Raw genomic sequence first — 144,179 nt, 5'->3', positions numbered from 1 at the left:
ACGCACATGACACCCGCAGACCATTCCATCAAAGTCTGCATTTCAGAACGTCACTACTTCCCTTCCGAGCCCCACCGTGTGCCCAAACAGTAGATTTCTTCCACATATGGGGTATCAGTGTACTCAGGACAAATTGGACAACAACTTTTGGGGTCCAATTTCTCCTGTTACCCATGTGAAAATAAAAATTGGAGGCTAAAAGGTCATTTTGTGGAAAAAAAAATGATTTTTTATTTTCATGGCTCTACGTTATAAATTTCTGTGAAGCACTTGGGGGTTCAAAGTGTTCACAACACATCTAGATAAGTTCTTTAAGGGGTCTAGTTTCCAAAATGGGGTCACTTGTGGGGGATTTCCACTGTTTAGGCACATTAGGGGCTCTCCAAATGCGACATGGCATCCGATCTCAATTCCTGCCAATTCTGCATTGAAAAAGTCAAACGGCGCTCCTTCCGTTCTGAGCTCTGCCGTGTGCTCAAACAGTGGTTTAGCCCCACATACGGGGTATCTGCGTATTCGGGAGAAATTGCACAAAAAATTTTGTGGTTCATTTTCTCTTTTTACACTTGTGAAAATAAAAAAAATGGTTTTGAAGTAAAATGTTTGTGAAAAAAAGTTAAATGTTTATTTTTTCCTTCCATATTCCATTCATTCATGTGAAGCACCTGAAGGGTTAATAAACTTCTTGAATGTGGTTTTGAGTACATTGAGAGGTGCAGTTTTTAGAATGGTGTCACTTTTGGGTATTTTTTGTTATATTGACCCCCCAAACTCACTTCAAATGTGAGGTGGTCCCTAAAAAAAATGGTGTTGCAAATTTTGTTGTAAAAATGAGAAATCGCTGGTCAACTTTTAACCCTTATAACTTCCTAAAAAAAAAAAAAAATTATGTTTCCAAAATTGTGCAGATGTAAAGTAGACATGTGGGAAATGTTATTTATTTATTTTTTTTAAGCCAGTTATTTTTATTTAGGTTTCAAAAGATTTTAAACAATAAACAGTGGATATCAATATACATGTAACAATTCACATATCTTGTAGTAATACAATCAAAGCCATCCCCCCTCCCCCCTCCCCCAATACGCCGGGTATACTTGAGAGTCTTAGCAATCATATCACCGCCATCCAGGCGGACCATATTTTTTCGAAAGTTCTTTCACCATGCCTTCGCCTGTAAATGCTTTCCTCTAAATGCATTACCGTACGTGTCTGAGCAATAAATTCCCTCCTAGTGGGGGGTTCCAAATCCTTCCATTTTCGTGCTATTAGTTTGCGTGCCACATACAGCAACCTCGCTATTGCCACTTTGTAATGTTCTGAGACAGGTATCCCATCCACCTCCCCCAAAACACACAGCACTGGATTCCTGTCGAGCGTACATGCATAAGCTCTCTCAATTTTGTTGATAACGACCAGCCAGTATGCCACCAGCCGCGGACACGACCATAACATATGCAACAGTCCGGCCTGGTCTGTGCCACATCTAAGGCAGCTAGAGTCTCCCCTCAAGCCCGCCTTGAATAGGACCAGCGGTGTTTTGTATGTTCTATGTATTACATATAATTGGGAGAGCCGTGCCTGCTCGCTTAGAGAGATCTTCGGGACATATTCAAGAATAGTTTCCCATTGTTCTGTTGTGAGGGTACCCACCTCCCTCTCCCATTTACTCTTTGCAGTGAGGTGATTGTCCCCCAGATAGGAGTGTAGTAGATCATGATATATGCTCGATATAACTCCCCTCATCCCTCCTTTCATACACACAAATTCTAGTACAATGTCGCCCTGAACCGTCATGGCTCCCAATCTACACTGTGCCCTCCAAGCATGTCGAAGCATATAGTATTGAAACCCCCATACCGAAGGCAAATCAAATTCCTCTCTCAATGTCTCAAAAGTCTTCAGGTCCGTTCCACTCTGCAGCTGGCACACATATCTTTCTCCTTTCGCCTTCCAATTGCCCATTTGATGCAGCTTATTAAGTTCCGGCAGATGCTCATTGTCCCACACCGGTGAGTACCTAGTCAGCTCATCCACCCCTCTGATCCTTTTAATGGTGTCCCATACCTTCTGAATCATGCCTATGGTAGGATATGGTGCTCCCAGTTTCTTAAAGGTACCATCCTCTAGACCCTGAATAAGTGGGCGTCTCCCCGTCACATGTACCAGCACCCGGTGAGCTGCTCCTCCACAATCGAGCTCTCTCCATCCCCTGACATGCTGGCCCTGTACTGCCAAGAAATAGACCCATGGATTTGGTGCGGCCAGTCCTCCCTCTTCCTTTCCTTTTTGCAGAGTTCCAAATTTAATCCGTGCCTGCTTCTTGCCCCATATCAAGGATCTGAAGATAGAATCAATGCCCCAAAACCGTTTTTTTGGTAGCCATATCGGCGAATTGTGCAAAACGTACATTAGTTGTGGCATAAGGACCATCTTAATCAGGTTAGTTCTACCCGTTACCGTTAAAGCCAATTTGCACCATGCACCTATTTTTCCTTTAAATTTCTCTAGCAGAGGAACCAAATTCAGATCCGTGAATCGGGACAGTGGAAGAGCTACCCATATCCCTAGGTATTTAAACTGTGAAACTAGCTGGAGTTGTTTCCCCCTCTCATCTATCTCCTCCGCTTCTATTGCTCTATCCACAGCCAAGACATAAGACTTGTGCCAATTTATCTCCAGTCCCGAAATGCTCCAAAATTGTTTAATTACATCCATCGCGCACCCCAGTGTCTCTCCTGCACTTTCCAAAAACAACAGGATGTCGTCGGCATACAATGATATTTTTTCTTCCAGCTTCCCAAATTTAAATCCGACCACTCCCCTCTCAGCTCTAATCTTGGCCGCCAGGGGCTCCACTGCCACCGCGAACAATAGCGGGGACAACGGACACCCCTGCCTTGTGCCCCTATGCAAGTCAAACATCCCGGACTGTTCTCCATTCACCTTAACTACCGCCTTTGGGGATGAGTACAATAACTTCACCCAGGCCATGAACGCGGGGCCGAATCCCATCAGTTCCATGATTTTCCATAAGTATTGCCATTCCACGCTATCAAATGCTTTCCTAGCATCCAATGACATCACTATTCTCCTGCCACCATTATCAGCAGGCAGTTGCATATTAAGAAATAATCTTCTTAAGTTAACAGCCGTGGAGCGGTTAGGCATAAAGCCCGACTGGTCCTCGTGTATAATGGTATGCGCAACCCCGGTGAGCCGGGTGGCCAGGATCTTAGCGAGTATTTTGACATCCGTTGTCAACAACGAAATGGGCCTGTACGACTCCGCATCCATGGGATCTTTTCCCTCCTTCGGCAGAACCACTATCACTGCTTCCTCCATTGATCTCGGCAGTGCCCCCGTCACTAAAGCCTCATCAAACACAGATTTCAATTTCGGAGCCAGCAGTTCCACTAACTCCCTGTACACCTCCCCAGGTAGACCATCAGCTCCCGGTGATTTGTTATTGGGCATAGACAGTATTGCACATTCCACCTCCTTCACACTCACAGGTTCTTCCAACCTCAACCTATCTTCCTCAGACAATTTAGGTAGTGAAATGCCTTCCAAAAATTTCTCCACATCCCCCTCTGTGTCCCGTGCTCTCGAAGTGTACAGTGCCATGTAATATGCCTTGAAGACCTCCAGTATGTCCTTTGTGTCTGTCAGAGTCGCCCCTGTTTGATCTCTTAGTTTATACACCCTGGAAGACTCCCTTTGTGCCGCAGATATCACCGCCAACAAGTGACCTACTCTCTCTCCTTCTTCAAAGAATTGAGCTTGCTGAAATGCCCTTTTCCTCTCAGCTTGCATCATGTGCAGTTTATCAACTGTCTCCTGAGCCAATTTTAGTCTATTGTGAGCTTCACTCGTTGGCGCCAAAATCATGTCTGCCTCCGCTCTTGTCAGGTCATCCTTTATTTGTTGATCTGCCAATTTAGTTTTGGTCTTACACCTCGCATTCTCACTTATAAAAAGTCCCCTCATAAATGCCTTCATGGCATCCCATACCGTTGTGTCCTCAGTACTCCCTTCCTTCATTTGGAAGAAGTGCTCTAGCTCTTTGGTTATGCCACCCATGTCCACCACTTTAAGCCACGTCGGGTGTAGACGCCAACCTCCCCTCTGACCCCGAGCAGATCTCACCAGAAGCGTGACCACCATAGGACCATGATCCGAGAGAGTCCTCTGTAGGTATTCCACCTCCCCACCATCCCGTCCATAGCGGTATCCCCCAAAGCCAGGTCTATCCTCGACAGTGTTCCATGTGTTGCCGAATGACATGAAAAAGTCCTCTTACCCTCATTTCGTACTCTCCACAGATCTACCAGCCCAAGTTCCCCTACATACTTGCCAAAGGCAGTCATCCTGTCCTGTCCAGCTTCCGTACCTGCCGGTCGTACTTTATCCCAAAAATCATTCATAGTGTTATTAACATCTCCCATAATCAACAATGGAGTCTCCCCCCATCTGCCCGTCAGTTCCAGTACTGCTTGTAGTTTCTTTTTAGAGTAAGGTGGAGGGATATATAAAGCCACTAAAATCATTTTGTGTCCGAACAATCTGCAAGCAATCCATACATACTGCCCTTCACTGTCTACATGCACTTCCAGCTCTTCATAATGTGTGTTTTTGTGTATTAGGACTGACACCCCCCTGGAGTACGAGGAATAAGTAGAATGATATGTCTTTAGCATCCAGGCTCTTGACAACCAGTGCATAGTGTCTCTAGTGAGATGTGTCTCCTGCAAGCACGCGATCATAGGTTCACAGGATTTGATATGATTCAGAACAGCCACCCTCTTAACCTTATCAGATATACCACGTACATTCCAACTTAACATCCGAACAGTACGGTTACTCATTGTGCATTAGAAAGAACAATCCATCATCATCAAGTAACATCATTACATTGTGGTCCCAATCATACCCGGTCAAACAGCATGAAAACCCCCATCTCCCTACAAATCCACCCCACCCACCTCCCTCCATCCCTCTCCGCTTCCCCTCCCCCCACCCTTCCCCTTTTGCACTTGTCACTCTCTCCCCAACATGAGAGTGGGAGCTCAAAGAACCTGAGCAACTTCTTAGTATTCCGCACTTCAACATGCGTCGTGTCCTCCTCCATCATTGGCAGCCTCTCCGCCATATTGTCAACAGTATGCATAGTCCCGAACCATTAGTCAAACAATTAACCATAATACGTAGATCCCAGTGGGGAGTTCTCCCCCTCCTCTGCGCTCCTATTTCGCAGAGTAAAGCAGCGCCACAACCCTGTCCAGTGATCAGTCTAGCAGGGTCATGTGGTCATATTGCCATTATCTTCTCTCAATTTGCTCCGGTTGCGCTCCAACCACGAAGCAGCCTCAACCGGTGACGGGAAAAAAATGACCTTTCCAAAAGCTTCCATTCTTAATTTAGCAGGATAAATTGTAGAGTATTTCAAATGCAAAGAGCGGAGCTGTTTCTTCACTTCGCCATACCGCAGTCGCAACTTTTGCACCTCGGCTGAGTAATCCGGGTATATTTCGATTCGTTTGCCCTCCAGGTTAAGATCTGTCAACTTTGCAGCCTTTCGTAAGATAGTGTCCCTGTCTCTGCAATTCAGGATTCTGGCTAGCATCGTGCGAGGTCCATCTCCCGGCACTGGGGGTCTCATGGGTACGCGATGGGCACGCTCCACCGCAAACACTCTCGACAAGTTATCAGCACCAAACTTGTCCAGTAGCCAGGTTTCAATAAAGGTTGTGGGGTCAGCACCCTCTGCTCTCTCAGGGATGCCCACAATGCGCAAATTGTTCCTACGTGACCGGTTCTCCAGGTCATCATTTTTATTGGCTACTACCGTGATCCTCTGAGTGTGCTGTTGTTGTGTCTTTTGCACTGAGGTTAAGTGATCTTCTGTTACACCAACTCTGTCCTCCACCTCAGTTAATCTGGCTGTAACTTTCTGCATAGATGTTTTTATGCCTCCCATTTCTTCTTTCAAGCAATTCACTTGCTTTGTTAGAGCAGTTAAGGCAGTCTTGCAGTATAAGACAGCTTGGAATACATCCCGCAGGGTGGGCTCTGCTACATCTGCACTTTCAGCTAACTGCAGTGTCACCATCCCCCTCTTCCTCCTGCTCCAGCTCTGCATTCAGCACAGGCATCTCCTCATCGTCTTCCTCCTCATCTCTGTGCTTCTCACTCTCTCCATTTCCTTCTTCATCTGTCTCTATGCCCTTCACATACCTGTTCAGCCGGGCTGAGACTTCCAGCCTCTGTGCAAAGGCTGTGTTTCTTCTTCCCGCCTCCTCCTCTCTCTCAGCACCATCTTGGACTGAGGCACTGCTGCAGGCTCCGACATCTTTCTGCCTTTTGCGGCCCATGTCTGTCTCTCTGAGTCTGGCAGAAGCTCACCCCTGACTCCTGGGACCTTCAGACATCTGATCCTGGTAAAGGAATTAGCTGGTTCGGGCTCTGTGCAGGATAATTGAGGCTAATGGTGGCAGAGAAGCACAGCCACCTGACTTCTCACATCAAGAGCTAGGCCCCGCCCCCCGGGAAATGTTATTTATTAACAATTTTGTGTGATATCACTCTCTGATTTAAGGGCATAAAAATTAAAAGTTTGAAAATTGCAAAATTTTCTAAATTTTCGCCAAATTTTGATTTTTTTAACAAATAAGCGCAGCTCATATCTAAAAATTTTTACCACCATCATGAAGTACAATATGTCATGAGAAAACAATGTCAGAATCAGTAAGATCCGTTGAAGCGTTCTAGAGTTATGACCTCATAAAGTGACACTGGTCAGAATTGAAAAAATTGGCCCGGTCACGAAGGCAAAAACAGGCTCTGGTGTGAAGGGGTTAAATAATGACTTTACAGGGAGCAAGAAAGCAGATGACAATTACTCTCTTCCATTGGACGATCTAGTGAACATGTTACACATCACACTTCTCTCATCACATGACTTTAGTATCATCATTATTACATGGGGTTTTCACTGCTGCCATTTCCCAAACATCAGATAATAAATGTAATAAATGGAATAACATGACAACTTCCCCAAATATTACTAATTGGAATAAAGAGGGAAACTACAAAGATAGAGATAAAAGTCATACACTGCATCTCCTTATAACATTACTAGAATGCGCTGTCACTTTAAATTTAGCGCCGCATGTATCATGTGTCTCAACCAATAACCAATCACATCGCAGGATTTGAATTCAAAGAAAGAAAAAAAACGTCAGTTGGTGCCAGTCTGCGATTGCTCTATTAGAGAAGAGACCGGCTCCTTATTGATTCCTAGAAGCGACACTTTATTGCATTTATACCCGGATCGTCACCTGCTGATTGGGAGAGACAGCCGCCACCGGCCGCTCTACAGAGGTGAGAATCATTGTGTGAGGAGTAAACTGCCGATTACCTCATCCCGGATACTGACAGTTGGGATCTATACTGGAAGCAACACATAGAGAAAAGGAAAGGATTTCACCATAAAGACCCAAATATAGATAACGGATAAATGGGATAAAATATGGGGATTCTGAGTACATATTTACAATGTGGATAATGATGTGTAAATATTAATCTGAAAAATACGGGGCCACATATTTCTCCTAGAAATTCCCAGACCTAATATTTAGAAGTGCATGGCCATTATTAGCCTGTATATAATAGTTATATAATACATATAGTGGAGATATGAAGAATATGTTACTGGCTCATCAGTTACTATACAGGGAGGTAGCGGATATATGCAGAGGTTTATATGGCGGGTCACAGTGCAGTCAGTATAGTGTAGATATGTGTAGTCTTCTCTTACCATAGGGCATAAAATCAATCTGGATAGACATAGATGACCGTTATATATATATTTTTTAAAGCACCACTCCAGCGGTTCTCTTTCTCGTTAGTGCACCGCAGGAGTGGTGCTTTATATGTGATTCTCCTGGCCCCTGCCTCATCCTCATCTGTCACTACTTTAATCCTTTTCCAGTGTTGTTCCTTTCAGTCTCTGGTGAAAAGTGACCTACCATCAGCGCCAGTGTTTCATGGAGCGGCGCAGAGGTCCCTTTTCAATACATCTGTATGAGAGCCTAGTTCTGGCGCTCATAGACTTGCATTGAGATCTTGTGATGTAACTTCTCACTTGCAGCCAGTCAGAAGTTACGGGCACAAGATGGCACCACAGGAGCGGAGCACCGTCGGTATAAGAACGTGGTCAGGCGGCTTACATTTAAAGCACCACTCCAGCGGTTCTCTTTCTCGTTAGTGCACCGCAGGAGTGGTGCCTTATATGTGATTCTCCTGGCCCCTGCCTCAGCCTCATCTGTCACTACTTTAATCCTTTTCCAGTGTTGATCCTATCAGTCTCTGGTGAAAAGTGACCTACCATCAGCGCCAGTGTTTCATGGAGCGGCGCAGAGGTCCCTTTTCAATACATCTGTATGAGAGCCTAGTTCTGGCGCTCATAGACTTGCATTGAGATCTTGTGATGTAACTTCTCACTTGCAGCCAGTCAGAAGTTCCGGGCACAAGATGGCACCACAGGAGCAGAGCACCGTCGGTATAAGAATGTGGTCAGGCGGCTTACATTTAAAGCAGAACTCCAGCTGTACAAACAAAACACTGGAGTGGCGCTTTAAGTAGAAAATAGGGTTTGCTTTGTTTACTAGCTGCAGCGCCACTTCTGTCAGTGGGTCATGTTGGGTATTACAACTAAATACCAATCAAATCAAAAAGCTGCAATACGGCAACACATGTAATGCAGGCCGTGGCAGTTACGCTTTTGGTTACACATTAGGTTGATAGCATTACTCTACTAGAGATCCTATAGAAAGCGCAATCCTCTGCATACTCAGGTTTTCCTTTTTCTGTATGGTAGTTTCCAGGAAGAAGAGTAAGAATGGCCTTGAGGAAGCGGAAGAGAGAACTGATCGCCCAGTATGAAGAGGAGTGGTAAGTAGATGAGGTTCCATCACTGCGGTCATCACAAACCATACACTTACACCGGAAAGTCCATAGTGACCATTACACATCACCACTACACATATGTATCCCATGTACAGCTCAAAACTAATGTCAGATCCCCATGAGGACAACACCCATCAGGATGTGAGTTATGTGTAGCCACAGTACGGCCATGAGCGTGAGGCCTAATACTATAATATCTACCTCTTCTATTACAGCTCACGGTCTGCCGCCCAGGAAGAGGCCAAGAGGAGGAAGACAGAAGATGCCATCCCCCAGCCGGAAGAGTGGGCAGCTTTCACCGCACTCCTTGGTGAGACTCATTGCACCTTCCAAGGTTTCCAGATATAAAGTGTTAGATTATATGACATGTATTTCTATATTAATCTATTTTATGTGTATTATGGTGGAGAAACATGTAGGGAAGTGTTCTCCCTCCTCCTCTTATAATCACAGCTAGTATGATACAGCAGACACTATGTGGTGAGCAGTGTCGGGGCTTTGGTGTCTCCTCAATACTGATGGCATGTCTTTAGGACAATTCTTCAGTATTTGATCAGTGGGTATCAGGCGCCAAATCTCCACCAATCTGACACTGATGAGCGATCCTGAGGATAATCCATCATTGATGAGGAGCCCTGCAACCCCATTAATTTAGAATTAATAGCAGTAAAAAGGTTTTCATTACAAAGTTCACAGTGAAATAATTCTATTTTCTCATTTTTGTAGAAGAAGAACACATCAGGTGTTTTCTAGCCAGGGACAGCTGTCTTAAGATTTCGGACAAGGTATTATTGTAGTGAAGGATAAGAAATCCTCCAGATGTGAGAAGATCCATCATAGGGAAATAAAGGCTTATTCTTATGTAATAGTGGCCAGATATGACCAAACCTAGGAATCTCCTGACAGATATGTGCTGCATTATATATCCCGCTAACTCTGCTTCTTCTCCCTCCAGTATCTCCTCGCCATGGTCGCCGCTTACTTCAGGAGAGCAGGACTGCCATCTTCAGAATATGGAACCTTCTTCTTTCCAGCTCTGTGACTCTCTTTTATTATTACACATTCACGTCTATAAATAACATTGTTTTATTTTACTGTAAAACCAAAATCTCTTTTCTGCCACTCGGCTAAATACATGTTAACGGCATTTGTTGTTGTCTGTACTTTCTTCTGAAGTGGATTGTAATTTATCTGGTTTCATTTCTCTTCCCTCCAAGGTTTTTAGCCAACCAGTTTGAGCAAGAAGAAGTACGATGTCGACAGGAGATCTACCGCTGGGCCCTTGGACGGAAGTGGAGGATGAAGAAGGACCGACTGCTACAATGCCGCAATGTTCTGCTCACCAGGATGGGATTCCGGGCTTGGGTGGATCGGGACACGTGTGATCTGGTGAGCAATAGAAACCATAATAATATAAAGCTGATCTGTAAACAGAGATCACAATATAAACAGTATGCTTAAATAAATCCCTTAGACCTGATGAGGCACTTGTACTTACTCTGTAAAGCCACGTCAAAATGGTCGTGTAATCCTGATATTAGGCAGAGCATTTTATGACTGCAGCCATAGCTGGACTCATAACATGCTTGTTTTAATGTCAAGCAAGAAAACTTTAATAAGTGATTATAAAGTCATTCTGCCATGGATTTTCAGTCATCACACCAGTATCATCAGGCCTAAAATATATGCAAATTGGATTATGATTAATGGTGACATATGCCCTTTACACTCTGATTATAATCACTTATTTTATTCTAGATCATGGCAGAAGACCCTGACCACTGGGCATGGAAGAGAGAGAGGACTATCCACTGATGCCTGGAAACCGAGCTGCAGGACCTACAAGGAGAAGAACATGGCTGGAAGAGGAACATGGCTGACGGTCCTAGAAGAACAGCTAGAAGACGTGACGGATGAAGAACTGGAGAAAGTAGAGAAGTATGGTGTACAGGGGATATATACTAGATTCCTTGATAGGGCGTTGATCCAGGGAACTAGTCTGATTGCCGTATGTGGAGTCAGGAAGGAATTTTTTTCCCCAATGTGGCGCTGTTTGCCACATGGGTTTTTTTTGCCTTCCTCTGGATCAACATGTTAGGCTATAGGTTGAACTAGATGGACTTAAAGTCTCCCTTCAACCTTAAATACTATAAATATAACATGTTAAATATATAATATATTAATATATATAATATAATAAATAATAATATAATTTAATATAATATAATAAATATATAATATAAATATAATATGTTAAATATATAATATAAATATAATATGTTAAATATATAATAAATAATAATATAATTTAATATAATATAAATATAACAAATATATAATATAAATATAACATGTTAAATATATAATAGATTAAAATATATATAATATAATAATATAATTTAATATAATTTAATATAATAAATATATAGTATAAATATAATATGTTAAATATATAATAGATTAATATAATAAATATATAAAATAATAATATTATTTAATATAATAAATATATAATAAATGTATAATATAAATAGAATATATTAAATATATAATAGATCAATATATATTAAATATATATAATAAATATATAATATATAAATATAATAAATAATATGATAAAGCATATAATAAACTTAACCCACTATTTAAACTTTCCATGATGTGTCTGAGTCTTTATTTTATACTTTTATGTGTGGACAGGACCGCCATCAGAGCATTACTGCCCTCACTGTTGTGAGGGACCCAGTGAGCAGAAGCACAAGAGGGAGGGCCCAGACTCAGTCTGTGTCCTCCCTCTTGTGCTTTTGTTCACTGGTCTCCAGGGTATAATAAATGAAACTGAAGAAAAAATTGAATACTGACTTCATAAATATAAACAAATATATGTTTTTTATTTAATCAAAATCAGTAATAAAGAAAATATATACAGGCTGTACATCAAGAAAGAAACAACAAGTGTCACCTGGGGAGCACTCACAGTACTTGGGCTCTCAAAGAACAGAGGAACAATTGAAAGTATTTAAAGGATATTATAAATCCAGCAGATAAACATACATCACCTCAAAAGACGGGAAAATAATCACAGCAGACAAAAAGTTATCAGTATGAGTCAAGTACATCCATAGCTTCTCTATATATACTTATCCTAAGAGAGGTAATGTGTAATGGGTAACATTAGGTATAATAAGAGCACATGTGCTTAATATACTCAAATAGAGAAGACAACACTATTGCATTGGAATCCACTATTATACCATAGCATTATAAAGTGCAGCATTTAAAAAAAACATATACAGTCATATGTAAAAGTTTGGGCACCCCTATTAATGTTAACCTTTTTTCTTTATAACAATTTTGGTTTTTGCAACAGCTATTTCAGTTTCATATGTCTAATAACTGATGGACTCAGTTATATTTCTGGATTCAAATGAGGTTTATTGTACTAACAGAAAATGTGCAATCTGCATTTAAACAAAATTTGTCCGGTGCAAAAGTATGGGCACCCTTATCATTTTCTTGATTTGAACACTCCTAACTACTTTTTACTGACTTCCTGAAGCACTAAATTGGTTTTGTAACCTCATTGAGCTTTGAACTTCATAGTCAGGTGTATCAAATCATGAGAAAAGGTATTTAAAGTGGCCACTTGCAAGTAGTTCTCCTATTTGATTCTCCTATGAAGAGTGGCATCATGGGCTCCTCAAAACAACTCTCAAATGATCTGAAAACAAAGATTATTCAACATAGCTTTTCAGGGGAAGGATACAAAAAGTTGTCTCAGAGATTTAACCAGTCAGTTTCCACTGTGAGGAACATAGTAAAGAAATGGAAGAACACAGGTACAGTTCTTGTTAAGCCCAGAAGTGGCAGGCCAAGAAAAATATCAGAAAGGCAGAGAAGAAGAATGGTGAGAACAGTCAAGGACAATCCACAGACCACCTCCAAAGACCTGCAGCATCATCTTGCTGCAGATGGTGTCACTGTGCATAAGATAAGATAAGATGCTGTGGTAGCCATGCTGGTTCAGTATGTCTTAAATTTTGATTAAATCCCCAACAGTGTCACCAGCAAAGCACCCCCACACCATGACACCTCGTCCTCCTCCATGCTTCATGGTGGGAACCAGGCATGTAGAGTCCATCCGTTCACCTTTTCTGCGTCACACAAAGACACGGTCGTTGGAACCAAACATCTCAAATGTGGACTCATCAGACCAAAGCACAGATTTCCACTGGGCTAATGTCCATTCCTTGTGTTCTTTAGCTCAAACAAGTCTCTTCTGCTTGTTGCATGTCCTTAGCAGTGGTTTCCTAGCAGCTATTTTACCATGAAGGCCTGCTGCACAAAATCTCCTCTTAACAGTTGTTGTAGAGATGTTTCTGCTGCTAGAACTCTGTGTGGCATTGACCTGGTCTCTATTCTGAGCTGCTGTTAACCTGCGATTTCTGAGGCTGGTGACTAGGATGAACTTATCCTCCGCAGCAGAGGTGACTCTTGGTCTTCCTTTCCTGGGGCGGTCCTCATGTGAGCCAGTTTCTTTGTAGCGCTTGATGGTTTTTGCCACTGCATTTGGGGACACTTTCAAAGTTTTCCCAATTTTTCCAACTGACTGACCTTCATTTCTTAAAGTAATGATGACCAATCGTTTTTCTTCACTTAGCTGTTTTTTTCTTGCCATAATACAAATTCTATATATATACATATTCTATTCAGTAGGACTATCAGCTGTGTATCCACCAGACTTCTGCACAACACAACTGATGGTCCAAATCCCACTTATTAAACCTGACAGGGCACACCTGTGAAGTGAAAACCCTTTCTGGTGACAACCTCTTGAAGCTCATCAAGAGAATGCCAAGAGTGTGCAAAGCAGAGATCAAAGCAAAAGGTGGCTACTTTGAAGAACATAGAATATACGTCATACAGTATTTTCAGTCGTTTCACACTTTTTTGTTAATTATATAATTCCACATGTGTAAATTCAGAGTGAATCTACAATTTTCATAGTCATGAAAATAAAGAAAACTCTTCGAATGAGGTTAGTCCAAACCTTTGGTCTGTACTGTGTGAATATATATGCGGTATATATATATATATATATATATATTTTATGTATGTGTATATATATATATATATATATAAATATATTATGTTATGTATTGCTTTTGAGCCTTGCACTTTTCTATATAGGTATTCTCTGATTACATAGCCAAAAAACCTGCTGACGGACTCCTTCTAATAGAAGTTTTTTTTTCTTTTTCAGGTAAACGCCTGAGTCCCGGAGGCAGGCAAATAGAGAAGAACGTGAAGCAGTAAAAGGAGACGAGGATAGAGCACATCCTGCTGTTCACTGTTGTCTCTACGTGTGTGATGCTCTGCAGCCATGCAGATGTATGACCTTGTACCGGGCAATCCTTAGCCAGGAACCAGTATAACTGATAAAGCATTTGTATAAGTGTACATGTAATTTTTGTAGTACGACATGTCTATTCTGGATGTTAGAACATGGGTGAAGTATGGACAGACTGGGTGATGACAACCGTGTGACCCCCCCCCCCCCCCCCCCATCATCTGCAAAGTCTTTTCTGAAGATTTTTTCTGGAATCCGTCAGCAGCACAATGCCTTTATTGCATGTCCTATAATTTATTTTAATGGAATGTAACAGTTTTTTCATGTCGGCCTTATTATTATTATTTATTTATATAGCACCATTGATTCCATGGTGCTGTACATGAGAAGGGGTTACATGCAAATTACAGGTATCACTTACAGTAAACAAACTAACAATGACAGACTGATACAGAGGGGAGAGGACCCTGCCCTTTCGGGCTTACATGCTACAGGATTGTGGCGAAAGAGACAGTAGGTTGGTGGGTTGCAGCATTTCCGGTGTTGGTTGAGGTGATATCTCCGGTAGTGGTGAGACGGAGGTAGCGGGGTCATTGCAGGCTGTAGGCTTTCTTGAAGAGGTGTGTTTTCATGTTCCGTCTGAAGGATCCAAATGTGGTTGATAGTCGGACTTGTTGGGGCAAAGAATTCCAGAGGACAGGGGCAATTCAGGAGAAGTCTTGGAGGCGGTTGGTTGAGGAGTAAATAAGTGTTGAGGAGAGAAGGAGGTCTTGGGAGGACCGGAGATTACATGAGGGAAGGTAACGGGAGATGAGTTCAGAGACATATGGGGGAGACAGGTTATAGATTACTAATACTGACCTACAAGGTTATTTGAACTGGATACGCTGAGGGGATGGGAGCCAGCGAAGAGATTTGCAGAGGGAGAAGCGGAGGAATAGCGGGGAGAGAGATGAATTAGTCAGGCAGCAGAGTTAAGGATGAACTGGAGAGGTGCGAGGGTGTTAGCAGGGAGACCACAGAAAATGATGTTGCAGTAGTCGAGGCGGGAGATGATGAGGACATGCACAAGCATTTCCGAAGATTGAGGGTTTAGGAAAGGATGGATTCTGGAAATATTTTTGAGCTGGAGGCGACAGGAGGTGGAAAGAGCTTGGATGTGCGGTTTGAAAGACAAGGCAGAGTCAAGGGTTACTCCGAGGCAGCGGACTTCTGGTACTGGGGAAAGCGTGATGTCATTAATTGTTATAGCTAGGTCGGGTAAGGAAGATCTGTGAGATGGAGGAAAGATGTTGAGTTCAGATTTGTCCTCATTGGAACTACTAACGCAGGAAAAGAAATATAAAGTCACTGGAATCACTGAAACTTGGTGGGACAATACACATGATTGGAATACAAGGCTAGAAGGATACAACTAATTTGCAAGAAACAGACTTGATAAACGAGGAGGAGGTGTCGCATTGTATGTTAGAAACGCGTATATCTGCACAGAGATTGAAGCTTCAGACACTGGGAGTTCTGCGGAAACTGTTTGGGTAAGAATACAAGGACAGAACAATGGAAAGGACACCATTGTAGGCATTTACTACAGGCCGCCTGTGCAAGCTGAAGATATGGATGAACTCTTTATGCATCAAATGGCCAAGTTCTCCAAAAAATATGACATAGTTGTCATGGGAGACTTCAACTATCCTGACATTTGTTGGGAATCTCTCTCAGGTAAAACTAACAGGTCAAGGAAATTATTATCCTCTCTTGCTGACAACTTTATCTTCTAAAAAGTAGGGGAGAAAACAAGGGAAACTGCTACCTTGGATCTAATCCTTACAAACAGGGAGGAAATGGTTGAGGAGGTAAAAGCGGCTGGGACCCTAGGAGGTAGCGACCATGCTAATTTAGAATTTTGGATAACTAGAGGAGGAAGACCTGTGAAGACTCAGACGTCAAGGTTAGATTTCAGAAAGGCAGATTTCAAGGGATTCAGAAAGAGAATTGGAGGGATCCAATAGCTGGATATCCTTAAGGACAAAAATGTCCAGGAAGGATGGAAAATCTTGAAAAATGAAATTCTCAAAAGCACAATTGTTAACAATTCCGAAAAAAGGGAAGAAACCAGGATGGATGAACACTGAACTTAAGCACATGCTAAAAAGGAAGAAAGGTTTATAAAATGGAAAGAGGGAGACATATCTAAAGAAGAATATAATGCTGTCTGCAGAACTTGCAGGGCACAAATCAGATTACTAAAGCAGACAATGAATTGAGGCTTGTAAGAGACGTCAAAAGCAATAATAAAGGAATTTGGGGATATATTAAAAGTAAAAGAAAAGTCAAAGATGCTATAGGATTTTTACAGGATGAAAATTATGAAATGGTAAGACAGGATGTCGAGAAGGCCGATCTTTTAAATTCCTATTTTGCATCTGTTTTCTCTCAGAAAGGAAATGTAACATCAACTGTTCTTCACTGTCCTATTAAGGGAATAGAAGAATCCAGGATATCTATAAACAGAAAGATAGTTAGGAAACACTTAGCTAACCTAAATGAATTCAAGTCTCCAGGTCCAGATGAATTACACCCCAGAGTACTGAAGGAGATAGCAGAAGAAATTTTTGAACCCCTCTCCATAATCTTTGAAAATTCTTGCAGAACAGGAGAAGTCCCAGAAGACTGGAGAAGAGCAAATGTTGTTCCTATCTTCAAAAAGGGAAAGAAGGTGGACCCAGGCAACTATAGGCCGGTGAGTCTGACTTCTATACCAGGAAAGATCTTTGAACAAATTATTAAACAACATGTACTGTATGAAAGTACCTGGATAAGAATGAAGTGATTAAACAGTCAGCATGGGTTTGTAACTAATAAGTCATGTCAGACTAATTTAATTTCCTTCTATGACAGAATCACTGATTGGGTGGATCAGGGAAATGCTGTAGATATAGTATATCTTGACTTCAGCAAAGCATTTGACATAGTATCTCACACAGTCCTTATTGAAAAAATAGCTAAGTATGGAATGGACAAAGCAACTGTTATGAATCCACCTAACTGGCTTAGTGATCGGAACCAAAGAGTGGTCGTAAATGGCTGCACATCCAGTTGAAAGAATGTCTCAAGTGGGGTACCACAGGGCTCTGTTCTGGGCCCTGTATTGTTCAACATGTTTATCAACAATTTAGATGAAGGAATTGAGGGTAAACTGATTAAATTTGCTGATGACACAAAGCTAGGAGGGATAGCGAATACTAGAGAAGAGAGAGGATTCAAAAAGATATAAATAAACTGGAGCAGTGGGCAACAACTAACAGAATGCATTTTTCCCTGTTAAAAACCAAAGTACTACATCTGGGCAATAAAAATTAAAAAAGCATATACAGAATAGTAGGAATAGGGCTAAGCAACATGACATGTGAAAAAGACTTGGGTATACTAATAGATCACAGACTGAATATGAGTCAACAGTGTGATGCAGCAGCAAAAAAGGCAAATGCAATTCAAGGATGTATTAGCAGAAGCATACAGTCTAGATCACGTGAAGTCATTATTGCCCTCTACTCCTCTTTGGCCAGACCTCATCTGGAATACTGTGTCCAGTTTTGGGCGCCACATTTTAAAAAAAGGCATCAACAAACTGGAGCAAGTTCAGAAAAGAGTGACCATAATGGTGACCGGTCTGCAAACCCTGTCTCATGAGGAAAGGTTATAGGATTTGGGAATGTTTTGCTTGCAGAAGAGAAGACTGAGAGGAGACTTAATAGCTGTCTACAAATATCTCAAGGGCTGTCACATTGTCTTTATTCTCATTTGCACAAGGAAAGACTAGAAGCAATGGGATGAAATTGAATGGGAGGAGACAAATTAGATATTAGAAAAAACTTTTTGACAGTTAGAGTGATCAATGAGTGGAACAGGCTGCCACGAGAGGTGGCCAGTTGTCCTTCAATAGAAGTCTTCAAACAGAGGCTGGACAGACATCTGTCTGGGATGATTTAGCGAATTCTACTTTGAGTAGGGGGTTGGACCAGATGGCCCAGGAGGTCCCTTCCAACTCTACGATTCTATGATTCTATACCCATGTCCTACATTTAGCCCTACACTTATAGAAAACGGGGTGCACACTGCCTCTTTAGGTGCTCAGAGGTAAAAACATAGTGCAATAGAAATAACCTCGGCACACAGTATTTGACTAATCCAATGTTTATTATTCTAAAAAAATTAAAATGGATTGAAGAATATATCATACATACAGTATTACCCAAAAATCACCGTTTCGGCCGTTAGGTGTTGTGAGCTCTATTGATCCGACTTTTGAGGCAAGGCTCCCTCTGGTGGATACTGCTGGTAGTAGTGCTGGTCAACATGATGTTAACCCAACAGCTGCAGAAGATAATTGGAGGAGTGGTGGTAGTGACTGGGACTACATAAGCGAGCAACAGTATATCGTGGCACAGCTGTGCACAAAAGAAGGTTCCCACACCAGTACAGATAATAAAAAAAATTTTGGCACTCAACTTGTTGCAAAAGTGAAGGATTTTATTTGCCATCACAAATATAGACGTTTCGGCTATATCAATAAGCCTTCATCAGTACACAAGACTGCTCATGTTCAATAAATTTCTTGGATATTATAATGTGTCCTGTTGTGAGCTCATTTTCTCGTTCACCTTTGATGTCCGATGAAATCCCTCTGCTGGTGAAAGGAGGTGGTGAAACTGATTTGGATGGGAGAAACCTGTCACCTGAACAGGTGGATTGCGATTGGACATCCGGAATCTCTGAGTGGATATAAGGCAGCCGACGCCCTGTTGGGTTGCTGGTGATTTCTCTGCTCTGAGCTCTGGCCTCCAGTTCAGTTCCTGTCTTCTAAAGCTAAGTTTTGCTCTGTTATTGTTCCATGAGATTTTGTCTGATTTGCTTAGTTTTGTGTTCTGCCAGCCCCGGCTGGGGCTCTGCTGAATTTCCATTTTTGTCCCTGATCGGTTAAATCTCTTTTGCTCTGTCTTCAGAATATATCGGAGTGCTGATAAAGGGATTTTGAAGTCTAGTGACTTCAGGGCCGTTTTTCCTATCAGACGTGTTGGGACATTTTTTGTAGGGTTTTTGCGGATTGCAGCCAGCATCTTTTCTGTCCTTTCCTATCTAGTTAGTTGGGCCCCATCATTTGCTCTGCCTGTCTTTCTGTCTGTGTTTTCATCTGTTTTCACCGACAATACATGTTGGGGGCTGTCTATTGCTTTGGGGTCTGCTCTGGGGCAGTTTAGAATTCCCCTTTCTTTCTTTAGGCTTATTTAGTTCTCCGGCTGTGAAGAGGCATCTAGGACCACCGTAGGAACGCTCCACGGCTACTGTTGTTGTGAATAGGATCAGGGGTCTGCAATTCCCTAGCTACCAACCTCTCCGGTTTTCTGGACTTAGCTTGCATTTTTGTTTTTTCCTCCTCCGGTGACTCATTCATAACAGTGTCGCTACTGTTGGGGTCAATATAAATGGAGGTCATGCCATCCATCATGGGTAAATGGGTATAAAGACCTGTAAAATTTAAGGAAGGGGGGGATATTGGAATAATGTCCAAAAGAAATCCCTTGGAGAGTTTTAAATATGGAATTAGAATCTCTCTGCTGACGGCTGTGAAGTTAAATGCCAGTCTCAAAAGTGTTTAGACGGCCGTATCGTTGGTGAGTGGCGGCGCTGTATGACCTGAAGAAACGCGGTATCCACCGCGGAGCACACTTCACCGGTCACTGGCCTTTGTCGGCGCGTCTTTTGGACTGTCTCATTGGTGGGTAGCCCACATTCATCCGTGTGATATGAGCATATGATGGTTTCCTGTTTTGACGTTTGAGGACCATAATTTATACAGATAAAATCTTGATAAAGGCCTAACGGCCGAAACATTGATTTTTGATTATCTGTATGATATATTCTTCGGTCCATTTTCATTTTTTTGGAATAATAAATATTGGATTCAAATACTCTGTGCCAAGGTTATTTCTATTGCACTACATTTAGCCCTAGTCTTTCCCTATAAGTTACACATAAAGAACATTATGGATTCATCACATTACAGTACATTAACTGTGCATATTAGTGCCTGGAAGATTCAATGGAGTTTCACGCTTTACATTACTTATACAATAAAACCATGTTTCAATATGTATTCTCATACAGTTCCTGCAGACATCTTTAGGGAAGAGGCGTATGACAGCTCCTGTCACACCCTTACAGCTGGTCTCTCACTTCCGGTTATGCCTTGATTTGTATAAAGAAGGGGAGAGTGAAGCCAACGCTTATTGACCACAGGATTGTGTGACAATGTCATGCAAGCCCTGAGAGACTAGAACAGCACCAAGTGTGAGTATATGTGTTGTTATTTAACTAGTGGAAACAGAGATTCAAAGGGGGTTGTCAGAGTAGTGGACAACCCCTTTAAACAGAATTTTAAAAAAATGTAACCAAAGACAGCACAAATTGGAGACTGGTTCCATTATCACAAATATGTATGTTTCAGAGAAAACATTTTAAAGCTGGGTGTTGATATGACCAGTCACATAGGCGTGTCCCCCCCCCAACTCACCTAAGATGACTGGTCTCTCCATATACACACTTAGCTCTTATTCTGGTGTCAATGAATCTCCTACATGTTCTATTTTGATTTTTTTTTTCCAGGTAAACCATTTTAGTCAATGGGGCTACTCACAGGGCTGTGTTTTTTGTATACCATGTGTCTGAAAAAAAAAAAAATCACAGACGTCCATTTTTTATCTGAATCACAGATCAAAATTATCTATATAAGTCTATGGGTCAGTGAATATCACTCAATGGCATCAGCAGAGGCGTATCTAGGGGAAGGCAGCTGATGCAGTGGTCTGAATTGTCTCACTGGCGGCTATAAAACTGACAGCCAACTCAGAGAAGGTGCAACACACCAACTCCCAGTGATCAACTGTACCCCCGTCTTTCCTGGGATGCCCCCAGGAAGAAGCAAGAGAGGCAAAACAAGCGTCTGGGCAGTGGAATACATCATACCTGCCACACTTGGACAGACCTACATTGGCAGTTAACTCCTAAAGTTCAGGAAAAACTCATATATACTTCAATAAACATAACAGGGATAACTAGCAATCTGTGAAATTTTAGTACAATCTCTGAAACTGGGCAAACCTCCATATCATAGGTACTAAGGATGTTATGCACTAGCATGGTACTATAATATATACCTGGAAAAAGAGGAGAGACCTGAGTCCAGAACTATGTGCAAGTAAATATCTTTATTAAGAGGCATAGAAGGGGGAACAAATTCATGGGTACAAAGATTAAAATGAGGTACAGAACCAGTGTCAAAATATAGCCGGATACAAACTGAAATTTCTGTGCAGCACTATCAAAAGCTGCAGAGGGTAGACAGAAGATGATTGTATTCTTAATAGCAGTAACAAGAGGCAAAACAAAAAATGTATGTAAGTAACAATGACGGAACAAGTCTCTCTAACATACTATAGCATGGTGTGGGAGTGTAATACTCCTAGATAAAGCCGAGAGCAAGACCATCTAATGAAACTATTGCACACTTGCCCCATAAAAGTAATACAGGTTATATCATACCCATCATATCAGCCAAAGTAAGTGCTGCTGTCCAGGGAGACCCCAATGCGCATTTTGCGGTGAAACCGCTTCCTCAGGGGGCGTGGCTAACACAGTGACACTGCCCTATTAAATACCTGATTGCCAGAGTCACATGGGTAAGACGATCCAACCGCAACAAAGAGTTGCGTCTGCGCAGTGGGAGGGAGACCGCACCTCCGCCCTCACTGCCCCAACAGGAAGTGACATCGTGGAGGGGACGGCTGGTGCCTAACAGTCACCCAGCAACGGGGCACGCCAGATGAGGCAGGAAGGGGGAGGAAACCATCACACTCCACGGCACTCACACAAGAAGGAGGATCGTAATGAAAGAACCACAATATATGGGACGCTAAGAAGATTCTCTATCGCATCAATGCACCATCTTATTTCACTAAATCGGATTAATTACAATTGCAAAATTAATGAGATTCAAAAGAAATTTTCTAAATATATGTATAGAAAATAAATAATAAAAAGTACAGAAAAAGCGCACATGTGAAAACATCCAGAGGCGCCCAAGAAAGGACACCAAAAAACGACTCTAATCCCACTCGAGGTGGCGACATTAAGCACCACCCAGAATAAATGTAGATGGATAACCATCCCTGGCACTATGACTCCCCACGGACTCAATGAGTCCCTGGGTTTTGCGTCTTTCTTATGAGACACTTTCAGGCCTATTCTCTCCTGCCTCTCTGCATCTTCTGCCTCCTCCTCTTTTTTGTACATCTTTTGTACTTTTTAGTTGTATATTGTTGTATTTTAATATTTTATTTAACTTTTTTGCTCATAGTTATCTACCTGTCTCTTTTGCCATCTGACACTCTATCCATTATCCTCGAGTCGTTTTTTTGGTGTCCTTTCTGGAAATATCTGGTTACAGTGATCAAGATTAAGAATAAAGAAGAAAGACTCTACATACACGTTTTTGATGTTTCACCAATATTGTGTATTTAATATACTGTATTTCATGTATTTGAGAGGTATTTGGGCCTCTCTGGGTGTCTTCACATGTGCGCTTTTTCTGTACTTTATTTTCTATACATATATTTAGAAAATTTCTTTTGAATCTCATTAATTTTGCAATTGTAATTAATCCGATTTGGTGAAATAAGATGGTGCATTGATGCGATTGAGAATCTTCTTAGCGTCCCATATATTGTGGTTCTTTCATTACGATCCTCCTTGTGTGAGCGCCGTGGAGTGTGATGGTTTCCTCCCACTTCCTGCCTCATCTGGCGTGTCCCGTTGCTGGGTGACGGTTAGGCGCCAGCCGTCCCATCCACGATGTCACTTCCTGTTGGGGCAGTGAGGGCGGAGGTGCGGTCTCCCTCCTACTGCGCAGATGCGACTTTCTTTGTTGCGGTTGGATCGTCTTACTTATGTGACTCTGGCAATCAGGTATTTAATAAGGCAGTGTCACTAATCCACGCCCCCTGAGGAAGCGGTTTCACCGCAAAATGCGCATTGGGGTCTCCCTGGACAGCAGCACTTACTTTGGCTGATACGATGGGTATGATATAACCTGTATTACTCTTTTATGGGGCAAGTGTGCAATAGTTTCATTAGATGATCTTGCTCTCGGCTTTATCTAGGAGTATTACACTCCCACACCATGCTATAGTATGTTAGAGAGACTTGTTCCGTCATTGTTACTTACATACATTTTTTGTTTTGCCTCTTGTTACTGTTAAGAATACAGTCATCTTCTTCTGTCTACCCTCTGCAGCTTTTGATAGTGCTGCACAGGAATTTCAGTTTGTGTCCGGCTATATTTTGACACTGGTTCTGCACCTCATTTTAATCTTTGTACCCATGAATTTGTTCCCCCTTCTATGCCTCTTAATAAAGATATTTACTTGCACGTAGTTCTGGACTCAGGTCTCTCCTCTTTTTTCAGTTTTCTTTGAGTCGCCCTACCTCTTATAATTTTGGGGTCTTAATTTGCACTTGCACAGTATGAATTAATATGGTTTTTGAGGGTATTCGTTTTGTTATAATATATACCTATAGAGATTTACCCTTTTGGTCTACAAGAATTATCTACATATGTAGGTTTACAGTTTTCCATTAGAGGAATTCTTTGTTTTATATGATTTATATATACAGTATAATGAGTACATGTTCATCCGTGAAAAACATAGGCATTGACTTGTCAAAACTGGAGTTTTGCATGCTAATCCTTTTTCAAACAACTTTATTGAAAATTTTTATGTCAATAAAACAGAATAGATGGGGTAGGGGAGGATACAGTAGAAAGAAGTTGCTGTACAGGCTTAAGGAAACAGTACAATGGAAAGTATTGGGGGAAAGGGAATAACTAAACACTTAACAGTAGTGTTTATAACCTATAATGCAGTTAATAGTTACTGTTGTTTCTTAAAGACAAATATAACGTATCCTGAGTAGCTATAAATTGAGGAGAGACATCTTTAGCACATGTTCAGGGAGCAAAGCTGTTCCAGGATTCCCACCTCTTTCATAGCAATTGTTAGCATTTGTGGTCGGCTTTTTCATATGAGTTGTGGAGTGACATTTTATCCACAATGTCCTGAATAACTGGGACATTTTTTTCTTTCCGTAAAGCCGCAAATGCATTTTTAGTAATTAGAAATAAATGGATTATTAAGGCTCTATGTTGTGCTTGAATTTTTTCCAATTCCAGAGACAACAATACTATCTGGGGTGTGAGGATTATTTTTTATTTAGTAAGTGAGTCTACTAATGTGGAAATTTTGTTTCCATAGGGGAGCAACCTTAAGGCATTCCCAAAAGATATGTACCAAGTCGCCTCTAGAGACCTCTCCAGCATTCGGGTGATACGTTTGGAAAAATCCTGGCTAGTTTTGCAGGGGTGAGGTACCATCTGGATACTATTTTGTAATAAGATGCATGTAGCTAGGCACATATGTTGGATGAATAGGCGTTTTTTTAGGGCTGATTTCCATTCCTCATGGGTGACCGATATTTTAAGGTCTTTTTCCCAACGTAACAGGCTGTAGTTTTTTAGATCTAAGTTGAGGGCTTCGTAAATGTTTTTAGATTTCCAGTAGATTCTGTTATTAGGGTTGCATATTAGTTGGCTAGAGATTTTTTCCTCAGAAGATGTGAGATGTATGGTTGTATTTGAGCCAGATAATGAAAGTCTTAGCTACAGAGATCATGTTGTTCTGCTAATATTTTATTAGATTTGAGCTCCTTACTGTCATGTAAGTCTTTTATTGTGGTAATTTTTTTTATTTTTCCAGGAATCTGGAGTTGATTCCCCTGCTATTAAGTTAAAAAATTTTAATGACACATTTTTAATTTGATCAAACCTCTCACTCCTTTTCCCTTGGGTTTGAGTGTTTGCTAGGTATTTCCATGCTGAAAGGACAGCTAGTAAAGTAGGAGAAGAGACAATTACTGAATCAGGATGAAGGAGATAGTCAAGGATTAACTTGCATAAGGGGATATTATTTTGACTCAATTCGATTTTAGCCCACAACGGAACATTATCCCCTTTAATCCAATTAATGGATTGTTTTAGTAGATTTGTATGATAATAGTTATGTTTGGTAGGGATAGTCCTCCCTTTAATTTGTTTTTAACTAGCGTCTAAAGGTACTGTCACACTTAGCGATGTACCAGCGATCCCGACCAGCGATATGACGCGGTCAGGATCGCTGGTACATCGCTAAGTGGTCGCTAGTGAGCTGCCACACAGGCAGATCTCACTAGCGACATCGCTGGGGACGGGGATCACTACTTACCTGTCACACCAGGCGATCCTGCGTCCTCCCGCCCGGCTCCACGCGTCGCTCGTCCTCACAGCAGGAAGCGCCACAGGAAGCTGACGACGAGAAACAGTCCTGAACGTTCTCGCGCGATCAGCGATAACCAGCGGGGGAGCGGGTCGTAGGTAAGTATCAGACACAGAGATATCGCTAGCAATATCGCTATAACGTCACTAGTTATAGCGATATTGCTAGCGATATCTCTTAGTGTGACATGCCCTTTACAGGCGATTCTAGCTCCTTTTTGGTTCCATATGAATGAATTTATTTAGTTGAGTTTGTAGTTTCTTTAGGAATTTTGCTGGGAGGATCAGCAGGACAGCTTTAAATATATAGAGTATTTTAGGAAGCGTAAATAACTTGAATCTGACTATTCTTCCCACCCAGGAAATTTCATGTTTGGAGAAATTATACAGCTCAGTCTGGGTGTCCTTTATAATGTTTTGTCAAGTTTAATTCAATTGTTTTCTTAAACTTTCTGGCAATAGAAATGCCTAAATAAGTAATGGCTTCCTTTGCCCAATCAAAAGTTGAAAAGTTCTTGATTTCGTTTATTATGGGATCATCTATGAAAAAGTCTAATATTTTTGATTTTGTGGCGTTGACTCTATAATAGACGTGTGAGAATTCTTCTAGAATTTGGATGGTTTCTTTGATGGATTCAGAAGGATTTGACAAACTGAGAATGAGGACATCGGCAAACAAACCTACTTTATATTTATTAGCATCTATTTGAATGCCTTTTATTGATTTATTTGTTCTTATGTATTCCGCCAACGGTTCCATGACCAGGGTGAAAAGTAGTGGCGAAAGTGGGCTGCCCTGCCTCGTCCAGTTTGATATTCGTATTCCCTAGATAAATGGTTATTTGCAAATATTTTGGCAGAAGGGTAAGCATATAACGCCAAAATCATTCTGATTAGTTGGGTATTAAATCCGAATTTTGACAGAGTGGCAGTTAGGAAGTCCCAATTGATCCTGTCAAAGGCCTTTTTTGCATCTAAGGCCAGTAAAATTGATGAAACTTTATGGTGTTTAATGACATTGATCAAACTGAGAGTCCTCCTGGTGCCAACAATTGTTTGTCGGCCTTCCACAAAGCCCAGTTGGTCGCCATGGATAATATCTGGTAGTATGTTTTTTAGCCTATTCACAATAATTTTAGCATATATTTTCACATCAATATTTAGTAGAGATATAGGTCTATAATTTTTCACCAGTTCTAGGTCCCCCTTTGGCTTCGGGATTAGAGTTATAGTAGCCACAAGCATCTCAGGAGGGAACTACCCTATTATGGAAGCTTTGTTTAACCCCTCTCTGCCATCTGACGTACTATCCCGTCCATGGGACCGGGGCCCCTATGCCCATGGATGGGATAGTACGTCATAGCGATCAACGGCGCTCACGTAGTGAGCGCCGTTGATCGCAGCCGGGTGTCAGCTGATTATCACAGCTGACACCCGACACTATGTGTCAGGGGCAGTCACGGACCGCCCCTGACACGTTAACAACTGGCAAACACGATCGCAGTGTACCGGGGGTTTAGGGAAGCATTGGCAGGGAGGGGCTCCCTCCGTGCTTCCCTGCGATCCCCGCAACAGCACAATGTGCAGCGCTGCTGCAGGGCCCTCCTTCCCTGCAGGTCCCCGGATCCAAAATGGCAGTGGGGACCTTCAGGGAGCTGCAGGAAGCCTTCTGCACTGCCTGTGAAAGATCGCTGATCTGTCACAGTGATCTGTGATGTGACAGATCAGCAATCTGTCATATGACAGTTATGTCCCCACTGGGACATTGTAATAAAGTTAAAAAAAATAAAAAAATAGCTAAATAAATTGAAAAAAAAAAAATATTCCCTAATAAATTCATTTTTTGGAAATAAAAAAAAAACCAATAAAAGTACACATATTTAGTATCGCCACGTCCGTAACGACCCACCCTATAAAATTGTCCCATTTATTAACCCCTTTATTGAACCCCTTAAAAAATCAAAAACGAAGCAAAAAAATAAAGCTTTATCATCATACCGCCAAACAAAGTGCAATAACGCGCGATCAAAAACATGGATATAAATAACCATGGTACCGCTGAAAACGTCATCTTGTCCCACAAAAAACGAGCTGCCATACAGCGTCATCAGTGAAAAAATCAAAAAGTTATAGCTCGCAGAAGCGATGCAAAAATAATTTTTTATATAAAAACTGTTTTCATTGCATAAAAGCGCCAAAACATAAAAACGACAAATGAGGTATCGCTGTAACTGTACTGACCCAAAGAATAAAACCGCCTTATCAATTTTACAGCACGCGGAACGGTGTAAACGCACCCCCCAAAAGAAATTCTTGAAATGCTGGTTTTTGTTCATTCTGCGTCCAAAAAAATCGGAATAAAAAGCGATCAAAAAATGTCACGTGCCCGAAAATGGTACCAATAAAGACGTCAACTCGTCCCGCAAAAAATAAGACCTCACATGACGCGGTGGGTCAAAATATGGAAAAATTATAGCTCTCAAAATGTGGTGATGCAAAAACTATTTTTACAATAAAAAGCGTCTTTTAGCGTGTGACAGCTGCCAAACATAAAAACCCGCCATATATCATAGAATCGTAGAGTTGGAAGGGACCTCCTGCGCCATCTGGTCCAACCCCCTGCTCAAAGCAGGATTCGCTAAATCATCCCAGTCAGATGTCTGTCCAGCCTCTGTTTGAAGACTTCCATTGAAGGAGAACTCACCACTTCTCGTGGCAGCCTGTTCCACTCATTGATCACTCTGTCAAAAAGTGTTTTCTAATATCTAATCTGTGTCTCCTCCCATTCAGTTTCATCCCATTGCTTCTAGTCTTTCCTTGTGCAAATGAGAATAAAGATGATCCATCTACAATGTGACAGCCCTTTAGATATTTGTAGACAGCTATTAAGTCTCCTCTCAGTCTTCTCTTTTGCAAACTAAACATTCCCAGATCCTGCAACCTTTCCTCATAAGACAGGGTTTGCAGACCGGTCACCATTCTGGTCGCTCTTTTCTGAGCTTGCTCCAGTTTGTTGATGTCTTTTTTTTTAAATGTGGCGCCCAAAACTGGACACAATATTCCAGATGAGGTCTGACCAAAGAGTAGAGGGCAATAATGACTTCACGTGATCTAGACTGTATGCTTCTGCTAATACATCCTAGAATTGCATTTGCCTTTTTTTGCTGCTGCATCACACTGTTGAATCATATTCAGTCTGTGATCTATTAGTATACCCAAGTCTTTTTCACATGTGCTGTTGCTTAGCCCTATTCCTCCCATTCTGTATATGCTTTTTTATTTTTATTGCCCAGATGTAGTACTTTGCATTTTTCCCTGTTAAAAACGATTCTGTTAGTTGCTGCCCACTGCTCCAGTTTATTTATATCTTTTTGAATCCTCTCTCTTCTCTAGTATTAGCTATCCCTCCTAGCTTTGGGTCATCAGCAAATTTAATCAGTTTACCCTCAATTCCTTCATCTAAATCGTTGATAAAGATGTTGAACAATACAGGGCCCAGGACAGAGCACTGTGGTACCCCACTTGAGACATTCTTCCAACTGGATGTGCAGCCATTTACGACCACTCTTTGGGTCCGATCACTAAGCCAGTTATGAATCCACCAACAGTTGCCTTGTCCATTCCATACTTAGTCATTTTTTCAATAAGGATTGTATGAGATACTTTGTCAAATTCTTTGCTGAAGTCAAGATATACTATATCTACAGCATTTCCTTGATCCACCCAATCAGTGATTCCATCATAGAAGGAAATTAAGTTAGTCTGACATGACTTATTAGTTACAAACCCATGCTGACTCTGTTTAATCACTTCATTCTTATCCAGGTACTGACATACATGTTGTTTAATAATTTGCACAAAGATCTTTCCTGGTATAGAAGTCAGACTCACCGGCCTATTGTTGCCTGGGTCCACCTTCCCCCCCTTTATCACCCCCTTAGTTAGGGAAAAATAATAAAATTAAAAAAAGTATTTATTTCCATTTTCCCTTTAGAGTTAGGGCAAGGGCTGAGATTAGGGTTAGGGGTGGAGTTAGAATTGGGGGGTTTCCACTGTTTGGGCACATCAGGTGCTCTCCAAACGCAACATGGCATCTGATCTCAATTCCAGCCAATTCTGCGTTGAAAAAGTCAAATCGTGCTCCTTCCCTTGCAATTCTACCATGCGCCCAGTGTTTTACCCCCACATATGGGGTATCAGCCTACTCAGGACAAATTGCAAAACAACTTTTGGGGTTCAATGTCTCCTGTTACCCTTAGGAAAATAAAACATTGGGGACAAAAATATCATTTTTGTGGAAAAAAAATGATTTTTTTATTTTCACGCCCGGGCGTTATAAACTTCTGTGAAGTACTTGGGGGTTCAAAGTGCTCACCACACGTCTAGATAAGTTCCGTGGGGGGTCTAGTTTCCAAAATGAGGTCACTTGTGGGGAGTTTCAACAGTTTAGGCACATCAGAGGCTCTCCAAACGCACATGACGCCCGCAAACCATTCCATGAAAGTCTGCATTCCAAAACGTCACTACTTCCCTTCCGAGCCCCGACGTGTGCCCATACCCCATATGTGGGAGAAAACTACTGTATCAGCGTACTCAGGACAAATTGGACAACAACTTTTGGGGTCCAATTTCTCCTGTTACCCTTGGGAAAATAAAAAAATTGCGGACTAAAAGATCATGTTTGTGGAAAAAATGATTTTTTTTATTGTACGGCTGTACGTTATAAACTTCTGTGAAGCCCTTGTGGGTTCAAAGTTCTCACCACATATCTAGATACATTCCTTGGGGGGTCTAGTTTCCAAAATGGGGTTAGTTGTGTGGGGTTTCCACTGTTTAGGTACATCAGGGGCTCACCAAACATGACATGGCGTCCGATCTGAATTCCAGCCAATTTTGCATTGAAAAAGTCAAACGGCGCTCCTTCCCTTCTGAGCTCTGCCATGCGCCGAAACAGTGGTTCCCCCCCACATATTAGATATCAGCGTACTCAGGAGAAATTGCACAATAACTTTTGCAGTCCAATTTCTCCTGTTACGCTTGGTAAAATAAAAAAATTGGACCTGAAGTAATTTTTTTGTGAAAAAAAGTTAAAATGTTCATTTTTTTTTTTTAAATATTCAAAAAATTCCTGTGAAGCCCCTTTAGGGCTAATAAACTTCTTGAATATGGTTTTGAGCACCTTGAGGGGTGCAGTTTTTAGAATGATGTCACTTTTGGGTATTTTCTATCATATAGACCCCTCAAAGTGACTTCAAATGTGATGTGGTCCCTAAAAATAAAATGGTATTGCAAAAATGAGAAATCGCTGGTCAAATTTTAACCCTTATATCTTCCTAACAAAAAAATTTTGGTTCCAAAATTGTGCTGATGTAAAGTAAACATGTGGGAAATGTTACTTATTAAGCTTTGTGTGCCGCATCTCTGTAATTTAAGGGCATGGAAAATTTTCAAAATTTTCGCCAAATTTCCGTTTTTTCACAAATGAACGCAAGTTATTTGAATGAAATTTTACCACTAACATGAAGTACACGAGAAAACAATGTCAGAATCAGTGGGATCCATGGAAGCGTTTCAGAGTTATTATCTCATAAAGGGACAGTGGTCAGAATTGTAAAAATTGGCCTGGTCATGAACGTGCAAACCACCCTTGGGGGTTAATACTTCTACTAGATGTGGCACTAATTGGGGGGCAAAGAGTTGAAAGTACTCATTGCAGTATCCGTCTGGACCTGGGGATTTTTTTTTTTCTTTAGATTTTTAATAACCTCCATGGTTTCTGATTCATTTATAGGGGAATTAAGCGAAACTAGATGTTGGTCAGAAATTGTGGGCAGGTTAATGCGTGACAGAAATGTATAGACTGCTGGGTTGTTGAATTCCATCCTCAAATTTGAGGTTGTAAAGAGATGTGTAATATTCTGCAAACGCGTCCACTATGTCTTTTGGGTGTTCAAGGAGGGAATTTTTATGTTTTATTTTATTTATTCTATTTTTACTCTAATTGCTTTAAATTTTTGGGCCATTAATCTTGTTGATTTATTATACGAGGAGTAATAGTTGGATTTCATTGTTTTAGCATATTTTTCATACTCGCCAAAAAGGGCTGTTCTAAGTGCAGTTCTAACATAAGAATCTCAATATGAATAGTAGTTGAAGGGGTATGTAGCTTTTGTTGGGCATCTTCCTTATTTTTAAGGTATGTTTGCAGTTTATTAATTTTTTCCTTGTTTTGTTTTCTATTAATGGATGCTATATGCATTAAAAATCCTCTTATTACTGCCTTGTGGGCGTTCCATACTGAAAATGGGCACATGTTCTCAGTTTTGTTCTCTTTAAAGTAATTGGATATGGCATTTCGATCTCTTTTGTAAAATTTGGGGGATTGTAGTAAAAGGGAATTACACTTCCAGAGAGAATAAGAGTCCACTGATCCCCCCCAGCAAAATCTCGCCCAAAATAGGGGAGTGGTCAGAAAAGGACCTGGGTAAAATTTCAACTTTTTTGAATTTGGAAATTGATAAGGAGTCAGTTAGGAACAGGTCAATCCTTGTGAAGGTTTTATGGGCATCAAAGTAAAAGGAATACTCCAATGACGATGAGTTCAAACACCTAAAGACATCTAGATATTCCTGCTTCTGGAGCCAGTTTTTTAGAGTTGGAAAGGAGCTAGAGTCTAGACTTGGACATTGAGTCCAACTGACCATCTGGCACAATGTTGAAGTCTCCTACTAAGATGATTGTATTGTATGCTAATCCTGACGAACTGTACACTGAAGTCAGATGCCCCATACCCCTCCATCAATTTGGCACTTCTTTCAACTGCCACGTGTCACTGCCAGAAATTTTAAGCAGATTGGACAAGAGTAAATTTCTTTTGTAGCATTAATTATGATGAATTAGTTGGAAGTGCTTTACTACGTCATGTTCAGACTCAGCTCCACACACTTCTCTAAATGATAAAGGTCTTTCAATCCAGAGCAGTGAATCGAACAAAAATTATTTATTGTAACTTTATTAACCCCTTAAACCCCAAGGGTGGTTTACACGTTAATGACCAGGCCAATTTTTACAATTCTGACCACTGTCCCTTTATGAGGTAATAACTCTGGAACGCTTCCATGGATCCCGGTGATTCTGACACTGTTTTCTCGTGACATATTGTACTTCATGTTAGTAGTAAAATTTCATTCAAATAACTTGTGTTTATTTGTGAAAAACACGGAAATTTGGCGAAAATTTTGAAAATTTCGCAATTTACCAACTTTGAATTTTTATGCCCTTAATCACAGAGATACGGCACACAAAAAAAACTTAATAAATAACATTTCCCACATGTTTACTTTACATCAGCACAATTTTGGAACCAAAATTTTTTTTGGTTAGGAAGTTATAAGGGTTAAAAGTTGACCAGCGATTTCTCATTTTTTGCAATACCATTTTATTTTTAGGGACCACATCACATTTGAAGCCACTTTGAGGGGTCTATGATAGAAAATACCCAAAAGTGAAACCATTCTAAAAACTGCACCCCTTAAGGTGCTCAAAACCACATTCAAGAAGTTTATTAACCCTTCAGGTGCGTCACAGGAATTTTTTGAATATTTAAAAAAAAAAAAATGAACATTTAACTTTTTTTCACAAAAAAATACTTCAGGTTCAATTTTTTTTTAATTTACCAAGGGTAACAGGAGAAAATGGACGGCAAAAGTTATTGTGCAGTTTGTCCTGAGTACGCTGATACCTGATATGTGGGGGGGAACCACTGTTTCAGCGCATGGCAGAGCTCAGAAGGGAAGGAGAGCCGTTTGACTTTTTCAATGCAAAATTGGCTGGAATTCAGATCGGACGCCATGTCACGTTTGGGAGCCCCGATGTACCTAAACAGTGGAAACCTCCCACAAGTGACCCGATTTTAGAAGCTAGACCCCCCAAGGAACTTATCTAGATATGTGGTGAGAACTTTGAACCCACAAGGGCTTCACAGAAGTTTATAACGTACAGCGGTGCAATTATAAAATCATTTTTTCCACAAAAATGATCTTTTCACCGCCAATTTTTATTTTCCCAAGGGTAACAGGACCCTAAAAGTTATTGTGCAATTTGTCCTGAGTACGCTGATACCCCATATATGGGTGTAAACGACTATTTGGGTGCATGGCAGAGCTCAGAAGGGAAGCAGCGCCATTTGACATTTTTGGCTGGAATTGAGATCGGACAGCATGTCGCGATTGGAAAACACCTGATGTACCAAAACAGGTGGAAACCCCCCACAAGTGACCCCATTTTGGAGACTAGACCCCCTAAGGAACTTATCTAGATGTGTGGTGAGCACTTTGAACCCCCAAGGGCTTCACAGAAGTTTATAATGCCCGGGCATGAAAATAAAAAAAAAAATCGTATTTTTTCCACAAACATGATCATTTAGTCCCCAATTTTTTTTATTTTCCCAAGGGTAACATGAGAAATTGGACACCAAAAGTTGTTGTCCAATTTGTCCTGAGTACGCTGATACCTCATATGTGGGAGAAAACTACTGTATGGGAACACGTCGGGGCTCGGAAGGGAAGTAGTGATGTTTGGAATGCAGACTTTGATGGAATGGTCTGCGGGTGTCATGTGCGTTTGGAGAGCCCCTGATGTAAATAAACTATTGAAACTCCCCACAAGTGACCCCATTTTGGAATCTAGACCCCCCACGGAACTTATCTAGATGTGTGGTGAGCACTTTGAACCCCCAAGTGGTTCACAGAAGTTTATAACGCCCGGGCGTGAAAATAAAAAAATCATTTTTTTCCACAAAAATGATATTTTTGCCCCCAATCTTTTATTTTTACGGGTAACAGGAGAAATTGGACCCCAAAAGTTGTTTTGCAATTTGTCCTGAGCAGGCTGATACCCTATATGTTGGGGTAAAACACTGTTTGGGAGCATGGCAGAGCTTGGAAGGGAAGGAGCACCATTTGACTTTTTCAACGCAGAATTGGCTGGAATTGAGATCAGACGCCATGTTGCATTTGGAGAGCCCCTGATGTGCCCAAACAGTGGAAACCCCCAATTCTAACTCCAACCCGAACCCCAACACACCCCTAACCCTAATCTCAGCCCTAACCCTAGACCTAACCCTAACTCTAACCATGGCCCTAACCCTAATGGGAAAATGGAAATAAATACATTTTCTTTTAATTTTATTATTTTTCCCTAACTAAGGGGGTGATAACGAGGGGGTTTGATTTACTATTTATAGCGGGTTTTTATTTTTGGCAGCTGTCGCACGCTAAGAGACGCTTTTTATTTTAAAAATAGTTTTTGCATCACCACATATTGAGAGCTATAATTTTTCCATATTTTGATGCACAGAGTCATGTGAGGTCTTATTTTTTGCGGGACGAGTTGGCGTTTTTATCATCATTTTCGGGCACGTGTCATCTTTTGATTTTCGTTTTTTATTCCGATTTTTGGGACGCAGAATGAACAAAAACCAGCGTTTCATGAATTTCTTTTGGGGGAGTGCGTTTACACCGTTCCACCTGCGGTAAGATTGATAAAGCGCTCTTATTCTTCGGGTCAGTACGGTTACAGCGATACCTCATTTAGGTCTTTTTTTATGTTTTGGCGCTTTTATGCAATGAAAACAATTTTATATAAAAATAATTATTTTTGCATTGCTTTATTCTGCGAGCTATAACTATTTTATTTTTTCGCTGATGATGCTGTATGGTGGCTCGTTTTTTGCGGGACAAGATGACGTTTTCAGCGGTACCATGGATATTTATATGCGTCTTTTTGATCGCGCGTTATTGCACTTTTTGTTTGGCGGTATGATAAATCATTTTTTGCTTCGTTTTTTATTTTTTAAGGGGTTCGCTAAAGGGGTTAACTAATGGGACAGTTTTATAGGGCGGGTCGTTACGGACACGGCGATACCAAATATGTATTGTTTTTTTTAATTATTATTTCCAAAAAATGAATTAGGGAATTTTTTTTTTTTTTTTTAGCGATTTTTAAAAATTATTTTTACACTTTTTTTTTTTAACTTTATTACATTGTCCCAGGGGGGACATAGCTGTCATGTGACAGATCGCTGATCTGTCACATCACAGATCACTGTGACAGATCAGCGATCTGTCACAGGCACTTCACAAGGCTTCCTCCTTGCCTGCGCTTTGCAGGCATGAGGAAGCCAGCTCCCTGCAGGCCCCCAAAGATCCCCGTCGCCATCTTGGATTCGGGGACCTGCAGGGATGGAGCCCCCCGCAGCAGCGCTGCACATTGCGCTGCTGTAGGGGGCTCAGGGAAGCATGGAGGGAGCCCCCTCCCTGTCAATGCTTCCCTTTAACACCCGGTACACCGTGATCGTGTTTGATCGCGGTGTGCAAGGGGTTAACGTGTCGGGGGCGGTCCGTGACCACCCCTGACACATTGTGCCGGGTGTCAGCTGTGATAATCAGCTGACACCCGGCCGCGATCAGCGGCGCTCACCACGTGATCGCTGTGACGTACTATCCCGTCCCTGGGAATTAAGTCCCAAGGCACATGGATGGGATAGTACGTCACATGGCAGAAAGGGGTTAAAATAGTAGCACGAGCATACAAAAATACTGATGCATTTAGAGTCTAGCTGACTAAATCTTAGATAAAGTTCCATTTTATCTACAATTATGAGTCAGGTAGACTCAAAACGCATCATATACTACTGTTTTAAAGAAGGAACAAAGAATTTTAGTTTTCTAATTCACTGTGCTGAAATGAAGGACCTTTATCATCACTTCAAACAAAGTTGCTTGATACCTCATAAGCCTTATCAGTGTATAATGGAGTGGATTGCCCAGGAACCAGATTGGGCGAGCTGTATACCACTTTTGTAAATATTGGCAAATCTGAGCAGACGAGACTGGAGTAAAAATACAACAAAAAAAAAAAAGCCACATTTTTACACAAGTTTGAGCTGTGTAAAAAGATATTTGCAAAGTTTTAAAGGTGTTTTATGCCACAATTCTGATCAAAAACACCTTGATGAATCAGAGCCATAGCTTGAACTCACGTGAAAAAGTTTCATATGTGACTAGTCATCCAAGACACCAAAAACTCTGGGCTAGCAGTCACTTAGGTGTTTAGTACAAAATTCAAAATGTACAAGTGCTTCTCACAAAATTAGAATATCATCAAAAAGTTTATTTCAGTTTTTCAATACAAAAAGTGAAACTCATTATATAGAGTCATTACAGTGTGATCCATTTCTAGTGTTTATTTCTGTTAATGTTGATGATTATGGCTTACAGCCAATGAAAACCCCAAAGTCATTATCTCAGTAAATTAGAATACTTTATCAGCTTGAAAAATGATTTTAAAATCCGAAATGTTGGCCTACTGAAATGTATGTTCAGTAAATGCACTCAATACTTGGTCGGGGCTCCTTTGGCATCAATTACTGCATCAATGCGGCGTGGCATGGAGGCGATCAGCCTGTGGCACTGCTGAGATGTTATGGAAGCCCAGGTTGCTTTGATAGCAGCCTTCAGCTCATCTGCATTGTTGGGTCTGATGTCTCATCTTCCTCTTGACAATATCCCATAGATTCTCTAGGGGGCTAAGGTCAGGCGAGTTTGCTGGCCAATCAAGCACAGTCATATATTTTTAAACCAGGTATTGGCTCTTTTGGCAGTGTGGACAGGTGCCAAGTCCTGCTGGAAAATTAAATTTCCATCTCCATAAAGCTTGTCGGCAGAGGGAAGCATGAAGTGCTCTAAAATTTCCTGGTAGATCCCTGTGCCGACTTTGGTCTTGATAAAACACAGTGGACCTACACCAGCAGATGACATGGCTCCCCAACATCACAGACTGTGGACACTTCACACTAGACCTTGGAAATCAAGTTGCCAGAGTCTGGATGAGGAGTGGAGACACACACAATCCAAGCTGCTTCAGATAAAGTGTGAAGTATGTTTTATATTATAGTATTTAGTTTTGGAATTTTTTTTGCTTAAGGCAAGGCTTTTTAAGCCACTCATATCCAGCTCCTTGAACTTTAAGAGATGTGGACAGGGCATGACAAAACACACCTGACTAATTCATAATAGTTTACACCACTAAATTATGCTAGAAATGTTCTCTGTTCTCCACCTGGAGTAACATCTCTGGTGTGCCAAATTCATTAAGAGGAGCACGCCTCCTGATATTACTGCAGTTTACAATTGGTCAAAGCTAGCATATATAAGACACCTAGCGTTTACTGCCGATATACATGCAATATTCCATGCGTGTCTGCAGCACCATTATATATTACTTTATTTAGTACTGACGGGTGTCCTCGTCAGATACCTAGTGTTTAGATAGGTGCACACATTTATTTTCCTCTCTATGTGCCTGGCCTTTGCCGTAAAGTCAGCAACTTTTCTGATCTATGCCATACAGGCCCAGACAGGCAATCTTCTCAAGCGGGCAAATGTTCACTGGGCTGCAGCACTGAGCTTCAAAGTGGGCCACCAGCAATGGTTTTTGCCCACAGGCCCTTTAAGTGAATACAGTGTGCACTTGCACTGAGGATCTGGACATGAATAATATATTACTGTGTGGAGCGGTCATAGCATTCTGTCCTGTATATACTTCAGTCTCAGCCTCCTTTACTGTGAATACCCCAAATTCAGCCTCCTGTATATACCCCAGTCTCAGCCTCCTGTCATGTATATACTCCAGTCTCAGCCTTCTGTCCTGCATATACCCCAATTTCATCCTCCTGTCCTGTATATACCCCGGTCTCAAGCTCCTGTCTTGTATATACTCCAGTCTCAGCCTCCTTTCCTGCATATACCCCAATTTCAGCTTCCTGTCCTTTATATACCCCGGTCTCAAGCGCCTGTCTTGTATATACTCCAGTCTCAGCCTTCTGTCCTGCATATACCCCAATTTCAGCCTCCTGTCCTGTATATACCCTGGTCTCAAGCTCCGGTCATTCATATACCCGATTTCAGCCTTCTTGCATATACAGTTCGTTGCAAAAGTATTCGGCTCCCTGGAACTTTTCAACCTTTTCCCACATATCTTTCAAAACATAAAGATATCAAATGTAAATTTTTGGTGAAGAATCAACAAGTGGAACACAATTGTGAAGTTGAACGAAATGTATTAGTTATTTTAAATTTTTGTGGAAATTCAGAAACTGAAAAGTGGGGCTTGCAATATTATTTGGCCCCTTTACTTTCAGTGCAGCAAACTCACTCCAGAAGTTCATTGTGGATCTCTGAATGATCCAGTGTTGTCCTAAATGACTAAAGATAAATATAATCCACCTGTGTGTAATCAGGTCTCCGTATAAATGCACCTGCTCTGTGATAGTCTTAGGGTTCTGTTTGAAGCTGTCAAGATCCTGACAGCGCTGGCGTACAGCCTCCGCTGAGCAGGGACTCACCTGCACTGTAGGGACCCCTGGGGACAAGAACAGCCAGAAAGTACAGATGCACAGGACCTGAATGCAGAAGTTTAGCAAGCAGGCACAGGACCTACAGTCATGTGACTGCAAGGGGGCGGGGCTTAGCGTCCTGCTTTCAGAGAAGGTAGAAAACTCAGAGTCGGGAAAAAACGGAGGTCATACACAGTACGGGGAAACGAGGTACAGGAGGGATAAACAGACGGGAGGTCAGACAAAGCCAAAGGTCATACACAAGAGGGCGGTGCGGTACCAAAGGGACGAGCAGAGAGCAGTCGAGTCACAAGCAGAGAGTCATACACAAGAGAGCGGTGCGGTACAACAGGGCCAGAACGGGATCACAACCAAACAAGCAACAAGTTATCAGGCACACGTATACAAGAGGTCAACTAACTCAGCCGAGGGCAGGAGTATAACTGACACCGGACCTAGATCCAGCGAGCATCAAATAGCCGCCCTCTGCCAGAGAGAGGTAGAAACAATTAACCTCCTGTCTGACCAGGACGGGCCAAAGCGAAACTCCGTCCTGGATCATGACAGAAGCACAGAGCATCATGAAGACCAAGGAACACAACAGGCAGGTCCGTGATACTGTTGTGGAGAAGTTTAAAGCTGGATTTGGATACAAAATGATTTCCAAAACTTTAAACATCCCAAGGAGCACTGTGCAAGTGATCATAATGAAATGGAAGGAGTATCATACCACTGCAAATCTACCAAGACCCGGCCATCCCTCTAAACTTTCATCTCAAACAAGGAGAAGACTGATCAGAGATGCAGCCAAGAGGCCCATGATCACTCTGGATGAACTGCAGAGATCTACAGCTGAGGAGGGACAGTCTGTCCATAGGACAACAATCAGTCGTACACTGCACAAATCTGGCCTTTATGGAAGAGTGGCAAGAAGAAAGCCATTTCTCAAAGATATCCATAAAAAGTTTTGTTTAAAGTTTGCACCAAGCCACCTGGGAGACACACCAAATGTGGAAGAAGGTACTCTGGTCAGATGAAACCAAAATCGAACTTTTTGGCAACAATGCCAAACGACATGTTTGGCATAAAGGCAACACAGCTTCATCCCCGTGAACACACCATCCCCTCTGTCAAACATGGTGGTGGCAGCATCATGGTTGGGGCCTGCTTTTCTTCAGCAGGGACAGGGAAGATGGTTAAAATTGATGGGCAGATGGATGGAGCCAAATACAGGACCATTCTTGAAGAAAACCTGTTGGGAGTCTGCAAAAGATTTTTCTTCCAACAAGACAATGATCCCAAACAAAGCAAAATCTACAATGGAATGGTTTACAAATAAACATATCCAGGTGTTAGAATGGCCAAGTCAAAGTCCACACCTGAATCCAATCGAGAATCTGTGGAAAGAGCTGAAAACTGCTGTTCACAAACGATCTCCATCAAACTTCACTGAGCTCGAGCTGTTTGCCAAGGAAGAATGGGCAAGAATTTCAGTTTCTCGATGTACAAAACTGATAGAGACAAACCCCAAGCGATTTGCAGCTGTAATCACAGCAAAAGGTGGCGCAACAAAGTATTAAGTTAAAGGGGCCGAATAATATTGCACGCCCCACTTTTCAGTTTTTGAATTTCCACAAAAAATTAAAATAACCAATAAATTTCGTTCAACTTCACAATTGTGTCCCACTTGTTGATTCTTCACCAAAAATTTACATGTGGTATCATTATGTTTGAAGCATGATATGTGGGAAAAGGTTTAAATGTTCCAGTGAGCCAAATACTTTCGCAAGGCAGTGTATATACCTTGATCTCATCCTCCTATCGTGGATATAATGCACTCAGCCACCTATCGTGTATGTGCTGCAGTCTCAGCCACCTATGATGTATATAACGCAGTGTTATATCCATGTGATGTATACAGCATAATGCAGTATATAATATGGAGCTGCGTTTATATATTCAATAATGTGGAGTTGTGTGTTGTAGTGATGTTTATATAGTATGGTGCGGTTTATATAGTGTGGAATTCATACATTATATGAACGGCTCTACACTATGTTCTTTAGCCTAATGTATATTGTGGAGCTGTGTATAAAATGGATTATAACATATCATTATAGCATACAGTATATTGTGGAGCTGTATACATCTCATTGCCTGTATATATGGAGTAATTCTCAGGATCTGTATATATACACTGCACATTACCACTTTTCCTGTCTTGGATATACAGGTGCTTCTCACAAAATTAGAATATCATCAAAAAGTTAATCTCATGTATTACATAGAAGCATTACAAACAGAGTGATGTATTTCAGGTGTTTATTTCTGTTAATGTTGATTATTATGGCTTACAGCCAAAGAAAACTCATTATAACACCAGCTCGAAAAATGATTTTAAAATCCGAAATGTTGGCCTACTGAAATGTGTGTTCAGTAAATGCACTCAATACTTGATTGGGGCTCCTTTTGCATCAATTTACTGCATCAATGTGGCGTGGCATGGCACTGCCGAGGTATATGGAAGCCCACGTTGCTTTGATAGCAGTCTTCAGCTCATCTTCATTGTTGTGTCTGGTGTCTCTCATCCACCTCTTGACAATACCCCATAGATTCTTTATGGGTTTACGGTCAGGCGAGTTTTCTCACCAATCAAGCACAGTGATTCTGTTGTTTGTAAACCAGTTATTGGTACTTTTGACAGGGTGGACAGGAGTCAAGTCCTCCTGGAGAATGAAGTTTCCATCTCCAAAAAGCTTGTTGGCAGAGGGAGACATGAAATGCTCTAATATTGCCTAGCAGACAGCTGTGCCAACTTTGGTTTTGATAAAACACAGTGGGACCTACAATAGCAGATGACATGGCTACCCAAACCATCACGGATTGTGGAGACATCACACTAGACCTCAAGCAGCTTGTATTATGGCCTCTCCACTCTTCCTCCAGACTCTGGGACCTTGCTTTCCAAATGAAATGCAATATTTACTTTAATCTGAAAACAGCACCTTGGACCTCTGAGCAACAGACCAGTTCTTTTTCTCCTTGGCCCATGTAAGACTGTTCTGGCATTGTCTATTGGTCATAACTGGCTTGACACAAGGAATGAGACACTTGTAGCCCATGTCCTGGATACGTCTGTGTGTGGTGGCTCTTGAAGCAATGACTCCAGCAGCAGTCCACTTCTTGTGAATCTCCCTCATATTTTTCTTAGTCCTTAAGGCTGCGGTTAACCCGGTTGCTTGTGCACCTTTTTCTACCACACTTTTTCCTGTCACTCAATTTTCCATTAATATGCTTGGATATAGCACTCTGTGAACTGACAGCTTCTTTAGCAAAGACTTTGTGGCTTACCCTCCTTGTGGAGTGTGTCAATGACTGCTTTTTGGACATCTGTCAAGTCAGCAGTCTTCCCCATGATTGTGGAACCTACTGACGCAGAATAAGAGACCTTTTTAAACGCTTAGGAAGCCTTTGAAGGTTTTTTTGTTATTTATTCTGATTTACTGAGAAAATGATTTTGGGGTTTTCATTGGCTGTAAGCCATAATCATCAACATTATCAGAAATAAACACTTGAAATAAATCACGCTGTTTGTAATGACTAATATACGAGTTTCACTTTTAGTATAGAAGAACTGAAATAAAAAGGGAATTAGACCTACCGGTAATTCTGTTTCCAGAAGTCCCTCAGGACAGCACCATGGAGGTAGTCCTTCCTTGACCTATAGCGGGACAGGATCACAGAGAGGTTAAAAGGTCCCTCCCTCCTCCACCCTCCAGTGTTTTTTCAAAGTATCACAGAAGGATGGATGGAAATGGTCTAAACGTTCCCTTACAAACGCATACGTAAGAAACTCTAACGGCTCCATCTCAATCTCGAGCCAAGGCAACTTGATGGATGAACGATCTGCCAAAAGATCGAACTTTTGTAAGGCTAAAACCAAACATAAGGGAGGGAAATAAGGGTGCTGTCCTGTCCAGAGGGACTTCTTGAAACAGAATTACCGGTAGGTCTAATTCCCCTTTTTCATTACGTCCCTACGGCATCATGGAGAATAGCAAAGAAAAGGTCATAGGGTGGGTACAGAAGCCCAAGGACCAAAGTCCCAGGCAAAAACCAGGCTAGATATAGAAATGATTTGAAAGATCAAAAGAAATATAGATATCTAAAGAAATACGCAAAGATAATCACCGTAGTGAGTGTCTGATATATTGTATGTCTATAATGGCCAATTCCAGTATGAATGTGGTAAACAAGACCGCGACAGCATCACTGGGAACGGGAGTTGCTGGGAGCATCGCTGAGGCCTGCTGACGCTGCGAGGACAGCCGGAAGGTGAGAATAACATGATCTTTTATTTTTTTTTATTTTTTTTTTTTAAAACAGGTATATGGTACCCAGGGCCTGGAGGAGAATCTCCTCTCCCCCAGACCGTGGGTTCATCCGCAAATGTTCTGCTTACTTTTCGCATGGTGGGCACAGCCACATGCAAAGTAAGCGGAACAATGCATTCCTATGTGTGCGGATTTTCCCACGATTTCACACAAAGAATGAACATGCTGCATATTTTTCCATGATGCAATTCCGCCGCAGAAAAATATGCAGCATTAGCACAGCATGTGCAGAATACCATAGGATTGCATGGGAAGCTTTTTTGCGTTTTCGCGGCAAAATCGCACGTTTAAAAACAGCAACAACACAAAAAAACGCTACATGTGAACTCAGCCTAAGTATTGCAATGTGGTCTGACGCGGCAGTGAACCTGTAAAGTCCGGGATCACACAACCATGTGTCATGCAATAAACTCCTGCCAGTTTCTCTCATTACACACGGTTGTGTGATCCCGGCCTAAAGTGCATTGTTTAACAATTTTTTTCCCCCTTCACAGTGAACAAAGTCAGAACCCGTTGGCATTCGATGAAGGATCACTTCAACAAGGACCTGAGAAAGGAGATCCAAGTTCGCAATGGTGCTGCAGCAAGGATCCGGAAATATAAGTATCACCGGATGCTGCCTTTCCTGAGGCCTGTCCTTGCTCAGAGAGCGTAAGTATTTTTGTGTTGTATTCCCTAATCTGAATATTTCTATTCCACAGGAGTTGGCGGTTGTACAATTGTTATTTTTTAGTAGTAATGTTTTTTTCTTTTCACAGAACCTGGAGCAGCACCATCGAACCTGGATCGTCCTCTGGAGCGGTCCCTCATTCACCAGCGATGCAGCAAGTGGGCCGGCATCACAGGCTGGAGAACAGGCAGCTGGTCCATCCAGTGTTCCCCTATCCCAGACCTCTGCCACTGTTTTTTTTTGGGTCTTCCCGCCAGCGGCAGAAGGCCTCGGACTCATGCCCAAGTTTATTCACTTGAGCTCGGTCTTCCAGAATGGCCTGAAAGCAGTGGGAGATAGACTAGAAAGTAATTTGACCCATATTAACAGGCTTTTCCAGGCTGTCACGCAACACTGACTGTCTGGACGCCGACCTCCAGAGACCGGCACACCAATTTTTTTACTGCGATAGAGCGGGGCATGTTGGAATACCTTGCACATGAACTCCAGCTTAATGTGATGCAGGCCTGCAATGTTGCTTATGTTCAGTCTATGCAGCAGACTCGGTACTCCCAGCAGCCACAGGTGGTATTTCCATCTGTGTCACCACTAACACGCTTTACCTCAATACCAAGTTCTGCTGAATACCACTGTACGGCCACCACCATGTCCAGTCCTGCAGCACACCACTACAGCTCCACCATCATGCAGTGTGCTGCTGAAAGCCACTCCATCACCATGCCGAGTCCTGCACGGCCATCCACCGCCACCATGTCGGTAACGGAGTCAGCACGGCCATCCACATTCACCTCCAAGCCAGTTCCGGATCCCACCACTCCCACCCTCCCAAAGAGACGAAAAAAGCCACCAGTCGAGTCAAGGCAAACACAAAAAGAGACGGAAAACAAGAACTGTCGTACTACCTCCACCCTCACCTCCCAATGTGTGCTGTCCAATTTGTCTCTCTCTCTTCCAAAAAAGTAAATGTTGTTTTTCCCCCGTCACTGCTTGTTCTTTGTCTCTTTTGTCGCCGTCAACGCACACATCACCATCTACCACTGTTTTTGCCACCTCATAGCTCCATGACACACAATCTGCTCCTCCTTTTCTTTCTTTGATTTACACTGTAGCTTTGCTTCTTGTGTCTGTCATGGAGCGAAGAGGTGGCAAAAACACAAAGAGGCCTGAAAATCCTCCAAAAAAAAAAAAAATATCACAAAGGGTCAAGGGTCAGCAATGCTCACCTGCCCAGGTGTCAGCACTAGTGCACTCAGGATGCTGGGTTTTCTGCATCCTGAGTGCACTAGTTGTGACACACGGGCAGGTGAATAAAGATATGAGGTGGATTAGCTCCATCATCTCTTCAGTCTGCATTAATCTATTGGAATATAGATGCAGATTAAAGAGACGATGGAGCTAATTAGACATCACCTACCATAGCACTGTCAGACAGAACAGGTGTAGTGTAAAGCATGGGTAACATAACCCAATCTGCATGACAAAAGGGAGTGGAAAGGTGTTTCACTAGAGTTGTTTTATTGTCAGCAAACATTAAAGGTACATTTTAACATTCCAGGTACATAAAATTACAAGAACATTTTACTAAACCATTTCATCTTGCCATGCCTCATGTCCAATATCAGAAACAAAGTAGTCCGTGAATGTATCCCTCATATGGGCAACTTCCCTTGTCCTCAGAGGGTGATTATGGTAATCTGGCAATGGTTCACAAACAGGTACATCAAGTTCGACGTTTGGTCGCCTTTTAGCCGTTATGTAGTTGTGGAGAACCACACATGCCTCGACCACCTCATCGACTGTCTCAATTTTGAGATTAATTGCTGTCCCTAAAATGCGCCATTTTGAGACAAACATAGCAAAGGCACACTCAACAGTTCTTCGCGCCCTGGTTAGTCGGCAATTAAAAATCCTTTGGTGAGGTTCAAATCCCGACTGGAGTATGGTTTCAGGAGATTTCCACACATCTGAAAGGCCTCATCTCCAACCACAACAAATGGTATTGGTGGGCCTTCTGTGTTGGGAAGAGATAGTAGCAGGGGGAAATTAAAATTATTCCCATACAACTGTTGGCCCATGTCCGAATTTTAAATGTCTGGGAGTCATTACCACAGCCAAAAGATCCAATGTCCACGGCGACAAATCTACAGTCCGCAGCTGCAATGGCCAAGAGCACTATGGAAAAATATTTTTTATAATTAAAGTACTCGGATCCAGTTCTAGCCGGTTTGGCAATCCGAATGTTTTCCATCCACTGCTCCCAAATTACAATGTTCCAAGAATTTTTCTGCAGTTTCCTGCCAGATTTCCGTGGTGGGTAGGAGGATAAATTCCTCATGCAGAACGTCCCACAAAGCCCTGCAGGTGTCTGCAACAATCCCAGAAAAGGTAGAAAGGCCAATCCGGAACTGGATGTTAGGCGTCGAGTTTCCCCCACTGCACAGGGGGAATCTCAAGCCATATCCTCCGCGGTCTCCCATTCCTCTGCAGCCGCAGAGATTCCTGCTCAGCCGAGACGTCGGTCCAGGCATCTTGCCCAGGCTGATGCTTGGCATCTGGTTGCTCATTCTGGCTCTGCTATAACTCCATGCTTGAGTCAGGAGCAAGTAGACGCTTCTGGGACTAAGTCCTGTCCTTTGCTTACTGAGCATGCCGGTGAGACGACCTCTCATTGGAGGTCGGAGGTCACATGCGCAGGTCCCGTTCCTGCTCGGATTGGTCCACTACGGGGAAGGTCCCAGAAGGATGCTGCTATATAAGAGTCGCATGGCCGCTCGGCCGTGTGCAAGTATAGACTCTTATGCTTAAGGTGTGTATGATGATGGATGCTCCTACTCCTACCCTTGGTTGTGCCTGTTGTTAGGGTCTTGGTGTTAGAGTCAGCGCACGTCAGTAGCTAGGCTTTAGGCCACAGCGCGTCCAGGTCAGCACCTCACGTAGCGCCATATTGTGCCATCCAGCACAAGGCACACAGTACCGCATCTACTATGGTGCCGAGTGCTGGTGAGTCTACAGGGACTCCGAACCTGTGTCTTGGGGAAAAGTCCTGTGACTTTACACCAGCTCTCACCTCGCCGAGCTCGGTGAGCTGAACAGGCTTCGGCATTTATTTTCAGCGGTGTTGCGACTCTGTGAGGCAAGAGTCCGCCTCATACGCACCGGGTAACATTAACCCGCATGCTTTCACTTATTAGATCGCTATATAGTGTCTGCCATTACCGAGCAGCAGTTACCATCTCTGCGCGGTGGACCCCGGGCTGCGAACGCACCTAAATACCTTCTATTTTATTTGGTGTGTTCCGCCATCCCCTAACACTGGAAATGGAGCGATGATAGGCTCTTTCTGGTAGCCAGGAATCTGAGAAGGAAAGAAAAAAAATTCAGAATAATATTTCAAGCCACTTCACTGAATCCTGCATGTGTCCTACCTATGTTATTCATCTTAGCAGCATATATAATGGTATATAGCTATTTCAACTTACTCTGCTTGTCCCCTTATGCTATGAGGTCAAGTGGTTTATGATCCATGTAGGCCTGGACACTATATCTGCTCGCTACATTTATGGTGTCCTACCTTGACGCGGTGAAGGTAATAAACGTATCGACTAAATACCCTGTATTTGTAATCCAGCACTTGCTGATTACTGTCATATATTTTACTGCAGAGTATTTTTGCAAATCTGTTTTCTTGTTGTGTTTCAGTTAGTGGGTGGTGTGAACGTTGTCTTACCGACTTGTTCACACTTGTGATGTCACATGTGTTTTAATCCGTTTTTTCCTTGCCTAGCATGGTTTGAGAGACCCCACCCCTCTCTTGTGTGGCATGCACAAAAGAGTTGTCTTGCACCACAAGCCCATACTAAGAAGCGCCTGTCTGAATCCTGTTCATTTTAGACACTGTTCAGATTTTAAATACATTAGATAGGGACTGCTTCAATACAGGTTACCTTGACGCGGTGAAGCAGCTTGGTATACATTTTTTTGCAAAGAAACGTATCGACTAAATACCCTGCATTTGTTTTCCAGCACTTGCTGATTACTGTCATATATTTTACTGCAGAGTATTTTTGCAAATCTGTTTTCTTGTTGTGTCTCATTTATGGTGTCCTGCTGTCTCAACTTAGTTTGACTGATTGCTAACGAGTGAAAAAAAAAATAAAAAAAAAAAGTAAGATCTTAGAACTGGCCTCCTATATATTCAGACATAGCCTGGGGAAGCATTTATGCAGGGGGGCATTTATGTACTTTTGATAAAAGTACGGGCAGTTATAACATGGCAGTTAGACAGGGCTGGAGACAGGTAAGACAAATTAATAAATCTATTCCCTCTACATTTGGATTACCATAATATATACCATATGCATTTGTATAATGTATGTCTTGGCTGCTGCATTCACTCACATCCACCGCCCTTGCATTAATTCTTTACATTGCATCCATATCAGCCCCTCTGTCCTCTCCTATTTATAGCACTCAAGCTCTTTTCACATTACTAAACAGCACAAATCCATTCAGTGCCACCATCCAACACGCGAGACATTCTCACAATTCACTTAATATCTGCTCACTCTTTGTATCCTCCTTCTCCTAGTCGCAGGAGATATTTCTCCCAACCCCGGCCCCTCATGTTATAGTTAATCAAACTCCTCAACTGCTACACTCATAAACCCATCTAATCTCATTAATATTCCCTGCAAGCCTTCTATCTCTTTTAATTGTGCCCTTTGGAATTCTCGCTCAGTGTGTAATAAACTCTCCTTCATCCATGAATTCTGCCTTTCTGATTCTCTTAACCTTCTGGCTCTTACTGAAACTTGGATCCAGCAGTCAGACACCACCGCTGCTGCTCTTTCATATGGTGGACTACATTTCTCTCGTACCCCAAGATCGGACAACAGAGCAGGTGGAGGCGTCGGTCTGCTCCTATCACCCAAATGTACCTTTCAGGTTATCCCAAGTAGAGTCACTCGTCTTCCCTTTATTCGAGGTCCATGTTGTCAGGCACTACATCCCCTTCTCCATGTGAGTGGTGGTGTATTGTCCTCCGGGCCCCTCCCATCAGTTCCTGGATCAGTTTGCCACCTGGCTTCCACACTTTCTCTCCTGTGACATCCCCACCCTCATCATGGGTGATTTCAACATCCCCATTGCTTTTCCCCTCTCTTTCCATCCGCTACTCACCTTTTATCTCTAACCTCCTCTTTTGGCCTTTTGCAGCTTACTAACTCTCCAACGCATGAAGACGGAAACTGCTTTGACTTGGTCTTCTCCCGGCTTTGCTCAGTGGATGATTTCACAAACTCCCCTCTCCCGCTCTCTGACCACAATCTATCATTCTCTATCAAGAACTGCTATCTCGCCCAGGTCACCCCCACTTTCCACCTTTTTAGAAACATACAGGCCATTAACACCCAGAAACTTAAGAACGTGCAGTCATCATTGGCCCCTATCTCCTCCCTCTCATGTCCCGATTCTGCACTGAAGCATTACAACGAAACACTGCAAAGTGCCCTAGATGAAACTGCACCTCCTATACATAGAACAATACGGCACTGGTAGCGACAACCGTGGCACACGCTGCAAACACGTTTCCTGCAGCGGTGCTCCAGGTGCGCCGAATGTCTGTGGAGAAAATCCAATCTACCCGAAGATTACATCCATTATAAAAGTTTATGCTTAAAACATACAACACTTCCCTTCACCTCTCAAAACAAACCTATTTAAACACCCTCATCACCTCACTATCCAATAACCCAAAACGTCTCTGACACTTTTCATTCCCTACTCAACCCAAGAGTGCAAGCTCCAACCACGGATCTCCGCACTGACGATCTGGCCAATTATTTCAAAGAGAAAATTGACCATATCTGACAGGAAATTATCTCCCAATCCCCTCATACCATGCATTGTCCTACCTCCCCAACTGCATCTAGCTCACTCTCTCTTCATCTGTGACTGGTTCAAAGTCCATCAGGCTCCTTGCATCTTCTCGGCAAACCACTTGCACCAGTGACTCCATTCTGTCACATCTCCTCCAGTCACTTTTCTCTGCTGTCGCCGCACACCTAAAGAAAATATTCAACCTCTTTCTTCTGGTATCTTTCCCTCCTCATTTAAGCACGCCATCATACATCCATTACTTAAAAAAAACATCCCTCGACCAAAACTCTGCCGCTAACTATAGACCTGTTTCTAATCTTCCCTTCATCTCTAAACTCCTGGAACACCTGGGTCCGCTCCCGTCTTATCCGCTATCTCTCAGATAACTCTCTTCTCGACCCTCTACAATCCGGTTTCCACTCTACTGAAACTGCACTCACTAAAGTCTCTAAATGATCTACTAACAGCTAAATCTAATGGTCACTACTTCATGCTAATTCTCCTGGATCTCTCTGCAGCATTCAACACTGTGGATCGTCAGCTCCTCCTCACTATGCTCCGCTCCATCAGACTCAAGGACACCGATCTCTCTTGGTTCTCCTCCTATCTCTGACCGCTTCTTCACTGTATCTTTTGCTGGCTCCTCCTATTCTCATCTTCCCCTTACTGTTGAGGTTCCTCAAGGATCGCTTCTAGGCCCCCTTCTCTTCTGCCCCTATTGGTCAATCAGTAGATTTGGTTTCCAGTACCATCTCTATGCTGATGACACTCAATTATACACTTCTGACATCACGCCTGCTTTTTTTTTTTTTTTTTTTTTAGAAAACACCGTTTTTTGTCTTACCGCTGTCTCTAACATCATGTCCTCCCTCTATCTGAAACTGAACCTGTCAAAAACTGAACTCCTTGTGTTTCCTCCCTCTACTAATGTACCCATGCCCAACATTGCCATTTCCGTGTGTGGTTCCACCATTACTCCCCAGCAACATGTCCGCTGTCTTGGGGTCATACTTGATTCCAAGCTTTCATTCAGCCCCCACATCTGATCACTGGCTTGCTCTTGTTATCTGCACCTCAAAAACATTTCTAGAGTTCGATCCTTTCTTACTTTCAACTCTGCAAAAACTCTGAGGCTGTGTGCAGACGGACTTTTTAGCCCTGTGGATTTTTCCGCGCAGAATGGAAGAAATCCGCAGGTCAAATGACCTGCATTTTTCCTGCGGATTTCTTCCATTTTTCATGCAGTTTTCATGCGGTTTTTGTGCGGTTGTCCCCCTGCGGATTTGGTGACAGAGGAGATGGAAAACCGCACAAAAGTAGTAACATGCTGCGGATTTTGTACCGCGGGAAAACCGCGCGGAAAAATCCGCAGCGTCTGCACAGCGTTTTTTTTTTCCATTCATTTCAAGGCTACTGTACATCACAATGCGGATATGCAACGTTTCTGCGCGGTAAAATCCGCTGCGGAACCGCTGCAAATCTGCATCGTGTGCACACAGCCTTACTGTTTCTCTTATTCTTTCTCATCTGGACTATTGTAACTCTCTACTAATCGGTCTCCATCTTACCAAACTCTCCCCTCTCCAAATCTATCTTGAATGCTGCAGCCAGGATCATATTCCTCACCAATCGTTACACCGATGCCTCTACCTTGTGCCAGTCATTACACTGGTTACCAATCCACTCCAGAATCCAGTACAAACTTAATACCCTCACCCACGAAACACTCCATGGCTCAGCACCACCCTACATCTCCTCTCTCGTCTCAGCCTACCACCCTACCTGTTCCCTCCGTTCTGCCAATGACCTGAAATTAACATCCTCAATAATCAGAACCTCCCGTCTCCAAGACTTTTCACATGCTGCGTCAATTCTTTGGCATGCACTACCCAGGTTAATGCGATTAATCCCCAATCTCCACAGTTTTAAGCGTGCCCTAAAAACACAGACTGGCATACCGCGTCAAAATATTAACCTAACTATTCCTGTGTTGCCCATTCAAAATCTTTTACCATAACCAGGTTCCTCGCATCATGTTCTCACATACTTTATGCATGTAATAGCCCTCTGTGTCTGTATTGTTACATACTTAAGCTGATAACCGGTTCACGCAGCATTACATGAACACCCGATTCGTACACTTTGGCTGGTGCGAACAACAAAAGCAATTGTTACCATCTACCTTCCGTGTCTCCCCTTTTCCTCATAGATTGTAAGTTTGCGAGCAGGGCCTTCATTCCTCTTGGTATCTGCTTTGATCTATGTGTCTATTGTTATGCTGTAATGTCTATTGTCTGTACAAGTCCCTTCTAAAATGTAAAGGGCTGCGGAATATGTTGGCGCTATAGAAATAAAAATTATTATTACTACCCTTCTCCCACCCAGGGAAAAGGGGAGTAGTAGTGTACCGTAATACACTAACAAGATAAAATGAACAGGGTTAATGAAAAATACCAAACATACACACACATGTAATAGAGGAATGCACTGGGGAGTGGAGGATGGTGTTAAACCAAGGTAGGAAAAGAAAGGGAATCACACACTCAAAACCTAGCAACAATCACAGATAAACCCATTAAAGCATTCTCCTATAATAACCAAAAACAACAACATCCAGCAATGTACCTCTGACAATGAGTGCTAACTAGGATCCAGATTATACAGGAGATGGGAGTTTCTAACAGTGCATAGCTGAGAGCCTTAGCTCCAGGAGCTCTTAACAGAGCAGATGAATGCCTGCACTGCTAAAAGACACTTACACGGTTTAATATGAAGGTGAAGTGCTTCTAATCAGTGCAGGAGTAGGAGAAATCAGACGCTGAAGTCTTCTGGCTCCTCTCTGTCGCGGTAAACCCGTGACAATAGATACAACCACATTTTATGATTACATTTGTCCACTTAACCTAGCAGCAATGATCACACATGCTTAGGTACACTTGTTCATCAGGAGAGGATGAGGGCTCTGTGTGTGTGTAGCAATGTGTGCATCATTGGCTCAGCCAACCATCACCAATCACAGCTGACATTGGCTGCTCAGCTAATGTATCATACATATCGAGGCGACACTGACTCAGCAGCAAATCGTGACCATAAATGCATGTGGCTTTCTTACACAGATCAGGGGCAAACATATAATTGGCGCAGCTGCACAAAGGTCTAAGAGGTAAGGAGGCCCACTTTCACCTCCAAAGCAGGTGGAATTGTGCATTATAAGCCAATAGACTGTAAAGGGTCCATATACTATTTTTGCACAGGGGCCCTTTTTGGTCTGTGTCTGTCAGTGCCACAGATAACAGGACTAAGATAAACCTGCTCAGCAGCAAAGTATGAATAGAAGGACTCTTTCCTAGATTCTGCCCTCACTGACTTCACCATGAACAGAATTTCCTTCATAGTATTATTTATTCAAATATTTAACACCTAGAAGGTAACAAATAAAAAAATATACAAGTATTTTAAGTTAGCCTTAACAAGTCCAACAAGATTACTGACAAATATAAAACAAAACAGCTGGAGGAATTGAAATGATCCCATTAGACCTCATGAAACAGGGGTTTGGAGTCTCTTGGTTGTGACTTCCCCAATGTAAGTTCTTGAAAGGTCCATGATGCTTCTTAAGCTTCTTATTGGTGCAATTGTGAGTGTATTTTCTGATGACGCACGATGTCAGACTTCAGCTTGAAGCATTTCCCGCAGTAACAACATGTGAATGGTTTTTCGCCTGTGTGGATAGTCAGATGTTTGAAGAGGATGGACCGCTGGGTAAAACTCTTCCCACACTCTGCACACGAGAATGGCTTCTCCCCTGTGTGTGTTCTTTGATGGTCAAGAAGGCTGGCCTTCTGGGTAAAGCATTTTCCACAGTCAGAACATGAAAATGGTTTTTCACCCTTATGAATTCTCTGATGGGCGACGAGGTTTGGTTTATGCGTAAAAGACGAGCCACACTCTGAGCAGATGAACGGCTTCTCGCCTGTGTGTATTCTCTGATGCTTCACCAGATCTGGTTTCCGTATAAAAGATTTTCCACAGTCAGAGCATGTAAAAGGTTTCTCTCCAGTGTGGATTCTCTGGTGTTTACTCATATCAGACTTCCGAGTGAAGCATTTCCCACAATCGGGGCAAGGAAACGGTTTTTCTCTGGTGTGAAATTTCTCGTGAGCAACCAATGTGGATTTCTGGGTAAAACGTTTACCACATTCCAGACAGGCATATGGCTTCTCGTTGGTGTGAATCCTCTCATGGACAATTAAATCAGATTTTTGTGTAAAGCATTTTCCACACTTGTAACATGCAAATGGTTTCTCCCCAGTGTGGATTCTCTCGTGTCTGATGAGCGTGGCTTTCTGGCCGAAGGTTTTCCCACATGTGTAACATGGAAACTGCTTCTCGGCTACACTAACATTCTGCTGAGATGCCAACTTTGTGTTCTGAGGAAGACATGGAAATAGTTCATCTATGCGAGGTCTGCTGTGGACAATAATAGAGTCATCTAGTAAGTTTTCTCTACTATTGTCAAGGGTTTCTGTGACAGGATTGTCTTCAGCAGATTCTTGTGCACCATCATCTTCCAAATCATCATCAGAAGATAAATTAAAATGTCTTTCTGATAGGGTCCATTGATTGTGTTCTCCTAGGAGAAACAAAATATGAAAACTATGAAATTTATACAACCACAACCAGGCACTTTCTGGAATACTGGATGTCTTTAAAAGTAATACTAGAAAATGTACAAAATAATTGCCTTATCATACACTTATTTGGGGAATTTTTTGGAGGTGTTTTTTTTTCATCTAACTATTAGAATCAACAGTTATGTCAGAATTCTGTCACTAGGAAATGAGAGCCCTGCAAATCACCTCCAACCTAACGGCATCCTCTTGTTGGCATTATGTCGCATATATGACGTTGCGTCAGCCAACAATCAAACGAGGGGAGCCGCAAATTGTTGTAAAATAAGAAGCGATGAGCAGGGCTCCTGTCCAGGTACAACACTGATGTGGATAGAGAAACCTATATAAATAAAAGGTCCTCCAGACAGCAAAATGTAATATACCGTACTCAATTTTATTGACAAAAAAAATGATGAAAACAATTAAAAAGCAGAGATGCTTACAAACCATACAAGAAAAGAAAGACATAACACTGAGCAAGCGTAAAATAACAATTTCTGTATGTTCTGTGTCCGAGATCGCACATTGAAAGGGGAATAGGCTGTAAAATTGCAAATGAAATATATAGACAAGTCAAATGTATGATCAGAGTTATGGTGATATAATAAAGAAATCCTAATCAGCAAAGTGCAGACAAGCAGCCGTATAACCAGACACACAGAAGAATGCTGCTGGAAGGTGTTGGGGTTTATCGCGTGTTAGGCAGTGCGCAGGCGCCGGGAGAGGTCAGAAAGGTCCGGAGCCTGCGCACTGCAGGACTCCGCTCTTCCCTCAACAGGGCAGAGCAGTGCGCCTGCTCAGGAGCCACAACGGGAAGCAAAGAAGAAGAGGACGTCATCGTTAGAAGATTGGAGGCGCCGGACCGCGACACCCATCGGACCAAAACCGGACCACCCCTGGGTGAGTATAATCTAACTCATTTTTCTTATCTTTCAGGTTACATCGGGGGCTTTTCTACAGCATTACAGAATGCTGTAGATAAGCCCCTGATCGCAGTGCTGGCAGCTGATACTCGAAAAAATAGGTGACAGATTCCCTTTAAGGGGACACACTGTAGCTTTCTGGAACCTGGGTAACTACCGTATGTCTAACACTTGTCACACAGCCTGTACTATACACCCAGGATTTCAAGGTAACAGATTTTTCCATGCTGCAAATTAAGACCATCTGTTTACCAACATACATTGTGATGTTATCTCAGGGTTTCTCTGCAGGACATTTATTTTTGATGATAGCATCTTAATGTGAGGAACACCGCACTGAACTTGCTCACTGAGCCAGTGCGCGTGTCCTGAGTAAAGCGAACAGTGCTCAAAGATACCTGTGGAGCGGGCAGCAGCCGAGTAGATGCGTACTTCAGAACAGCAGGACCTGAAGCACGTGACTGCTAGGGGCGTGGCCTAAGCTCCAGAGAGCTAGGAGCTGCAAGAGAACTCCTAGCAGGGTAACTGCAAGACAAAGTTACCAGGAGGCATAGACAGGGAGAATAGTCAGGACGTAGCCAATGAGTCATACACAGAGATAGCTGCAAGGTACAAGAGGGGCGAGCAGAGAGTAGTCAGGTCACAGGCAATGAGTCATACACAGAGATAATAACGCAGTACAAAATCAACAGGCAAACTCACAACGGGAAACAGAACCGGGTCAGAACCATATAAACAAGCTATAACAACAAACAGGCACACAGGGGTCACCACACTCGGCCAAAGGCAAAAGTATAACTGGCAGGGATTGAAGCTTCCCAGGGGTTTAAGAAGCTCTCCCAGAACCAGAAAGGGGCCACAATCATTAACCCCAGGTGTGCAGGTCAAAACCTGCACAGAGCTCCAGACATTAACCCCAGGTGTGCAGCTGAAAAACCTGCACTGGGATCATGACACTTAAATTATGTATTAATAACTATAAATAAAAATGAATAGATTCGTGCACAAACATAATTATTGAATTTATTACAAATAATTACACAATCACAAATAGAATAAAAAGCATAAACCCTCTAGATGTAATGGGCCACAATGGCAATAGCCTGCAATAATAATGCTGTAATATTACTTTCCACCGTGAGTGCAATGTTGTTGCCTAAATTCCACTAAGCCCAAATAAATGTGAAAAAGAAGAATGAAACTGTATACTGCAACAATAAGCACTGCAAAAAAAAAGACCAAAAAATTATGTATGGTAAGGTAAAATACAATAGTGAAAATCCGTGAAATCCAAGCCTAAAAGAGACTGTGAAAAAGGCAGAATAGTTACTCTCTGCAGAAATTGCTCCACTGCAAAAACACACCTGTATTAACGCACCAGTATTGAGAGATTAGGGAGTTAAAATTGCCATAAGAAAGCTCACATAAAGGTGTGGAACCTGTTTGCACCACTGAAACATGAGCCCATCCACCAACTGATATGATATGTTAGCGCCTGCCCCGGCAGGTGGCAGCTCTTATTTGTCCAAAAAAAAAAAAAAAAAAAAAATTATATATATATATATATATATATATATATATATATATATATATATATATATATATATATATATATATATATATATATATATATATATATATATATATATACACACACACACACACATACACTCACTGGCCACTTTATTAGGTACACCTGTCCAACTGTGTGTTAAGACTTAATTTCTAATCAGCCAATCACATGGCGGCAACTCAGTGCATTTAGGCATGTAGACATGGTCAAGACAATCTCCTGCAGTTCAAACCGAGCATCAGTATGGGGAAGAAAGGTGATTTGAGTGCCTTTGAACGTGGCATGATTGTTGGTGCCAGAAGGGCTGGTCTGAGAATTTCAGAAACTGCTGATCTACTGGGATTTTCACGCACAACCATCTCTAGGGTTTACAGAGAATGGTCCGAAAAAGAAAAAAAATCCAGTGAGCGGCAGTTCTGTGGCCGGAAATGCCATGTTGATGCCAGAGGTCAGAGGAGAATGGGCAGACTGGTTCGAGCTGATAGAAAGGCAACAGTGACTCAAATTGCCACCCGTTACAACCAAGGTAGGCAGAAGAGCATCTCTGAACGCACAGTGCATCGAACTTTGAGGCAGATGGGCTACAGCAGCAGAAGACCACACTGGGTACCACTCCTCTCAGCTAAGAACAGGAAACTGAGGCTACAATTTGCACAAGCTCATCGAAATTGGACAGTAGAAGATTGGAAAAACGTTGCCTGGTCTGATGAGTCTCGATTTCTGCTGCGACATTCGGATGGTAGGGTCAGAATTTGGCGTAAACAACATGAAAGCATGGATCCATCCTGCCTTGTATCAACGGTTCAGGCTGGTGGTGTCATGGTGTGGGGAATTTTTTCTGGGCACTCTTTGGGCCCCTTGGTACCAATTGAGCATCGTTGCAACGCCACAGCCTACCTGAGTATTGTTGCTGACCATGTCCATCCCTTTATGACCACAATGTACCCAACATCTGATGGCTACTTTCAGCAGGATAATGCGCCATGTCATAAAGCTCGAATCATCTCAGATTGGTTTCTTGAACATGACAATGAGTTTACTGTACTCAAATGGCCTCCTCAGTCACCAGATCTCAATCCAATAGAGCATCTTTGGGATGTGGTGGAACGGGAGATTCGCATCAGGGATGTGCAGCCGACAAATCTGCGCCAACTGTGTGATGCCATCATGTCAATATGGTCCAAAATCTCTGAGGAAGGCTTCCAGCACCTTGTTGAATCTCTGCCACGAAGAATTGAGGCAGTTCTGAAGGCAAAAGGGGGTCCAACCCCTTACTAGCATGGTGTACCTAATAAAGTGGCCAGTGAGTGTGTATGTATATATATATATATATATATATATATATATATATATATATATATATATATATATATATATATATATATATATATATATGTAAAAATATCAAAATGGTGAAAGCCTGGTCCCAAGGGAGTATCTCAACTGGGTTACCTGACAATGTAGGAGCGTTCACTCTCAATGGAAGTCCATACAGAAATAATCCAGAAAATCCTAGCAGCTGCGGTCGGTAACTATGCCCGTGTTAGTAAGTGTGGAGAAGAGCAGGACCTGCCGTGACGTCAGTGGTCACGTGATGAGACGTAGTATATTACCGTTAGTGGCTGCAGCCAAGTCCTCGGAGCTCTCTGCACTGATAGAGGCAGCTGTAATAGCGATACAACCGCAGTGATGTGATCCCGGCAGCCGTAGTCAGTTGCTGCGTCCTCGCTGATGTGCGCTCTTAGGGGCAGAACCTGGCATGACACAGGGGTCACGTGATAACACGTGATCTGAACTTGGTAAAAGCAGGCTTTAACATATCATATCAGTTGGTGGATGGGCTGTTTCAGTGGTGCAAACAGGTTCCACACCTTTATGTGAGCTTTCTTATGGCAATTTGAACTCCTTAATCTCTCTTAATACAGGCGGCGTTAATACAGGTGTGTTTTTGCAGAGGAGCAATTTCTGCAGTGATTAACTAATCTGCCTTTTTCACAGTCTCTTTTAGGTTTGGATTTCACGGATTTTCACAATTGTATTTTATCTTACCATACATAATTTTTTTTCTTTTTTTTGCAGTGCTTATTGTTGCAGCATACGGTTTCATTCTTCTTTTTCACATTTATTTGGGCTTAGTGCAATTTAGGCAACAACATTGCACTCACGGTGCAAAGTAATATTACAGCATTATTATTGCAGGCTATTGCCATTGTGGTCCATTACATCTAGAGGGTTTATGCTTTTTATTCCATTTGTGATTATGTCATTATTTGTAATAAATTCAATTAATTAGGTTTGTGCACGAATCTATTCATTTTTATTTATAGCTTTTTAACCCCTTAACGACCGCCGATACGCCTTTTAACGGCGGTAATAAAGGGTACTTAAACCACAGCGCCGTTAATTCACGGCGCTGTGATTTAAGTGAATAGCGCCCCCCAGTGTCGGATTTTCTCCGGGGTCTCGGCTGCCAGGGGTAGGGTTAGGGGTGTGTTGGGGTTAGGGTTGGTGCAAGAATTGAGGGGTTTCCACTATTTACCAACTTTGGGGGTCTAAAAAAAAAATCACTTTTGTGGAAATAAAAAAGACTTTTTATTTTCACGGCTCTGCGTTTATAAACTTCTGTGACGCGCTTGGGGGTTCAAAGTGCTCACCACACATCTAGATAAGTTCCTTAGGGGGTCTAATTTCCAAAATGGGGTCACTTGTGGGGGGTTTCCACTGTTTAGGCCCATCAGGGGCTCTGCAAACGCAACATGATGCCCGCAGACCATTCCATCAAAGTCTGCATTCCAAAATGGCACTCCTTCCCTTCCGAGCTCTCCCATGCGCCCAAACAGTGGTTCCCCCCCACATATGGGGTATCAGTGTACTCAGGACAAATTGCATAATAACTGTGGGGGTATGATTTCTCCTGTTACCCTTGTAAAAATAAAAATTTGGGCGCGAAAAGATCATTTTTGTGGAAAAAAAAATGGATCTCTTATTTTCACGGCTCTACGTTATAAACTTCTGTGAAGCACTTGAAGGTTGAAAGTGCTCACCACACATCTAGATAAGTTCCTTAATGGGTCTAGTTTCCAAAATGGGGTCACTTGTTGGAGTTTTCCACTGTTTAGGCACATTAAGGGCTCTCCGAACGCAACATGGCATCCAATCTTAATTCCAGCCAATTCTGCATTGAAAAAGTCAAACGGTGCTCCATCCCTTGCGAGCTCTGCCGTGTGCTGAAAAAGGGGTTTACCCCCACATATGGGGTATCGGCGTATTCAGGAGAAATTGTACAACAAATTTTGTGGTTGATTTTCTCTTTTAACACTTGTGAAATTAAAAAAAATTGGTTCTGAAGTAATTTTTTTCCAAAAAAAAGTTAAATGTTAATTTTTTCCATCCACATTGCTTTCGTTCCTGTGAAGCACTTAAAGGGTTAATAAATTTCTTGAATGTGGTTTTGAGCACCTTGAGGGGTCTAGTTTTTAGAATGGTGCCACTTTTGGGTATTTTCTGTCATGTACACCCCTCAAAATGACTTTAAATATGATGTGGTCCCTAAAAAAAATGGCTTTGTAAATTTTGTTGTAAAAATGAGAAATCGCTGGTCAACTTTTAACCCTTATAACTTCCTAACAAAAAAAATTTTTGCATCCAAAATTGTGCTGATGTAAAGTAGACATGTGGGAAATGTTATTTATTAAGAAATTTATGTGACACATCTCTCTGATTTAAGGGCATAAAAATTTAAAGTTTTAAAATTGCAAAATTTTAAAATTATTTGCCATATTTGTTTTTTTCATAAATAAACACAAGACTTATCGAAGAAATTTTACCACTAACATGAAGTACAATATGTCACGAAAAAACAATCTCAGAATCAGCAGGATCCATTAAAGCGTTCCAGAGTTATAACCTCATAAAGGGACAGTGGTCAGAATTGTAAAAATTGGCCTGGTCATTAAGCTGCAAACTGGCTCTGTCGCTAAGGGGTTAAGCTGACAAAATTGGTGTTTTTTTGTCCAGTTTTGCTGCACTCACATTCCTCTATTCCAGCGCCTCTGAAAAAATTAGTACATGTATTAGTAACTACCTATCTTTGCAGGAGAAACCCCAGCACCTTCCAGCATTATTCTTCTGTGTTTTACGGCTGCTTGTCTGCACTTTACAGATTACGGTTTCTTTATCATACCAACATAACTCTGTATACATTGATTTGTTTATAGGTTTCATTTGTATTTTTACAGTCTATTCCCCTTTCAGCGTGCAATCTCGGACACAGAACATACAGAAATTATGTTATTTTACGCTTGCTCAGTGTTAGAAACCTTACAAAAAAAGAGACTAAGAATCTCTGCATTTTTAATCGTTTTTATCATTTTGGGTCAATAAAATGGAGTATATAGATTACATTTTGCCTTCTGGAGAACCTCTTTTCTTCATAGGTTTCTCTGCAATCTCGTTACTCCGTGATACTATTTGGGGGACCAAAGGCTCTTACAATAATGATGCGGATAGCAGGAGTTACAGTGGGAGAAGCGACAACAGCACAGCACACAATCTCCAGATCAGCACTGGACGGGGGGCAAAGTGCCCGTGTTGATTACTTGTGGCGCAGCCACGAAGAATTAGTTAAAGAGGTTATAAAAAGGAAAACCCCTTAGCGGCTGTTGTATTGTACTGCTGATAGCACTAAATATATATATAAGACAAGGGTCCTTTTAACACTATATGATGTGCATGTCCGTCATAAGCACATCACTTTGTGCCCCATGACTGATATATACGTGATGCTAATCCACACGGTACCGCAGTTTTACCAATGCGATCGATTTGCTGCAGGAGCCCGACTGACACAGCAGGAGCTTGGCTGTGTATGACTGCTAGGATCAGTGTACTCGCCGATCCTGGCAGTTCAAAAGGGTTGTCCAGTGTAAACCGCAAGGAATCGCCGGTTTCTGAGCCATAACTACTAGATAGTTTGTACCCCGAATTATAATAATAATAATAAATGTTATTTTTATAGCGCCGACATATTCCGCAGCACTTTACATTTCAGAGGGGATTTGTACAGACAATAGACATTACAGCATAACAATAATCACATACAGTAGATTATAACAGATACCAAGAGGAATGAGTGAATTATGTAGTGACTGCAGACTTTTCACTTTAGAGTGGAAAACCCCTTTAACGCCACACATGCGGTTATATATAGTGCCCGTAGTACATGAAAAATTTGGCAAGGAAAGCGTTATATCTGTCAGCCCATCTACACCCATGCAGTGCAATCGTCTGGTTGTCAATGGGCAATTCAAAATTATGGTTTGTTTTGAACCTTCCATCTCCCGAAAAGTGTAGTTAAAAAAAAAAAAAAAAAAAAAAAAATGGAAGCAATAAAAACTACATCAAGGCAAGCAAAAAAATACCTAGAACATAAAACATGGCTATCGGAATATGGCGACCCTCCTAAAAAAATTTGTTTTTAATAAGCAGTGTATTTATTGTACAAAAGTCATTCAACATAAATTTGAGACTTCAATAATCGTGCTGACCCCACAGAATAAAGTTAACACTTTATTTGGACAGCATATGAATAATGTAAGAGATATAAAAAATATAATTCAACAATTTTTTTTTATATCACCCTATAAAGAGTTAGTCTAATAAGTTCTGTACCCCAAAATGGTGTCAGTGACAAATACAACTTGACCTGCAAAAAAACTGATCATACAGCTACATTGCTTAAAAAAAAAAAAAAAAAAAAGTTTTTGAAATGAGACAATGAAATAACAAAATAAATATAAAAATACTTTGTTCTAAAGGGTGAGTCCATAAGGGTCTGTCCGGTCGTCCTAGGATGACTAGTCTGCAGTCCCACTGTGTGGCTGCAGATGTGTGAATCCTCCCAGCTCATACACTGTAAAGATTCACTGGGGTCTGCGTGGGGGAACGGTGGTCAAGTATGCGATATGCATACTCCAGAGCAGAACCCGAATAGAGGGCATAGCCCTGCTCAATACAAGCTGTGCCCACTATTTGGGTTCTGGCTGGGAGCAGACACAGGCGAATCCTTGCAGCACACATTGCGTGCGCTAGAAGGATTCACAAGTCTGTAACCACAAAGTGACAGCAGACTGGTCATTCTAGACCAGATAACCCCTTTAAGATGTTTAAAAGGAATGTGTGACCAGGTTTTTGCCACCTAATCGGAGAGCAGCAAAATGTAGGGGCAGAGACCCCGATTCCAGGGCATCCTGAATATTGCACAGTAACTAAAACGACCATATACAACAAGGCATGCACAAGGACCTCTACACTGTAACCTATTCTGCACTATAGAGCCAAAAAATGCTGGCGAGCTTCATAACAGGATTCCTTCTCATATCCACCAACCTGCAGCAATGTCTTTAGGGATTTCCTCCTCTTTGCACTGCAGTTCAACCCTCACATATGTCTCTTCTTCACGGTCAGTGTTCTCTTCTCCTAAGATTTGATCCTTAACAGAACAGAAATGAAAGATCATTGAACAGTGGCACAAAGCTGCTCAAGTGAAGCTGACCGAAGCAGATCTGCCATCACACCAGGCGGCTCTCGGTAGGGCAGCATGGCGTGTGGACAGGTCTGCTTTACTGATAGCTAAAACTGCACAAAACATTGTATTTACCTAAGAGGAACGATCAATGAACACAGACAGTGTGCCTGGTTTAATTTAGCACTCACCGCTCCTGGGCTTCCCTCCGTGCCCTATTATCTCACGTACATATCATATAGGTTTATGTTGTCCAATGACAATAAGTTATTACACATCACAGGATATAACTTATTGATCGGTGGAGGGTCCTACTGCAGGCATCCACACCAATCAGCAGAACCGGGCACTTTTATACCTACTAGAATGGAGCCAACTTGACTGCTGCTCCATTCATTTGAGACATGGCTGGACGGGAGCCACGACTGGGCGGTTAATTTACAGGGCTATAGTCTGTTCAGAAATGACCGAACAAATAAACGAGGGGGAGGAGTGTGTTTATATGTAAAATCATCCTCAACCCCTTAAGCCCCAAGGGTGGTTTGCACGTTAATGACCAGGCCAATTTTTACAATTCTGACCACTGTCCCTTTATGAGGTAATAACTCTGAAACGCTTCCATGGATACCGGTGATTCTGACATTGTTTTCTCATGACATATTGTACTTCATGTTAGTGGTAAAATTTCATTCATATAACTTGCGTTTATTTGTGAAAAAAACGGAAATTTGGCGAAAATTTTGAAAATTTCACAATTTTCCAACTTTGAATTTTTATGCCCTTAAATCACAGAGATATAGCACACAAAAGACTGAATAAGTAACATTTACCACATGTTTACTTTACATCAGCACAATTTTGAAACCAAAATTTTTTTTTGTTAGGAAGTTATAAGGGTTAAAACTTGACCAGCGATTTCTCATTTTTACAACACCATTTTATTTTTACGGACCGCATCACATTTGAAGCCACTTTGAGGGGTCTAAATGATAGAAAATACCCAAAAGTGACACCATTCTAAAAACTGCACCCCTTAAGGTGCTCAAAACCCCATTCAAGAAGTTTATTAACCCTTTAGGTGCGTCACAGGAATTTTTTGAATATTAAAAAAAAAAAAAAAAAAAAAAAAAAAAAATATATGAACATTTAACTTTTTTTCACTAAAAAAATACTTCAGGTTCAATTTTTTTTTAATTTACCAAGGGTAACAGGAGAAATTGGACTGCAAAAGTTATTGTGCAATTTGTCCTGAGTACGCCGATACCTGATATGTGGGGGGGAACCACTGTTTCGGCGCATGGCAGACCTCAGCAGGGAAAGAGCACCATTTGACTTTTTCAATGCAAAATTGGCTGGAATTCAGATCGGACGCCATGTCACGTTTGGAGAGCCCCTGATGTACCTAAACAGTGGAAACCCCCCCCAAGTGACCCCATTTTGGAAACCAGACCCCCCAAGGAACTTATCTAGATATGTGGTGAGAACTTTGAACCCACAAGGGCTTCACAGAAGTTTATAACGAACAGCAGTACAATTAAAAAATCATTTTTTCCACAAAAATGATCTTTTCACCCCCAATTTTTTTTTTTCCAAGGGTAATAGGTCCCTAAAAGTCATTGTGCAATTTGTCCTGAGTACACTGATACCCCATATGTGGGTGTAAATGACTATTTGGGCGCATGGCAGAGCTCGGAAGGGAAGCAGCGCCATTTGACGTTTTTGGCTGGAATTGAGATCGGACACCATGTCGCGTTTGGAAAGCCCCTGATGTACCAAAACAGTAGAAACCCCCCACAAATGACACCATTTTGGAAACTAGACCCCACAAGGAACTTATCTAGATGTGTGGTGAGAACTTTGAACCCCCAAGGGCTTCACAGAAGTATATAATGCCCAGGCATGAAAATAAAAAAATCATATTTTTTCCACAAACATGATCAATTAGTCTCCAATTTTTTTATTTTCACAAGGGTAACAGGAGAAATTGGACCCCAAAAGTTGTTGTCCAATTTGTCCTGAGTACGCTGATACCTCATATGTGGGAGAAAACTACTGTATGGGCACACGTCGGGGCTCGGAAGGGAAGTAGTGACGTTTTGGAATGCAGACTTTGATGGTTTGGTCTGCGGGTGTCATGTGCGTTTGGAGAGCCCCTGATGTACCTAAACTATTGAAACTCCCCACAAGTGACCCCATTTTGGAAACTAGACCCCACAAGGAACTTATCTAGATGTGTGGTGAGCACTTTGAACCCCCAAGTGCTTCACAGAAGTTTATAACGCCTGGGCGTGAAAATAAAAAAATCATTTTTTTCCACAAAAATGATATTTTTGCCCCCAATTTTTTATTTTCCTAAGGGTAACAGGAGAAATTGGACCCCAAAAGTTGTTTTGCAATTTGTCCTGAGTATGCTGATACCCTATATGTGGGGGTAAAACACTGTTTGGGCGCATGGCAGAGCTTGGAAGGGAAGGAGCACCATTTGACTTTTTCAACGCAGAATTGGCTGGAATTGAGATGAGACACCATGTTGCATTTGGAGAGCACCTGATGTGCCCAAACAGTGGAAACCCCCCAATTATAACTCCAACCCTAACCCCAACACACCCCTAACCCTAACCCTAGCCCTAATGGGAAAATGGAAATACTTTTTTTTTAATTTTATTATTTTTCCCTAACTAAGGGGGTGATAACGGGGGGGTTTGATTTACTATTTATGGCGTTTTTTATGTTTGGCGGCTGTCGCACGCTAAAAGACGCTTTTTATTGTAAAAATAGTTTTTGCATCACCACATATTGAGAGCTATAATTTTTCCGTATTTTGACCCACCGAGTCATGTGAGGTCTTATTCTTTGCGGGACGAGTTGACGTTTTTATCGGTACCATTTTTGGGCACGTGACATTTTTTGATCGCTTTTTATTCCGATTTTTGGGACGCAAAATGAACAAAAACCAGCGTTTCATGAATTTCTTTTGGGGGGGTGCGTTTACACCGTTCCGCGTGCGGTAAAATTGATAAAGCGATTTTATTCTTCAGGTCGGTACGGTTACAGCGATACCTCATTTAGGTTTTTTTTATGTTTTGTCGGTTTTTTGCAATGAAAACAATTTTATATAAAAAAATAATTATTTTTGCATCGCTTTATTCTGCGAGCTATAACTTTTTTATTTTTTTGCGGATGATGCTGTATGGCGGCTCGTTTTTTGCGGTACAAGATGACGTTTTCAGCGGTACCATGGATATTTATATGCGTCTTTTTGATCGCGCGTTATTGAACTTTTTGTTCGGTGGTATGATAATAAATCATTTTTTGCTTCGTTTTTTATTTTTATTTTTTAAGGGGTTCGCTAAAGGGGTTAACTAATGGGACAATTTTATAGGGCGGGTCGCTACGGACGCGGCGATACCAAATGTGTACTTTTATTGTTTTTTTTTTATTCGGGAATATTTTACTAATTTATTTAGCGATTTTTTTAAAATTATTTTTACACTTTTTTTTTTTTTTACTTTATTACATAGTCCCAGGTGGGACATCACTGTCCTGTGACAGATCGCTGATCTGTCACATCACAGATCACTGTGACAGATCAGCAATCTGTCACAGGCAGTTCTGCAGACTTCCTCATGCCTGCGCTTTGCAGGCAGTGAGGAAGTCAGCTCCCTACTGTAGGGAAAGAGCCCCCGCAGCAGCGCTGCACATTGCGCTGCCGTGGGGGGCTCAGGGAAGCACGGAGGGAGCCCCCTCCCTGCCGATGCTTCCCTTTAACTCCCGGTACAACGCGATCGTGTTTGATCGCGGTGTACAAGGGGTTAACGTGTCGGGGGCGGTCCGTGACCACCCCTGACACATTGTGCCGGGTGTCAGCTGTGATAATCAGCTGACACCCGGCCGCGATCAGCGGCGCTCACCACGTGGGCGCCGCTGATCGCATTAGACGTACTATCCCGTCCTTGGGAATTAAGTCCCAGGGCACATGGACGGGATAGTACGTCTAATGGCAGAAAGGGGTTAAAACCCATCCTGTGTGATAATATATGTGAATCTAATGAAAATGTAGAGTCCCTGTGGGTAGAGATAAGGGGAGGGGGGAAAAATAATAAATTACTGATAGGGGTTTGTTATAAGTCTCCAAAAATAATGTAATAACAGAGAATATCCTCATAAAGCAAATAGATGAAGCTGCAACTCAAGGAGAAGTCATTATTATGGGGGACTTCAACTACCCTGAAATACATTGGGGAACCGAAACCTGCTGCTCCAGCAAAGGTAATGGGTTTTTAATAACTATTAGAGACAATTACCTTTCACAACTGGTTCAGGACCCAAAAAGAGGGGGGGGCACTGCTAGACCTAATATTAACCAACAGGCCAGACCGCATATCAAATGTAAGGGTTGAGGGTCACTTGGGTAATAGTGATCACAAATTAATAAGTTTTCATGTATCCTTTAATAAGGTATGTAGTAGAGGGGTTACAAGGACACTAAACTTCAGGAAAGCAAATTTCCAACGGATGAGAGATGATCTTGGTGCAATTAACTGGGACGATAGTCGATACGTTTTTTTGAGCAAAAAAAATGTACACTAAGCTGCTCCACCACGTCAAGGTAACCACTGTTGAAGCAATAGGGGTTACCTTGACGTGGTGGAGCAGCTTGGTGTACATTTTTTTGCGCAAAAAAAGTATCGACTAAATACCCTGTATTTGTTATCCAGCACTTGCTGATTACTGCCATTTTTTATTGCAGAGTATTTTTGCAAATCTGTCATTCTGTATTTTCTTGTGGTATCTCAGTTAGTGGATGGTGTGAGCATTGTCTGATCGACATGTTCACATTTGTGCATGTCACATGTGTGTTTTTAACTATTTACACAAGGAAAATCCCATGACGGATAACATGATCAGTGATAAAAATTCTCCATTAAATGTCACCTGCTTAACCCAGCAGGAAGTACGGCAGCATCTAAAAATCACTAAAATTGACAAATCCCCAGACCCGGATGGGATACACCCCCGAGTACTACAGGAATTAAGCACAGTCATAGATAGACCATTATTTTTAATCTTTAAAGATTCCATAATAACAGGGTCTGTTCCACAGGACTGGCGTATAGCAAATGTGGTGCCAATATTCAAAAAGGGGACAAAAACTGAACTTGGACATTATAGGCCAGTAAGTTTAACCTCAACTGTGGGTAAAATCTTGGAGGGTTTTCTAAGAGATACTATACTGGAGTATCTGGAGAAGAATAACCTCATGACCCAATATCAACATGGGTTTACAAGGGACCGTTCCTGTCAGACTAATCTGATAAGCTTTTATGAAGAGGTAAGTTCCGGACTGGACGTGGTGTACATGGACTTTTCAAAAGCTTTTGATATGGTGCCACAAAAGGTTGATGCATAAAATGAGAACAATGTGGATAGGGGAAAATACAGTGCCTTGCGAAAGTATTCAGCCCCCTGGAACTTTTCAACCTTTTCCCACATATCGTGCTTCAAACAAAGATACCAAATGTATATTTTTGGTGAAGAATCAACAACAATTGGGACACAATATTATTCGGCCCCTTTAACTTAATACTTTGTTGTGCCACCTTTTGCTGCGATTACAGCTACAAGTCGCTTGGGGTATGTCTCTATCAGTTTTGTACAATCGAGAGACTGAAATTCTTGCCCATTCTTCCTTGGCAAACAGCTTGAGCTCAGTGAGGTTTGATGGAGATCGTTTGTGAACAGCAGTTTTCAGCTCTTTCCACAGATTCTCAACTGGATTCAGGTCTGGACTTTGACCTGGCCATTCTAACACCTGGATATGTTTATTTGTGAACCATTCCATTGTAGATTTTGCTTTATGTTTGAGATCATTGTCTTGTTGGAAAACAAATCTCCGTCCCAGTCTCCGGTCTTTTGCAGACTCCAACAGGTTTTCTTCAGAAATGGTCCTGTATTTGGCTCCATCCATCTTCCCATCACTTTTAACCATCTTCCCTGTCCCTGCTGAAGAAAAGCAGGCCCAAACCATGGTGCTGCCACCACCATGTTTGACAGAGGGGATGGTGTGTTCAAGGTGATGAGCTGTGTTGCCCTTACGCCAAACATATCGTTTGGCATTGTTGCCAAAAAGTTCAATTTTGGTTTCATCTGACCAGAGCACCTTCTTCCACATGTTTGGTGTGTCTCCCAGGTGGCTTGTTGCAAACTTTAAATGACACTTTTTATGGATATCTCTGAGAAATGGCTTTCTTCTTGCCACTCTTCCATAAAGGTCAGATTTGTGCAGTGTACGACTGATTGTTGTCCTATGGAAAGACTGTCCCACCTCAGCTGTAGATCTCTGCAGTTCATCCAGAGTGATCATGGGCACCTTGGCTGCATCACTGATCAGTCTTCTTGTTTGAGATCAAAGTTTAGAGGGACGGCCGGGTCTTGGTAGATTTGCAGTGGTATGATACTCCTTCCATTTCAATATGATCGCTTCCACAGTGCTCCTTGGGATGTTTAACGTTTTGGAAATCATTTTAGATCCAAATCCGGCTTTAAACTTCTCCACAACAGTATCACGGACCTGCCTGTTGTATTTTTTGGTCTTCATGATAGTCTCAGGGTTCTGTTGATGCACAGAGAGCATCACAGAGCAGGTGCATTTATACAGAGACTTGATTACATACAGGTGGATTATATTTATCATCATTAGTCATTTAGGACAACATTGGATCATTCATAGATCCACAATGAACTTCTGGAGTGAATTTGCCACACTGAAAATAAAGGGGCCGAATAATATTGTAAGCCCCACTTTTCAGTTTTTGTATTTCCACAAAAATTTAAAAATAACCAATAAATTTCGTTCAACTTCACAATTGTTTCCCACTTGTTGATTCTTCACCAAAAATTTACATTTGGTATCTTTATGTTTGAAGCATGATATGTGGGAAAAGGTTGAAAAGTTTCGCAAGGCACTGTATGTGTAAGTAGGTTAAGAGCTGGCTCAGGGATAGGAAACAAAGGGTGGTTATTAATGGAGCACACTTGGACTGGGTCACAGTTAGCAGTGGGGTACCTGTTGTGAGTTCATTTTCCCCTTCACCATTGAGGTCTGATGAACTCCCTCTTCTGGTGAAGGAAGGTAGTGAGGCTGATTACCAAGCACCTGAGCAGGATGATGATGACTGGGTGACTGGAATTGCTGACTGGATATAAGGCAGCCGACGCCCTTCTGCCTTGCTGGTGATTTCCCTGAGGGATTCTAGGAGACCAGTCTGATTCCTGCTCCTCAAAAGCTAAGTTTTCTGCTCTGCTTTTTACATTTGTGTTTTGGTTTTGTTTTGCCTTGTTTTTCTGGATTTCTGCCATTCCCTGCTGGGGTGAGCTGAATTTCTTTTTGCTCTGTCTTCAGAAAATACCTGGGTACTGATATAGTCTTTTTGAAGCCTAGCGTCTTCAGGGCTTTTTTCCCCTATCAGTCTGTTGGCTCTTGTTTTGATAGGGTTTTGGGGGATTGCAGTCAGCAGCTTTTCTATCCTGTCCTATGTAGTTAGCTTTGGCCCCATCATTTGCTCAGCCTATCTTTCTATCTGTGTGAGTGTTTTTTCATCTTGCTTCACCGTCATTATATGTTGGGGGCTGCCTATTGCTTTGGGGTCTGCTCTGGGGCAGTTTAGATTTCCCTTTCTGTCTTTAGGCTATTTAGTTCTCCGGCTGTGATCGAGGGGTTTAGGGCACCGTAGGAACCCCCCACGGCTACTGCTTGTTGTTGTTGATAGGTTCAGGGGTCTGCAATCCGATAGCTGCCAACTTCTCTGGTTTTCTGGACTTAGCTAGTATTTCTGTTTTTGCCTCCTAAGGTGACTCATTCATAACAGGTACCACAAGGGTCAGTATTGGACCCGCTTCTTTTTAACATCTTTATTAATGACCTTGTAGGGGGCATAGAGAGTAGAATTTCAATACTTGCAGATGACACTAAACTCTGCAGGGTAATCAATACAGAGGAGGACAATTTTATATTACAGGAGGATTTATGTAAACTAGAAGCTTGGGCTGATAAATGGCAAATTAGCTTTACTGGGGATAAATGTAAGGTCATGCACGGGTAGAACAAACAATGTGTATAATTATGTGCTTAATTGCAAAACACTGGGCAAAACTGTCACTGAAAAAGACCTGGGTGTATGGGTGGACGACAACGACAAACTCATTTAGTGGCCAGTGTCAGGCAGCTGCTGCAAAGGCAAATAAAATAATGGGATGCATTAAAAGAGGTATAGATGCTCATGAGGAGAACATAATTTTACATCTATATACAGTGGGGCAAAAAAGTATTTAGTCAGTCAGCAATAGTGCAAGTTCCACCACTTAAAAAGATGAGAGGCGTCTGTAATTTACATCATAGGTAGACCTCAACTATGGGAGACAAACTGAGAAAAAAAAATCCAGAAAATCACATTGTCTGTTTTTGTTTCATTTTATTTGCATATTATGGTGGAAAATAAGTATTTGGTCAGAAACAAGCAATCAAGATTTCTGGCTCTCACAGACCTGTAACTTCTTCTTTAAGAGTCTCCTCTTTCCTCCACTCATTACCTGTAGTAATGGCACCTGTTTAAACTTGTTATCAGTATAAAAAGACACCTGTGCACACCCTCAAACAGTCTGACTCCAAACTCCACTATGGTGAAGACCAAAGAGCTGTCAAAGGACACCAGAAACAAAATTGTAGCCCTGCACCAGGCTGGGAAGACTGAATCTGCAATAGCCAACCAGCTTGGAGTGAAGAAATCAACTGTGGGAGCAATAATTAGAAAATGGAAGACATACAAGACCACTGATAATCTCCCTCGATCTGGTGCTCCACGCAAAATCCCACCCCGTGGGGTCAGAATGATCACAAGAACGGTGAGCAAAAATCCCAGAACCACGCGGGGGGACCTAGTGAATGAACTGCAGAGAGCTGGGACCAATGTAACAAGGCCTACCATAAGTAACACACTACGCCACCATGGACTCAGATCCTGCAGTGCCAGACGTGTCCCACTGCTTAAGCCTGTACATGTCCGGGCCCGTCTGAAGTTTGCTAGAGAGCATTTGGATGATCCAGAGGAGTTTTGGGAGAATGTCCTATGGTCTGATGAAACCAAACTGGAACTGTTTGGTAGAAACACAACTTGTCGTGTTTGGAGGAAAAAGAATACCGAGTTGCATCCATCAAACACCATACCTACTGTAAAGCATGGTGGTGGAAACATTATGCTTTGGGGCTGTTTCTCTGCAAAGGGGCCAGGACGACTGATCCGGGTACAAGAAAGAATGAATGGGGCCATGTATCGTGAGATTTTGAGTGCAAACCTCCTTCCATCAGCAAGGGCATTGAATATGAAACGTGGCTGGGTCTTTCAACATGACAATGATCCAAAGCACACCGCCAGGGCAACGAAGGAGTGGCTTCGTAAGAAGCATTTCAAGGTCCTGGAGTGGCCTAGCCAGTCTCCAGATCTCAACCCTATAGAAAACCTTTGGAGGGAGTTGAAAGTCCGTGTTGCCAAGCGAAAAGCCAAAAACATCACTGCTCTAGAGGAGATCTGCATGGAGGAATGGGCCAACATACCAACAACAGTGTGTGGCAACCTTGTGAAGACTTACAGAAAACGTTTGACCTCTGTCATTGCCAACAAAGGATATATCACAAAGTATTGAGATGAAATTTTGTTTCTGACCAAATACTTATTTTCCACCATAATATGCAAATAAAATGAAAAAAAAAAAACAGACTGTGATTTTCTGGATTTTTTTTCTCAGTTTGTCTCCCATAGTTGAGGTCTACCTATGATGTAAATTACAGACGCCTCTCATCTTTTTAAGTGGTGGAACTTGCACTTTTGCTGACTAAATACTTTTTTGCCCCACTGTAAGTCACTAGTGCGACCACACTTACAATACTGTGTACAGTTCTGGTCTCCGGTGTATAAGAAAGACAAAGCTGAACTGGAGCGGGTGCAGAGAACTGGGGGGGGTCTGCAATAACAAGACAGGTTATTACACTTGGGGTTATTTAGTTTGGAGAATCGAAGGCTTAGGGGTGATCTTATTACAATGTATAAATATATGCGGGGACAGTACAAAGACCTTTCTAATGATCTTTTTACTCTTAGACCTGTGACTGGGACAAGAGGGCATCCTCTACGTCTGGAGGAAAAGTTTAACCCCTTCACCCCCAAGGGTGGTTTGCACGTTCATGACCGGGCCAATTTTTACAATTCTGACCACTGTACCTTTATGAGGTCATAACTCTGGAACGCTTCCATGGATCCCGGTGATTCTGACATTGTTTTCTCGTGACATATTGTACTTCATGTTAGTGGTAAAATTTCATTCAAATAACTTGCGTTTATTTGTGAGAAAAACGGAAATTTGGCGAAAATTTTGAAAATTTCGCAATTTTCCAAATTTGAATTTTTATGCCCTTAAATCACAGAGATACGGCACACAAAAAACTTGATAACTAACATTTCCCACATGTTTACTTTACATCAGCACAATTTTGGAACCAAAATTTTTTTTTTTTAGGAAGTTATAAGGGTTAAAAGTTGACCAGCGATTTCTCATTTTTACAACACCATTTTATTTTTAGGACCACATCACATTTGAAGCCACTTTGAGGGGTTTATATGATAGAAAATACCCAAAAGTGACACCATTCTAAAAACTGCACCCCTTAAGGTGCTCAAAACCACATTCAAGAAGTTTATTAACCCTTTAGGTGCGTCACAGGAATTTTTTTGAATATTTAAAAAAAAAATGAACATCTAACTTTTTTTCATAAAAAAAATAATTCAGGTTCAATTTTTTTTATTTTACCAAGGGTAACAGGAGAAATTGGACTGCAAAAGTTATTGTGCAATTTGTCCTGAGTACGCAGATACCTGATATGTGGGGGGGAACGACTGTTTCGGCGCATGGCAGAGCTCAGAATGGAAGGAGCGCCATTTGACTTTTTCAATGCAAAATTGGCTGGAATTCAGATCGGACGCCATGTCACGTTTGGAGAGTCCCTGATGTACCTAAACAGTGGAAACCCCCTACAAGTGACCCCATTTTGGAAACTAGACCCCCCAAGGAACTTATCTAGATGTGTGGTGAGAACTTTGAACCCCCATGGGCTTCACAGAAGTTTATAACATAAAGCCATACAATTAAAAAATCATATTTTTTCCACAAAAATGATCTTTTCACCCTCAATTCTTATTTTTCCAAGGGTAACAGGACCCTAAAAGTTATTGTGCAATTTGTCCTGAGTACGCTGATACCCCACATGTGGGGGTAAACCACTATTTGGGCGCATGGCAGAGCTCGGAAGGGAAGCAGCGCCATTTGACGTTTTTGGCTGGAATTGAGATCGGACACCATGTCGCGTTTGGAAAACTCCTGATGTACCAAAACAGTGGAAACCCCCACAAATGACACCATTTTGGAAACTAAACCCCCTAAGGAACTTATCTAGATGTGTGGTGAGCACTTTGACCCCCCCAGTGCTTCACAGAAGTTTATAACACCCGGGCGTGAAAATAAAAAAATTTGCATTTTTTCCACAAACATGATCTTTTAGTCACCATTTTTTTTATTTTCCCAAGGGTACCAGGAGAAATTGGACCCTAAAAGTTGTTGTCCAATTTGTCCTGAGTATGCTGATACCCCTTATGTGGGAGAAAACTACTGTATGGGCACACGTCGGGGCTCGGAAAGGAAGTAGTGACGTTTTGGAATGCAGACTTTGATGGAATGGTCTGCGGGTGTCATGTTGCCTTTGGAGAGCCCCTAATGTACCTAAACAGTGGAAACCCCCCCCACAAATGATGCCATTTTGTAAACTAGACCCCCCAAGGAACTTATCTAGATGTGTGGTGAGCACTTTGAACCCCCAAGTGCTTCACAGAAGTTTATAACACTTGGACGTGAAAATAAAAAAAATCATTTTTTTTTCCACAAAAATGATATTTTTGCCCCCAATTTTTTATTTTCCTAAGGGTAACAGGAGAAATTGGACCCCAAAAATTGTTTTGCAATTTGTTCTGAGTATGCTGATACCCTATATGTGGGGGTAAAACACTGTTTGGGCGCATGGCAGAGCTTGGAAGGGAAGGAGCACCATTTGACTTTTTCAACTCAGAATTGGCTGGAATTGAGATCAGACGCCATGTTGCATTTGGAGAGCCCCTGATGTGCCCAAACAGTGGAAACCCCCAATTCTAACTCCAACCCGAACCCCAACACACCCCTAGCCCTAACCCTAGCCCTAACCCTAATGGAAAAATGGAAATAAATACATTTTTTTTATTTTATTATTTTTCCCTAACTAAGGGGGTGATAACGGGGGGTTTGATTTACTATTTATGGCGTTTTTTATGTTTGGCGGCTGTCGCACGCTAAAAGACGCTTTTTATTGTAAAAATAGTTTTTGCATCACCACATATTGAGAGCTATAATTTTTCCGTATTTTGACCCACCGAGTCATGTGAGGTCTTATTTTTTGCGGGACGAGTTGACGTTTTTATTGGTACCATTTTCGGGCACGTGAAATTTTTTGATCGCTTTTTATTCCGATTTTTGGGACGCAGAATGAACAAAAACCAGCGTTTCATTAATTTCTTTTGGGGGGATGCGTTTACACCGTTCCGCGTGCGGCAAAATTGATAAAGCGGTTTTATTCTTCGGGTCAGTACGGTTACAGCGATACCTCATTTAGGTCGTTTTTTTATGTTTTTGTCGGTTTTATGCAATGAAAACTATTTTATATAAAAATTAATTATTTTTGCATCGCTTTATTCTGCGAGCTATAACTTTTTTATTTTTTCGCTGATGATGCTGTGTGGCGGCTCGTTTTTTGCGGGACAAGATTACGTTTTCAGCGGTACCATGGATATTTATATGCGTCTTTTTGATCGCGCGTTATTACACTTTTTGTTTGGCAGTATGATAATAAATCATTATTTTTTGCTTCGTTTTTTATTTTTATTTTTTAAGGGGTTCGCTAATGGGACAGTTTTATAGGGCGGGTCGTTACGGACGCGGCGATACCTAATGTGTACTTTTATTGTTTTTTTTTTTTTATTATTTCCAAAAAATGGATTTATTGGGGGAATATTTTTTTTTTTTTTTCTAATTTATTTGGCGATTTTTTTTTTTAATTATTTTTACACTTTTTATTTTTTTTTTTACTTTATTAAATAGTCCCAGGTGGGACATCACTGTCCTGTGACAGATCAGCGATCTGACACAGGCACTGCAGAAGGCTTCCTCATGCCTGCGCTTTGCAGGCACTGAGGAAGCCAGCTTCCTCAGGCCCCAGTCGCCATCTTGGATTCGGGGGCCTGGAGGAAAGGAGTCCCCCGCAGCAGCGCTGCACATTGCGCTGCCGTGGGGGGCTCAGGGAAGCACGGAGGGAGCTCCCTCCCTGCCGATGCTTCCCTTTAACTCCCGGTACACCGCGATCATGTTTGATCGCGGTGTGCAAGGGGTTAACGTGTCGGGGGCGGTCCGTGACCGCCCCTGACACATTGTGCCGGGTGTCAGCTGTGATAATCAGCTGACACCCGGCCGCGATCAGCGGCGCTCACCTAATATACTATGTAACTGTAGGGCTTCCAGCAGCCCCATAGAGAATGACCAGAGTAGCGGTCCGGCATGCGCACTGCTGCTCCATTCTAACAGGGAAAAATTTATCCCGGAGGATAAAAATTCTCAATTCTGCTGATCGATGGAGGTCCCAGCAGTCAGACCTCCACTCATCAGTAAGTTATCATCCATCCCATAGATAAGCAATATAGTCTTTTCACCAGAGAACTTTTCCGCTCTTATTTATTCAAGTGCTACGATTCTTTTTTTTTTTGCCAAAATAGTCATATGAGGGCTTGATTTTGCAACACTAGTTGTACGTTTGAATGACACCATTCTTTTTCTAATGTGATTTACTGGAAAGCAGGAAAAAAATCCAAGTGTGGAAAATTGTGAAAAAAGGGCATTTCACAATTGTCTGAGTTTTTTTATTTTCCATTTTCACTACATGCTAAAAACGTCAAGCTAATGTGATTCCACAGGTCATTACGATTGAGATACCATAAGTATTCATTTTTTTTAGTTAAAGGGAATCTGTCAGCAGGATTGTGCTGCGTAACCTAAAGACAGTTTCAGGTCGGCGCCGTTATACGGATTAAAATGATACCTGGGTGATGAAATCCGTTTGTGGTTATTGTTTATATATTCAGTTTTGAGTTAGCACCTTAAGGACCAGGGGTATCTCTGTTTTTGTGTCTACGTTTTTTGCTCCCCTTCTTCCCAGACCCATAACTTTCATTTTCCGGTCAAAATGGCCATGTAAGGGCTTGTTTTTTGCAAGACGAGCTGTACATTTGAACGACACCATTGATTTTGCTATATAGTGTACTGGAAATTGGAAAAAAAATTCCAAGTGTGGTGAAATTGCAAAAAAAGTGCCATTCCACAATTTTTTTTACCATGTTCACTAAATGCTAAAACGGACTTGCCATTATGATTAACCAGGTCATTACGAGTTCACAGACACAAAACATGTCTACTTTATTTTTAAGTTAAGTGGCGAAAAAAAATAATCCAAAGTTTGTAAAAAAAAGTTGTCATTTTCCAATACCCGTAGAGTCTCCATTTTTCATGATTTCGGGTCGGGTGGGGGTTTATTTTTTGCGTGCCGATCTGACATTTTCATTGATACCATTTTTGTGCAGATACGATCTTTTGATTACCCATTATTGCAGTTTAATGCAATGTTATGGCGACCAAAAAAAGGTAATTCTGGCGTTTTGATTTTTTTTTCTCATTACGCCATTTATTGGCCGGATTAATTCTTTTTATATATTGATAGATCGGGCGATTCTAAACCCAGCGATATCAAATGTGTATTTTTTTGTTTTGGGTGAATGGGAGGCGATTTGAACTTTTACATTTAAATTTTTAAAAACATTTTTTTCCCCCCTTTACACTGGCCTCAATAGTCTCTATGGGAGACTAGAAGGGGTGACCGCTAGGCGACGCTCATAGCAATGACAACCATAGGGGTCTGCTGCAGACCCCAGGTTGTCATGCCAACCCATAGGCGACCCACGGTCATGTAACATGGGTGCCGATGTGCATGATTTGCAAGGCTCTTTCAGCGCATGAATGTTAAATGGTGCTGTCAGCGATTAACGGCGGCATTTAACATGTTAACCAGCCTCGGATGGATTACGTTTTTACCCGCAGCCACTAGGGTCACATGACAGCTGATCAGATCGAGGGTGTGTGTGTGTGAGTGTGAGTGTGTGTGTGTGTGTGTGTGTGTGTGTGTGTGAGTGAGTGAGTGAGTGAGTGAGTGAGTGAGTGAGTGAGTGAGTGAGTGAGTGAGTGTGTGTGTCTTTACGTGGTGCTCGGCTTAGGTATTCATCAGTATAGCTTCTTATAGGTCACTGATCTCTCAGTGGCCTGTCCGGTATTTTACATAATGAATTCGATAAAAAAAAAAAAAAAATCACCTGCATCATGATCGCGTGTAATATGCATTTGATTCTTTTATTTGATGCTATAAATTAAAAACAAACAAAAAAAAAAAATGCGTCCTCCAAGATAGCTGCTACTGCGCAGGCTGCACTATCAGCGATCGATGGGGGAATATTTTTTTTTTTACAGAATTTATTTATAGCGTCAAATAAGAATCAGATGCACAGAGCCCCACTTGAAGACCCCCACAGGCTGCCCCCGAGCACGAGCATATCATTAACTCAAAACTGAAAATACAGATTACACTACAACCACAAGACGTAATTCATCACCAGGTATCAGTGTTATCAGTATAACAGTACTGACACTGTCTGTAGGTTACGCAGCACAATCCTGCTGACAGGTTCCCTTTAAGTGGCAAAAAAAAATTAAAATAAATTTGCTTGTGCCTCCATTTTCCGAGACCAGTAACGTTTTCAAATTTTGGGTTCATGGGGCAGTGGAAGGACTTATTTTTTTGCTCTGAGCCGACATTTTTTATGGATACAATTTTGAGGTAGGTACGATATTTGGAACGCCTCTTATTGCAGTGTCCAAAACATTTCTGGCATTTAAATTTTTTTTTTTATTCATTATGCCGTTTACAGATTGGTATTATTTTATACTTTGATTAGACTTTTCCCAAATGTAACACTAGCACATGTGTAATTTTTTAATTTTAATGGGGCAAAAGGGAGAAGATTTGAATTTTTTTGTTTTAATTATTTTTTCTTTTTTTTAACTTTTCACTGTACATGTTAGTCTCCTTAGGAAGGGGTGGACGCACCAATAGGTGCATGTAATGATGTCCCTTCTGCCCACACGCTGTGACTGACAGTGGCATTTAACAGGTTAACAGCCACAACCTGTGGCTGTTAGGTGTTAGATAACCATCATCATCATCAGGGAAAGATGTGGACCAGGAACTGAGCCTATATCAAAGGCAGAGAGCACAAGATCTCAGCTGAGATCTCATCGCCCGAGACCTTGGTGCCGAGATGTCCATCTGTGCATGCGTCGCCCCCCGGCGGCCATTTTCCCGGAGTTCTCATAGGAAACCATGGAACTGCCGGGGCTCTGGACTTTCATAAAATGTTGGCTGAGCCACCCGCAGCACCGCCACCAGACACCCGCAGCGTCGCAACGATAAGGTATATCAGCATTATAAGACGCACCTTCATTTTCCCCCAAAATTTTTGGGGAAAAAAGTGCATCTTATAATCAGAAAAATAAATCTTAATGTCCACAAAAATTTTGCGGTGGCCTCCAGGAGCATGGACACCGGGAAGATGGCTGCACAGCCCGCTGCCACCACCGCACCGCAGAGCGCCGCCCGCTGCCACCACCGCAGAGCCCAGCTGCCCCTGCCTCAGCACAGCTGCCCCAGCCCTGCTGCCCCTGCCCCAGCACAGCTGCCCCAGCCCCAGCACAGCTGCCACCACCGCAGAGTCCACCTGCCCCAGCACAGCTGCCACCACTGCAGAGCCCACCTGCCCCAGCACAGCTGCCCCTGCCCCAGCACAGCTGCCCCTGCCCCAGCACAGCTGCCCCTGCCCCAGCCGCCACCGCACGAGCCTGGACCACTGAATGACCCCTGTGACTACTTCTCCACCTGTGCCGGATCCCTTCCCAGGTAAGCTGAATTCGGACTGTAAGACGGACCCCCATTTGACATTTTTTTTTCCCCTATTTTCCTACTGAAAATTGGGGTGCGTCTTATGGTCCGGTGCGTTTTATAGTCCGAAAAATACGGTATATTTTTTAATTTCTGTTTATTACATTGGTTTGTTATTCTATTTGTTATCACCTGATCCTAATAAAATATTTTTATATTAAGCCGTCTGCTTAACAAGAGAAAATTATCAAAAGGGGAAGAATTGAATAATATCTACCCCAAAAAAACAATAGCCATCAGACAGTGGAAATTGGAACCGCAATTTCATTGTGATAGGAGGAATTATATTCCCCCCTAATGGCTAATACAGTAAGTAAAGACATTAATATGGACTCTTTTATGAGCACAACTTTATTCTAGTTTAGTCAATGTTATTTATTAAAATCTTAGAATCCTTAGTTAGAGTCTATTTGCCATTCAGCAATTTGTAAATTATATTGTTCAAAACAGAATCAGCATAGGGTTTAACAAATTTTGGATCAAAAGCTACTTTTGGGACACAGTGCAAAGCTCAGAAGGAAAACCATATATCAGAGTTCACATTTTGCTGGAATGGTTTGCATGTGCCATGTCACATTGGCAGAGCCCCTGAGGTGCCAGAACAGCAGAACCACCCACAAGAGACACCATTTTACAAACTACACCTCTCAATGAATTCATCTAGGGGTGCAGTGATCATATTCACACCAGACGTGTGTCACAGAATTTTATACCATTGACTGACACAAAGCACTATAGGGTGCACCAAAAACCAGATATTCGTCAATGCAGGTGCAAAAAAACATGCATGGAAAAATTAGCCATGAATTTGAAAAAGAGAAAAGACCAAGCAATAAATGATTTGCACACCTGAATGAATAGCAAATATATAAATCACAAATTATTAGGGAAACACACACAATAAATCTTAAAACCATTTAAAAACACATACAAAATCAAATCACGACACCCCTGGCCCAATATACATGTGCAATAATACAACCTCCTATTGCACTATAGCACTGGTATATGAGACCATGTGTATATATCACGTTCAATAAACAGGCAATAATTATGATAGGATCAAAATATAAGGAAGCATACACATGTATACAAATGTCCAAATATAGCTGAATAGAAAACAGTAAACCCCTATATATTAGGAAGCCATAAATGCCCAAACCCGGGGGCTCCCCACACGCCTGTTCCCTATTGTTTTGTGGACTCTTAGCCCATTTCTACTTGCTCCTTGCCTTTATTCAAACCAGCTAGGTAAATATTATCAGAGCTTTGGCATGTCATTTGGTCCTTAGCCTCTCTTGGTTAAGGGTCTCTTATATAGCAATCTCGTTTTTTTGCTATAGGCATGGGTTATTCATCCCGGATTTGGGCATTTATGGCTTTCTAATAAATATATATATATATATATATATATATATATATATATATATATATATATATATATATATATATGTTCACTGATAACATTTTACCATCAAAATTTCAAAATTTAGTTTTAACCTCAGATTTTACATTTTCACGAATGGAAATGGGTAGAAGTGGCACCAAAATGTGTCCCACAATATCTGCTGAATGTAGAAATACCCCAGATGTGGCTGTACATTACTGCTTAGCCATACGGAGAGACTCGGGAGGGAAGGAGCGCCATTTGTCTCCTGGAGCGCAGATTTTCCTAGAATAGTGTGGACTCTATATACAAAGCCAGTAAGTGCTAGAAGAGCAGAATCGCCCCCCCCCCATGTGACCCCATTTTGTAAATTATACCCCCTTGGGAATTTATCTACAGGTGTAGTGACCATTTTGACTCCATGGGTGTTTTCCAAAAAAAGGCAGCAGTGGATGTAGCGGAGTGAAAATTGCAAACTGCTGTTGTAGACACCAGTACATTGTGCCCAGCTCATGCTTCTGTAGACGCACACCTGTAAATTTGGCGAGCTCTCATCGATACAGAAATGGCAAACATGTGGGCGCTAAAAGTTGTTTAGGCACACTAGGGCTCCGAAGGGAGGACAACATTTGGATTTGTGAATTTCTTTTGGTGGGGAAGGGGGCGAGGAAGCATTTCTCTTTTCCAGATCCTTTGTGCTACCAGTATGGGTAGGAAGCCTCTTATATTTCCATTGACAAATGCCAGACCTGAGTGGGGACTTTATGGATTGAGCTGAAGCTTTTATTGGGAACATTTTACATAATGTTTGTCATCACATTTATCCGGTGCTCTACGCTGAGCACTTGCATTGGGTTTTCTATCTAAATCTCAGAGTGGCATGATTCAGATTAAACCCCTGAAGGATACATTCTCTTTTATGAGGCAGCAGAGTTACCTCTGTTCAGCAATGTCCCATTTTTTTCAGAAATGCACAAAAACTGTCAGACCGCATTTTTATGCACATGTAAAAAAGACTAATAACCCTGTATCATCGCCCAGACGGCATCAGTGTCTCCATCTGCCTCATTATAGGGATTCTTCCATCAGGGGTTCCGTCTGAATCACGTATTTCAGAGATTTACACATAAACCATGGTGTAAGCGCTTAGCTGAGAGCGCAGGATAAATGTGAGCTGAGCCTTACTGCAATATTTGGGAGGCAGAATGAACAAATCAGCAGGTGAAGAATTGGTTTTATTTTTTTCTACACCGTTCCTCATGCGGTATAAGTGATTAGGCGACTTTATTCTTCAGGTCGGTGATATTACAGCGTTACCAGATTTATATATTTATGTTTGGCTGCTGTCACACACCGAACGATGCTTTTTTTTTTTTTTTTTGCGTCGCCATATTTTGAGATCTATATTTTTTCCCATATTCTGGCCAACAGTTATGTGAGGGCTTGTTTTTGCAGAAGATTAGAGATTTTTATTGGTACCATTTTCGGACACGACATTTTTTTGATCGCTTTCTATTCCAATTTTTGGGAGAAAGAATTACCAAAAACCAGCAATTCAGGATATTTTTTTTTGTGTGTGGTAGTGTATCAAATACTTATTTTCCCCACTGTGTGTATGTGTGTATGTCAGGCAATCCTCACATGTTTTGTGGCTGTCCAACAGCTGCGAAACATGCGGCCACGAGGACGTGAACATCTCACTCGAGTACCCACAATACCCAGTGCATATCCGAGCACCATAGGCAAACTTGAGTAATGAACATTTGTGTTCATCACTAATCATAGGTTATCAGTGGGATTAAGATCTGCGGAGTTTCCTGGTCTCACTCGGCGGCTCTAAAGAGAAGTGACAGGCTGGTGATGGAGGGCACACAATGACAGTAACAGTGGCGAGCATGGACAGCATAGTGTGCTTACATCAGTATTGAGGACCATTCTCAGTATAACAAGCACGTCACTTGATGAGGAGACCGATAAAATAATAATTCTCCAAACAATATGTAGTAGGCAGCCCAGACACAATCTTTTGGCTGCGCAGCACTCTGCAGGTTTTCCAGTCACTAAAAAACCCCCATTTTTGCGCTCTATCTTCTCATATAACAAGTTCACTCCCCTGTAGTCTGCCATTTAGAGTCACAGAAATACACTTGGGTATTGTCCTTGTCAGGACGTGAGACCACACATGGGGCACGACAGGGACTTTATTAGTACCTGTGTCTATATTATCTTGTTATACAGAATCATTGGACGGCTCTTCATTGACCATATAGGCGAGACCGAACTAATTTTATACTTGCATCAATTGGATGTTGGGTGCTATTTTTCCCCATATTCATTGATGTGTCTTGTCACTCTATTATACACGTTTTATTTTTGCGCTTTCCTTTTATCATCCCTTTCTTACAAGAGCCTTTGTTGATATAGACATGTTAGAAGATAGGAAAAAAATTCTAAGAGAGATGAAATGGTCAAAAAAACAATGCAATTCCATCGTATTTTGGATTTTGTTTTACAGTGTTCATTGTGTGGGAAAAAAATTATTCTCCAGCTCAATAAGAGTACAGCAATACCAAGTCTATCATTTTTTCTATTCATGTGAGAAGTAAAAATTCAGAATTTTGAGAAAAGTGTGTTTTGGGTGTGTGCTGCCATTTTTCAAAACCCATCAAATTTTTATTTTTCCATTTGATGGAGATGTTTGAGGGCCTTTTTTTTTTTTTTTAAGTAGCGAGGTAACATTTTTAACACCACTGTGGGGTTGATACGTTTTGATTGCTGTTTGAGGTCTTTTTTCTTTTTCTAGAGAGGTGAGGTTACCAAAAGAAACCAATTTCTGAGGTTTTCATTTTCTTCCTCAGTACAGCTTTCAGCAATTGGCTTAATTTATTTTATATTTTGACACACTTGGACTTTTATAGATGCGGCAATACCAAATAGGTTTTGGTTTCCCTTCTTTTATTCTTAAAGGGGTGTTAGAAAAAATTAAAAAAAAAAAAACAATTTTTTAAAAAGTGTAATTTATTTCTACTTGATTTTTTAGTCTTCTTAGGAGACTTGAACCTGCAATAGTTTGATTGCTTGCACCGTATACTGCAATATCACAGCTGAGTTTCATAGGGTACTAAGACTGCAGTGTCAGGATTTTCCAGCAGCACCCCTTCCCCTCCAACTGCCACAATAGCACCGCACGGGGCTGATAGGATCTAGTGCTTGCAAGTAACGGAGTGCATTTCATATGAAGGCGGCTGATGGAAACCTAATGGTTAAGGTGTCCTATTATAAGAGGTTAGAGAAAATCTATTCCTAGTCCCCAGTTACGTGGATCTAAGGCTACTTTCACACTTGCGGGTTTTTTTGCGCTGCGTGCACAGTGCAAATGCGCATAAAAAACGCATCATGCGTTTTTAATGCGTTTTCTTTTTTGCGCATGGTTTTTACAAAAAAAGCATGCATTTTTAACCCCTTTCTGACATCAGACGTACTATCCCGTCCATGGGACCCGGGCCCCTATGCCCATGGATGGGATAGTACGTCTAGTGCGATCAGCGGCGCTCACGTGGTGAGCACCGCTGGTCGCGGCCGGGTGTCAGCTGATTATCACAGCTGACACCCGGCACAATGTGTCAGGGGCGGTCACGGACCGCCCCCGACACCTTAACCCCTTGCACACTGCGATCAAACACGATCGCGGTGTACCGGGGGTTAAAGGGAAGCATCGGCAGGGAGGGGGCTCCATCCCTGCAGGTCCTCGAATCCAAGATGGCGACGGGGACCTTCGGTGGCCTGCAGGGAGCTTGCTTCCTTAGTGCCTGCAAAGCGCAGGCACGAGGAAGCCAAGTGCAGTGCCCGTGACAGATCAGCGATCTGTCACTTGACAGTTATGTCCCCCCTGGGACAATGTAATAAAGTTGAAAAAAAAAAAAAAAAAAAGTAAAAATTAAAAAAAAAAAAAATATATATATATATATTCCCTAATAAATTCATTTTTTGGAAATAAAAAAAATAAAAAATAAAAGTACACATATTTGGTATCGCCACGTTCGTAACAACCCCGCCCTATAAAACTGTCCCATTAGTTAACCCCTTTAGTGAACCCCTTAAAAAATAAAAAACAAAGCAAAAAAATAATGATTTATCATACCGCCGAGCAAAAAGTGCAACAACGCGCAATCAAAAAGACGCATATAAATATCCATGGTAGCGCTGAAAACATCATCTTGTCCCGCAAAACACGAGCCACCATACAGCATCATCAGCAAAAAAAAAAAGTTATAGCTCGCAGAATAAAGCGATGCAAAAATTATTTTATATAAAATTGTTTTCATTGCATAAAAGCGCCAAAACACAAAAAAAAAAAAAACCCTAAATGAGGTATCGCTGTAATCGTACTGACCCAAAGAATAAAACAGTCTTATCAATTTCACCGCACGCGGAACGGTGTAAACGCACCACTCAAAAGAAATTCATGAAACGCTGGTGGTTGTTCATTCTGCGTCCCAAAAATCGGAATAAAAAGCGATCTCAAGATGTCACGTGCCCGAAAATGGTACCAATAAAAGCGTCAACTCGTCCCGCAAAAAATAAGACCTTAAATGACTCTGTGCGTCAAAATACGGAAAAGTTATAGCTCTCAATATGTGGTGATGCAAAAACTATTTTTACAATAAAAAGCGTCTTTTAGCGTGCGACAGCTGCCAAACATAAAAACCGCCATAAATAGTAAATCAAACCCCCCGTTATCACCCCCTTAGTTAGGGAAAAATAAAATTAAAAGAAAATGTATTTATTTCCATTTTCCCATTAGGGCTAGGGTTAGGGCTAGATTTAGGGCTGAGATTAGGGTTAGGGGTGTGTTGGGGTTAGGGTTGGAGTTATAATTGGGGGGTTTCCACTGTTTGGGCACATCAGGGGCTCTCCAAATGCAACATGGCGTCTCATCTCAATTCCAGCCAATGGAAAAAGTCAAATGGTGCTCCTTCCCTTCCAAGCTCTGCCATGCGCCCAGTGTTTTACCCCCACATATAGGGTATCAGCCTACTCAGGACAAATTGCAAAACAACTTTTGGGGTCCAATTTCTCCTGTTACCCGTAGGAAAATAAAAAATTGGGGGCAAAAATATCATTTTTGTGGAAAAAAATGATTTTTTTATTTTCACGCCCGGGCGCTATAAACTTCTGTGAACCACTTGGGGGATTCAAAGTGCTCACCACACATCTAGATAAGTTCTTAGGGGGTCTAGTTTCCAAAATGGGGTCACTTGTGGGGGGTTTCCACCTGTTTTGGTACATTAGGGGCTCTCCAAACGCACATGACACCCGCAGACCATGCCATCAAAGGCTGCATTCCAAAACGTCACTACTTCCCTTCCGAGCCCCGACGTGTGCCCACACAATAGTTTTCTCCCACATATGAGGTATCAGCATACTCAGAACAAATTGAACAACAACTTTTGGGGTCCATTTTCTCCTGATACCCTTGGGAAAATAAAAAAATTGGTGACTAAATGATCATGTTTGTTGAAAAAATACGATTTTTTTATTTTCACGCCCAGGCGTTATAAACTTCTATGAAGCACTGGGGGGTTCAAAGTGCTCACCACACATCTAGATACCGTATATACTCGAATATAAGCCGAGATTTTCAGCCCGTTTTTTTGGGCTGAAAGTCCCCCTCTCGGCTTATATTCGAGTCATGTACACCGGGGGGTCGGAGGGGGAGAGGGGGCGGATGTGTCAGGTCATACTTACCCGTCCTGACGCTGTCTCTTGAGCCCCCAGCTTCTCCGCGCTCTCTGTTCCTGCCTTCAGCGGTCATGTGGTACCGCTCATTAAAACTCATGAATATGCGCATATTCATGAGTTTTAATGAGCGGTATCACATGACCGCTGAACGCAGGAAGAGAGAGCGCGGAGAAGCTTGGGGCTCAAGCGACAGGACGGGTAAGTATAGCGATACTCACCTGTCCTGCGTCCATGGCTGCTTGCTGCTGTCTGTCATCGGTCAGTGACTTGAGACAGCAGAGGGCGCGGTGACGTGTTAGTGCGCGCCGCACCCCCTGCAGTCTGAACGTCACTGACTGATGACGTGGCAGATAGCGGTGAGCAGCCATGGACGCAGGACAGGTGAGTATCAGACACCCAGCGACGGAGAGGTGAGTATGTCATTTTTTTTATTTTTACATGCTGCAGCAGCGGCAGCACATGGGGGAATAATCCATGGAGCTGCTTATGGGGGCAGTATATGGGGGAACAATCCTTGGAGCTGCTTATGGGGGCAGTATATGGGGGAACAATCTATGGAGCTTCTTCTGGGGACACCATATGGGAAAATAATCTATGGAGCATTTCCCACCATAGGCTTATACTCGAGTCAATAAGTTTTCCCAGTTTTTTTGTGGCAAAATTAGGGGGGGGTCGGCTTATGCTCGGGTCGGCTTATACTCGAGTATATACGGTAAGTTCCTTGGGGGGGTCTAGTTTCCAAAATGGTCATTTGTGGAGGGTTTTCACTGTTTTGGTACATCAGGGGTTTTCCAACCGCGACATGGTGTCCGATCTCAATTCCAGCCAAAAACGTCAAATGGCGCTGCTTCCATTCCAAGCTCTGCTATGCGCCTAAATAGTGGTTTACCCCCACATGTGGGGTATCAGCGTACTCAGGACAAATTGCACAATAACTTTTAGGGTCCTCTTACCCTTGGAAAAATAAGAATTGAGGGTGAAAAGATCATTTTTGTGGAAAAAATATGATTTTTTAATTGTACGGCTGTACGTTATAAACTTCTGTGAAGCCCTTGTGGGTTCAAAGTTCTCACCACATAACTAGATAAGTTTCTTGTGGGGTCTAGTTTCCAAAATGGGGTCACTTGTGGGGGGTTTCCACTGTTTAAGTAAATCAGGGGCTCTCCAAACGTGACATGGCGTCCGATCTGAATTCCAGCCAATTTTGCATTGAAAGAGTCAAACGGCGCTCCTTCCCTTCTGAGCTCTGCCATGCGCCGAAACAGTGGTTCCCCCCCACGTATCAGGTATCAGCGTACTCAGGACAAATTGCACAATAACTTTTGCAGTTTAATTTTTCTTGTTACCCTTGGTAAAATAAAAAAAATTGAACCTGAAGTATTTTTTTTGTGAAAAGAAGTTATATGTTCATTTTTTTTTTTTTTAAATATTCAAAAAATTCCTGTGACGCATCTGAAGGGTTAATAAACTTCTTGAATGTGGTTTTGAGCACCTTAAGGGGTGCAGTTTTTAGAATGGTGTCACTTTGGGGTATTTTCTATCATATATACCCCTCAAAGTGGCTTCAAATGTGATGTGGTCCGTAAAAATAAAATGGTGTTGCAAAAATGAGAAATCGCTGGTCAACTTTTAACCCTTATAACTTCCTAACAAAAAAAAATTTTGGTTCCAAAATTGTGCTGAAGTAAAGTAAACATGTGGGAAATGTTACTTATTAAGTTTTTTGTGTGTCATATCTCTGTGATTTAAGGGCATAAAAACTCAAAGTTGCAAAATTTTCACCAAATTTCCATTTTTTTTCACAAATAAACGCAAGTTATTTGAATGAAATTTTACCACTAACATGAAGTATAATATGTCACGAGAAAACAATGTCAGAATCACCGGGATCCATGGAAACGTTTCAGAGTTATTACCTCATAAAGGTACAGTGGTCAGAATTGTAAAAATTGGCCCGGTCATGAACGTGCAAACCACCCTTGGGGGTGAAGGGGTTAAACACTGACATGCGCATGACCATGCACACATCATCGCTCCCATAGACTTTAATGTGTTTTTGGGTGAATTCTGTGCACATTGTGTGCGCATGCGTTTTTTGAGACAGGTCGGATGCACAAAAAAATGCAACAGGTTGCATTTTGTGCACCCGGGCGCACACTACAAAAAAACGCGTACAAACACACAATTTCCTTGAAAAAGCTAAAAAAGCGAAACGTGCGTCGGACTCCAGGAATTCTGTGAACAGGCGATTAAATGGGAATGTGCTCATGTTATATGTGATTACCAGCATGGGGATTTTTTTCCTCTATATGGCACTTTGCACTTTACAGACCACTATGGGTCTAGGTGGATATATGCTTACATGCTGATATATTTTTGCACTTTACCATTACCTGTATCCATTCCTTTATTCCTGTATTTGTGTGTATTTCACTTGGGTATTCATTCCTTCCTCTTACTTGTATTTTGTTTGTCTATTTATCTATGATATGAATTTACTTAACATTTTTTATTTATGATACATCTCTCTTTGTGAGTGGTGTGGTCAGGATACTTTGTATCCACTTTTTGGGAAACGCGTACAAACGCATGACAATGCGCACCCATGTTAAATATAGGGAAAAAAAACGCATGCGCATGTATACGCAAAAACGCAGCGCAAAAAAAACGAAATCCATTTGCTTACAATTAGAGGTTGTTCTAATATCCCACAAATACCATCTCATGAAACAAATTACTCGGATCAAGTAGATCAATGTTTGTAGGAATGTGGACCCAAAATGTAATCCAAAAGTCCCAGCATATGGTAAAATCTCCAGCCACCATACACTTCTAAGTGAGCTCCAAGGTTTGAATCAGTAGCCCTAAATCTAAATTAGCCAATGTGGGGGGGGGGAAATCAAATCTATCTATATATACAGTGGGGCAAAAAAGTATTTAGTCAGTCAGCAATAGTGCAAGTTCCACCACTTAAAAAGATGAGAGGCGTCTGTAATTTACATCATAGGTAGACCTCAACTATGGGAGACAAACTGAGAGAAAAAAATCCAGAAGATCACATTGTCTGTTTTTTTTTCCTTTTATTTGCATATTATGGTGGAAAATAAGTATTTGGTCAGAAACAAGCAATCAAGATTTCTGGCTCTCACAGACCTGTAACTTCTTTAAGAGTCTCCTCTTTCCTCAACTCATTACCTGTAGTAATGGCACCTGTTTAAACTTGTTATCAGTATAAAAAGACACCTGTGCACACCCTCAAACAGTCTGACTCCAAACTCCACTATGGTGAAGACCAAAGAGCTGTCAAAGGACACCAGAAACAAAATTGTAGCCCTGCACCAGGCTGGGAAGACTGAATCTGCAATAGCCAACCAGCTTGGAGTGAAGAAATCAACTGTGGGAGCAATAATTAGAAAATAGAAGACATACAAGACCACTGATAATCTCCCTCGATCTGGTGCTCCACGCAAAATCCCACCCCGTGGAGTCAGAATGATCACAAGAACGGTGAGCAAAAATCCCAGAACCACGCGGGGGGACCTAGTGAATGAACTGCAGAGAGCTGGGACCAATGTAACAAGGCCTACCATAAGTAACACACTACGCCACCATGGACTCAGATCCTGCAGTGCCAGACGTGTCCCACTGCTTAAGCCTGTACATGTCCGGGCCCGTCTGAAGTTCGCTAGAGAGCATTTGGATGATCCAGAGGAGTTTTGGGAGAATGTCCTATGGTCTGATGAAACCAAACTGGAACTGTTTGGTAGAAACACAACTTGTCGTGTTTGGAGGAAAAAGAATACTGAGTTGCATCCATCAAACACCATACCTACTGTAAAGCATGGTGGTGGAAACATCATGCTTTGGGGCTGTTTCTCTGCAAAGGGGCCAGGACGACTGATCCGGGTACATGAAAGAATGAATGGGGCCATGTATCGTGAGATTTTGAGTGCAAACCTCCTTCCATCAGCAAGGGCATTGATGATGAAACGTGGCTGGGTCTTTCAACATGACAATGATCCAAAGCACACCGCCAGGGCAACGAAGGAGTGGCTTCGTAAGAAGCATTTCAAGGTCCTGGAGTGGCCTAGCCAGTCTCCAGATCTCAACCCTATAGAAAACCTTTGGAGGGAGTTGAAAGTCCGTGTTGCCAAGCGAAAAGCCAAAAACATCACTGCTCTAGAGGAGATCTGCATGGAGGAATGGGCCAACATACCAACAACAGTGTGTGGCAACCTTGTGAAGACTTACAGAAAACGTTTGACCTCTGTCATTGCCAACAAAGGATATATCACAAAGTATTGAGATGAAATTTTGTTTCTGACCAAATACTTATTTTCCACCATAATATGCAAATTAAATTAAAAAAAAACAGACAATGTGATTTTCTGGATTTTTTTTTCTCAGTTTGTCTCCCATAGTTGAGGTCTACCTATGATGTAAATTACAGACGCCTCTCATCTTTTTAAGTGGTGGAACTTGCACTATTGCTGACTGACTACTTTTTTGCCCCACTGTATATATGCCCAATACCTCCATGACCCTGCCACCATTCTTAGTAGTGCTTACCTCTACAGTTAGCAGCTGAATTATCTTGTTGGCGAGTTCCAGGACCTTCCGTTCATTGTCACGTACTAGAGAGGGACATGGAGTAACTGTGGCGCATCGCAAGGTCCGTCTCATCCCACCTATCAACTGACATTTACTGGTGGATTCCACATCTTTACTGGCCTTTTTAACTACTGTGTAGTCCTGAATATGGAAAATATTAGATACATGTAAATGGATACAATTTGTGACGTCTGTCTCAGTGATAGAACAAAGAATTTCATACCTCTCCAGTCAGCAAATAGATGATGTCCAGGGTGAGATTTAAAATCTTGTTGGTCATGTACATTTTTTCCTTCTCCATCAGGCAAGGTAATTTCTGTGGGATCTAAATACATAAAGAACATGTAAGAATCGTTTAGTATCCTTCAAATGGGTCACAGACACAAAGTGAAACTGACTGCTCTCCAGAGGCCCAGGAATGAGCCGGGTTCGGCGCTCCCGGGAGTTAACCTCTTTCTGACATCAGACGTACTATTTTGCCCATGCACAGAATAGTGCGTCTCAGCGATCAGCCGCGCACATGGATGGTGTTTGGCCGATCGCGACCAAGTGTCAGCTAATTCTCACAGCTGACACACGGCACTAAGCGCCAGGAGTAGTCACACGATTGCAGCATTCCGGGAGCAGGCAGAGGACTAACAGCCCCTCTGCCTTTGGATCAGAGACCCTGCGGTGTGACGCGGGGTCCCGATTGCTGCCATGGTAACCTGATGTCGTCATGACGATATCTATGTTACCACAGCTAAGAAACTTCCTGTTATGCACAGTGCATGTCAGGAAGGCTCTCAGGTCAGTGTGCAGTAAGTGCAGCGCTGACAGCTTCTATACCATGGAGATGCTGCTTCATCTGCTTGCTATAGAAGCGATCAGCCTGCAAAAAATGAGTGTCCCATAGTGGGATTAAATGTAAAACTTAGAATAAAGTAAAAAACTTTTTTTTAAGTAATTCTAGAAATATTAAAAAAAAAAAATCAAATATTCTATCACTAAATAAATAATTGAATGAAAAAAAAAATCTAAACAATAAAAGTACACATATTTGTCATTGCCACGTCTGTAACAACCCGAACTATAAAACTGTCCTATTAAACCGTTTAGTGAACACCATAAGAAAAAAAAAAAAAAAACACCACGGCAAAAAACAAACAAATGCTTTATCATCATACCGCCGAAAAGTGGAATACCACGCAATTAAAAAGATGGCTATACATACACATGGTACCGCTGAAAACGTCATCTTGTCTTGCAAAAAAAAGAGCCACCATACAGCATCAGTGAAAAAAACGGTAATTAGACCTACTGGTAATTGTGTTTCCAGGAATCCATCCTGACAGCACACTTGGAGGACGTCCTTCTCATCCGCAGTGGGACAGGAAACCACGAGAGTTTAAAAGAACCCTCTCCCTACCATCCCATAGTGATTTCACAAAGTAACACCTCTGGATGGATTCAAACAAAAATTTTTATTTAAACCAACATTTTCCATACACGTTACATCACAACTGCATGGACACGTTTGTCGGGAGGGAACTAATAGTGCTGTCAGGATGGATTCCTGGAAACACAATTACCGGTAGGTCTAATTACCGTTTTCCAGGTCACCACCTGACAGCACACTTGGAGTAGTACCATAGAATATTGGTCCTAGGGTGGGACTACCACATGGAGTACCTTTCTCCCAAAAGCCACCTGTGTGGAGGTCACGTCTAATTTATAGTGTTTAGAGAACGTACTGAGACTGGCCCAAGATGCGGCTCTGCAGATTTGTTCTGCCGAGGCTCTGTCCCTCTCTGCCCATGATGTGGCCATGGCCCTAGTTGAGTCGGCTCTAAGGCTCCCCGGGGGGGGGCTCTGACCCTGTGCTCTATACGCTGTGCTAATAACGGATTTAATCCACCTTGCTATTGAGGATTTCGATGCCCTTTTCCCCTTATTAGGGCCTCTGAACTGGACAAAGATTATTTTCCTGCCTCCAAGGCCTGGTTGTGTCCAGGTACCTGAGCACTGTTTCCCTGACATCCAGGTTATGGTAAGCTTTCTCCTTGCTATTTTTAGGAAACTGACAAAATGAGGGGAGCACTACCTCCTGATTCATGTTCGAGTCTGAGATCACCTTGGGGAGAAAAGCAGGGTCAAGTTTTAGGACTAACCGGTCGAATATTTGTAAGTAGGGATCCTGAACCGATAGGGCCTGAAGTTCCCCTAATCTTTTGTCTGATGTAACTGCCACTAAGAACGCTGTCTTCAGAGAGGTTACCGATAGTTATTTCTACCCCTAGCTGATATGGGTGTCTACATAGCGCGTTAAGGACTAAGTTAAGGTCCCAAGGAGGGACGGTCCTTCTTATCAAGGGGTTAAGTCTCTGCACAGCCCTTGAAAACCGGGCTATCCAGGGGTGAGATGATAGAGTTGTGTCATAGAACACACTTAAGGCCGCAATCTGCACTCTCAGAGTGCTGGGTTTGAGGCCCTTTTTGAACCCTGCCTGTAAGAAGTCAACAATCTTCGGGATGTGGGCTTGGTCAGTTTCGACTGTCGCCTCTCCACAAAAGCTGCAAAATTTTTTCCAGATTTTGTTATATATTGCTGCTGTTACGGGCTTCCTACTTGCTTCTAGAGTGGATATAACTTCATCCGATAGACCCTTTGATCTTAGGACCTGCCGCTCAGGATCCAGGTTGATAGCTTGAGGGCTTCTGGCCTTTTGTGGAAGACCGGACCCTGGTGAAGAAGGTCTTCTCTTTTTGGCAGAAGAATGGGATCTTCCCGTGATATCTTCCTGAGTAGAGGAAACCAGCTTCTTCTTGGCCAATAGGGAACCACCAATATGACCCTGGCTCTGTCCTCGTAGATCTTCCTGAGAATCCTTGGGATGAGAGCTAGAGGCAGGAAGGCGTACAGTAGGCCCCTGTTCCAGGACTGCGATAGAGCGTCTATCCCTGTCGGATTTCCTGCCGGGTTTAGGGAGTAGAAGGCATTGACGTTTGTACTCCCCTTGTCCGCAAACAGATCTATTTCTGGTTGTCCCCAGCGATCGCACAGGCTGCTGAACACCTCTTCGTTGATTTCCCAGTCCGTTGCGGTTATTCTTCTGCTGAGAAAGTCCGCAACCTGGTTGCTAGTGCCCTCCAGATGTACTGCTGAGATTGAGAGGACCTCTCTTTCCGCCCATCTGAAGATCCGCTCTGCTAAGCCCTGTAGTGCCGGGTGTTTCGGTCCGCCCTGATGGCGGAGAAAGGCTACTGTCGTGGTATTGTCCGAAAATATCTTGACGTGCTTGTTCTTCACCCGAGGCCAGGCGACGAGTAGTACCTTCCAGACCGCATGTAGCTCTCTGAAGTTGGAGGACCTGTTGCTGTCCTCCCGACTCCATCGCCCCTGATAATACTCTCCTCCGATGTGTCCCCCCAGCCGTACAGACTTGCGTCCGTGGTTACTACGATCTCTGGGGACTGAATCCATGAGACACAGGTTTTTAGGTTTCTCGGCACGGTCCACCACAGCAGCGACCTTCTGACCTGGGGGATTAATTGTATCTTCTTGTCCAGTGAGCCTTGAATTCTGTCCCAGGACGCTAGGACTGCCCGTTGTAGTCTGCGGTAGTGGAACTGACTCCATCTGACACAGGAGATACACGAAGTCATCAGCCCCAGAATCCTCATTGCGTCTCTGATCGACACCCGGTTCTTTGAGAACTGGCGGATCTTCTTTGGTATGCTGGTCTGCTTTTCTTCTGGAAGATAGGACATTCTTCTTTCCGAATCCAGCATGACCCCTAAAAATTTTATTCTGGGCTTGAGTATAAGATCTGATTTTGACCAATTTATTATCCAACTCAACCTTTGCAGTGTGGCGATCGAGGAATGACAGTCGACTCTGAGCTTGGCTGCTGAATCTGCTACGATCAAGAAGTCGTCTAAGTAGGGGACCACCGTGATGTTTTGGGCTCTTAGGTACGCCACAACCTCTACCATTACCTTCGTGAAAACTCTTGGGGCTGATGCTAGGCCGAAGGGGAGACAGCGAAACTGGTAGTGGTGAACCCTGCTTGACCGCAAACCTGAGATATTTTTGGTGGTCTGGGTGAATGGGGACGCGCTTTTTAGATCTAACGTGCACATTACCACCGCTTCTCCCAGGAGCGGAATCGTGGATCTTATTGATTCCATTTTGAAGCGTTTGTATGATACCCACTTGTTTAAGGGCTTGAGATTTATTATGGTCCTGGTCTCCCCCGATGGTTTTTTTATCGCGAAGAGGCTAGAGTAGTGTCCCCTTCCCTCTTCTTGCGTGGGAACTGGTATGATTGCCTCCATTTCTAGGAGGTCCTGAATATCAAACCACATGGGGGAGGTCGGACAGAGTCGAGAGCTGGTCACTAAGAACCTGTTCGAGGGTGGGGAATTGAATTCTATCTTGTATCCTTGCGACATTACTTGCAGTACCCAGGGGCTGGTGGTAACCTCCACCATTCTTCCCTGAACCTGAGCAGTCGCCCCCCTACACTGGTGGCGTCATTTCTTCTGGGAGCTAGACCCTGGGCTGGAGAAGATGGTATCTCTGCTCCTATTTCTACCCTCACCCCCCTTGGGGTAGCTCCATCGACCTGACTTCCCCTTTCCTCTGTAGTCTGCTTTCTGGTTGTAACAGAATCTACAAAAAGGGCTGATACTTTCTGCGTTTCTCCTCCGGGAACCCCTTTTTTTCATCTGACGCCTTCTCTAAGATATCGTCAAGCACAGGTCCGAAGACTCTACCTCCCGAGAAGGGAATTGAGCACAGTTTATTCTTTGACTGCATGTCACCCGACCAACTTTTAAGCTAGATAGCTCTTCTGGCTGTGTTGGACAATGATTGGGTTCTGGCCGTAAATCTAACGGACTCTGCTAAGGCATCAGCCAAAAACCCCGTGGCTAATCTTAGCAAGGGAAGGGATTTTAGAATAGTTTCCCTCGGAGTTCTATCTGACAAATGCTCCTCTAAATCATCTATCCATAGATGCATGGAGCGTGCCACTGATGTTGCGGCTATATTTGTCTTTATGACTGCCGCTGAACTTTCCCAGGCTCTCTTCAAGAGCCCGTCTAACTTCCGATCTAGGGGCTCCTTTAAACTTGAGGAGTCTTCGAACGGAATGGCTGTCTTTTTTGATAGCCTCGCTACTGGGATATCAATTTTAGGGACCTCTTCCCAGACCTTGACCTCTTCTAGGTCAAACGGCAGGCGAAGCCTGAAGTCTCGGGGGATAGTCAATTTTTTCTCTGCTTCCTCCCATTCCTCCAATATCATAGCCCGTATATGGGTATTTACTGGGAAGACCACTGAGGTCTGGGAGTGCAGCCCCCTGAACATCTCATCTTGGATTGAGAGGGTAGTCGGGGGTTCCTCGATCTGCATAGTCTGCAGGACTGCCCCCAATAGCTCATCTGTAGCGCCGGATGCAAAGATACTTTCTTCCCCTTTCCGGGTGCTCTCTGATCTCCTCCTCCTCCTCTGCGTCTGATTCGGACAGGATGTCCTCGGAAGACGTGCCCGACTCCCTCTGCCTCTTTCTGGATGCCTGAGGGTTCTCCTGCGGGGCTTGGGACATGGCTCCGGACACCGAAGCCTGTACTTCCTCTCTAATTATTGCCCTCATGTTAGACATGAGCGTAGCCTGTTCTTCCCCCATTATGCGCTTTGTACATGCGTCAGAGGGTTTTTTGCCATGTGTCCTTTAGCTTCTTAGAGCAGACTGGACACTTCTTATCCTTCTTCCTTTCTGAGGTGGAGGATCCCCCCTGGAACCCATAAAGTACGTGTTCTGTGGGGTCTGTCTTACTGGGGGCCCTGCCATGACCTCATATGAGGCTATTCACGTGACCCTGGCTCTCCGTTCCTGTCTCCGTCTTCGCCTGGTCCTCCATCCTTGATAGATAAGGTTCCTTGTGGCTGTCTGCCTGCGGAGACACCAAAACGTGTAAATGGCCAGGAGGTGGTATCCGGTTCTTACACCGCAGGGCCCTGCATACCACTATCTGTGTCTCTCTCCTGCCGCACTGCCGATCCGCTCCACCGCCCAGAGTCTGCCCCCTCTCAGAGATGATGCCGGCACTTCCTGAATGCCGGGCTGTCGCCTTTAATGACGTGACCAGAAGTGCCGTCCGGGCCCGGTGACGCAACCGGAAGTGACGTCCGGGTCGGAAGTCCCGCCTGGCCTGGATGACGCGTGCGCGCACCCTATGGGCGGAAGTAGCGCGCTTTGGTCCCAGGCATGGCGCTGCTACAGCTCCTTACAGGAGGAAGGAGGAGAGGTGCGGCGATCCTCTGCCGGGGTCCGCTTGCGGGGCACGTGGAGTCCGTACAGGCAGCCCTGGTACCTACATTGGTGGTAGCAGTGGCGTCCGGGGTCAAGAGCCCCCGTTGGGAGGAAGCGCTACACTTGAGGGGCTGAGGGACCCTGTGCCGGGTTTCAGCTTGCAGCTTACAGTTTTGCAGGTAGGAAAGGAAAGGCTGGGCCCCCCCGATCCTGACCCTCTGCGCGGAACGGCTGGATCTTCCTCTCATCGTTACTATCCACAGTGAGACAGGAAAAACACTGTGGGATGGTAGGAGGAGGGTCCTTTTAAACTCTCGTGGTTTCCTGTCCCACTGTGGATGAGAAGGACGTCCTCCAAGTGTGCTGTCAGGTGGTGACCTGGAAATAAAGTTATAGCTCTCAGAATAAAGTGATGCAAATACAATCATTTTTTCTATAAAAGAGTTTTTATTATATAAAAGCGCCAAAACTTAAAAATGCTATAAATGAGGTATCGCTGTAACCGTACTAACCCGAAGAATAAAACTGCTTTATCAATTTTACCACTAGCGGAACGGTATTAAACACCCCCTCCAAAGAAATTCATGAATTGCTGGTTTTTGCTCATTCTGTCTCCCACAAATCGGAATAAAAAGTGATCAAAAATGTCATGTGCCCAAAAATGGTACCAATAAAAACGTCAGCTCGTCCCGCAAAAAACAAGACCTCACATGACTCTGTGGGCCAAAATATGGAAAAATTATAGGTCTCAAAATGTGGTCATGCAAAAACTATTTTCTGCAATAAAAAGCGTCTTTTAGTGTGTGACAGCTGCCAAACAGAAAAACCCGCTATAAGGCCTCTTTCACACGTCCTGATATTTCCGGTATCGGAGATGTCATTGTCCATGGTGCAATACTTTCACCACACGTGTGGCATGCGAGTGGTGCATCAGTACCACAAGGATGGGTGCCAGGGAAGAAGCATTACAGTAAGCGCTGTTCCCCGGCGCCGGGTGCTGAACACGGCTCTCACCATTCTCCCCTCCTCTGACAGTGATCAGCACAAGCAGGGGAGAATGATGAGTTACATTTAACCCCTTAACGACCGCCGATAGGCCTTTTAACTGCGGCAGTTAAGGGTACTTAAACCACAGCGCCGCTTTTTAGTTCGAGACCCCAGAGAACATGATTTGGGTGGGTGTTGCAATCGCCGTTATTAACGGTATAATGGCAACCGCAAAAAAATAAAAAAATTCCATTTAATTTCTCTCTTCTGATGTGATTCGCACATCAGATGAGAGAGGAATAGGGTCCCCCGTTCACCCCCTCCCCCCCGGTACCTCTGTTGTGCCTGCGGCCCCCTGGCTTCTTCTTCCAGGAGAAAATAGCAGGCGTATGCGCAGTGTGCCTGCCAAAATCAGCAGGCCGCCACCCGGCAACAATAGGAGATTTTTTCCTGTTGGTTCATTTTGATCACTGTGATAGGGTCTATTACAGTGATCAAAATAAAAAAAATAGTAAATCAAATCCCCCTTTATCACCCCCTTAGTTAGGGGGAAAAAAAAAAAAAAAAATGTATTTATTTCCATTTTCCCATTAGGGTTACAGTTGGGCTAAACAGGGCTGTGGAGTCAGCAAGCCAAACCTGTGACTCCGACTCCTCAATTTCCCTTACACCGACTCCCACATATATTGCTTATATTTAAGTGAAAAATTTATTGTAGTACAATGTGAACATCAGACATTTAATCATTTTTATGATACAATAATCAAGATATTTAGAACATTATATATTTATTGGAATACAACTTTAGAACACAAAACTGTAATAAATTGTAAATATGTAACACTATGTAATATCGATTACATAGAGATAGAGATATATATCTCTCTATCTATCACCATGTAATAAACTAAGTGGCAAAAAACAGTTTTCAACAAAAACATTACTAACATTTGTGCAGTCTATGAATTTGTTCTAAGAAATGGAATTGCCTCCATCAGATCCTCCTTCATAGATGACCTCAAATCTAACCTAATAATTTTAAGGCTAGAGAACAACCTCTCTACACTAACTTGGGTTGGAGGCAAAATCTCTAACAATTTCCAGGTATAAAGGAATTGCCTCATGCACTGTCAGTTTTGATGAACGGTTGAATTTTTCTATTTCTTTGAGAGCAAGTGAGACATTTTGCTGAAATATGGTCAATCTGCTTGCTATAGGAGACGGAGTGAAATCTTTTTCCTTGCGGCAACACTTTGCCTGCTCCATGTCATCCAAATACTTGTCAAAGTCAAACTCCTCATCTGATGAGGATGAAGATATGGCAGCAGTAGCACTGTCAGGACCCAAGTCCTCTTGCGCCTGGCAGTACTCCTGTAGGCCACTCATCCTAACTGCTACCTCAGTCAGAGCTACTTTTCCTTTAGTAAGCTGTTGATCATCAAGCAGTATAAGATGACTTGGGTCCACATAAACAGCTGCCAGAAAAAATTTATTTTCCAATAGCTGTGTCTCTCTCCGTTTCATTGAAGCAGAAATGCCATCTGCGATTAAACCTCCTCATTGGGACAGGCAAAATAGCAAGTTCTTCCACTCCCTTATGCAAATGCAAGGAGTTAAATCCTCAGCTTGTAATTTTTTAGTCACGGTAAATGGGTGATTAAGCAATTCCTTCAATTCAGCCACCTGTGTCCATTGACCTTCATTTAGGGTTACCTGAGGGTTCGCCATATCTATAAGAAACGGTTTTAGTTCAAGCAATCGCTCAATCATTAAATAGGTGCTGCCCTACTGAGTGGTTTGATTGACAATTGCCCCTTTCCCAGCACGTCTCTTCAAGATGGAATCAATTTTAGGGGTTCTGGCGGCAATAACCAATTTCCTCACTTTTCCAATCAGATTTCCAGCATGTCCCTCTTGCAGACTATCTCTTATTGCCAGCTGCAGCATGTGCAAACTTTCTCCAGCTCAGGGCCCAGGAATCGGATCCTGTGCAGGGCAGGCATCCCTCCCCCTTCTCTCTCTGGTGAAGACTGCAGAAGACAGGACAGAGGAGGGGAGATTGCCCCCTCCAGCCTGGAGCCGGTGCAGGACGGGAGCACTGCAGAATACGAGTTTTGATAGGTGCGTGCCCCCGCTTCTAGGGGGGGCAGCTGCCCCTCCCTGCCCCTCGCTGGCATGATTCACACAGCATTTTTGCGGATCAGTTTTTTGTAGTAAAATGCAGCGACTCTGGGCATCCCAGCAAAGTCAATGGGTTTCAAGATATGACAGACACATTGTTTTGTGAGGATCCGTTTTTGGGCTGAATGAGCATGTCAGTTTGTGTGGCGTTTTTCTAATCTGCTTTTGCTATTGAAAACATTATCTATGAGCTGAAAAACCTTTCAGGTGATGCGTTTTTTTAAAAAGCTGATCTGCTTTTGCAGCTGAAAAATGTATCTTCAAAAAAATGCAGCAAAAACACTGTGAATGTAGCCCTAGATCAGGAATAGAACAGCCATTTATAGGACGATTCATAACTATCCAAAATTCCTATGAAAAAATATTCAGCACATTCTGCATTGAACTACTGTACCCAATTTATTATATATTTTAGAAGTCGAAGTCGGCCCATTTTATACCGACTCTACCAAAATGAGCTCCAACTCCACAGCCCCAGGGCTAAAGATAGGGTTGGGGCTAAAGTTACGGTTGGGATTAGGGTTAGGGCTGTGTTGGTGTTGGAGTTAGAATAAGGCTGTGTGCACACTTTTTTTTTTTGCGTTTTTCTGCTGCGGAATCACAAAGAAAACGCATCACATGCAGTCCTATGGGATTCCGCAATGCTGTGCTAATGCTGCGGATTTTTCCGCTGCGGATCGCATAGCAGAAAAATATGCAGCATACTCATTCTTTTTGCGGAATCACAGCGATTCTGCACCCATAGGATTGCATCGAAATGCTCACTTTACTCATGTGGCTATGAGTAAATTTCCGCAGCATTTCTGCACGTGTGCACATAGCCTTAGGGGGTTTCCACTGTTTAGGCACATCAGGGGCTCTCCAAACACGACATGGCGTCTGATCTTAATTCCAGTCAATTTTGCGATGAAAAAGAAACGGTGCTCCTTCCCTTCCGAGCTCTGTCATGTGCCTATCATAGACTTTTGTATGGAGGTCATAGCTACCCTAATCGTGATCATACAACCCCCTGCTTAACTCTGACCTATGGTGTGCTTATTAGGAATCCTTGGAGAGGAGACCTGGCCTTAACCCTCACACTAGACAGTGGAGACTTGTGTGTTGTCCTAAGCAGTGCCTTCTTCCCCCCCCCTTCCCACCAGTCCCGCAAATACACAGTCAGACCTAGATGGGTTGAACTGGTCGGTCACAGTTTATTAATTACCTAAGCAGACATTTCGTAACGGGAGGCTCGTGGCTGAGATCCTGTCCGCGATCGACAGGCGATTTGGCCAACGAGTGGTCACGAACCTTTGCCCTCCTCTACTTCTTCCGCTGTGACTTGATATTGTTAACAACGATTAGTTATATATACTTTTTTTTTTTCAATAAAAACATAGTACACATACATACATATCACCGTAGCAGTTAGTATGGCAATTTACCCCCATTCAAGTATTTAAGGGAGGGAGGGTGGAACAAAAGCTTCCAAGTGAGTGACTGCCGGAGGGAAAGGAAGTTCTGTCCTGGGTACCTGGATTTAACCCCTGTAAGTGTGGCCATGGATACCTTCCCCTTTAAGGCCCATTGGACAGCAGGGCATCCCAATTAGTACATCACCGAGGGGGAGTGGTGTGTGGGCGGGGGGTGAATTGGGCACTGTCCGTATTTTATTAGCTTTGTTCATGGTGCTCCACAGTAAGAGGCACTTTCCTTAAGCAGAACTGTGCCTGCCAGACTGTGGAGACCTGTGTGTTGTCCTAAGCAGTGCCTTCACCCCCCCTTCCCACCAATCCCGCAAATAATACACAGTCAGACCTAGATGGGTTAAACAGGTCGGTCACAGTTTATTAATTACCTAAGCAGAGAAGGGCAATTACATTTCGTAACGGGAGGCTCGTGGCTGAGAACCTGTCCGTAATCGACAGGCGATTTGGCCAACGAGCGGTCACGAACCTTTGCCCTCCTCTACTTCTTCCGCCATGGAGGATCCTGTGTATGACCTAGACAGGACTCCGACCCCCACCCATCAACATCAGGACCCGTTCAACTCCATCCTGCAAGCCGGCCAAAAAAAAAAAAATATATATATATAAATCGAGGCCAATGTCCGTAAGGTGAACGCCGTCTGATCTGAATAATCCCGTGTTGTTTCCTTCCAGCTGGTGATGTAGAACCACGATACCACATTTTCCCCTCACGAATTTTGCCACCCGCGCGTTGAACTTTTTTCTTACTCGTTCTATGGCTTTTTCATCTCTTGCACCCCGCCAGACGGCTCACGGTATCCATCGACCCATTCTCAAATGGCTTGCTTGATGAAAAAGAGTTTTGCTACACCGGCCCACCCCATTAGTTGAAAGAAGAAAGCTAATCCCGATAATTTCAGTTGCGCAGCCGTACCCGACGCCTCTCCTTCCTTTAGCCGAACCAAAAATTCTGCCGTCACTACACCTCTTGCTCAGTCGCATTTGTCTAATAGCCTACCCTGAATTAATGAGCACCATTCCTCCCAAGCCTTACCATAAACCTGCCAGGTAGCCGGCGAAACTGAGGCGCAAATTAAGGGCATCAGTGATTGGCCACTGTGTCCCATAGGGATGGCGGACATTGAATTCCCAAAGGTTGCGCGTTGGGAAGCTGGATTCTGAAGGCCTGCCAATCGGAAGATAAAAGTGGGTTAATGATATCATCATCTATCTCCGCCACTACTGTGGCTTGGCATCAGATACTGTTATTGTAAGTATGGGCAAAGATGCAGATGACATATGGTTCAAGCTCTAAGCGGTTGTCATGTTTTTTCTTTGAAAGCGAATGTTTGAGTTTCTCAACTGCTTGGCCCATATCTCGACAGATGCAACTATTGAGAAAATTTCAGGGCTGGATCACATCCCCAGCTAGATGTGGGCCATAACTCTGGCCAGTTGCTTTTGCACCATTGGTCATTGTAGATTGCTGCAAAACCGTGTTTTTTTCCCCCCACCCTATTGCGAGCCCTATGTCTTTGCTTGACGTTTCGTTAGCCATGACACATGTATGACCGTTGTATGATTGCAGGAAAGTTTTCCACACAACCAAGTCTGCTGTTAAAGAGCGAGTAAGCCTAATTGTATGGCCTGGCTGGGAAATGCCCTTTGTAGTAAAGATAATCTGCGAGAGAATGCTCTACTGACCGGCATTACGCGGCTGGCGAATGTCACTAGGCCCAGCAAGGAGTGCATCTGCTGGAGGGTGACTAACTGTACAGAAACCTTCCAGCATCTGTAGAGTTTCCTGAATTTTTTCTGTAGGTAACCGAAAGACCACCGCATTGGTACCTATTTCGATGCCCAAGAAAGGCAGTACATTACATGGTTTGACTTTTTTCGGGTGATAGCGGGACGCCGAAATGCCGTGCTATAAAATTAAATTTGGCTAGTAGGAAGGAGCAGAGTTTTGAATTTTTGGGACCAACGAACAAAAAATCATCGAGGTACTAAATCAGAGAATTGCTGCCTGTTTCATTACGGACTACCCAATGTAGGAACGTACTGAATAACTCGAAATAGTGACACGAAATGGAGCATCCCATCGGCAGTGTAGGGATTCTACTCACTCAGGTGCAGCAGGAGACAATCAGGAGGCAGGTTCCTTTAAAGTTCATGCGGTTTATTGCGTCATAAACACATCAAGCAGCAAGTAACTAAGAAAATAGCCTTTAGCTTAGACAAACGAGAACAGAAATGTCCGTTAAGTCAGGCTCAGACCTGGAGTTTCAGCACACACGGGAGGCTTAGTCCTCCCCACATACAATTCCCTGGTTCAGGAGCAGGCTACATTATAAGGGTGTAGCCACACCCACGAACCCAGCAGCTGACTGGTCACGTGACTGACCTCACCACAGGTCCTTGCAAAACAGTAATATAGCAATATCTATTATGCCTTACAATACGGAGACAAGCCATCTCTGAGACACATATCTACCATCGATTATACAACCCTTTGCCACGTCTTAGCAGACACATCAAAATAATAGTACTGGTCCACCTTGCATCCTAATAGGTGGTAACATTCAGGATGTACTGGTAAAAGGCGGAATGCTGATTCTATATCTGACTTTGCTAGCAGGGCGCCGGTCCCAGCTGCCCAGACTAATTCTGCAGCCCTGCCAAAAGACGAATATGTGACAGAAGCCTCCTCTGGGGGGGGGGGGGGGGGGGCAGCGTCGTTAACCGATTCACCCTTTGGGCGAGACAGATGATGGATTAAATGATATTTACCGGGCTCCTTTCTTGGTATAATGCCAAGAGGAGATATTTTGATATTTTTGAAGGGCAGCAACAGAAAGGGGCCCGCCATTCTGCCTAGCTCAACTTCCTGTTCTATTTTTTGGTTTAGGATTTCGGGGAATTCTCGAGATGATATTAGGTTATTGGCTAATGTTGGGGCTCTAGTCAACTTGAAGGTGATAAAGAAACCGTCTGTAAAACCTGAGTGTAATAGCTGTGCCGCTTCTTTATTGGGGTAGAGGTCTAGCCAGGGGGCCATCGCGGTTACGCTCACCGGGGTTTTGCCTTGCAGGCGCTCTGTTTACTTGAGTACACCTTGCTGCGATGCTGGTGGAACTCCGGCTCCCGCTATGGCGATAGGCTGGCTAATGCTGTGGCTGGATGGACCAGGGGATTGAGGGGCGTCTTCCCGGCTGATAGCCACATTTGGAGTGTGTGACTGAATGTCAAGCGCTGGAGCCTGAGTGAAGCCAAGTGATGGCGGAACTCTAGCTCTGAGTTGGGCAGTGACCTGATGGTCATGATGGCTGTAAGCCCTGGGGGATGGCTATCCCCGGCTGATAGCCCCCAAATTAACCCCTGAATTATGGCGTTCGCTGTGCGCCTGATGTCACCTATCGGGACTAAGCGACGGCTCGGACCCTTCTGATGTGGTTGTAGATTGAGATGTCCAGTATCTAAGTCGGCTGGTATGTGACTTGTGTCTGCAATCATAACGGGAAGGGCGGCGACTTTTAGAGGGGTAGTGCAAATTAACGCGGGAATCGTAGGAGGAGGATCGTGCCGACGAGTGGCGTCTACGCCTTCGTCTGATGTGGCTATGGGGGGGGTGTTAGGGGCATGCAAGTCCTCGGCAAGTGGTGGGTTACTGGCTAAAACCGATGCTGTCGTGCAGCGGTGGAAGGGTTAAATTGCCAGGATATGAGGGGGCGGGGGTTAATATACATTCTTTATTATTTGTTTGGGCTATTGGGGGTTGATGTATTTGTGGGGATTATGTTAGTGTTTGGTGTGACTACAGTAGTATTATACAGTTGCAGAGCGCTTTGATTGGTCGTACCTGACCGAACAGAGCGCTCTGCAGCTGCGTTGTGTGGTCTCCCGGTCTCCAGCCATCCCCGTGCAGGCGTTTGATCAGCTCCTGCAGGAGACAGCATGGAGACCGATCCATGGGGGCTCAGACTGATCTCCAGGCCTCCCCGTGCAGGCACTGTTTGAGCGCCTGCAGGGAGCAGCGTGGAGATCCCTTCAAGCCTGTCTCGGCATTGTTCTGGCCGAGACAGGAAGTGAAGAGCTGGAGGGGGTGTGGCCACGCTCTGTAGAGCAGGAAGCCGGGCAGGGATTTCATGCCCCGATGCCCAGAGTGTCCTGTCGCACTGCCCGCACTTGGCCAGCAGGGGCCTTGCCGATGGCTCCCCCACCTGCAGCCGCTCAGGATGGCAAATGCCCCGACCGGCGGCCTACCTGTGCCGGAGCGCCTATGTCGGGAGCAGCCAACAACGCAGGCAGAGGACCAGAGGCCACCACGGTACCAGGGCTCTGTGGGGGGGCTGGAGGCGCCGCTGCTGGGACTGCAGGGGGAGGCTGCATCAGGGGGCCCCGGGGGAGAGCAGGAGAAGGAGGCGGGCCGGACGCAGGCTCTAATGGGGGTTAAAGAGGAGGCCTGGACGCAGGCACTATCAGGGGATGAGAGGGCACGGACACAGGCACTAAAGGGGAGTGATGTGAGGGGACAGGGAGATAAGCACTGAGGGTGCCAATAATGGTTTGAATCCAGTGCTCACCTTCCTGTGCTGCTCTCAGTTGCAGGGCCTTCAGGAGATCGTCCCGACATGGCTACCAAGGATTCAGGACAAAAGCTTCCAAGTGAGTGACCACCGGAGGGAAAGGAAGATCTCTCCTGGGTACCTGGATTTAACCCCTGTAGGTGTGGCCATAGATACCTTCCCCTCTAAGGACCATTGGACAGCAGGGCATCCCAATTAGTACATCACGGAGGGGGAGTGGTGTGAGGGGGGATGTATTGGGCACTGTCCGTATTTTATTAGCTTTGTCCATGGTGCTCCACAGTCAGAGGCACTTTCCTTAAGCAGTACTGTGCCTGCCATTCTCCGGGAAACATTGCTTTTGGCTCGTATGCCTATCGCAAAGAGATGAAACAATAGAAGACCCCCGCAGATTTCACACTGGGTCAATATGGTAAATACTGCAGCTTCCTACGTGAGGGTAGTATATAAATATAGACATTGTCCTCAAAAGTTTGATAAGGTATGGAAGCCTTGGTTTGATTCCCTTTGACTCACATTAGTTCCCTGGCGATGGAGTATTCTCGCATGATAAAGTACGTGATATTTGGTGCCTGACATGGGTGTCTTATGTTTTTGGTTAAGATATGGTATGTTAAGGTTAACTTTTCCAGGCACAGCATTAATGAACAATGAGAAATGCTGTTTGTTCTATGAAGTGACCTTGTTATGTTGTATAATCTTAAATAAAACGAGTAACAAACAAACAAAATAAAAGGGATCATGTAATAATATTATAAGGTTTATTTTTAGCAAATTCAAATACAGGAGATAAAAATTAGTTTTAAAGAAAAAGCAAATCTGAAGCCCTATTTTCAATGGACAAAAATAAAATGTATACCAGCCAGCTATGATGCTTCGTCTGCACATCGCTGCACTGGTAGACAGGATGTCATCGCTGCAGCCAAGAAGAGGACTTGGCGGGGGATATAACTGCTGATGAGGTTGCCTCCTACTTTAATATTGAAGGCCTATTTTTTTTTTTTTTTTTTAAATAGGTCATCAATACCAGACGAGTGAGGGTGCGACAATCGGCACCCCTCGCTGATCAGTTTTTCCCGATGACAGCAACAGCCAGATGTGATCAGTTGCAGAGCAAAACAAAGCAGCTCCGTCTACTGCAAAGTAGCTGAGGCACTTCTGACCCTATACGTATGAAATCTACTTCAGGCTGTGTGCCCACGATGCGATTTTTAAGCGTTTTTGCCGCAAAAACGTTTTAAAAACTCATACAGAACGCACCCCATGCATTCCGCACATGCTGTGCTAATGCTGCGCTTCTTTCCGCGGCGGAATCGCATCGCGGAAAAAAACGCAGCATGCTCATTTTGCGGAATCGCAAAGAATTGATGCGATAACGCACCCATAGGAATGCATGAGAATCGCTTACTTCCCGCATGTGGCTATGCCAACCATGAGCGAAGTTAAGCGTCTCATGTGCGGATGGTACCCACGGTGTGGAGAGGAGACTGTCCTCCAGGCCCTGGGTACCAGACCCCTGTTAAAAAAAAAAAGAGAATAAAAAATAAAATCGGGGTATATTTACCTTCCGGCGTCACGCGCAGCCTTCCCGGGCCTCAGCGTTCCCAGTAATGCCTTGCGGCAAGGACCTGTGATGACGTAGTCTCGCATTACTCTAGCGGTCACGTGAGATCACTATAGCAACGCGAGACCAACGTCATCACAGGTCTCGCAAGGCATCGCTGGGAACGGGAGCGTCGCTGAGACTGCGCGGGACATCAGAAGGTAAATATACCCAGATTTTTTATTTTTTTTTTATCATTTTTAACATTCTTTTACTATTGAGGCCGCATAGGCGGCCTCAATAGTAAAAAGCTGGTCACACTTGTCAAACACTATGTTTGACGAGTGTGACCAACCTGTCAATCACTTTCCAAGCGATGCTTCAAATCACTTGGAAAGTGCTTGAATTTCGCACGCGAACATAATCGCGGCAAAAACGCAAACATAATCGCGGTAAAATCGTGTGTTTTCTGGGAAGGAGTCCGGTTTAAAACGCTACGTGGGCACATAGCCTCAAGGTGACGTTCAACAAAGTACATTTCTTGCATATTTTCAGTGGAGATTCAAGCTTCAAAACCGCATCAATAATGAGGCATAATTCAGATCCTAAGTAGGAAAATCAAGACAGGAAGTCCTCGATAGAGATACTCAAGGTACAAGGAGCATGGATACACTCTTCTAGTACAACTACTATGCTTGGTGTCTTTTAGGCCAGGTTCACATAGCGTTAACACAGACCGTTTAGCGCATAGCGTTGACGGGCTGCGTTAACGCTATAGCATAACGCGATATGAGTTATGCTATACCGCTAGCGCTGATGAATCATCAGCGCTAGTGGCGACGGAGCCTCAGATGCTGCAGCTCGCGTCCGAGGCTGTCAGTGAATGACGGCACATCGCGAACGCGTGCCGCTTTACGGCATGCGTCGCGATGCACCACATAATGGGGGTCAATGGCAGCGTTAACGGACTGCGTTATATCGCGTTAGGCTGGGGTCACACTGCGCTATGGCAATCAGTTTAACGGACCGCGTTACACTGCGGTATAACGCGGCGTAATGCAGTCCGTTAACGCTGCCACTGACCCCCACTATGTGCGACGAATGCACGCGTTCGCGATGTGCCGTCATTCACTGACAGCCTCGGACGCAGTATATCACGTTATGCTATAGTGTTAACGCAGCCCGTGAACACTATGAGTTGAACGGGCTGTGTTAACGCTATGCTATGTGAACCTGGCCTTATACCGCGGTGTAACGCAGTCCGTTAAACAGAATGCCATAACGCAGTGTGACCCCAGCCTTAGAATACTAATTCTCAGAGAGCAGGAGGACCTCTGAACGCTATAAAGCATAAACCCAAACCCTACTATTTGTGCAGACTTTGTAACCCCCTGAAGGTGTTTGTGGTCTCCAGAGCAGAGTCTGATGGCGCACTACTTGGTGCCAAGAGCAAAGAACATTCAGAGAGCACTGCTATGGGGACTGGGAGATTTATCAAACTCTTTTAAGAGATGCCCTTTTTTGCAGGAGTCTCCCTGACAATTCAGGAGAGTAGGTAAATATGTCTTAGGCTGTGTGTACATTAGGTCCATGCCTACCATCAGATATAGGGACTGTGACGGATGCCATGCAGTGGCATTTGTCACCAACAGTGACCCAATGTTTAAAAAAAAAAAAATTTTTTTTTTTTTTTTTTTTTTTTTTTTTTTTTTTACACACAACATAAAACACACAGCCCAGTTTCTTGCCTGCTGTACTTTCCTATGCAGTTAAATAAACTACGCCTAAGTATACCATCCAAACAAACACCAAAAGGGCATTATTTGTCTTTTTAATTTACTGAATGTGACCTATAAAAACATTATACCCAGTACAGTGGCCAATCAGTCTCTTTGCTCTGGCGGCTGCTGGAAATAAACACGTTAAAGGGAACCTGTCAGCAGGATTGTGCAGAGTAACCTACAGAAAACTGCCAGGTCGGCGCCGTTATACTGATGATACCTGGGTGATGAAATCCGCATTTTCAGTTTTGAGTTAATGATATGCTCATGCCCCGGGATGAGCATATCATTAACTCAAAGAACTCAAAAAAGCGAAACGCGCGTAGGGGTCCCGCAGTCCACACAACAGATAAGTGTGTGTGAGTAGATACCAACCGTATCTATTCCTGGCATATATCTACCTCTGGCTCTCTTTCAGTGTCTATTGTCTCTTACATGGCTGACAGCCTTTTTGTCTGTGGTTACCAGTGGTTCCTACCTTAGGATTACTTTCATTATATACATTTGTTTTACACTGGTGGATACACTTATTTCCCTCAGATATTTGCTGTGATTGACATAGGATTATATATTCCTCTTTATGTACCAGGCCTAGTCCTAGTATTGGACTATTCTCATGCACTATGTCACGTCGGCGGCGGTAGCCGCCGCCTATACTCACCGGCGCCTGCCACGCCACACTGTGTCCGCCTCCTCCTCCTCGTTCCCCTCTGCCCGGCGCGTGCCTGCTTCATGCGGGCGCCTTAGGCCACGGGCGCGCGCCCTGCAGGTTTCTTAACCCTGCAGCGCCCGCCCAGAAGCCTGAGCGCCCAATCAGCCGGCAGCACGGGGTATATCAGGCGTCTCCAACATGGTGGAGATGCCCGATTATCGTGTGCCTTTCCTGTGCGATATCCTGGCCAAGTGTTTAGGGGTTCCCCCTTTTCACTCTCCGTCCTGTACTCCGTGTCTCTGTCCTACACTCCAGTGCTCAGTCCTGGCCCCCGTGTCTCTGTCCTGTACTCCAGTACTGTACTCCAGCACCCAGTACTCCGTGTCACCGTTCTATACTCCGTTCTGCATTCCATTCTCTGTCCTGTACCCCTCACTCAGTCCTTTGAGCCGCCCCTCTTGGTTCTAGCAGTCGCGGCATCTGTCTTCCGAGGGTCTGCCCCTAACGGCCCCTGTACAGGGGTCGTCACCACCTGGCGCGCTCGCCCCCGGGAGCTCCAGTGCCACGATCCAGAGGGTCCACTCTCAGACGTATCCTTCCTGGTCGTCACACACTATTGCACTTTATGTGAACATTGAGAAGATACTGTGTGCTTTTCTATTTAAGGGATAACAGAGAGATCCATTTTCTGCTACCTTTATATGCTTTTGTTCAAATATTGCAATTTGTACCATTACCTATACCTACGTGTGGCAACTGGGTGTCGCTGATTCCCTTATCGTCAATTTTATAACTAATTTTTCCTAAAATTGTATTTTATTTCATTTTTTGTATAACAATAAAATTTATACTTTTATTGCTCCTGGTTCCATTTTTTCTTTGGTTTATACACATGGAATAGACCTGCACCATGCGGCTTCGTTCCATGCATTTACATCCAGCAGCACCAAACTTAACAGATCAATGGGGATGCCAGATGTCGGACCACCGCTGATGTCATATTGATGACCTACTCTGTGATGGGAGAATGCTTTCAGCATATATAATGTACACAAAGCAAGCTTTACTACTCATGATTGTGAACACGTAGGCACAGGTTTACATGACTTGTATGTACACATATACCTGCTTTATATGGTGGTCCTCTGACAGGTGTAGTGGGGGCTGTGAAGGCTTCTAGTTGGTGGCCTCCAGATGACAAGGCAGCCACTTCTCCCTCTTTTTACCAGCGCTCCAGAGCGAATTTTTATCATGTTCTGATTTTCCTAAAATTCAAGGCAAAACATAGTGGGTTTTTTTATTGCTGATATTTTGCTAAAATCAGAACATACCACAAGTGCAAGAACACCTGTCCGTTAAAATGACTCAGCCCTCCTTTTCGGTGATAACTGTGCAGTGTGTAATAGGCAGTGCCAGGAGGGCAGTCACGGCCCCACTCTAGGAAGCGTTACTTGCTCACTTGTTTTGGTGAGCCCGTTGTTCACAAGAAGAGAAAGAATGGAGACACGTCCTACAGTGCTGACGATAAAACTCGCCAATGCAAGTCACCGGCCAACATGGGTCCAGCATGCTGAAAAACAAAACATGGACTGTTTTTCACGTCTGATGAAAAAAACCTGGAATGTGAAACCGGCCTAATATGAAGAAATTGGATTAGTTTAATTCATTTTTAAAAATTGGTTGCTCCTAGCTTATTAGTAGGGATTGATCTATCCTGGTACAAAAGACGAGCTTGAAATCTAGAGGCGTAATAGACTAAGGGGTTAAACTATTATGCAACATAGTTAGCCAGGCCGAAAAAAAACATTTATCCATCCAGTTCAGCCTATATTCCGCCAGAATAAATCCCCAGATCTACCTCCTTCTAAAGAACCTAATAACCGTAAGACACAATATTGTTACGCTCCAGGAAGACATCCAGGCCTCTCTTGAACCCCTCGACTGATTTCGCCATCACCACCTCCTCAGGCAAGGAATTCCAGATTCTCACTGCCCTAACAGTAAAGAATCCTCTTCTATGTTGGTGGAAAATCCTTCTCTCCTCCAGACGCAGAGAATGCCCCCTTGTGACCGTCACCTTCCTTGGTATAAACAGATCCTCGGAGAGATATTTGTATTGTCCCCTTATATACTTATACATGGTTATTAGATCGCCCCTCAGTCGTCTTTTTTCTAGACTAAATAATCCTAATTTTGCTAATCTCTCTGGATATTGTAGTTCCCCATCCCCTTTATTAATTTTGTTGCCCTCCTTTGTACTCGCTCTAGTTCCATTAAATCCTTCCTGAGCACCGGTGCCCAAAACTGTACTCCATGTGCGGTCTAACCAGAGATTTGTACAGAGGCAGTATAATGCTCTCATCATGTGTATCCAGACCTCTTTTAATGCACCCCATGATTCTGTTTGCCTTGGCAGCTGCTGCCTGGCACTGGCTGCTCCACTTAACTTTATCATTAACTAGGATCCCCAAGTCCTTCTCCATGTCAGATTTACCCAGTGGTTTACCGTTCAGTGTGTAATGGTGATATTAATTCCTTCTTCCCATGTGTATAACCTTATATTTATCATTGCTAGACCGCATCTGCCACCTTTCGGCCCAAGTTCCCAACTTATCCAGATCCATCTGTAGCAGAATACTATCTTCTCTTGTATTGACTGCTTTACATAGTTTTGTATCATCTGAAAATTTAGATATTTTCCTGTGTAAACCTTCTACCAGATCATTAACAAATATGTTGGAGAATAGTTCCCAACACCGACCCCTGCGGTATCCCACTGGTCACAGCAACCCAGTTAGAGAATATACCATTTATAACCACCCTCTGCTTTCTATCACTAAGCCAGTTACTTACCCATTTACACACATTTTCCACCAGACCCAGCATTCTCATTTTGTGTACCAACCTCTTGTGTGGCACGGTATCAAACACTTTGGAAAAAAAAAAAAAAAATCACGATATACCGCGTCCAATGACTAACCTTGGTCCAGTCTATAGCTTACCTCTTCATAAAAACTGATTAGATTGGTTTGACAGGAGCGATTCCTCATAAACCCATGCTGATATGGAGTTAAACAGTTATTCTCATTGAGAAAATCCAGAATAACATCCCTCAGAAACCCTACATTTTACCAACAATAGAGGTTAGACTTACTGGCCTATGTTATTTTATGTACATTTTAGACATAGGTCAATAAGGAATGTATGAAGCGGTCTCAGGAGCTGAGCCTGCATCATCAGCGCCAGATACCGGCTAGGTTACATAGCCTACATCTGCTTGTAACTAGTGATGAGCAAGTATGCTTGTTGCTCAGGTGTTCCAAGTATATGAGAGCAGAGCAAAGTACTGCAGTACGCAGGCGCCAGGAAGGTCAGAGAGGTCCAGCACCTGCGCACTGCAGTACTTTACTCTGCCCTCAACAGGGCAGATATGAAAAAAGAAGAACAAGCAGCGTGTATAGGAGTCACGATCACCCATATTAATAAATTATCCAAACGAATGAGGAAGCCACGCTCCCTGGTGGCGATACGCGTGGGGCAGCTCCCACATTGCACCAAAATGCTGGTTGCAGGTTTTATCCTTAACATGTTTTTTCTATGAGGCATTTATCCTCTGCCTGTTTCAACCTGGTCTTACCTAGCCTTTTTTTCATGCGCTAATAGGGGTTTTTCCTTCTTTCCCCTTTATTCTTATTTAGGTAGCTATATATTTTTAGACATCAACAAAAAAATTTTTGGCACATGTGTCTTTAGGCAGGGTCATTTGTTGTCATAGCATTTTCCAGGTCCTCCCATTAGGATGTAATACACAAGTATATTTGGTGTACACATCTACTTTGCCTCGGATTTCTTTGAGGCGGCTAATTCCATTCTTATACATGTGTGATAGTTTATATTTTTTTTATTGTGGTTTATTATGCAATGTGTTTACATTGGCACTTGGTAACTGTTTTGCTTGACAACATTGTGCACTTTCTATGTATTTATGCTGAGATATTTTTTCTGTATGTAAACCAGGATCTGTCACTTGCATATGTATATATCACCTATGTTTGCCAGCTTGGTGTAATTGGGCACATTTGGGTCTTTATACGGACCTTAAGTGGTTTCATGTGGGCCTCTTTTAGGGCTTTTCCATAGTTTTTTTTTTATCTTTTGTCTGTCTGACTAGTGTCTTTTTGTAATAATAAAATTCATTATATTGGTTACCATTTGTTTAGATAATTTATTAATATGGGTGATCGTGACTCCTATACACACTGCTTGTTCTTTTTTTCATGCTTGCTGCTATAGTGTGTTGTCACAGATCCCCTAAAATACTCTGGAGTGCCCACTTAAGGCTAGTTTCACACTAGCATTTTGAGGCACAGCGGATGCTTGCCGTGTAGCTCCGCCCCTGCCGCTCCTACGGTCAGCTCCGCCTATGGGCGCATGACGCTGCACGCGACCTGTGTACCCTATCTTTAGCACTGGGTACGCAGGCATGCTTTTGCCGGTGCATGCGTCCTTTTGACGGTGCGCCGACCTGCGCCAAACGCAACGTGTTGCATTTTGATGCGGCCGGAGCACCGTCAAAAGGACGCATGCGCCAGCAAAAGCATACCTGCGCAACCAATGCTAAAGATAGGGTACGCAGGTCGCATGCAGCGTCATGCGCCCATAGGTGGAGCTGACCGTAGGAGCGGCAGGGGGCGGAGCTTCACGGCGAGCGTCCGCTGCGCCTCAAAACGCTAGTGTGAAACTAGCCTAAATCTAATTTAACAGGGCAGATAAGTATGCCTGCACAGGAGCGTGGTGTCGGGGAGCCACGAAGCAAGCAGGAGGGTGGTGTTGCATGAAGATGGGAGGCGCCAGACCAAGGGCCTGCGACACCTATCGGACCGTCCCCGGGTGAGAAAAATAAGTTTTATTATACTTCTCTTGCAGGTTGGACCTGGGGCTTATCTACAGCATTATATCATGAGATATATATATATATATATATATATATATATATATATATATATATATATATATATGCCCTGAAAGGCGGTGGCCACATCTTCTAGCGGCCAAAACAGGTGACAGGTTCTCTTTCAGTAAAAACAAAACCTAAACACTAATAGCAAAGTTAAATTTTGGATTTTTTTTCTCCCCACAATTGGATTTTTTTTTTTCCTCTGCATTATACAGTAAAATGAATGGGATCATTCAAAACTACAAATCCTCCCACAAAAAGACAAGACCTCACAAAGCTGTGTGGATTGAAAAAAAAAAACAAAACAAAACCAAAAGTTACAGCTCTTGGAATATGGGGAGGGAAATAAGCAAGCACAAACTAAAAAGAAGTGATCTGGTTGACAGTCACGGCCACTTCAACACGGTTTTCTTGCATGAGTTGTGAAGAAGTCTCCATGTGAGTGATGTGCAAGGGAGTCCTGGCCCAATACTAATGCGGGCAGTCTGCTCCCTCCGCAGGGGAGAGCCCAGCGTCACCCACACCACGCCAGTCCCTCCGCAGGGGAGAGCCCAGCGCCACCCCCACCACGCCAGTCCCTCCGCAGAGGAGAGCCCAGCGCCACCCCCACCACGCCAGTCCCTCCCTAGAGGAGAGCCCAGCGTCACCCACACCACGCCAGTCCCTCCCCAGGGGAGTGCCCAGCGTCACGCCCACAACGCCAGTCCCTCTCTAGAGGAGAGCCCAGCGCCACCCCCTCCACAGAGGAGAGCCCAGCGTCACCCACACCACGCCAGTCCCTCCGCAGAGGAGAGCCCAGCGCCACCCCCACCACGCCAGTCCCTCCCCAGAGGAGAGCCCAGCGTCACGCCCACAACGCCAGTCCCTCCGCAGGGGAGAGCCCAGCGTCACCCCCACCACGCCAGTCCCTCTCTAGAGGAGAGCCCAGCGTCACCCACACCACGCCAGTCCCTCCACAGAGGAGAGCCCAGCGCCACCCCCACCACGCCAGTCCCTCCGCAGAGGAGAGCCCAGCGCCACCCCCACCAAGCCAGTCCCTCCGCAGAGGAGAGCCCAGCGCCACCCCCACCACGCCAGTCCCTCCGCACGGGAGAGCCCAGCGCCACCCCCACCACGCCAGTCCCTCCCCAGAGGAGAGCCCAGCGTCACGCCCACAACGCCAGTCCCTCCGCAGAGGAGAGCCCAGCGTCACCCCCACCACGCCAGTCCCTCCGCAGGGGAGAGCCCAGCGCCACCCCCACCACTCCAGTCCCTCCGCAGGGGAGAGCCCAGCGCCACCCCCACCACTCCAGTCCCTCCGCACGGGAGAGCCCAGCGCCACCCCCACAACGCCAGTCCCTCCGCACGGGAGAGCCCAGCGCCACCCCCACCACGCCAGTCCCTCCGCAGGGGAGAGCCCAGCGCCACCCCCACCACTCCAGTCCCTCCGCAGGGGAGAGCCCAGCGCCACCCCCACCACTCCAGTCCCTCCGCAGGGGAGAGCCCAGCGCCACCCCCACCACTCCAGTCCCTCCGCAGGGGAGAGCCCAGCGCCACCCCCACCACGCCAGTCCCTCCGCACGGGAGAGCCCAGCGCCACCCCCACCACGCCAGTCCCTCCCCAGAGGAGAGCCCAGCGTCACGCCCACAACGCCAGTCCCTCCGCAGAGGAGAGCCCAGCGTCACCCCCACCACGCCAGTCCCTCCGCAGGGGAGAGCCCAGCGCCACCCCCACCACGCCAGTCCCTCCGCAGGGGAGAGCCCAGCGCCACCCCCACCACTCCAGTCCCTCCGCAGGGGAGAGCCCAGCGCCACCCCCACCACTCCAGTCCCTCCGCAGGGGAGAGCCCAGCGCCACCCCCACAACGCCAGGCGCCAGTCACTACACAGATAGTCATCCCCCACACAGATCATCCCACCAGCCACACACATCTCCATACATCACACACCTGACAGCAGTATCCTTGTCCACCTCACATTCGGTGATTACATCTATCTCGGTGGGTCTCCGCCATCTTCTAGAAGACCAGCGATATCACAGCAGTGCTGGAAATCGCGCCCGTCCACTAGAGCACCTGGATCAGGTTGTACATCCGCAGCACTGCCTGAATGAGGATGAATGCCTGCAGCTCACTGCACGGGGATCCCTCTCCGGTAGCAGGAACGAACTGGCGGATGGACGGCTCTTATGTCTCCCGGAATAAGGGACTGTCTCTACCTCCACTGGAGAACATGCCGCTAAAATGGCTTTATATAAGAAACATATAGGAGCAGCTCTTTGCGTGCTCACCATTCAATGCCACCGTGTCATGGTACGCCGGGCCCAGCACTTCACATGTACAGGGCGGCCAGCAGGGGGAGCACCGTCCGCTATACGCTTCACATGTACAGGGCGGCCAGCAGGGGGAGCACCGTCCGCTATACGCTTCACATGTACAGGGCGGCCAGCAGGGGGAGCACCGTCCGCTATACGCTTCACATGTACAGGGCGGGCCAGCAGGGGGAGCACCGTCCGCTATACGCTTCACATGTACAGGGCGGCCAGCAGGGGGAGCACCGTCCGCTATACGCTTCACATGTACAGGGCGGCCAGCAGGGGGAGCACCGTCCGCTATACGCTTCACATGTACAGGGCGGCCAGCAGGGGGGGGGGGGCACCGTGCCCTATACGCTTCACATGTACAGGGTGGCCAGCAGGGGGGGGGGCACCGTGCCCTATACGCTTCACATCGTGTATAGAACGCCCCCCATGCATTCCTATGGCATTCCGCACATGCTGTGCTAATGCTGCGCTTTTTTCCGTGGCGGAATCACATCGCGGAAAAAATCGCAGCATGATCATTCTTTTGTGCGGAATCGCAAAAAATTGCCGCGATTCCGCACCCATAGGAATGCATGAGAATCGCTTACTTCCTGCATGTGGCTATGCCCACCATGCGGGAAGTTAAGCGTCTCATGTGCGGTTGGTACCCACGGTGTGGAGGAGAGGAGACTGTCCTCCAGGCCCTGGGTACCATACCCCTGTAAAAAAAAGAATAAAAAATCGGGGTATATTTACCTTCCGGCGTCCCGCGCTGCATTCCCGGCCTCAGCGTTCCCAGTAATGCCTTGCGGCAAGTCCTGTGATGACGTAGTCTTGCGTGACTCTAGCGGTCTCGCGAGATTACTATAGTAACACGAGACCAACGTCATCACAGGTCTCGCAAGGCATTACTGGGAACGCTGAGGCCCGGGATGGCAGCGCGGGACGCCGGAAGGTAAATATACCCCGATTTATTTTTTTTTTATCATTTTTAACATTTTATCTTTTACTATTGATGCCGCATAGGCGGCCTCAATAGTAAAAACCTGGTCACACTTGTCAAACACTATGTTTGATGAGTGTGACCAACCTGTCAATCACTTTCCAAGCGATGCTTCAAATCACTTGGAAAGTGTTGAATATCGCACGCGAAAATCGCGATCATAATCGCTCGGAAAAAAACGCGCGATTTCTGGGAAGGAGTCCGGTTTTTAGTGTCCGGAATAAAACGCTACGTGGGCACATAGCCCCACAGCACTGTTCATCAGGTAACATGTTCCTTATATTCCAGGTAAGGCAGGTTACAAATTTGTGCTTTATAGCGCAGCGACGGCCTGCGCACGGCCACCGCTAAGCCCCGCCCCCTCCCGGCTCCCTGCCCGCCCCATCCGGTCATCGCCGCCTACTAGCGCACATGGACGCTTGCGATCTGCGCACCCTATCTTTAGCATAGGGTGCGCTGGCCGTGCGCTAGCAGGATTTTGCTGTGCGCTGCACACTTTTGAAGGTGCAACATGCTGCGTACGGGTGCACCTTCAAAAGTGCGCAGCGCACGGCAAAATCCTGCTAGCGCACGGCCAGCGCACCCTATGCTAAAGATAGGGTGCGCAGATCGCAAGCGTCCATGTGCGCTAGTAGGCGGCGATGACCGGATGGGGCGGGCAGGGAGCCGGGCTTAGCGGTGGCCGTGCGCAGGCCGTCGCTGCGCTATAAAGCGCAAATGTGAAACCGGCCTAACATGTTCCTTATATTTTTATCCCCTTAGGATTTTCTCTATTAGGCTGACGTGTGGGGCATCTTAATGACTGTGTTTTAGCCTCTTTTATGGGCCATGGCTACTAAGTAGTTGCACTATGTAAGTTAACGTTTGGAACAAGCCCTAATATTAGCCTCCCTTATGGATTCTGATTCACTTTGAGTTTCTATTATCAGTAAGCTTCTATTTTTGGCTACTTTTACTAATAGATTTAATCCACATTCCTTATATATGAGTCTGCATTAATACTGTTTAGCCTTATTTAGGCAATTAACTTTCTATGAATCATCCATGGTGGATATAACTTTCAGGTGACACTCACTTTTTTGAGTATTAACTTTAGATATCTATTTATGTGTCATAGTTATTTGTAAACTCTCATAAAGGAATCTTTTTTTATAAATTTTTATATTAGCCTAATAAGCACACTTGCTATCTTTACATTTTTTTTACTGGTTTTCTTTTGTGAGCCTTTTTTGATAATATGTGAGCCAGTATTTGGACTATTTAGCCTGGACCAGGCAACTAACTCATAATCATTCTTTGTGGCTAGAATTTGCAGGTGATACCTACTCACTTAATCACTAGCTCTTGTTATACCTGTAGGAGGATGTATTATATCACCTAATGAGACACTTATTTTTCAAGTTCTTTGAATCCTTTTACAAAACCATTGTTGGTATAATCTATGTGACGTAGTAAGGATTTATGATTCTGTAACTGGGTATTCATAAAATTTATTGTTACCTTGTCATTTTTATAGGAACATGTATTGTCCCTTTTGAACAGTGTTTTTTTTGTAACATATATCTCCACTGAAATTTATTGAATTTTAATGTATTTAATACTATTTGGCATAAGCTTCCTATTTTTGTTTTGGATATAATGCATTTATGGAAGTGCCATTGAATTAAGCCTTTACATTGGTATATAAGTTCCCTATCAGTATGTCTTTGGAATGTGGGAGGAAACCAGAGAACCCAGAGGAAACCCAAGCAAACACGTGGAGAAAATACAAACATGTTGCAGATGTTGTCCTTGGTGGGTTAGAACCCACGACCCCATTGCTGCAAGGCTGCAGTGCTAACCACTGAGCCACTGTGCTATAGTATGTTTTTGGGATGAAGAAGACGCCCTTCCATGTCATTAATAATGTCACCTGGGCTGACTGTAGCACTGTATCCTTACAGACCATGAGAGCCTATTACAACAATGCACATAACAATACAAAGGTTTAGGAGGTCGGTGTATGTGACGTACTAGCAGGTGACAACACAGTCTGAAAAACAAATGTAGAAGGTCGAACTGGGGTGTCTGGAGCCCACAGGGGGAAAGGACTTTAGGGGCCCACCTGTTAGCCGTTATCCCAGAGATAGTGGAACTTCGACTGTAAAACACAGGTGGCTCCTGCACATCTAATGTGCGCCCCCATAACTGGGATGTACAATTACGGTAGTTTGCGTCAAGGCTCACAGTCAGCTCTGCTACATCTAGATGGCAGGCTGCATGGTTGAATGATGCGACTATACAGCCTGTCATCCAGAAGAGACACTGGGCAGTGTCTGCTACCACTGCTCAGTGTCTCACCACAAGCTCGCAGTGACGTCAGACAGGTTATAGGTAGAGATTAGTGGACACCTGGATATTCAGGTTCAGCAGCTTAGGCCAGACAGTTAAAAAAGTTCGGGTTCGGGTACCAGAACTGTACTGTGACGGATCGCACCGATGAAGGGGATGTCGACTTCGCTCACCTCGGGGGAGGGGAGAAAAGGACCCAGCAGGGATTGGCTCTCTGGCGCCACCACTTGCACTAGGTCAGTCAGGGATCTACACCAAGGGCAAATAATCGCCGGAAAGGCTTCCCTTATAGGTACAAGTTATTGAGGCGCTCCCAGTGAGGGGGGATATACATCACCAGTCCAGGCTGGAGATATATATATAAACATCCTGGCCATCACTGCCAGAGTTCCTCACTAACACAGTAATGTATTCTGCCACCAGTTCCTCCTTCAACATAAGCCCTGTCCGACAACAGGCTTATATCAGGTCAGAAACCAACCTGGGTAGCATATACAGTTGTGGCCAAAAGTATTGATACCCCTGCAATTCTGTCAGATAATACTCAGTTTCTTCCTGAAAATGATTGCAAACACATTCTTTGGTATTATTATCTTCATTTAATTTGTCTTAAATGAAAAAACACAAAAAGAATTGTCCTAAAGCCAATTTGGATATAATTCCACACCAAACATAAAAAAGAGGGTGGACAAAAGTATTGGCACTGTTCGAAAAATCATGTGATGCTTCCCTAATTTGTGTAATTAACAGCACCTGTAACTTACCTGTGGCACCTAACAGGTGTTGGCAATAACTAAATCACACTTGCAGCCAGTTGACATGGATTAAAGTTGACTCAACCTCTGCCCTGTGTCCTTGTGTGTACCACATTGAGCATGGAGAAAAGAAAGAAGACCAAAGAACTGTCTGAGGACTTGAGAAACCAAATTGTGAGTAAGCATGAGCAATCTCAAGGCTACAAGTCCATCTCCAAAGACCTGAATGTTCCTGTGTCTACCGTGCGCAGTGTCATCAAGAAGTTTAAAGTCCATGGCACTGTGGCTAACCTCCCTAGATGTGGACGGAAAAGAAAAATTGACAAGAGATTTCAACGCAAGATTGTGCGGATGTTGGATAAAGAACCTCGACTAACATCCAAACAAGTTCAAGCTGCCCTGCAGTCCGAGGGTACAACAGTGTCAACCGTACTATCCATCGGCGTCTGAATGAAAAGGGACTGTATGGTAGGAGACCCAGGAAGACCCCACTTCTTACCCCGAGACATAAAAAAGCCAGGCTGGACTTTGCCAAAACTTACCTGAAAAAGCCTAAAACATTTTGGAAGAATGTTCTCTGGTCAGATGAGACAAAAGTAGAGCTTTTTGGGCAAAGGCATCAACATAGAGTTTACAGGAGAAAAAAAGAGGCATTCAAAGAAAAGAACACGTCCCTACAGTCAAACATGGCGGAGGTTCCCTGAAGTTTTGGGGTTGCTTTGCTGCCTCTGGCACTGGACTGCTTGACTGTGTGCATGGCATTATGAAGTCTGAAGACTACCAACACATTTTGCAGCATAATGTAGGGCCCAGTGTGAGAAAGCTGGGTCTCCCTCAGAGGTCATGGGTCTTCCAGCAGGACAATGACCCAAAACACACTTCAAAAAGCACTAGAAAATGGTTTGAGAGAAAGCACTGGAGACTTCTAAGGTGGCCAGCAATGAGTCCAGACCTGAATCCCATAGAACACCTGTGGAGAGATCTAAAAATGGCAGTTTGGAGAAGGCACCCTTCAAATATCAGGGACCTGGAGCAGTTTGCCAAAGAAGAATGGTCTAAAATTCCAGCAGAGCATTGTAAGAAACTCATTGATGGTTACCGGAAGCGGTTGGTCGCAGTTATTTTGGCTAAAGGTTGTGCAACCAAGTATTAGGCTGAGGGTGCCAATACTTTTGTCTGGCCCATTTTTGGAGTTTTCTGTGAAATGATCAATATTTTGCTTTGTGCTTCATTCTCTTTTGTGTTTTTTCATTTAAGACAAATTAAATGAAGATAATAATACCAAAGAATTTGTGTTTGCAATCATTTTAAGGAAGAAACTGAGTATTATCTGACAGAATTGCAGGGGTGTCAATACTTTTGGCCACAACTGTAATTGACCAACAGAGCATGCGGATGTGGGTATTCGTGTTTCGAGATAAAAAAGCAGCCCAAGATTAATTTTATATTTAATCGCCGAAAAGGCGCACTAGAAATATACAGGTATATATTTACAAGAACAATATACAGGTATACAGTCAGGAGTGTAGTACAAAGGTAGGTTATAGATAGGCTGCAATTACCGTGTTTTGTAGCATGTGACCACAGGGAGGCGCTGATGGATCACAGGTCCAAATCTTAGTTACAGGCTTTCATTGGCCGCTTCAGGTAACGGACCCTTCTGCCAGTAGAAAAACTAAGTCCAAAATGAGGGGCTGCCTTATATCTCCTAGGCTGCCCCCTCCCACACTCTGCTCCCACCCCTGGGCTTGTGCAGTCTCTCTCCTCCCATATCTGAGAATATGATTTTCTGTCCAAAACCGTGGATGGCAAATAACTTTCCGCCTGGACTCTGAATGGGTTGGCGGCACTGCCACTGGGTACCGCTGGATTTTATCTGCGCATAAAGACTAAATATGCCTACTGTACATAATTTCTGGTAGCTATGCTTTATAACTCAATAATGCACAGTGCTACAGGTGGCTGCCGGGCACGGGCATGTGGGGGAAGGAATGTCGATTCCGATTATGTGCTCGGCTAGTCTCAGAGATATTGCATTCTGTTATTATAGGTCATTTCCCAGATTCAATAACTCAGAGTCTTGCTGTGACCTATAGTGCCACGCTGTCTCCATGTGCTTGAGTCAGACAAAAGAATCCAATTTGCCTGTAGCTGCAGAGAGCTCACACCCTGGTGCTAATTGGTGGGGACCGAGCTTCAAAGAGCTTCTTCCTGGAGTTTATTAAAGGAACACATTGCTTTGCTTTTTATGGCCTGGGGGAATGCAAGGGTAGGGGCACATTTCATGAGTGGAGGAGAGATCTCCCTCACAAGTACCCAGATCCAATCCCAGACCCATTCACTTGAATAAGGAGCACGAATATCCAGTGTTTGCTACGCTGTCATGTGCATGACAGAGTGGAAAACACAGCTTCTGATCAGCAGTAAATTCATCACCCCCGGTCAGAGGGCCGCAGTTCACACACTGTCAAAAGATCTGAGTCTGTGATCGGAGGTATGAAGTTTACCTCCGGTCACTGGTGTCAGCTGATGGGACTGCTGCTCACATCAGCCAACGCCTGCTTCTGCTAATAACAGAGAGAGCAGGAGTGGATGATGGGAGTATTCATTAGCCTGCGCTGTAAATAAATCATTAAAAAAAAAAACTTGTGGGTTCCCCTGTATTTTTGATAACCAGCTAGGCAAAACTCCTACAGAGGGGTCAACACACTGTATTTTTTAATTGTTTAACTAAATAGTTTACATAAGCGGCATGGGGTCCCCCCATTTTTGACGACCAGCCTTGGTTAAGATGATTTGCTCGCTTTTCTTCTATCTATGTAATATATATACATATACAGGTGCTTCTCACACAATTAGAATATCATCAAAAATTAATTTATTTCAGTTTTTCAATACAAAAAAATACAGAAAAGTAAAACTCATATATTATATAGAGTACTTACAAACAGAGTGATCTATTTCAAGTGTTTATTTCTGTTGTTAATGATTAGGCTTACAGCCAATCAAAACCCAAAATGTCATTATCTCAGTAAATTAGAATAATTAACAGAAACACCTGGAAAGGCTTCCTAAGCATTTAAAAAGGTCCCGTAGTCTGTTTCAGTACCTCCACAATCATGGGGAAGACTGCTGACTTGACAGATGCCCAGAAGGCAGTCACTGACACCCTCCACAAGGAGGGTAAGTCCCAAAAGGTCATTGCTAAAGAAGCTGGCTGTTCACAGAATGCTGTATCCAAGCCTATTAATGGAAAGTTGAGTGGAAGGAAAAAGTGTGGTTCAAAAAGGTGCACAAGAAACCGAAATGACCGCAGCCTTCAAAAAAACAAAACCTCAGCCTTGAAAATCGCAGAAAAAATGCCCAGTGTGAACTTAGCCTAAAGGGGTTCTTTGATGAAAGCAATTTATCACAAATCTACAGGTTAGGTAGGTGATAACTTATTGATCGGTGGAATCCAACCATTGGAAACCACAACAATTGGAAGAATGTGGAACTTTTATCCATGACAGGACACTTATCTCCATTTTAAAACGGAGCCGCCGATGGGATCTCTGACCGCAGCTCCATTCATTCTCTTTAGGGCTTCTAGAAAGAGCCAAATGCAGCCCCCTAAGGGAATGAATGGATCAATGGTTGAGTCGTACATGCTGCTCCATACTAATGGGGATAAGAGTTCACATTCTGCAGATTCTCACCAATACATAACTTATCACTTATCCTTTGGCCATGTTCACACGTTCGTTATTTGGTCAGTATTTTACCTCAGTATTTGTATGGCAAAGCCAGTGGAACAATCGCAGGAAAAGTATAATAGAAACACATCACCACTTCTACATTTATCATCCACTCCTAGTTTTGGATTATAAATACTTAAACAAAATACTGACCAAATACTGAATGTGTGAACATGGCCTTAGAATAGGTGATTATTGTTTGTTTTTACCATAGAAACCCTGTAAGTGCATATTTGCTATTGTCTAATAGTCACAGGACAGGGAGGGGTTAAACATCAAAGTATTTAATCTCTATTGTAAATCAAGAAACATCCCCTTATTGATATCAGAGACAATAAGTGACCTCCATACACAACACAATCCCCTATATCAAGACCAATAATACCACATCCAAGGGAGAAATACCACCACACCATGACCAGACCACATATTAATCACCAATAACGCAACAAAATCTTACACAACACGTAGCCATTAGATGAGAAGAGATTCCAACCATAAGTTATATAAAAAAATTTTTAATTATTATAAACATATACAGTTTATTGGCCCCATGTAATGCTCCATACAAAATAATAGGCCACATACAGTATGAGCGTTTTGATCGTGGCCTCCATTTCTGGAAAGTTCCCCGCCTGGGTCTGTGCCACTTGTTTCACCCAGGACATAGGCTGGGGTACAGATCAAAAATAAGCAAAAACAGCCTGGCCTCACTGCGTTTGCCTGCATTCAGTCCACCAATTGTAGGGATTCGCTCTGGTAGGTAATGGCAGGGCTGCAGTAACGAGGCAACACACAGGCTTAAAGTCCAATTTCAGTGGTTTAATGTCACGTTGCAAACAGCAGATTAACAAAAAATAAGGGAAAACATAAATGTACTCCAGCTTGGAGAACCACTGGTCCCAGACTCACCTCTTGCACGGGACGGGCTTAACTAAGCGGCTGGCAGGTCCTGCGGCATCAGCCAGGTGCTATTCCCAGGGTTGTTGAGAGTCTTGCTGCTAGAGTCCTGCAGCACGGGTGTTAGGGCTGGCGGAACGCACCATATAATAAAATAGTAAGGTGCGTTCGCAGCCCGGGGTCCACCGTGAAGGGGTGGTAACCTGCTGCTGAGTAATGGTGGAAGTATAAAGTGGTATACAAGAGGTCACACGTTGGTTAACGTCACCCAGTGTGAACAGAAGCGAACTCTGTTACGACACAGAGCCGCGCCACCGCTGAACATAAATGCCAGAGCCTGTTAAAATCACAGTACTCGGCAAGAGAGCGCACAGTATGCGGTCACAGAACTCAGCCCCAAGGACACAAGGTCTGAGTCCCTCTAGACCTACTGAGCACGCAGCGTCGCACCTGCCACTATAGCTGCTGACTAAGGTGGAGTGTCGAGCGCGTGCACCGTGGCGTGCAGAGCCACCGGTGGACACTGATGTTAGTCTCAGACTCTGCCTCTACCTACACCTAAGCCTGGGCGCTTAAAAGGCTAGGCTGCACAACACATGCGTACCAAGGGTAGGGGTTTCAAATGAGTCAGTCACCAGAGACATTCATACTTGCAAACAACACTCACCCCTTATAGTCTGGCAATGCAGTCTATACTAGCGCATGGCCGAGCAGCCATGCGAACCTTTTATAGCCGCGTCCTTCCGGGACCTTCCTGACCTTTCTGATGGTCCAATCCGAGCTGGAGTAGGACCTGAGCATGTGACCTCCGATCTCCAATGAGAGATCGTCCCACGGGCATGCTCAGTAGACCGAAAGGAGGACTTAGTCCCTGGTGTAGCCCGCTGCTGACCAGCATGCGTTGCTATAGCTGGACCAGAGGTGGTAGCAGCAACCAAACCCACGGAGCTAGTCTGGGCAGAGCGCTGGGACCAACGAGTCTGCTGAGCAACCTCCTCTGTGGCTGGAGAGGAATGGGAGACTGCCGGAAGCAAGGCTCGGGATTCCTGCTGTGCAGCGACAGGAACCAGACACCTAACAAAGGGGATCGTGTATACAAGTTCAGGCTAAGTCTAGCCAAGTTCCTGTAACTTCCAGACACACACTCATCATGTGCCAAATACCAACCTCCATTACATAACCCCTCCCATCGGCGAGGTAGACATCACTTGGGCTGATCACATGACCATGACATCATCGCAGGTACTGTCCTTAGGGAAAAATCCGGCCAAACATTAATCTGCTGGGAGAAATGTATCTCCCATCCAGTAAAACACCCTTTACTGTACCACAATATGCACAAAGTCTATTGCAAAGGAAGGTATGTGCATGCGTATAAAGGTTCTTTTCCGAAAGGAATGCATATATACATGTATTTGTACGTATATATGTTGTGAGCTCATTTTCTCGTTCACCTTTGATGTCCGATGAACTCCCTCTGCTGGTGAAAGGAGGTGGTGAAACTGATTTGGATGGGAGAAACCTGTCACCTGAACAGGTGGATTGCGATTGGACATCCGGAATCTCTGAGTGGATATAAGGCAGACGACACCCTGTAGGGTTGCTGGTGATTTCTCTGCTCTGAGCTCTGGCCTCCAGTTCAGCTCCTGTCTTCTAAAGCTAAGTTTTGCTCTGTTATTGTTCCATGAGATTTTGTCTGATTTGCTTAGTTTTGTGTTCTGCCAGCCCCGGCTGGGGCTCTGCTGAATTTCCATTTTTGTCCCTGATCGGTTAAATCTCTTTTGCTCTGTCTTCAGAATATATCGGAGTGCTGATATAGGGATTTTGAAGTCTAGTGACTCAGGGCCGTTTTTCCTATCAGACGTGTTGGGACATTTTTGGTAGGGTTTTTGCGGATTGCAGCCAGCATCTTTTCTGTCCTTTCCTATCTAGTTAGTTGGGCCCCATTGTTTGCTCTGCCTGTCTTTCTGTCTGTGTTTTCATCTGTTTTCACCGACAATACATGTTGGGGGCTGTCTATTGCTTTGGGGTCTGCTCTGGGGCAGTTTAGATTTCCCATTTCTTTCTTTAGGCTTATTTAGTTCTCCGGCTGTGAAGAGGCGACTAGGACCACCGTAGGAACGCTCCACGGCTACTGTTAGTTGTTGTGAATAGGATCAGGGGTCTGCAATCCCCTAGCTACCAACCTCTCCGGTTTTCTGGACTTAGCTTGCATTTTTGTTTTTTCCTCCTCCGGTGACTCATTCATAACAGAATCACCAGCCATACCGCAGATTCTAGGGTACTCAATAGCAGGAAAGAATTGTAAAAAAAAAAAAAAAAGTGTCAGAATTTTTTTTTTTTAATGTATATTTTTTTCTCTTTTTCTCTGGGGCCGTAGGAGGAATTTTTTCTTAATGGAGATTAAGCAATTGTCTGATCGTGTGGAGCAGCTCGCTGCTGATGTGTGGGGAATTTCTGCCTATCTTGCTCATTCACATGCTGCTGAACCAAAGATCCCTACTCCTGATGTGTTTTTTGGGGATAGGTCTAAATTTTTGAATTTTAAGAATAATTGTAAATTATTTCTTGCCTTGAAGCCTAGCTCATCGGGGAGCTCTGCGCAGCAGGTTAAAATTGTCATCTCTTTGCTGTGTGGCGATCCCCAGGATTGGGCGCTTTCTTTTGACACCTGATGATCCTATTCTAACTAATGTGGGAGCATTTTTTCAAGCCTTGGGGTTGTTGTATGATGAACCTAATGCTATTGATCAAGCAGATAAAGCCCTGTTGGCATTGAGCCAGGGTCAGGATTCTGCAGAGTTGAACTGTCAAAAATTCCGAAAGTGGGCGGTCCTTACTACCTGGAATGATGGTGCTTTGGCGGCTCTCTTTTGGAAGAGTTTGTCAGAAACCGTAAAAGATACTATGGTGGGATTTCCTGTTCCCTCTGGTCTTGACAATTCTATGTCATTAGCCATTCAGGTTGATCGGCGTGTACGTGAACGTAAAATTACACGAGAAATGTTGCCACCTGTTGAACAAATGTCTGAACCTATGCAATGTGATAGAGTTTTGTCTAGGGCGCAACGTCAGGAGTTCAGAAGGCGTAATAAGCTGTGTTTTTTCCCTGGAGATGCCTCTCATAATATTTCTGTCTGCCCTAAATGAGAGAAACGTTTTGCACACACATTTGCTGTGGGTGGTGTACAACCTAAGTTTCTTCTGGCAATTACTCTGATCTGCTCCCTGTCCACATTTTCCACTAAGGCTTTTGTGGATTCAGGCGCGGCTCTGAACCTGATGGACTTGGATTTTGCTAAATGTTGTGGGTTTCCTATGACACCTCTGCGGACGCCTATCCCTTTGAGGGGTATTGATGCTACTCCTTTAGCGAAGAATAAACCTCAGTTTTGGACCCAGGTGGTAATGCGGGTCGCCCCAGACCATCAAGATAATTGCAGATTTTTGGTGTTGCATAATTTGCATGATACCATTGTTGTGGGGTTTCCCTGGTTGCAAATCCATAATCCGGTTTTGGATTGGAAATCTGTGTCTGTGGTGAGCTGGGGTTGTCGGTGTGCTCTTGGTGACACTCCTGTTTTCTCCACCTCTCCCCAGTCGCATGATGTTCCTGACTATTTGGCTGATTTTTAAGATGTATTTAGTGAGAATAAGTCTGCGTCTTTGCCTCCTCATAGGAGTTATGACTGTGCAATTGAGCTGAGCCCTGGGTGTAAATTTCCCAAGGGTCGACTTTTCAATTTATCTGTACCCGAGAATGAGGCTATGTGATCTTATATTAAGGAGTCGTTGGAGAAGGGTCATATTAGACCATCCTCTTCACCCTTGGGTGCTGTTTTTTTTTTCGTGGCCAAGAAAGATGGTTCATTAAGGCCTTGTATTGACTATTGTTCCCTCAACAAAATTACTGTTAAATATCAGTATCCGTTACCCCTGATTTCTGATCTATTCTCCAGAGTTAAAGGTGCTTGCTGGTTTACTAAGCTTGACCTCAGGGGGGCGTATAATCTTATTCGCATTAAGCATGGGGACGAATGGAAGACGGCGTTTAATACTCCGGAGGGACATTTTGAGTACCTGGTGATGCCTTTTGGGCTCACTAATGCCCCTTCTGTCTTCCAGTGCTTCATGAATGATATTTTCCGGGACGATGTGGATAAAATTTTTGAGCATCTATCTGGATGATATTTTGATCTTTTCCAGGGATTGTGACTCTCATGTGGAACATGTTCGGACTGTGTTCCGGATTTTGAGGGAGAATTTCCTGTATGTTAAGGGGTCGAAATGCCTTTTCGGTGTACAGAGGATTTCATTTTTGGGATTTATTTTGTCTCCGTCAACTATTGAAATGGACCCGGCCAAGGTACAGGCCATTTATGATTGGGTTCAGCCCACTTCTTTGAAGGCCCTCCAAAAGTTTTTGGGTTTTGCTAATTTTTATCGTAAATTTATAGCTAATTTTTCTGGTATTGCCAAACCATTGACTGATTTGACTAAGAAGGGTGCTGATGTGCTGAATTGGTCTCCAGAGGCTGTTTCTTTCTTTCAGGAGCTGAAGCGGAGGTTCACTTCTGCTCCGGTTTTGCGGCAACCTGATGTCTCACTCCCGTTTCAGGAAGAGGTGAACGCTTCTGAGATTGGTGCAGGAGCTGTTTTGTCCCAAAAAGATCCGGTAACATCTAAAATGAATCCCTGTGCTATCTTTTCCCGAAAGTTCTCCCCATCTGAACGCAACTATGATGTGGGGAATCGGGAACTGTTAGCCATGAAATGGGCGCTTGAGGAGTGGAGACATTGGTTGGAGGGAGCTAGACATCAAGTCGTGGTCCTCTCTGACCACAAGAATTTGATTTACCTTGAGTCGGCCAAACGCTTGAATCCTAGACAGGCTAGGTGGGCCTTGTTTTTCACACGTTTTGATTTTGTGGTCTCTTTTCTTCCGGGCACTTAGAATGTCAAGGCAGACGCCCTCTCTAGGAGTTTCTTTCCTGATTCTCCTATTGTGACCAAGCCTGCTACCATCTTAGGTGAGGGGGTAGTTCTTTCTGCCATCTTGCCCGATTTGAGACGTGCTCTGGAAGAGTTTCAGGAGGACAAACCTGAGCGTTGTCCCATTGGAAAATTGTATGTTCCTGACCAGTGGAGGAAGAGAGTAATGTCTGAAGTTCATTGCTCCGCATTGGCTGGTCATCCAGGTATTTTTGGTACTAGAGATTTGGTGAGTCGGTCTTTTTGGTGGCCCACCTTGTCTTGTGATGTCAGGAATTTTGTGCAGTCCTGTGGGACTTGCTCCCGGTCTAAACCTTGTTCTCTCTCTAGTGGGTTGTTGATGCCTTTGCCGGTGCCCAGGAGGCCATGGACCCATATTTCAATGGATTTTATTTCTGATCTGCCTGTCTCTCAGAGAATGACTGTTATCTGGGTGATTTGTGATAGATTCTCTAAGATGGTCCATCTTGTACCACTCCCTCTTCCTCAGAGTTGGTGCCCTTGTCTTTGCAACAGGTGGTTCGCTTGCATGGGATTCCTGAGAACATTGTATCTGACAGAGGAGTTCAGTTTGTCTCTAGATTTTGGAGGACTTTTTGTTGGGAATTCAGTTGTCTTTCTCCTCTGCATTTCACCCTCAGACCAATGGGCAGATGGAGAGAACAAACCAGACTTTGGAGTCTTATTTGAGATGTTTTTTCTCTGCTGATCAGGATGATTGGGTCTCATTTTTGCCCTTGGCCGAATTTGCTTTAAATAATAGAGCTAGTTCTGCCACTTTGATGTCACCTTTTTGTTGAAACTTTGGGTTTCATCCTCGATTCTCTTCAGGGCAGTTGGAGTCTTCTGCCTGCCCAGGTGTTGACACTGTGGTGGAGAGAATGCACCAGATTTAGGACCAAGTGGTGGATAAGTTGTCTCTCTCCCAGGAAAAGGCCCAGCGGTTTTCCAACCGGCATAGGACCATTGGTCCCCGGTTTAAGGTGGGTGATATGGTTTGGTTGTCATCAAAGAATATCTCTATGAAGGTGGCTTCTCCAAAGTTTAAACCTAGATTTATTGGACTTTACAAGAGTTTGGAGATTCTTAATCCGGTCTCTTTTCGATTGGCTCTTCCTGTTACATTTAAGATCCATAACGTGTTTCATAAGTCTCTGTTAAAGAGGTTTGTTGAGCCAGTAGTTCCTGTGGTGGCACCTCCTGACCCTGTATTGGTTGAAGGTAATGTGGAATATGAGTTTGAGAAGATACTGGATTGTCGTCTGGCTAGACGGAGACTCCAGTATTTGGTTAAGTGGAAGGGTTATGGCCAGGAGGATAATTCTTGGGTCTCTGCATCTGATATTTATGCCGAAAGATTGGTTCATGCTTTTCATCGGGCCCATCCTGATCGGCCTGGTGGCGTGGATGAGGGTTCGGTGAACCCTCCTCAAGGGGGAGGTACTGTTGTGGGCTCATTTTCTCGTTCACTTTTGATGTCCGATGAACTCCCTCTGCTGGTGAAAGGAGGTGGTGAAACTGATTTGGATGGGAGAAACCTGTCACCTGAACAGGTGGATTGCGATTGGACATCCGGAATCTCTGAGTGGATATAAAGCAGCCGACGCCCTGTAGGGTTGCTGGTGATATCTCTGCTCTGAGCTCTGGCCTCCAGTTCAGTTCCTGTCTTCTAAAGCTAAGTTTTGCTCTGTTATTGTTCCATGACATTTTGTCTGATTTGCTTAGTTTTGTGTTCTGCCAGCCCCGGCTGGGGCTCTGCTGAATTTCCATTTTTGTCCCTGATCGGTTAAATCTCTTTTGCTCCATCTTCAGAATATATCGGAGTGCTGATATAGGGATTTTGAAGTCTAGTGACTTCAGGGCCGTTTTTCCTATCAGACGTGTTGGGACATTTTTGGTAGGGTTTTTGCGGATTGCAGCCAGCATCTTTTCTGTCCTTTCCCCTATCTAGTTAGTTGGGCCCCATCGTTTGCTCTGCCTGTCTTTCTGTCTGTGTTTTCATCTGTTTTCACTGACAATACATGTTGGGGGCTGTCTATTGCTTTGGGGTCTGCTCTGGGGCAGTTTAGATTTCCCCTTTCTTTCTTTAGGCTTATTTAGTTCTCCGGCTGTGAAGAGGCGTCTAGGACCACCGTAGGAACGCTCCACGGCTACTGTTGTTGTGAATAGGATCAGGGGTCTGCAATTCCCTAGCTACCAACCTCTCCGGTTTTCTGGACTTAGCTTGCATTTTTGTTTTTTTCTCCTCCGGTGACTCATTCATTACATATATATACACAGGGGTTCTTTTCCCTGAGGATGAGTGTGTACTCTCACATATATATATATATATATATGTGAGAGTACACACTCATCGCCCTCAGGGATATATATACCCATATATACCGTATGAGGGCGGTTTCACACGTCCAGATAGTTCCGGTACCGGAGCTGTCCGTGTTGACACATGGTACCTCCGTGTGGCAACTGTGTGCTGCATCAGGACCACACGGACGGCGCCGGGAAGTAGCGCTACAGTAAGCACTGCTCCCGGCGGCTGTAATTCTCTCCTGCTTTGCCAGCAGGAGAGAAGAATGAATGAAATCCAGCGTGGGGTCCCCCCTATTTTTGACAACCAACCTGACTAAAGCTGACAGCTGAGGGCTCATATTCTCAGGCTGGTAAGGGGCCATTGATCTTGGCCCCCCCCAGCCAAATACAGCAGCCCCCAGCTGCCCAGAAAAGGCGCATCTATTAGATGCACCTAATCTGGAGCTTTGCCCGGTTCTTCCCACTTGCCCTGTAGCTGTGGCAAGTGGGGTAATAAAGGGGTTAATGCCACCTTTCGATTATAAGGTGACATTAAGCCCGGATTAGTAATGAAGAGGTGTCAATAAGACACTGATCCTTTACTAATCCTACAGTAAATAAAGGGTTAAATAAACAGACACAATAAGAATAAATTATTTTAATGAAAGAATACAACACACACATTTTTATAATCTTTATTACACTGGTAATTCCTTAGTGAAGCCCTCGTTCTTCTGAAAAAAAGTTGAAAATAATAAAGCAACAATATACATTACCTGTCTGGCGCTCAGTCATGTCACACAGCGTAAATCCATCTCAGGGGTTAATATATTTGCAGTGGGAGCGCTGCTAATACATCCGCTCCTGACTGTAACTGACTGGGGAATGAATGGAGCAGAGCGCACTCAGTGATGAGCGGTGACTAGAATTGAGCGACTTTGGTCGGATCGGGTTTCATGAAACAAAATTTGTTTCAGATGAAACTGGTCCGACTAGGGCAAAAAAAGTCGGAGTTTTGTCCGAAACCCGACCCCAATGCAAGTCAATAGGAAATAAAAGTTGGCATTGAGCGGATGACATTCATCCACTCAATGCCGACTTTTATTCCCCATTGACTTGCATTGGGGTCGGGTTTCGAACGAAACTCCGACTTTTTTTGCCCTAGTCGGACCAGTTTCATCTGAAACAAATCTTGTTTCATGAAACCCGATCCGACCAAAGTCGCTCAACTCTAGCGGTGACGTCACCGCTAGACACTGAGCATGCGCCGGCTGCAAAGCTCCAGATTCCCAGGCACAGCTCCATATTAGGCGCATCTAATAGATGTGCCTTTTCTGGGCAGCTGGGGGTTGCTGTTTTCAGGTTGGGGGGGCAAAGATCAATGGCCCCTTACCAGCCTGAGAATATCAGCCCTCAGATGTCGGCTTTAGTCAGGTTGGTTGTCAAAAATAGGGGGGGACCGCCGTTTTTTAAAATTATTTATTTAAATCATTAAAAAAAACAGCGTGGGGACCCCTCTATTCTTCACAACCAACCTGGCTGAAGCTGACAGCTGAGGGTCGCAGCCCCCAGCTGTAAGTTTCGTCTGGTTGGTTAAGAAAATGAGGGGGACCCCACGTCAGGTTTTCATTCATTCTTCTCTCCTGCCGGCAGAGCAGGAGAGAAGAATCACAGCCGCGGTCAGCACCAGCCGCCGAGAACAGCGCTTACAGTAGCCGCTTCTTCCCGGCGGCTGTCCGTGAGCACGGAGGGCTGTGTGAACTGTTCTCCGTGTGCAGCATGTGTTGCGGGCCGTGTGTCCGTGTTAGAACGGACATGTCTCCGTGTTTTGCACACGGACACACGGTCCGTGAAAACACGCTAACATCTGCATAGACCCAGCCATTGTCTCCGGTACGTGAGAAAATTGTCACTACACGTACCAGAGACCCTGACGTGTGAAACCGGCCTGGGTGTGTATATCTAATCCTCTGTGGAGATGAGAGCCTCTGTGCCCTCTTCCAGTTTTCTGAGGGATTTCGTTTCCAATAAGGAGGCCTGGATTTGTACAATGTAAGTGTCCTTGCTTTTGTGGTCACTGTAGCAGCTAGCACTTAGGGTCCCTCAAGCCCCCACAGCAGACACGGCACGCTCCATATAGCAGTGTGTAGTAACACATTACAGAACAGAAAGAAACACTTTAGCCCATTTCCTTCTGTGATTACCACGAGTCAGCGCACACCGCTGATAGCACCACCCCCACCACATACATACATAGCGATGCTCCTGTGGGAACCAAGAACGCGCGGAACTCAAAGCGTGGGAATCCTGTGTAATGCAAAAACCGGCAGTGCGCCAGAACGCATAGTGCTCAGCCTCTTGGAACGCAAAACCGGAAATGAAACACCGGCACACCGGAAGTTGTTGTTTTCTTCTTTTGGACGTCTTGTTCATGTCACCGATAGGTGATAAAGGAAGGAAGACGCAGCCCATGTGAACTACGCCAGGTGACTCCTGTACGTGTCTTCTTTTTTACTTATGTTGTCACTATACAGAGCTTGGGAAGTGGATTTAACCTCATTAATATGTAGTATTGTGCATGGGCCACTCAGCAGAACCAGTTATGTTCTTGCCACTCACATTTATTAAACTCTTGTGTTTATTTTGTACAGGAAGGCAGCGCATTACTTACACATGTCACAGTGAGACCCCTATGGTTGCCATGGCTTCCTCAGGGAAGATGGAGAAGGACAGGATGGATATGGCTGAGAGGATATTTGGCATCAGCCTGGAGATCATGTGTTTGCTGACTGGAGAGGTGAGTGATTGCGCTAGGTGTCTGTTCTCCTAGGGACGGCAGGGGAATAATCACTGCTGCCATGGCCAGAGAGGCTCTGTGCCATCCTCCTCAGGCTTCTGTCATCATGTCACCAAGTGTAGTTACGAGCTAGGCTGCGTTCACACTTCTAATGTCCGTGTGCCGTCCGCTTACTAAGGATTGTCCACGGTTGGTGATGATTTTTCTGTGTTGTTTTTTTCTTAAATGTATATATTGGAGGCTAAAAATCATTTTTGCAATTGACTTTCATTAAAAATGTTGCACTCTTTTCCTTTTACAGACTCTTTTTGTCCCTGCACATTCAACTTTGATGTGGCCTGTGGTCATAAAGCAGCTCAAAAAAAAGACAAGCTCTCCTGTCAGACCCTCAGAATGATCCCACTGATAGATTTGCAGTTAACTCATTCTGCAGCCGGCATTTGACAGTGCAAAGCGGAATCTATTGAAGTCAAATTACAGTATATCAATTTTTTTCTTGACACTCAGCAAAAATAATTCTCCCAAAATTGATGCATTTAAGTAAGAATAGAAAATTGTCAGCTAAAGGATGACCACCTTTGTGGACTTTTTTTTCTTAACTGCATGTGATTGTGTCTAAAATTCATTTTTACAACTGGGTTTCATGGAAAAAAATTCCAATATTTGCTTTTTAGATCATCTTTATTGCACTGTTTATTGCAGGATGCAGTATGAGTCAACTGAGAATCTGTCAGTCAGCCTGCTAGGATGGTCTGATGGGGAGTTTGTAACCTTTTGTCTTTTTTTTTCTGAGCAAGAAGAAAACTCCCCAAAGATGAAAAACCCTTTAAAACAGCAACACACGGACCCATAGAGTTTCAGTGATTCATGCACACATCCGTTGTAAAGCAGGTGACACTCAGAGCACGTCCTATTCTCATCCGGTTTGCAGATCTAACTCAACTATTGAAGTCTTTGGGGATCAGTGAAACAGATGAAAACTGAAGACAGACTTTCTTCTTGAGAGTTTTAACTCATACATTAACAGTCAATAGATAGATTGTCTGAACTTCTATCTGATTCAGTTTCCTAGAATGGATGAGAAAGAAAGGAAGCAACACGGAAGCACAGCCAATAACACATGAGAAAAGGACAGTCTGTCTTACACTGATGCAAAAACAGAATTGGATGTGTGAATGCAGCCTTATCTCCAGCTCAGCTCACGTTAAACTCTGCTTGTGGACAGATTTCTTATTAAAGGGGTTTTAACATTTTATCATCCATAGGCTAGCAGAGGGTTAAAACAATAAACTGAGATGGCGTTCACCTTTCCCTAATCCAGTGACTCAATCAGAGCTGACAGCATTCTGTTTTGTAAGTACACATTTTATTGACATGGGGAATGGTAACTCCCTGTCGTCATTTGATTTTGGTTAGATTTGAGCGGTCCTCTTTGTGTACTTCTAATATGTTCAGTTTTCAGTGGGTTGTCTCACAATAGCCATGTATGGCATATCCACTGACTTATATTATACATCCTGGTCTCACGTCTGACACTGACAGGTGAGTGTGGTTCCCTCAAACCCTCATTCTGACCTGTGCCCAACCCCATTAACAGGAGAGATGGACAAGCTCCATTCATTGTTATTGGTGTTCTTAATATAACCAAATAGAATTTGCTGGGAAAAGCATCTATTAGTCCGTTATGAGACGTCCTCTCTAATAGTAGGTTTTTAGCAAGCTGTTGTCCATTAAGACTAATCTTGATTCTAATGGCAATTTAGGACAGCATCTGCAAGAAGTTTGTTCATCCCGTGTCTGCGAGGGTTTCCTTCCACATTCCATAGACACAATGATAGGAAATTTAGATTGAGATCCCCAATGGGACAGTGATCATAATGTTTGTAAAGTGCTGCGGAATATGATCATGTTATAGGATTCTTAATTGGATAGTTTACTGCTCATTGCCAAGGTTGCCCACCACCTCATAGGTGGCTAGTGTGTATGTATGTATATATAGGTATATATTTATATATATACAGTACAGACCAAAAGTTTGGACACACCTTCTCATTCAAAGAGTTTTCTTTATTTTCATGACTATGAAAATTGTAGAATCACTCTGAAGGCATCAAAACTATGAATTTACACATGTGGAATTATATAATTAACAAAAAAGTGTGAAACAACTGAAAATATGTCTTATATTCTAGGTTCTTCAAAGTAGCCACCTTTTACTTTGGTTACTGCTTTGCACACTCTTGGCATTCTCTTGATGAGCTTCAAGAGGTAGTCACCGGAAATGGTCTTCCTGGTTACCAGTCTTGAAGGAGTTCCCAGAGATGCTTAGCATTTGTTGGCCCTTTTGCCTTCACTCTGCGGTCCAGCTCACCCCAAACCATCTCGATTGGGTTCAGGTCTGGTGACTGTGGAGGCCAGGTCATCTGGCGTAGCACCCCATCACTTTCTTTCTTGGTCAAATAGCCCTTACACAGCCTGGAGGTGTGTTTGGGGTCATTGTCCTATTGAAAAATAAATGATGGTCCAACTAAACGCAAACTGGAATAGCATGCCGCTGCAAGATGCTATGGTAGCCATGCTGGTTCAGTATGCCTTCAATTTTGAATAAATCCCCAACAGTGTCACCAGCAAAGCACCCCCACACCATCACACCTCCTCCATGATTCACGGTGGGAACCAGGCATGTAGAGTCCATCCGTTCACCTTTTCTGTGTCGCACAAAGACACAGTGGTTGGAAACAAAGATCTCAAATTTGGACTCATCAGACCAAAGCACAGATTTACACTGGTCTAATGTGCATTCCTTGTGTTCTTTAGCCCAAACAAGTCTCCTCTGCTTGTTGCCTGTCCTTAGCAGTGGTTTTCTAGCAGCTATTTTACCATGAATGCCTGCTGCAAAAAGTCTAACAGTTGTTGTAGAGATGTGTCTGCTGCTAGAACTCTGTGTGGCATTGACCTGGTCTCTAATCTGAGCTACTGTTAACCTGCGATTTCTGAGGCTGGTGACTCGGATGAACTTATCCTCCGCAGCAGAGGTGACTCTTGGTCTTCCTGGGGCGGTCCTCATGTGAGCCAGTTTCTTTGTAGCGCTTGATGGTTTTTGCCACTGCACTTGGGGACACTTTCAAAGTTTTCCCAATTTTTTGGACTGACTGATCTTCATTTCTCAAAGTAATGATGGCCACTCGTTTTTCTTTCCTTAGAATTTGTATTATGGCAATGAAAAAGCAGCTAACAGTCTATTCAGTAGGACTATCAGCTGTGTATCCACCAGACTTCTGCACAACACAACTGATGGTCCCAACGCCATTTATAAGGCAAGAAGTCCCACTTATTAAACCTGACAGGGCACACCTGTGAAGTGAAAACCATTTCCGGTGACTACCTCTTGAAGCTCAGCAAGAGAATGCCAAGAGTGTGCAAAGCAGTAATCAAAGCAAAAGGTGGCTACTTTGAAGAACCTAGATTATAAGACATATTTTCAGTTGTTTCACACTTTTTTGTTAATTATATAATTCCACATGTGTTCATTCATAGTTTTGATGCCTTCAGAGTGAATCTACAATTTTCATAGTCATGAAAATAAAGAAAACTCTTTGAATGAGAAGGTGTGTCCAAACTTTTGGTCTGTACTGTATATATATTACACTTCTCTCATACCCCAAGATCAGACAACAGAGCAGGTGGAGGCATTGGTCTGCTCCTATCACCCAAATGTACCTTTCAGGTTATCGCTCAAGTACCCTCACTTGTCTTCCCTTCTTTTGAGGTCCATGCCGTCAGACTCTACACCCCCCTCTCCATGCGAGTGGCAGTGGTATATCGTCCTCCCGGCCCCTCCCATCAGTTCCTGGATCATTTTGCCCTGTGTATCTCCTTAGAAAGAACTGCTCCTAAACCGACTTCTGAGGCGCTTGTCTGGAGTACAAATTCCTTCTTGAAGTCGGGGAAAGCCAGGACCGGCTGCTTATACAGGGCCACTTTCAGCTCTTGAAAGGCTGTCTCCGCAGTCCATTTTGCCATATCTGATTTTGTCTCCTTTAGGAGGTTAGCCATGGGTACAGACATCATGGCAAAGTTTGGGATGAACCTGTAGTACCCCACAATTCCTAGAAAGGGCCTAACTTGCTTCTTTGAGAGCATTCTCTGCGAGTTTTTGATTGCTTCCTCTTTACTGATCTGGGGTTGGATCTCACCTCTACCTACTAAATGGCATAGGTATCATAGAATGTTAGCGTTGCAAGGGACAACAAAGGTCATCATGTCCAAACCCCTGCTCAGTGCAGTGCAGGATTCACTAAACCATCTCAGAAAGATGTCTGTCCAGCCTCTGTTTGAAGACTTCCATTGAAGTAGAACTTGCCACCTCTTATGGCAGCCTGTTCCACTCATTGATCACCCTCACTGTCAAAAATCTATTTCTAATATTTAATATGTATCTTCTGCCTTTCAGTTTCATTCCATTGCGTTTGTGACGAGCGTCAGCTTACGCTGAGTCGTTTTCCTTTTGAATGAGTGGACCCTCTGGGCCGTGGCACCCACCCACCTAGGGCGAGCCGACCTAGTAAGAATCCACCCCCTATACAGGGAGTGTCAGGGGCAAGACCAAGGGGGTGAGCCACCACAGCAGCTGGACCAGACGGCCGGCCCAGGGAAGCGAGACAAGACGTTAGTTCGTGGAAACTTCATTAAGGAACACTTCTGGGTACAACAGGTGCAAAACGAGAACACACAAAGTACATAAAGCAAGATGCGTGCAAGGGCACGCCGAAGTCAAAAGCATGGTACGTGCAGATGGTAGACAGAGGCACGAGGACATCGGACTCCGGACAGCAGGCAACGATCAACCGGGACATCAGGTTCTGTAGCTCTGAAGGTGATCGGCAGGTTCCGGACATCCGGTAAGCAAACCAGGGTTCCATGCAAGGAGACAAGACAAAGTTAGAAACAGGATGCGTATCAACGAACACGCCAGGGTCAGGTTCACAGGACGGAGGCCTGCGCATGCCAAGGGGCATACCGGGTACAGAACATAGCATAACAAGGAAGCATAGCGAGGACAAACAAAGCACGAAGGACAACACGAGACAAAGCACGAGACAAGAGACGGAATACGAGCACGGAGCGTGTGCAGAGACGCACGACAGAGCAAAGTGCAAGGGCACAGAATAGAGGGAGCAACCCAGCAGACCAAGCAGCCATGCAGGGAAGCAACACAATACTCAGGCCCTGAGCATAGGGAGAGGCGGTCTGATATAGGGCATAGCACCTCCACTTCCAGGTCAGGACCAGGGAAGAACTTCCAGTTCAGATCCTCCAGGATCACAGGGAGCAGTCACATGATCAGGATTCCAGACATGCAGAGATGATTGCAGAACCAGCCTATGCTGGCGCATAGGAAGGACACATGATCAGGGGTTCTAGACATGACGAGATGATCACAGAAGGCAGAGCAGAAACGCAGGCATCCTGCAGCTCAACAGACATGAGGTGAGTGTGCACACTGCTCTAGGGAACATGTAAGATAGCAGACACGAGATGCGCGTGCACACCGCTCCAGGGGTTCTTGAGGCAAAACTGACAAGGCAGACATGGCGGACATGACAGTGTTTCCATGTGCAAATGAGAATAAGGATGATCCCTCTGCACTGTGTTGGAACTTGGGTTTTGAAACCAGAGCAATCGGGGTAAACAATCTGCTCTTGGATTCCTAACTAACACCGAGATTCAACATACAACTTACTTCCTTGGAGATCAGCTCACGACGGGCCTTGGAAAATCGATCGAACTTCAAGTTCACCTGCACATGGGGTTCCGTCAGATTCTAATGCTCTATGATATTTGTACAACCTGGCAATTATGAGAATCAGTCCCTGTTGTGCTGCAACATTTCCTGACACTGATGTTTTTTAGGCCTTCAACAGTGTTTCC

The 144,179-nt window shown here is 43.7% G+C and overlaps 2 protein-coding genes across 8 annotated transcripts in view; one reads left to right on the top strand and one right to left on the bottom strand.

Annotated features, from left to right (window-relative positions):
• Positions 1–53,459: 53,459 nt before the first annotated feature.
• On the bottom strand, positions 53,460–128,867 carry LOC141048598 (uncharacterized). Of its 6 annotated transcripts, none has more exons than XM_073544340.1 (6): positions 128,838–128,867; positions 113,332–113,471; positions 92,953–93,054; positions 92,688–92,870; positions 63,633–63,735; positions 53,460–54,709 (listed from the first exon to the last, which is right to left on the bottom strand). In XM_073544340.1, the coding sequence occupies exons 3-6, from the start codon at positions 93,028–93,030 to the stop codon at positions 53,700–53,702; spliced, it is 1,374 nt and encodes a 457-aa protein (XP_073400441.1). In that variant the 5' UTR covers positions 93,031–93,054; positions 113,332–113,471; positions 128,838–128,867; the 3' UTR covers positions 53,460–53,699. The 6 variants fall into 6 exon arrangements, with proteins under 6 accessions (XP_073400441.1, XP_073400440.1, XP_073400439.1 ...); XM_073544339.1 differs by lacking the exon at positions 128,838–128,867 and adding an exon at positions 119,433–119,583; XM_073544338.1 differs by lacking the exon at positions 128,838–128,867 and adding an exon at positions 119,092–119,426.
• Positions 128,868–137,029: 8,162 nt separating this feature from the next.
• Positions 137,030–144,179, top strand: part of LOC141048599 (gastrula zinc finger protein XlCGF66.1-like) — an 18,729-nt gene continuing 11,579 nt past the window's right edge. Inside the window, exons 1-3 of one of the 2 annotated variants that reach the window (XM_073544345.1) lie at positions 137,032–137,946; positions 138,103–138,248; positions 139,514–139,601. Coding sequence is in view for 1 of the 2 variants with exons in the window: in XM_073544344.1 (XP_073400445.1) it covers positions 138,144–138,248 (105 nt within the window). In the remaining variant the exon portion in view is untranslated. Of the gene's footprint in view, positions 137,947–138,102; positions 138,249–139,513; positions 139,602–144,179 lie in introns of both variants that reach the window. The other variant, XM_073544344.1, reaches the window with a different exon arrangement.

Source organism: Dendrobates tinctorius, unplaced genomic scaffold (assembly GCF_039654945.1).
Source record: "Dendrobates tinctorius isolate UK_male_01 unplaced genomic scaffold, ASM3965494v1 ptg000137l, whole genome shotgun sequence".
In the NCBI taxonomy this organism is placed as follows: domain Eukaryota; kingdom Metazoa; phylum Chordata; class Amphibia; order Anura; family Dendrobatidae; genus Dendrobates; species Dendrobates tinctorius.
The sequence above is the reverse complement of the archived record's forward strand: the minus strand, read 5'-3'. Positions and strand labels throughout refer to the sequence as shown.

Bases quoted from the DNA above. Each gene is read 5' to 3' on its own strand.
- LOC141048598 (XM_073544337.1), bottom strand. The intron at 92,871-92,952 runs GTATGAAATTCT...TTCCATATTCAG, and splicing joins TCTATTTGCTGACTGGAGAG to GACTACACAGTAGTTAAAAA. The intron at 54,710-63,632 runs GTTGGTGGATAT...TGTTTCTCCTAG, and splicing joins CCCTAAAGACATTGCTGCAG to GAGAACACAATCAATGGACC.